The following is a 115,259-nucleotide window of genomic DNA, read 5'->3' on the forward strand; positions in this document are numbered from 1 at the left end:
ACTGGGGGGCCTTGGAGTCAAAAAGGTTGAGAACCCCTGACCCAAATCATATAGCATTTCCAATAGCATTCAAATCTAATGGTTGATTTTAAAATATTTGTCGTACAGCACAAGCCTGAGATTACAGATACACACATCCCAAGTATGAAGTGTCTGTAAATGTTAAAGTGCTCTATGCTTCACTAGCTTCCCTTCACTTACAGATCAAGAGCTTTAGATACACCCCCACTTTGGCTGTCCATTTACAGAGCTCTCTTGAAGAATTTCTCTCAGACATGGCAGCAGGAAGCCAGGCTGTAAAACCGGGTCCTGCGCTCTCCTTGTCAGCACACATTATGAAATATACTCCTTCTAGATACTCGACCAGCACCCACACAAATGTCCGAACCTCAAAGGTCACAATCACACCCACACTGCCAGACAAGATCAATAAGTAATTAGCTCGGCAATAGCACCAGTTAATCATCCTTCACTTCTTACCTGAACGAACCACACAACTATTCTATATATCACATTTGCTTCACAAATAAGGTAGCTCATCAAAAAGTGAATACAAAAGTAGCTATTAGATCAAATAAATTAAGACAGACATCTTACAGAGTCATTTCACATTATATTAACAGATTATGACTCAAATAACTTTTGTACTTCTGTCATTTTCTGTCAAGGTCCGATGATCTTCATTGTTTAAAGATGCCACATTCTGTAAGGTGAACTGGGTGTGATCATTGTAATTTATAATAGAGAACCTGTTATTAATGCAATGATCACAAAGAAAGAAGCCCAGGTTTGATTTCTCACATCTCTGATGCTTTGGTTCAAGCCTCATTATATTCTAATGAGAATAAGCAAATATAAGGAATGAATACATCCGGTGTAAAGTCATTGGCATTCATTAATGCTCATTGAGCACAGGGAACTGGTTTAAACACGCTATTTAATTGCCTGCTAATGTGGCCTCAGCAGGGAGGCTGAGAGGGGATTGGGCATATAAAATCCAATCATAACAACAATCATTCATTGCACAACTGGCTCTAAAACAAATGAACCGATCCTCTATTGCACGTATATTAAGGCTTAATTTTTTTTCCTGGTAATACCACTTTAACGGTGATTGTACTCTTGATAACTGACTTTGTAATTGACTGGGACAGAGTGTTTAACAAATGTTTCAGTTTCATTGTGACTAGTTTTGAAAGCATAAGAAGGAAAAAGATCTCACTCCCTTTGGAGCTCTCTTCAAAGCCACGCCGTTACTTAAAGTCAGTGTCCTTCACTTTAGAGACAAGATTACAATAACGTTACAGTAGAAATGATAGGAGTCTTATAAGATTCACTGACAAGATTACAGAACATAACATTACAGAAGAAATTATAGCAGTTTTACAAGACAGTTTGTTTAAAATGCTGCCTTCACGTGTTCTCGGACATTTAATAATCTTATTCTGATGTCATGATTCTGAGCTGGTTGTGTTTAGGTGCTTTGTTGTTGGAAAATTGAGGACGCCAGATTCATGCTTGTGTGTGTCTTGGGAAAAAGTCTTATGGTTTTCAACCATCCTCATCCTACTGACTACTTTTAATAGTGAGCTGTTGCTGACTACTCTGAAATATTGGTGAAATACATGCTACTTTTGCAGTGTATAAAAAGTTGAACTGTCGAAAATCTGGTTAAAATAAAGCGGTTGCTTGAAAACTAATAATTCATATCTGTCACATCAAATCCTTTCCCATCCGCCATGTTGACTGTGTAAGTCCCGCCCATCTCGGGAACTCGGATATCAAAATGATTTCCCAACTTCCCAGTGGGAAACTCGACATCATAGGGCGTTCAAGTACGTGATGGCCAGTGTTATGCAAATGCATATGATGACAGGCAGGTATGACACCCTATCATTCTTTTTTTAGACTAATTTCGTGAGAGAACCACTATAGCAAAATTTAAAAACACTACCCAAGATTTAATTGCGAATGTTACTAAGACGTAACCGTAAAGGCAAGCTACTTATGTGTCTTTTTCTTACCTAACAATGTTTGCCGTTTATTCAGGTTAACGTTACAGTGCCTTATTATTATTATAATTGATTTCTAAAATCATATTGTGATCAATGAGCAACCAGAGCTGCAATTTCACCAGAAAGTAAACAACTCTTTAATCTTTTAAAATTAAAACGTGCTCGCGTTGGCATGACATCCTTATAGGGAAGTCTATCGAGATGTTCCACGACATCCGTTGAGCAACAGTGTCACCTACAGACGATGCGGGACATGTACTGACATATACTGTTCATGTTTTCTTAGCTCGTGTGTTGCTGATGGACCTCGGGGATTTTGGGAGGGTTAACGTGACAAATAAATAAACAATTCTTACCTTGATAAAAAGTCTTCCCCAAAACAACAACATATTATGAACTGTATAAGTAGTTCCGCCTTTTGTTGAAGACGTGTCTTAATGACTGTTGCGCTGCGCAGACCAATCGCATCTGACATCAAACTCCCGCGAGAACGTCCGTCTAAGGTATTCTTATGAATCTTTCTCGCGGTACTGCGGTGTCATACTCATGCGTCCAGCAGATGGTATAGTATTCCTAGATTTCTGCATAATACACTATGCTATACCACCTTAAGTGTTTTGAGACGTGGTCCTGTTTTTCTTAACGTTCACCTGTAAAACAATTTAAATGATTTATGATGCTTATTTAAACATAATTCCTAAACACACATTTATGCTGCCTGATCATATAGTAGTTATCATGTGCCAATAATATGCAAATACATGCAAATAGCATTTGCCCCTACATAAATAAACATCAGTTGTTGTATGAATTTGATTTGAATTTCAGGTGAACTCCCCTGTGTGTTTGCATAGGGAAATCACAGCAAGACCTTTTCTTTGACCCAGTCTTAGTTTTTAACAGACAACAACAGATGCCATCCTACCAGTGAAGGTAAGAGTTTTACTCATTGTGTTGTTACTTGATATAGAATTACGTTTTTTATACTGTGAAGCACTTTTGATTAGAAATGGCTTTTAAGCTGTGTAAAGTTAGTAAACTTTAAATAGTTAGTAAACTTTCAATACCTAAAACTAAGTGAGTTAGAAGGTTGCTTTGTTGTAGGTCCTGTGCTCAGCAGATGTTTTAACTGCCCTTAGCTTCTGGGTTTCCTAACAGATATGTGTTTATACATGTTTCCTACTTATTTCACAAACCTTGATAATGGAACATAAGCTGTTTAAAGAAAGTCACAAGATATCTGCCTATAAGGGCCATTTAGTTGAAAGCCTTTTTGTTTCAGTTCTCCCTGAGGCGCTGGGCTGGTGCTGCAGAGCCCACTTTGAACTGTCTGAAGTTGCATAGGCCTACGTATGTACAAATTTTAACTTGTTTTAAGCAGTTTGGTTGTGCTGGTAAGTTACTTTTGTGTAAATCTAGTTTTCGGCTGATCGGAGAATGGGTCAGAGAAGATATTTCATGCAACAGATTGAGGATACTACTCACACGCTCTTTATTCTGAATGTACAGTAGATACAAAAGGAGAAGCTGGAGATGTTAACAAACTGAATTGTTGAACATTTGCTAAGTTTTTACACATCTTTGGTTCCTCTTTGCTTATCATGTGTACTGTTAAAGTTAAGTTTAATATAATCTCAACTCTTTAGAGACCGCCCGCAGACAGGGATACTTTACATTAATAGGGGAAGTACACTGTACAGTCAGAACCTCTGGCCATGTTTTCGTTTGTATGACTTTCTTTTATCCTTCTATCTAAAAGGCCTCATTGTGAGATTTTTTTTGTTCAATTCTTCCGCTATGCTTCTGTTCTGTGTTAACAAAGCCACCATCATTATTTTTGGAAAGCAGAACATTTTCTACATCTGCTGCCGCTGTGGTTCATCACTTTAGTTCCCCAGAAGCTATTCAGTGTGTCTAAACAGTTTTTAAGTTGTTGGGGAAAGTAAAACTTATCTGACCATCTCTTAGGAAATTACACTTAACTGCTGTTAAACTTTCAATCAAGGTAGTTTAGTTTTGCTATTTATTATCTCTAATGTGAATGTTTTTTGGGGAAATAAAAGATGACTGTAGTTTTGTTGAGGGAAGCGTGTTGATGGCTGAGTTTAAGGAACAGGTCACCCTAAAAATGAAAAATCTGTCATGATTTACTCACTTTCGAGTTGGTCCAAATCTGTTTAAATTTCTTTGTTCTGGTGAACACAGAGAAAGATATTTGGAAGAAGGCTTGTATCCAAACAGTTTTTGGAACTAATGACTTCCACACAGTAGTAGGAAAACTAGACTTTCTTTTGTGTTCAACAGAACAAAGAATGTAGGAAAGTAAACCATTCTGGGGTACTTTTTGCGGGGTACTCGTAATTTTTTCTACAATGGTAGTACAAACATTTTGGATACAAGCATTGTTCCAAATTTTTTTCTGGGTAAATAATGACAGATTTTTTATTTTTAGGTGAACTCCCTTTAAGGATTGTTTTTGAGAAATTGCTTTATAAAAATGTCTGTAGGAAGTGAATGCGACTAATATGTTCAGGCTGGGTCTTTAAACTCAAGTGGTGTTAACAAACAGTAGAAGATAACGTATCTGTACCATGTGCATATGCATCATTCACAGCAAGTAGTGAGGAAATATTAATTTGAAACTCTACTGTAACCTGACATGCAAGTGCAAGAAAAAACAAACAATAGGCCGCGATAGGAAGCTACACAAGAAGGTCAATTTATTTGCTCGAAGGCACAATGGCTATGTTAAGATGAGAAGCCTTGAGTGGGCTTTGATCCAGGTAAGCTGCTGAGATGGCCTTCTCTCAACAAATTCCCCTGATACACACAAACACACGCCGCTGCCTCTTCAGATTGTCTCTGAAAATGGTCTCCTATTGTCTGTTGTCTTTCTGTTCAGTGACCAGTAATGCATGCTGAAGCAAATCACAGTCAAAAAACATGCAGTCAGTCCAAAGATCCAATCATTTTTATGGAGGATGCTGAGGTGTCAGAGAAAGGTAATAACTTTAAGATAATCTTTTATTTTCAGCTGAAATAGAAATAATATTTTATAAAACAAGCAATGTTAAGTACATTTCTCCACTGAAAAATATATATATATATTGTAATATTACAATTTATAATAATTATTATAATGCTTTTTAAAGTAAAGATGTAATCGGAATAAGTCTGAATAGGCTTCTATTTTTTTTCTTCTCGTTTTGGTGAAATTAATGCATTTACTCCAATGAGGGCGATAATAGCAATATAAAAATTGCCTTAATATTTATGCATTTATTCCAATAAGGGAATAAAGGCAATGCTTATTCAAAAATAGTTTATAAACAAGTGGAAAAGTTGTCCCTTTGGTACTTTACAAATAAATTAAATTAAGAAAAACTGAAGGTTTTCTTTGCCATTTCCACTTGCTGTTTATAAATTAGATGTTGCACATTAATAATCCTCAGTGTATTGTCTTTAGAAAGATGGTCCGTTGAATTGCTCAACAATTTAGCAGGACCCTATCAAATCACAAGTCACGACTCATCAATTTCGAGGCCGCACCTGATAGCATAGGCAATCATTTAAAAAGAAGACATGCAAATAGTTCATCGTCCTTGGGTCTTTGTCAGCCTGGGGATGCTATTGTAAAAATGAGCAATAGAACAAGTGACAATTGACAATTTTTTCTTAGCCATCACTTAGTTGTTTAAGGTGTGCTGAATAGAGTTTATTGATTATCTCTGGGAAAGAACTTCCATTAAGATATTGTCATCTACTCTTAAGTGCCTTTTCAACGGGAATATACACTATCAGGGCTGAGGAAAAGGTTGTAGAGATGCAAATTTTAAGGACACGTAGTGCTCGCAGTGATCAGGTGAAGTATAGACTTCATGTGTGCTGCAGAGAGTACAGTACAGTACTGTTGAAATAAAACTTGGTCCTCCTTCACAAAATGTTTACAGTTACATTAAAAAGAATTGAAGTGTAGATGGAAACTTTTTTAATATGATTTGGTGTGTTTCTCTGTGTGAGAGCATGTGTAAACTGCCATGATTCTGTCATTTGTAAATAGGTCGTGATTTGTGGTTCAGTAATAATTGAATGTGCTGATAAACTCTCCTTCAATCTCACTTCACTCTCACACACAATTACATTCCATATGCTCACAGACTATGAAAATGTCAGCCATCTTTTTCATTAACACACAGTGCAGGTGTTCTTAATAATGTGCAAATTTACATGATGATTTATATGCTATTGTTGCATCTACATACATGTATTACAATGTAGATTACAAAGACTATCTCCTTCTATTCTGTGTCCTTTTGTCAGCCTCTTTCATTTCCTATTTAAAATGTAATGCGTTTTAAAGTCCTGTTGTTCTGTACTGGTCGCATACAGAGAGGCTTTACAGATTGTATACACATGATCTGACCTTACCAGCTATTTTTAACTCGCACACTTACAATTACAATCACAATTCCAAATTCTCAGACAGCTCTTATGCCTTTTGTGTTTTGTATTATCAGGCCATCATATACAGTAATATCTCTTGACTCAACAGTCAAAATTTCTTTGGCCAGCAGATGTCAGGATTGTAAAGAATACATTTACTTGTCAGTTTCATTCAGGTGTGCTCACATTTTAACCAAGATCATTTTGTTATTTGTTTCTTTTTGGCTGGTTGTTCATTTGATACTTTTCCAAGTATATTTAAGAATATAAAGATGCCTCAAGCTGTATAAACACACTTATGTCTCCTAGAAGTATTCGCAGTTTACTCGTTTAGACCACTTCACAAGATGTAAACACTGGTCCAGAAGCACTCCCCGTTTCAGTTTTTATTTTATTATTGTTTTTAATCTTACATATTTTATGCTTAAAAAGATGTTGTGTTGTCATAGTTGACAAGCACTTTTTAATACTTTTTATTGGTTAGATATTTGCAAAACCCAGTGACAAACATAAAGGGTGACTATTAATAATGATTTATGACAACAACAAAATATCATGAAATACAGAAATGCAAGGTTTCAGAAGGACCGAGGCGATATATAATTAAATATTATATATTAATTTAACATTTCAATTTGGTTATAAAAGAAAAACATTAAAGTGACTTTTTTATGCCAAACAAAAGAAGATATTTTGAAGGATGTTGGTAATCAAATTGGGGGCTATTGTCTTTCATTGTATGGATTCAAAACCACTGAGAGTTTTTAAAAATATCTTCTTTTGTGTTGTTGGTTACATTTGAGTGATTAATCAAACAATTTTTTTTTCCCGGCTGAATATCCCTTTAAGACCAGAACTTTCCACCCGGCGACATTGAAAGACTTAAAATATTGCGATTTTGGGGGTACTTATCTGTTTCTGTAAAGGCCATGATTCTCATTACTAAATATTAAGGATTAGGGTTTAGCTTGATCTGTAGTCACAACTAGCTTTATTTAAAAAATAACAAAAGTGCATCTGTTTACTTGTCCCTAAGCGATGGTGGTAAGCCCATAGCGCTTTTGCAAAGATATAAAACAGGCAAAATAAATTCTACCCTATACAGTAATGACCTTGAAGCAGACATCTCAGCAGCAGCATCAGGTAAATGATTCAAATAGCGTTCAGTTCATTTCATTTTATTGTGTCCTAATGTAATGTCAATGTTGAAACTTTTCATTGTAAACTTTTTAACAAAAAGAAGAATGGTCTAGCCAGCATTAAAGACTAAAGTAATCTTTTTTCGTGACTTTAGACTGTGTATATCTGTGAGTGTATCGTGAGGATGGCTGACTCATTAAGCACTAAATGAAAGTGATGAGATGTGATTTTAGAGCGCATCTGGAACAAATGGACCAGGCGTTTTCTGTTCAGTCTGGCCAATTTCAGAGCCCTGTACCCCCCCTCCTTCACCCTCTGACAACATCTAGCGGCACAGCAGACACACGGGTTAAAATCTGATATGTATTTTCAGCGAGCTTGTGTACGCAGTTGGTCTGATATGAATGTGATTCCATGCTTTGATGCAGAGACAGATTGTAAAGTGTGATTTTATTAAATCCTTCATTAGGATTCATCAGCGAGATTGGATCAGAAAAAGGTCACTGTGCGTATTCGGCCCTCTCGCCCTCCCCCAACAACTCCCCCCTCCTCGCTCTCATTTCTCTCTCATTTGCTTTATTTGGGGTGGGGGGGTTGTTTTGGCCGTCGCCGCTGAAACGAATTTGCTGTGAAAATGGGGAAAAATGAGCATTATGGGCTGGCGGAGGAATACAAGGTGAAAGTGACATTATCTCCCCCTCCACATCTCCTCCATCTCCACCCCTCCTCCTCTCCCTCCTTGTTTCCGTTTCTCCGGCGCCCATGCGGGACGATGGTGCCACAAATCATTTGTATGCTCGCATTTGGGTCTACAAGCCACGATGGTGCTTAATGTTCACAGAGCAGATGACTTTCGGGGGGGATGGGGGGGTGGCTATTTTCTGGCACATGAAAACATCAGTTGGAGTTGGACCTGAAATTGAGAGGGAAATTGCTCACGCCATATGTCATCTTTTGCTGAGGGCTTTTTCTCCTCATCGGGTGCTTGTTCTGTATGCGTCTGTGCGCGAGGCAGTTTGCTTGGTGTTAATTGTTGTTATTGAAGTGTAAATGTGTGCTTTTTATGGGAAATGCTGTTTATCTCTTGTTTATCTGTGAACCTGCTACAGTAAGTGTAGTGTACAGTAGGACGGTGCTTTTCAGTGTTTTTGTTTTTTGCTATCCCCAGAGCCCCATAACACTGAAGTGCACCTACATCAACAACCAAACGGAAATGTGTTTGTTGTATTACACAACACATAGTTTACCATTAAAGTCATTGATGTTTAAACTAACAAGATTAGTCATTTTTTCACCCTCATTGGTGTTCAAAACATGTGTATGACTCTTTCTTCTGTGGAATACAATAGAAGATGTTTTGAGAAATGTCTTTGTGTCAATGGGGGAAGAAAGTCATACAGGTTTGGAATGACATGAGGTTGAGTAAATTATAAAATAATTAGATTTTTTGGGTTAAGTATCCCGTAAGCTTCATTAAGTTAGACATTTTGTTTGGTTCTAATAAAAAATAAATGTTTATCATTAATATTTTTTTGGCCAAAAAATGGCCATTTTATTCCAAAATGTCTAATTAGTCTTTTAAGATTAAAAATACATCAACATTTTGTATTATATAAAAGACCGTGCTCTCTCTTAGGTTGAAATCCTAAAATGTTCTCCTTGTTTAATGTTTAAAGCAACACTAGAATTTTTGCTGACAGATCCCTCATGCAATTGTCTGTTACTATTGTCATAATTAACGTCGCTTTATAAGCTTCCCCTTGGGCATTGCAATACACATACATTTGTTGACTAAACTGATAAAACCGGCGAACGCAGAAATGACGTTTGGAAACTATTTGGTACTCTTCTGCAGGCAGGGGATTGGCGGTGCTGTGTGTACCGACCCCAACACAGAACTTTCAGAGTGTGGTTGTTGCTGCCATGAGGCTGCTCAGGGAGCAGCGGGAGAAGAATTTGTTCGGTTAAGAGTTCTTCTACCACAGAAATCATTTTAAAGACATTATTTTAAGGTAAAAAAACTACAAAATGTTGCTTTGAAGGAATACATCACCAAAAAAGAAAAATCTATCATCATTTACTCAGTCTTGTCATTTCAAACATTTATGATTTCTTTCTACTGCAGAACACAAAAGAAGATATTTTGAACAACGTTGTTAACTGGCCCCCATTCACCTGCATTGGTTTTGTGTTCATATAATAGACGTCAATGGGTGCTGGCGCTGTTCGGTTACCAACTTTCTTCAAAATACCTTCTTTTTTATTTTGCAGATGAAAGAAAGTCATAAGGTTTGAAATGTAAAGCAGTTGTGTAAATGTTATGTAAAATACATTTTAATTTTTTTTTAACTATCCCTTTAAAGGGTAACTCCGGCCAAAAATTCTGCAATTAATTACTCACCCTCAAGTAGTTAAACATCTGTATTCCCCAAAATGCAAATTAAGTTAGTTTTGGAAGCTTTCTCACTCCTCAGATTGCAACGCAACTAAACACACAATCCACATGACAGTGCATCTGGTGTAAGCGTCGCTTGACGCATGCTGACACCGAATGCACTGTCGTGTGGCTCTCGGGAACGCGCGCTGGATACCAACACTTAAATCATGAAGTTTTGGAATATAGTCGTTAGTTTTGTTTGTTTGCGCACAAAAAGTATCCTCGTCGCGATATATTAATTTATACTGAGCCACCGGAGTCGCGTGGACAATTTACGATGTCTTAAGGCACTTATTCAGACTATCTTAATTTGCGTTTTGGGGAAAAATGGAGATCATACAGATGTTAAACTACTTGAGGGTGTGTAAGAAATGGCAGAATTTTCATTTTGGGCCGGAATTCTCTTTAAGATGCACTTTATTGTAAAGTTTACTTTTTGTTTAGAAAGAAGAGCCCCCACCCCAAATGTGTTTTAATTCCATTTTGTTTCCCAGAAGCCACCTATTCTCCTCATACACACAATACGCACATGGACATGATTCTTCCGCCACACTGAATTACCATTTGTGTCTGAACTGATAACCCAATCCCAGCGTGTGACATTACAGACAGGGATTATCACTACTATTTACACACTCTTTCTCTCTTTACTGTATACTATTTGATACACACACCAGACTACTCATGCACAATTCCATTACGGTTACACACATAAAAACATTATGTGCAGTCCATTTGCACATGGCCTTGCACTGAAAGCATACAAGCAGCATACTGTTCACATTCAAGTATGGACTTATACTCTTTCCCTACAGCAGACGCCTGCACTCTCCATGGTCGTTCCAAAGCGACCGCCATCTGTGAGATTCAAATGCAATATTTATTGCCAAATGAGACAACGGTTATTAAAAACCGCGTTTGTGTGAAATAGTACAGTAAGCATGCACATGTCTATGTTTATGTTTTACATCTCTCTTGTGCTTCATCACACATGGGTGATTGTTGTATTACAAACATGCACATTTACCCAAGTGCATTGTGGGAGGTAATGGAGGCAGCTTCCACAGGTTTGAAAAGATGTGAAGACAACATGAAACGGTGCTTTATTTGGTGTATTCCAAGTAAAACATGATATTTGATGAGAAAAATATATGCATTCATCCATATGAAATGAACTGGATTTTGAAAAGTTTAAGCTTTTGTAGCAAATTGATACATTTTGTTTGCAAAACATTACAAAATAAACTATAAATCATAAATAATAATGGCAATGCATTATTCATAAGAGAAAGAATAAGTATCAAAAAGGAAAATGAGTTCATTTTGATTTCATGTTGACTTCAAAAGTCTTATACTAAAGCAGTGCGATCCCAGTTTTACTTTTTGTTAAACTTGGAGAGAAGCTTGGCGTGAACCAATTTGGAAAAGCCTAGATATGACTGTAAACCATTTTGCCTCTCGCTTACAGCAAGTGAAAAATGAATATAAAAACTGCTGATGGTCCATGTTTCTCGAGTTCCACTTCAGTTCAGCCAGTTTAGAAGATTTATTAGAACTTAATCAAAAATGTTCAATTCACGAATATATTAAAAATATTTATTGTAATGAATTCAGGAAACTCCGAATAATACTGTACCTCAGCTGCTCTAAAATATCTCCTGCTTGTTTACATCTTTGTTTTCCGCCAGATCTTGGCTTATCAGCTACAGCTATACACTGTTTTTACTGTTCAGAGCGTTTTGTATTCGAAGTGGTTCTGTCTTACCTGCTGATTTTGCGAGGCTGCGGCAGTAAGGACTGATGGTTCAATGTTTAAGGTTTAAAGAGATAAATTGGAGACTGAAAGGTGTGTAAGATTTAGCTTCCTGTATCTATGGATGCACATAATAGACTGAAAGGCTGAATGCGAGAGGTGAATCAGAAAAGATAGACTTTCTTAGCAAAAAATGGTTAGGGTTTGCATACTAGCCCACCCCCTCAACATTTTATGATTACTTTGCTGTCTGATTTCATTATTTTTCTCTGAAAAGAACTAGCGGACGAGTTGGAAGAAAATAATATTTTTATCAAACGTAATTCAAGTGCATTCTGAAGACGGCAAATGGTGATGGAGGAAAAAATAAGAAATAATAAACCCCGGTGGTCTCCGAGCGCTCATACGGTGACCCTCATACGTTGAGCGGTCACTGAATGTATAAGCTTGTCAAGTTGACCGCATCAAAATGACCTCATTGTACCACTCGTTTTCACAGCGGCCTTCTCTAGCAAACTCATTCTTGACATTTCGGTCCTGGCTCTTGATAGAGGCCAGATTGGCCCTTGCCAAGGGGTCCGGCACTAAGATTATCTCTCCATAATTACCTTGCAAGATGAAAGCAAAGAACATGCTGTTTTGCCTGCCGACAGCATCTTACACCAAACGCTTAAAGGGGCGGGGTTTGCATGTATATGTTAATGGTATCTTACTTGTGTATGTCTTTTCCTCTACCATGGTAAACTAAGACTGGTACGCTAAAAGCCACCTAGAGCCTCACCATGATCAGGAAGTACACTAACAAGCAATTCAAGAGCTCATCCTCCATGCATATGTGACATGTAAATGGAACATGGGCCATTACGTTGATAGAACATGCTTTATGTAGTTACATGGCATGTGGATGCTGTGATTTGCAGAGCGTTTTTTCCTGCTTCGAATGGGCTGTAGAGAGTAAACAAAAGAGTTTTCACGCAATAAGTGCAATTCAACTCCACTTACCGTGTAGCTGTTTTTTATTTTGCTCAAGGAACATTTTTGTATTCTGTATGTAATGTATTCTGCTGGCATTTGCTGTACATATAGGAGAGGGCATGTCATTTTCCATAGCGTTCAAATAATGGTTTCTCATCCCATTGAGTTTGTGGAAAGGTTTTTTTCGGGGTCTAAGAGCTCAGAAGAGACTGTAACATCTATCTACAGCCTTTATAGCTTCATGCAGTTGCTCCTCAGGAAAGATTTTTCTCTACAACAGCTGTCTTCATTGTGTTTTTCATGTCGGCATGCCTCGTATATGTGTGTGTGAGCACATGAACACTTGCGCACCTGCTCTGGAATGAAACAAATGTCCCATGTCTGCAATTTACATGCAAATCAAAACATGTATTTCCTGAGCTGCAGTGCATTCTGGGATTGTGTTTTTTTTCTTAGGTACAGTACAGGTCAAGCTGAAACTACCGTGATTCTTTCTCATGTTAAAGGCACCCTCCACCGAAAAATGAAAATGATGCCATGAGTTACTCACCGTCAAGTCGTTCATCAACCATAGCACCTCCGTTTATGTTCAGAATGCAAATGGGGTTTATGCACACCGGACGATGACGGATTTCTGCTAAAATCGCTGCCTGCTAGGTCACTTCCGCTCTCATGGCACTAAGGGGATTTTTCACCAAGTGATAACGATGTGTTTAGTAGGGGTGGGTGAAAAAATCGATTCACATATGAATCGCGATTCAGCCCGGTTCTTATCGATTCACAGATTTTTTTAAATAGATTTTCTATTTAATATAACAATTATTGATGTTATGGAACAAAAAAGGCGGATTTTTATGAGCGGTGCGGCACCCAGACAGCTTCAGCTCAGCAACAGCGATGGCGGGGGTAAAAGAAATACCCCGTACCATTTTTAGCGGGGGCAGATTTTTGGAAATACTTCATATTTATATAACTCTATCTTAAGAAGGAGCTTGACAAGACGTATGCAATATGCAAGGTTTGTAAAGCGAAGATGAAGTATTTTTGAGAACACAATACGTAAATAATAATAATTATTAATTCGTTACATTTATATAGCGCTTTTCTGGACACTCAAAGTGCTTTACATGGAAGAGGGAATCCTCTCAACCACCACCAATGTGCAGCATCCACCTAGTAAAGTAAAGTAAAGACTCACATCGATCGCCATTATTACAGCAAAATGGAATAAAATCGAAACATATATCAAATCTAAGTTTGTGGAAGATTCGTCATTAAAAATGTAAAAATCATGAATCGATTTTTAATTAAATCGTGACCCCAAGAATCGATATGAATCAAATTGTGAGGTACCAAAAGATTCCCACCCCTAGTGTTTAGTAAGAAAACGTTAAAATCCCGGCGAACAGACAGCACTCCGGGTGAGCATTGTTAAGTGCCTCTGTGATCTTGCCTTTAGTATTAGATCTTTGCTTTTTTACATATTTGTTGATGTACCAGATAGCCTGAAGTGTTTCCTTTTTGGTTGTCGACGTATGGCGAAGTGTTTGAATAATTTGACTCATGTTGTCGATCGTAATCCTATGTGAATTCTGAAGCGAAGCGCCATTGTTCCCTTTACAGCCTTGCTGAGATTTTTGCGAAAGAACGTCATCGACCCGTATGCATATACCGCATTTAGATCGTTTTCGGGGGAGAGTGCCTTTAAATTGATAGTTCACCCAAAAACAAAAAATTTCTGTCATCATCTACTTGTCACTTCAAACCTGTATGACTTTGTTTCTTCTGCAGAACACAAAAGAAGATATTTTTAAGAAAGCTGGTAACGGAACAGCACTGGCCACCATTTACTTCTATTGTATGGACACAAAATCAATTCAAGTGAATTGGGACCCGTTAATAACATTTGTCAATATATCTCATTTGTGTTCTGCGGAAAGAAAGTCATAGAGGTTTCAAAATGACAAGAGGGTGTAAATGATGACAGAATTTTTATTTTTGGGTGAACTATCATTTTAATATGGAAGTATGCATTCCTTTTTAAGGAAAGAAAAATAAATCACATGTGACTCACTCCATCATGTTTAATCACTTTGACCCAGAAACACATTTTGATTTTCACGCACCCAAGTAAAAACGAAAAGTCTCTCAGCCGACATCTAAAGGATTATGTCTCAACTGAAGAAGCATTAGAATAGCATTGCTAGAAATCGGAGATGTTCCTTTTTACTTAAAAGTCAAAGTTTCGGTGTCAAAGTGACTCAAAATAAATTAGGACGTCAGACCTAAGTGATGATATTGGTCGGGCAGTAGTAGGCGTTCTCTAAAATGTATAGGATAAATCATTTAGTGTATATACACCAAGCCCAATGTAAAAGCCGTTGGCTAGATGACCTTAGTAGCACCTACTCATTACAAGGCCCGATTGAACGTTCCAAATTGTTCTACCTCCCTTTTCCTATTTAACCTGTATTGCTTTATTTATATATCTGTTTAACTCGCGTAGGCTCGCTGTAATGATTTGATGGTTTTGTGCACCCCCAGGCTCCGAATTACGGAATATCATTGAAAAAAAACTAGTCTTTCATCGTTGTTGTGAGGCGATATTTGTTCCTCCTACAGTTCCACATCGCTGCCTTTGATTGAACCGAAGAGAAGCATACTGTCAAACTATCATGGATCTCTCGCTCTTTATTTCCATTTTTTCCCTTTTACTCGCTCTCTTTAATATAGTATCTCTCTCATCCCTGTGCCCTCTCATTTCGCTTCTTGTCGATTTCCCCAGTGTGCTCTTAAACTGCTAGTGTAATTTAAATATGGAGCTCTGTGTTAGCGGGAGGCACTCTCTGATGGGGGAGAGGACGGCAGAACAATAAGCAGGAGCGAGATGTGGAGGGCGGAATGGGAATTGACTTACATTATCACACAGCATCTAAAACCAGAGAGCAGAGGGCTTCAAACACAATGCCCACTAACAGCCCTGCCCTAAAATGCTAAACAGACCTATATGAAGGGGCACAATGTGAGCAATTTGCGTCCTGTTTTGTTTAGCGGCAGTGATTTTCTTTTAATTTTGCTCTGCGGTATAAAAGCGCAAGTTTATTGCAGAACGAAAAAGAGGTTTGAGAGCATGCGAGACAGAAAACAGACAGTTCAGAGCAGAGATTGGCTGAGAGATGAGTAGTGGTCCGGCTCTCATGGGCCCTTAGTGGCACCTGTATGGGGAACACACAAAAGCCGAAATGTTTTTTAGTGGAGTGCTGCGCTGGAAAGATAACTGAAGTGTCGTCCCCGAAGATCTCAGCTCTTTTGGTTTTTGTCTCCAGTTGTGTGTTGTTGGGCAGTTAAAGACTTTGACAGTACGTTTACACAACAACAGTGGAATAGGAAATAGACACGTTTTACATTTCTGTTTTTAAAAAGTTTTACATCGAAAATGAGGAAAAATGCTGTATTATGCATGCCAGGCCAATAGATGGCGATGTCACTTTGTAAAGAAACATTACACTCACAGACAGGTTTAACCCAAAAAATTATTTTTAATACCGTTCTCTGGCGTATATCTGTGTTTAGAGTCACAGATATGTAGATTCTAATGTAAAATAATGCAAATGTAGATAATGTGTCTCCGCTAGCTGTAGTGGTGCAGTAAATCTGGAAATAAATTCAGAATTTGGTTGTCGATTTCAATTGTTATCAATTTCTAGTCTTCCAAAAGTTGTAAAATATTTAAATATTAACCTATTTGGAAAGTTAGGCTGCTTATTGACTGTTTTTTCAAAAAAATATATGTATTTATGAGCACCGTTTTGTTTGTGTTTATATATATATATATATATATATATATATATATATATGGTTACTAGTACTTAGGGGCCGTGTCCACCAAGACGTTTCTGCCGGTATAGGGTGTGTTTTTTAAATTGTTTCTAACCTAAACGCTGTGTTTTTTGAAAACGGCAGCAGCTGCCGTTTTTCTACGATGGCTCAGCGCCGGCGTTTAGGATTTTTTTTTCATTTTTTTTCACTTTTAAATTCAATTTTATTTAAATAGTGCTTTTCACAATGTGCATTATTCCAAAGCAGCTTTACAAGAGAATAAGCAAAAGTGAAAATCACTGAGAAGCTAAAAAACACATCTGGGTTTTTTATCAATATTGCGATTACGATTTAATATGTGATTCTTATCTTCTGTATTATTTAATAAAGAAAATCAATAAACATGGTTACCATATTAACCAATATTAGACGGATTTACCATAAACTATAGACCAGGCTTAAGGTGATATTAGTTGATGCATGAATTGTTTGACATATTTTTATGGAACTACCCCATTCATATTTTTATATTGAATGATTTGTTAAATTTCTAATCATGTAATCATGAAATAATTATCATGACATAAAGTACTGCGGTGAAGCTTAGTGCAACATGAAAGTCATTAATCACAGAGACAAAAGTGCAGATTGCATAAATATAAAAAACTTTGGCTTTACCACACCCAATAATTCGATAATACAGAGTCGCTGTAATAAATATATGATAAACATGTGTTTGTTGATTGCCCCTAAACGTTGCCTGTAAACTTAATATACAATCTTTAAATAAATAAGTAAAAATATAAAACTATTATTATATGTATTATCTTATATAATGTCTTTTATTATTGTGTAAGTCCTGCATGACGTTAGTACTATTGCCCCTTGAGGCAGCATTAATGTTTGCACACACAATACCTGACACTACGCAACAGCATCTACACAATGCTCTTTTACATTAAAGTTTCCAAAGTGCCACTTCCTGTCGAGCTTAAGGCCATTATACAACAGGTCAATGTTCAATTTCATTACTTTAAATACAGATGTTCGACAAGCACATCGAAATAAAGAGCGATGCAGTCGCGACGCGAATTAGGTGCAACACGCTCTCTTCACTTGACAGTCACCACAAGAGAGCAAGCCAGTGTTGCCAACTCTTTTTAATGGAAAGTAGTTAAAGCCTGCCCGAAATGCGCTAAATGTAGCCAGATGACGTCACATGCTAATTTGCATATCAGCGACGTCATCAGGTCTGCTTCATATCTCTACTCTCTGAGCTGTCGTATATAGTATTAGATTCAAACAATTCACCCAAATGAACAATTAATAGTTTCTTAAGTTCTGTAATTTTTTATACCAAATTATTTTTGTGTTTCTGTTGGCAGACTACAAAAACTATGTAATAGTGAGTGATCTCGACCCCTTAAAACAACACACAACTAGTTATTTTCATTGAACAGCTAATTCCGTCTGTGTTTTTGTTTACACGTCCATAGTCTTGGCATTTCATCACGTTTCGTAATCATAAATGATCAAACAAGGTCAATAAGTGATTAGTTCTTGGAAGCACTGTTTGTACCTTCAAACTGCGAATCTCATTCACGCTTCAGTATGGTCTTCATCTGCTTCTCTCTGGTGGGCGCTCACACTGTGCAGAGTAGACAGAGAGCCGGTGCTGCGCTGGCAAGGCAAAAACTGGCTCTGCCGTGGCAGAAGAAGTAAAGCAGAATGTTTCACTTAGTGGCCATGGCTTATTCAGAAAGTACCTAGATTTGTTGCTAGTCGCTTTTTGAAAAATAAGTCGCTAAAGGGGTCTGAAAAGTCGCTAAATATAGCGACAAAGTCGCCAAGTTGGCAACACTGGAGCAAGCTTCCGTCCTGAGCACCTCGGGGGAAAAAGGAGAAAATGCCGCGTATTTTCCATGCATTTTTAATTCTTTTGAGATGGTACTGGTCAGCTACAAGCAGGGTCGCATCACACTGTGCATCCCCATAATTGATCGTAGTCTTTTCGATTAGAAAATCGTGTTTCACCACATCGCGATTTAAGCCCAAATGCAATTAATTGTTCAGCCCTAGATCATTCTAATAAATAATATCTGATATCAGCAGTCTCCCGGTAAGGAAGCCAACAAGGCCTTGTGGCGTGTAACCCAAATTCCAATGTTAAATAAATGTGAATAAAACCTTGGGAGAAACCAGTCTCAGTTGGGAGGGCCAGGTGTTCTCTGACGTGTCACAGCACTCTGTGACTTTGATTTAAAGTAATTTTTATGAATAATGAGCTTATTAGTTGTGATTTAGAAAATACGTTCAAAGATCCGCAACAGGCGTTTCTAGCCAGCTGCTGGTATTTTCAACCGCGTAAAAGCACCACTGTGGACCTTTATATATATATACAAGTTATTTTTATCCAATTAATTACCGTTTGTAAAACATAAACAAACAGTTTAACTACAAATATAATGGGTAAACTGTAGTTACTATGATGAAACTATGGTTCATTTGTGGTTACATTTCTTTTCTACAAATATCATTGCTAAACTATGGTTACTATAGTAAAAATACGATTAATTTTTAAAGGACTTTTACTGAGATATCAACAGATCACAAGTTAACAAATAATTTTATAGATCACCTATATAATTTTACATCAAGTATGTGATTGATAACCTTTCGATTCCGATTCCAGAATTGGAATTGATTTTCCATGTCACTTTGCACAAACACACACCCCTGTAAACGGCCAGTATTTATTGGGGAATAGTCGCACATGCTTACAGACTGAACATGCAATATATGTACATGTGAAATCAGCATTATTTATTATTTTGCTTTTTTACAGTTTACATTGAGACGACAAGTTGTTTTACAAAAACGTGCACTTAGAGATCGGTTTTGAAAAGTTAGCAATTTTCATTCTCACAAAACACTGTTGTTGTGTTAATGAACAAAAAGACAATTTTCGTTAAATACGTTGTCATATAAATGGCCTCGAGAAAGACTTGCGTTTACATTACAACGATATAAAAAATATAAACAAAAATCCTTTGGACATGGACAAGTGAAAGCACAAAACTGATAAAAAAAATGATTCAAACCAGACAACACATAGAAACTACATTTTTAGTTGACATCATTCTAGCGTTAACTCGACCTGAAACACAATTCGACGGGCCATTAATAGTTGTGTCCCCAAGTACGGCTTATCATATCAAATTAAGAAGTAATACCATCAACACTATTACCTTTCTGAAGTTATAATTATAACCTAAATTATGTATTATATATTTCAAATAAGACATCGATTTCACAGAGAGTCTGAAACATAAAAACTGTCTCTGATCAATGTCTCTTCTTCTGCTGTAGTTTTCCTTTTCCCCCATCTTATCTTTCTTCCTGTCATTTTCTTCTTTTTTCTCTTCCTCCCCTCCCCCCGCTCTTTTGTGACTAGTATGGCATTATGACTAAGAGTCACTTTGAGATGCTGAGCTGCTCTGTATTGATTGGGGTTGAGCTGGCTGTATCTCTTTCGTAGTACCACTCAACCAGACTTCATCAATAAACACATCCTCAAAATGATGAAGACAGGGAATAGTTAGAGAGGTATTAGCATCTCCTCACCGTCATCACCGTCACTGCATGGACATTGTTGTGGAATTCTTGGATTATTTTCGTTCGTTTCAAGGGTGTTTCTCGTGGCCCTCATAATTATTGATCTGGGAAATGTATTCTCTTCTGTCAAGCTTCCTGCTTGTTTTATCATTCTAGAGCTTCATGCAAGTCTATATGTCCCTTCTGTCTTAGTGATACTAATACTTCCTCTGAACGATCCAAAAGCTAAGATTCACTGTGAGGAAGAAATATAGTGTTACTAAGCATTACGGTGTACTTTCAACCTCTTAACCTCTGTTATATACTCTGTTCTTCTAAAGATGAGGTTTTGTTGTGTCGAAAACAGATCACGGTACTCGCAAATGGCTTAATAGTGGAAAACGTGAATGTTTAAATAATGTAACACCGTTAAAATCTGTTTTTGTCGCTTCATCATGTTAAGTAAAGGGTTAATTCGCCAAAAAAACACATCATTTATTTACACTCATGCCATCCAAACCTGTATGACTTTCTTTCTTCTGCAGAACACAAAAGAAGATTTTGAAGAACGTGGTTAGCAAACAACATAGCCACCCATTGACTTCCATTGTATGTGAACAAAAACCACTGAGCCATTCTCAAAATATCTTCTTTTGTGTTTCACACAGAAAGAGACGTATACAGGTTTTGAACAACACGAGGATGAATGGCTATTCATTTTGTTCGACAATAATGTGTGAAATGCTAAAAACTGTAACCAACCAAACTTAACAAGTGATTATTTAAAACAATGTTAATTTTCTGAGCACTGAGATTTTTATAATACATGAAGGAAGCCAGGGGTCCTAAAAGCCCATCAGCTTCTCCCCAGTCTCTGCTTTTAGGTAAAGTGTTTAATATATGGACACTCTCAGTGGTTTATTTGCATTCGATCCCTGAACAGGATGCGGAATGGATAAGGTCACTTCCCACACTTTTCAATCTGTGCATGATTACATTTCTCTGTATATGATATAAGGCATATGATCTCACTGACTCACCATATGGTGGGGAAGTAATAACTCTTGCTCGCTGCTGATTGGACGAGAGGGAGACTTCTGTAATTAGATCAGATTAGAAGAGAGATGGGTGCTGTGTGTCTGCTGGTGTTCTTTTGATTTATAACTAAAAGGTTTATTTGTGATATAGTGTATAGCTTCTTCAGATGAGTGATAGATTAAAGTACATGTATACCATGGTCTGGTTTAATACTCGATTCTGATTGGCTGGAAGGTTAGGTTAGCATTAAAGGGGCCATATGGTGTGAATACGTGTTTTTAAATTGCACATGCATGTAATAGAAACGTAAAACTGCTCAAATTAAAGTGTTGGAACAAAATATGCCTTCTATCTAAAAGCGTCTGCTCACCCAGACCTGCCTGAAACGCCTCGTGTAACCACACCCCCACAAATCTATGTCAGTTCGTGGTATGATTTGACTAAGAATGCCTAAATGTATACGCAAGTACGGTGGGAGTACCTGTCAGTACAATTGCTTTGGAACCTGATGTTCCAAATATGGTAAGAGGCTTTACATATCTTTCACACGCTTGCAGTATTCGAGCAATCACTACGCACTGGTTAACTGGCCAATCATAGCACACCTCTCTTTTCAGAGCAATCTGCGCATTTCAGAGAAGCGAGGCAAAGAAGAGAGACAAACATGCACGGTACGTGCAAAATACAGCGTTTGTTAACCTAAAATCATGTATACACATTGCATTACATCTAAAACAAACCATAATGTACGTTTCAGCTGTGTCATATCGCCCCTTTAGAACCATTTATACAAGAAGTAGTTTCTGGTTCTCAAATCTGATTTGGCTGAGAGCCATGCAATATTCCAGGATCACCACGGGAACTGACTGTTGAACTGCTTCACTGTTTGTATCACTCCGCCACTAAACTAACTCGGACTATGTTGTCCTTACAACTGCTTCACTCTGAAGAAGTTAGACAGCAACTAGCAAGAAATCCTACACACGAAGCAGTTTATTCTTTCCAGAATGTTTACTTTTGGGATGCTTTCTAAACAAGATATGAAATTACAAACTGCACATTAACTTGTTTGACATAACGTTACATATAAATGCGTGCGCTGCAATCTGCAAATGCTGTACATGTGATGCGATAGGACTTTCTTTCATTATCATATTATATCGATCACAGTTTTACTTCCAAGAATCAATATTATGATAACACAAAATAGGAATGCTTACAGATAGTAAAGAAACTTACAGACATATCTTTCTCCAAGGCAAAGATTGTTCGCGTGGTGAACCGAAAATAATGAGATCTAAATCTTATCACTGCGCATTTATGGAAAACAAACTTCTATACTGGATAATGGCAACTATGTGTTAACTCCGGACAAAATGTATTAAATTTGCAACTATGCAAAATTAATAAAGAATAATGCAATTAATAACTCACCCTCAAGTAGTTGAACATCTGTATTACCTCCATTTTCCCCAAAAACACAAATTAAGGTTGTTTTGGAGCTTTCTGACTCCTCAGGTTGTCTCACATAGCCATACTTCAGACTGAGGATAGATTGTCTGGATTCCAATGCAGATTTCATTGGATGAGGGAGGCCTACAGTCTGACTGTAAAGCATGTAAAGCAACCAATCCCATGCTAGCTTTGATGAGATGCACTCATCTACTAGAAATCCTGTAAAAGTCAACCAATCAGAGGGAATTTGGAAATTATTAACTGCTATAAAAATAAACTGTACAACTTTCATAATGAAGTTGCATGACTCATTGCACAAATGGAGAGGGAGGAGTAACACAAGTTTAACAAAGGGTTAAAACAAGTATGGTTTAAGAAAGGGTTAAAGCGTTTAAAACAAGTATGGCTAGTAATAATGATGATGATGCTAACATGTACTGTAGCAGATGAAGTTTAATGAGTTAATTATTGAAATTTATCTCAAAGTTTATCTCAAATTGATTTTTTCGATTGTGAGAGTAAATAAATTTGTTGCATGGAGCTTAGAGCACTGCTTCCTTATTGGTAGCTTTCAAAATTTGCAAACATATTTTATAAAAAACACAAACCCTAGAGTTTGAGTTTTCCAAATCTGAAAATCTATAAAGCTTTCTGTGAAATCTCTGTAAAAAATTTGTGTGATGGCTGGTTGTTTACATGTGTAATTTTTCTGTAAATTAAGCAAATGTACTGCAGTGCAAAGTCTTCCCAACAGTAAATAATTCTCAATTATTATTTTGTATTTACTTTTTTATGGTCTGTGATTTGCATTTCTGTGTGTCTGTAGCATATGTCAGGGGATCTGGGGGTAATTAGGGACTTGTATTGTATTAGTCTTCCACTGCTGTTCAGCCTGACTGGGGGTTCTGTTGTCTCCAGCAGGACGTCTTTATTGCCTTCAACAGGGTTTATCCCAGTATTTCTCTTTCATTCATCAAATATACGGTTCTACCCCCACCTCACATCTCCTTTCATAAATTCCCTTCAAAATCTAAACCTTCATTTGTATTTCTATACAAATAAATCACATTGCAATCACTTTTCCTTGCTATAAAAAGAGTCAAATGCACTGTGAAAACATACTGTAACTTGAAAAACTCAAAATGTCGAAAAGGCAGTTTATTTAGACCGTTTGTTCTGAAATATTTGGCTGTTACACACGGAATAACTATTGCTGCACCACATTTACCTTCGTGAGACCTAATTGCTTTTTTCTTGTCATATTATTTATTAATATCATATATATAACCGGTCATATATTGTCATATTTACTGTTATCGAACGCCAAATTCCTATAGATCTTGCCAATGTTAATGCTTTGCAGATACTTACATAGGATCCCACACATGGCTAAAGTTTATTTGTGACAGTGCCTGACTGTTTCTGTTGACTAATCTTGTTTCTTTGGCATTTTGGTGCAAATGTGATTAACAAGGGATTATATTTTACATTTGAAAAAATGGCTACATGTGTACATTTGCGTTATATAGCAAAATATCAAACTAAAAACAAATAGTATTTATTTTAAATTAAGGAAGCAAAAAAATTAAAAGTTGTTTTAATTTCCAACCATTTATCTTGTTTAAGCTCTTTGTTTTTTTTTAAATTAGCTACATTTTTTATAGATTATCATGTGAACTTGAATAACAATGACAAGGAGTGCAGTTTTAAAGAAAAGTATTTTTATACGTATAATGTTGGGTATTTAATTTTATTGCCCTGTTAGATCGGTTTATTTGTGTAAGTGTGAACGCTGCCAACCCAAACCCTGGTGTGCACCAAACAAACGGACCGTCACGGCTGAAAAGATCTCGGTCCACTTTCAAACAAACTCTGGCGTGGTTCAATTGAAATATGTATTCAACACGGACCAATTGTATCGAACCGAACCATAAACAGAAGTGATAACAATATACGACCCGAAAATCAAGTGATTTGGTATTGTCAAAGGAGTGTTTATTGATCTGTGCTTGAGCATCGCTGTAAGAATGCCAGAATGAACAACAGGCCAACCAGGACTACATTTATTTTAAATGTTTTGGTCCGGACCAAAAGAACCAAATAAGAAATATGAACGCACCCTTATCTAGCTGTATTTTTTTATTTTATGGCTTAAATCAAAACAAACCAACTGCAGTTTGATTTATATTAATTGGAATACGCAATAAAAACAACTTGATTTTTGATTTTTTTTTAAACAGTTATCTCATTTTGGATCCAAACTCTTCATTCAGTCTTTTTAAATGGAATCCTATTTGAAGTGTATTTTAAATGTCAAACATTTCTCAATTTTTTGAACGCTTTCTCTGCGTTATATTAAGCTATTAACATGAACAAACGCCCGGTGGGATCTCAGTTCTTATGTTTTTTTTAAAGGTTTTACAGAAAAAATAAAAAACATTATTTTCATGAAGAGGCACTCCTCAGGTTTGACTCTGTGGAAGAGAGAGAGATAGAGGTCTGTCACTTCTGTCCCCACTGAATTTAAACTCCGAGTCAGAGGGAAGATATGTGAGCACTCGTGTCAAAAGTCATCTCACCCGAGGGGCCTCACTTCTCCACGCCAAGCTGTGTGTCTCCTTTGACAATGTGTGTCTCCTTTTGTCTTTTCAGTGTTGCATTAATTGTATTCCGTCTTCACCCCACACACATACAAAGAGACAAAAGCACAAGTTTCTATCTTCGCCTCAATCTGTTAAATCTCGTTTAAGCGCCACTATGTTTTTTCTCCATCTCATCTCGGTACATTTATATTCCTCTTCTTAATGCGGTCTGATCACCACCACAGCTGAACTATGACCTGCCTCCACACACACGAGATCATCCTGTTCTTAATTTTCATCTCTGTGACCTCACATGACCCAAACCGACTCATTTTCTCCTGCCGTATTGAGATACGTTGCAAATGTTCTTCACTCAGTAGAAATGTCCTTAAAATATCCTGCATTTACTCGACAAGACATATTGTTCAAGATAGCGTGAATTTCTTACAGAACATATTCAGAATTACGTTTAATGTTCTTACTCTGCTGGCAAATTGTTTTATTATTCTAGATTTACGTGATTTTTATACTTGTATGTACCAAAATACTCAAGTCTGCGCTATTTGTTATAAGATGTTATTATGTTTGTACTGCTACCAGTTGCCAAGAGATAATCGTTTTAACTTTTATCATTTTAGTGTGTAAAACCCAGTATGTGTTTCTGGATCAAAGTGACTCAAATGATAAAGCAGGTAACATTTATTTAAAATGAGTTTTAAGAACATTCCCTGAAAACATAATATTTTATGCAATTTTGTTTCTGAAGTAAATCTGTCTGTTGTAAGGATTCTTTAATTCGTCTTGTTTTAAGGTATTTTGTGTGAGGAGATGTTGTGCATTTAAGTGTCCTTTATCCACCTGATAAATGGCAACCAGAAGAATTTTTTCATAGGCTGGTCAAGGCCAAATGTGTATCGATATTGATTTGGTTTGTTCAGCTGAAGACATATTTCAGTCCTTCCTCATCACAGATGAAATATAAGTAGCACGTGCGTGGCTTTTAATGTGGGCCGCCAATCGAAGTCCCTAATATAGTATTCAACTTTAATCTTTATGAATTATGAATTTTGCTCTGTGGTCGAGAAACATGAATTTACATAACCCCGCTGACCGGCTCATGTTTTTTTTAAAAGATCAGGCTTTATTTTCTCCTTTTCTTTCCCTTCTGCTTTGACAATCAAAACCGTCGTTATAATATTAAACAAGGTCATTTACATTTCGCTGCTGAATTTAATGGTGTTGTATTGATCTGCGGGTGACACACTACGCTCATTAAATCATAGAGGGGGATGAAGGGCTCACACACACACACACGTGCGGCTCTTCTGAATCCTCTGATCCGGCCTGTTTTTATGATGCGCTTGTAAGGGTATTTACAGATTCCTGGAAAGGTGCTTTTAAAATTGAAATGAGACACACTCCTGAAGGAGGGAAAGCAGTGATGCAGCGCTCACACATAGGTGCTATCATGTCAACCTTTTCAAATAACAACTGACTCTCTTTGCGACTTGGTAGGCATGTTGTCATGCTGCTACGCTACCTGAATGTCAATATGCAGCTGGAGCGGAAGACTGATGGACATCTGCAGGTGTGGGAATGCCAGTACTTATTTAGTCTAAACTACGTGCCTAAATAAACTGTTAAAAAAAGGCTGCAAATATTAAAGGAAAACATCTAATTTTTTGTAGAAAATACGAAATTTAATGCAAAATTTCTACATGTAATGTAAATGTATTTACTGATTATTTTAGTCACTATTTTACTGATTATTATTTTAATTTACTGTAGATTTGATTCACAATTTTGTTTTAAACATAAACTAAACAAGTTCTTATATTTTCTTTCATTAGAGTATCTTGGGTTCCTTTTCTTGTTTCTTGTAACTGTATTCTAATTAATGAAGTTTTAAATATTTTGCTAGAAACAAAACAAAAATGCAATGGAAACATGTTATTTTTTTGCTGTATAATGCCAGTAAGAGACCAGTCTTTTCTTGCTTATCTTGAATAGTGTTTCAATTCTGATTAAAGTAAAGTTTATCTCAAATTAAAAAGAGTACTAATAGAAAAATATTAAGTAGTAGTAGCAAAACTGCTGCAAAATCACAGCAAAGTTTTACAGTGTAGATTAATACAAAGTATTATAAAAAGTAGCCCATATTACACTTACATTTCCACACCTGCAGCTATGCAATATACAGTATTTGTGCAAAGAATATATAAAACTTTCATCAATTATATAACAAATACACATGTCTTGTGATGTCTTGTGAAATCTGTGTAAAACTGCTTCTGGAAAGAGAAAAAACTTGATTTCATCCTTTGGTTGTGGATTGATCGTATCATTTGAGGTTATAGCTTGGCTATTGGACTGTCAATATAGACCTATAATAAATAAATAATATAAATACATAAATAAATATTATATATGCATGAATTAAAAAGGACCTGCACAGAAAGATAAGGCATTATTAAAACGGCAATATTCCATTAAAATCAAAGGTTTTAATTTCACTTCATCAGGAAACATGTTGAAAACAATTCTTACAGTTGATTATAGATAAATAGACACATTTTTGACATACAGTAAGAATACAAAGCTATTATATTAACTTAATGAAATTAGTGAGAATTCACATTTTGTTCCTGAAACAATGAGCTAACACACAGATTCCTTATATTTTGACACTACATGGTGATAAATATAAAGGTTGTCATGTCGACACTGTTAATGACCATTATGCAATTGGCAGTAAATGTTGTGGGTACTTTAATCAAGATGATGATGTTGGCCCAGATAACGGTCATGATCTACAGTATGACATTCTTGGTTAAACATATCCTGATGATGGACCATGGCGTGTTTCTGCACTTAACCAGGTCCCCTGTCATATCCACTTATTTGGATTAATTAAAAAAATTACCATAAGCGGAATGTCATTAAAGGCATTACAGTTTGATGGGATGTAAACGGATTAGCACCATTATAGGACATGAAGGTGGAACCTCAAGGTGAACAGAAGAACTTTTTCCGCGACCCAGTGAAACTGAATCGTATGAATCAACATGAAATTAAAGAAAGTGAATTTGGAGTGTGATCAATATCTTTTTTTGTCTAGATATCATAGTGTAAATATCATTGTTAAGTTCACAATGCTTTGGTCAAATAACAGTAGCTGTCTTTCGTTTGTTTTGTATGTTTTTCTTAGAACAAAAAGTCTCAAAAGATTGACAAGATAAATCCCCATAAAACACCAGTGTGTTCCTCACAGCTCTCTTTAGTCATCCCCTAGCTTTCTTAGTTGTTTTGCATCATGAATTCAATCTCATTTTATGCTCGAAATTATCAGTTAATGAATTTATGGCTTGGTTTTTGAGAACATTGGCTTCCTAATAAGATTGTTAGTCTGTCGAAAAGCATGCCACGCTCATTATGTTTCCCAATGCCGTGATTAAGTTGATTTGCAGGGTAAATCCATCAAAAGGGACAGCCGCATACAAACCAATACACATAACACGCTATAACACGATTATATGATTTAATAAGTTATTAATGTAGTACACCGCCAAAGTAAAGTCACAAAGCTGAGCAGAAGAAACGCTAATGCAGGAGCGGCGAGCAGCCGTGTAGAATGCATTTTATCATTTCGATATCTGCTTAATTCAGTTCATAAGCCTTTCGTGGGTTAATATGAACAAAATAAGCAAGTAATTGAAAAGTGAAATTGTTCAGTGGTGCTGCACCTAAACATAAAGTAACTCAAGGATGTGGAAACAGATCAGTCAGAAGTGCATCTCCTATTAACCACAGATTGCCATTTGTTGTTCTGATAATGAATGCAGATTTCTTCATCTAAAGCACTTTTTCTTTTTGGATGCATGCATTGTAAAGTCTTACACTTTAAACTTCAGGCCTATTATTTATGGCTGGCTTTGTTCTTTTCAAAGTTTGTTTGGATGCAAAACGAATTATTGTGTTAAGCCTGTGGCCTTCTGATTTTATGTTTGTGATCATCACATAACGGAGCCAAATACTCAGTCTATCTGTCCATAAATAATTCATGGCCCTCGTGGAGAAAGGTTCGATGGATGGCGTGTTGTTTACTGTTACCCATCCAGAAGTTAACTAAATTGACAGCTTAAAAGAATAATGAAAAGAAATGTCATTTCGAGCCAAAATGCCTTTCATTCTCTTTCTCTCTTTCTTTCTTTCTCTCTGGATATATGTCACTGGAAACAGCCCAAACGACATCTTAATGGTGTCAGTTCTGCCGTTATTGACCGATGCCACCTCCTCTTAGCGTCGAGTCTGTCACAAAAAATGTCACTGGCTTCCTTTGTCACGGTTAATTGTAAATAAAATAACGAAAACTCACATCAGCGAAGCATAAGGGGGGGTCTTTAATGTCACACACTCATGCTTTAATCCACAGCTGTGTGATACTCAGATAAATAACCTAACATAGGACTCGAATGTTTGTGAAAGCAATGTTTACTAAACAGCTGCGTAGACCCTTTTAAATGTTCACAAGACCTTTTAGTGACCAGGGGTCAGAGAAAAAATGTAAAAGCATTATAGATCATTCAATGATTTTGAATTTTCCCTTTTAAAGATTCCTTAAATATTGAGTATGTAAAGTAGGCGATGTATTTAGTACGAAAGACCGGGGCCAGTTGTCACACATTTAACTCTAGTGAATATTTTTCCGAAGTTCATTTTCTGTATAAACACAAGTCTTCTAAAAGAAAACTAAAAAGAGGAACATTTATTCATTTTTTTATCCTGAATTCATAACGCAGTTACCTTTTCTGACATGCATGTTGTGTAGTGACCTTCCACAGGATTAGTAGGCCTATCTTAAATGTAAAAAATAGTTTATCAGAAATTGAGAGTTAAATATTGTATATAATTGCAACATGTAGCAATAAACCCCAACTTGATATTATTGAAAAACAACCTTGAGATGGGATTGATGTTTTATTATGGTGCATTCACAAAATTATCACAAAACAAGCATTATTGTAACTAGAGTTTTGTATCCAAACCATAAAAATACTTACTAATTATTAATTAAACTTAGATTTTTTATTTGAATCATTTTTATATAATATTTATTCATTTTTTATTTCATTTATATAGTCCTATGTAGCCCCCTCAGTGACAACTAGTCTCTATAGACCTCTTCGGATGACGTTAACTCTGGTTCAACGGTGGTCTAGAAGAAATTTTTCAGTTTAAACAAAATTCAACCAACAGGATATTTATAATGGATTTATAGGTGCACTGTGTAATTTTTTGAGGATCTATTAACAGAAATGCAATATAATATACATAACTATGTCTTCAGAGGTGTATAAAGAGTTTACACAATGAAGTGTTATGTTTTTATTACCTAAGAATGAGCTATTTCTATCTACATACACTGCGGGTCCCCTTGCATATAATTCGCCATGTTTTTTCAGCCATCGTAGTGTTTCGAACAGGAGGGGTGGAGTGAGCGGTTGGTCGCAACCTTGCCGCTAGATTTCACTGACTAGACCTTTAAAATGCAAAACTAATATCTTTATAATTTAATTATGTATGTAAGATTAAGAAATTTTAATAATAAATCAATAAAAACTGAAACCACTGTGAACGAGAGCTTCTGGACCAGTGTTTACATCTTGCAAAGTGCAATAGTGTAATTTTGTGACTATTTACTTTCTTTAAAGGTAGCTTTTCAAGCTAAAAATAATGTCCCTAAAATGATTTCAGTAGAAGAACAACTCTTAACCGGATGAATTCTTCTGCCGCTGCATATTCTGTAAATTCTGTGTTCGGGTTGGTACACACAGCCCCGCCCTTCCCCTGCCTGCCAAAGAATGCCACATGGTTTCACAACAATGTTTCTGGGTTCTATCAGCTTAGTAAACAAATGTGCGGTAACAGACAAGTGCGCTTATCAACCACATGGGGGAACCGTGAGCAAAAGTTCTATAGTGACGCTTTAAATATGTAACATAATTAAATCAGTCTAAATATTAAACCTGGGTTGAGGTTCAGGAAAACATGTATAATGCTTAGGCGCGTGTATTGCTTTGATTTAGTAACAGTGAGGTAATAAGATATTTGTATTTTATATTATTAGTTATTTGGCTTCTGAAGTGTTTCACCTGTCATACGTAACAGATCAGTATTTGAACGCACAAGTCAGTTTAACAGTCAACTCGTGTGTATCTGAATAAATATTATGCTAATATCATAAACTGCCCATTAAACTGTCATAAAACACAAGAAATGGCCCTAACTGCTGTTAAAAGTTCTTTCCTTGTGTAAACGACCGATTCACTTTTACATTCGTTTTTAATTACATTTCTCCTCTCCTCCAGTGTTCCCTATTAAAAGTGAAGGTCAGAATTGTGTACGAGACTTAGTGTTTAGGAGGAACGTCTCTCTCTCTCTGCCTCCTTCACACACACACAATAACACAAATGAAAGTTAAATCTAGGTGGTGTGCTGTAGCTCTTTTCACCTGTCATCTCCCATTAAAGTGTGCAACGAGTGACCTTGGGCCGTCTCCCGCTGCATTAGGACCGTAGGGGAGTGAACATTGTCTCAGCGTTGAGTTAACGTAATGATAACTCTGTGAAATCAGGCCCGCGCCCTGCACCGGCTTCTATTACGCCTCCCCAAATTAATTTGCAAGGTTGATTCTGCCTCGGTAATGCATATGGCGCATGCTAACCTGCCCACTTGCCGCGCCCAACGCGCCGTCTGATGCTCTTGCGTCCACACAGGCATTCAAGGTTGAAGATATGCAGCAAATTTAATGTCAGTCACTGTCATGAGTCACGTCAATCAATTCAATATGAAAGAAAATGTTTTCTTTTATAGAAAAAGTGTGTCTAATAATAGAAGCTAAACTCACCAGGGGTATCACAATCCAAAGTGACAGACCATCATGAAACTTAGCATACTACTTTTTATTTGTTACATTCTAAGTCGTGTGATAGCTTTATTTAAAAACTGAATTATATTTTACTATATATGAAAAATGTTCAAGTCAGTGAGTGAACGATGAAGGAACTTTTCTTTTTTGGGATATACTGTCTCTTTAAAAAAGAAAGTGGTAACAGAAGAAAGCGCAGAAGCATAGAGATTTGTTTCACTGTTAATACAAGCTGACAGATAGTAGCTCTTTCCTCTGTGTGCGCTTTCTCTTCTTTCATACTAATCCAAATAAGTCACCAATCAGCACGTATTAGACTAGTTTAGCGTTACGTGCCTCTCCGACGGCCGGGCCAGTCAGCTTAATGATTGATTCGGTGGTTACGGGAGAAATGAGAATGAGAGATATGTTCGGTTGAGGGGGGAGGAAAGAGCGAGGGAGGGAACGGTCACATTAAAGTCTTATTTACTCTGTCTTTTTGGGCTAAGAGGCTGATGGGATGTGACACGGTGATGTGAGGGTTTCGAGGGTGTTTGCGTCTTGGCCGTGGGACTGAATCTTTGATTCTGTAAACTTCTGTGAAGAACTAAGATGGGTTTTTTTCTTTCAGAAATGCCCTTGCTGACTTTGTCTTGGAGTTTTAAGACATTTTGACAATTGGCATTAAGTTTGATGGAAATTGTAGCTTATTTTGGCCAAGAACTGCCCATTAGGACAGGAAAGGGGGTGTTTGATTAGCGTGTCAAAGCACAAGCTGTGCTAGGTTCTGTTGTTATGTGTGGACTGGTTAAGTGAATATGAAGGCTATTCATGGTCGTTCTAGTATTAAATCAAAGTTTTTCCATAAAACAGCTTAGATGACGAATGTGGTTTTGTTTACTGTATATAGTTAGCTCTGTGGGTGGCGTGTGGGCCTGTATTGCTCACCTATAGCGTCTGCAGTAAGTACTTAAAGTTCCCCCCAAAATAAAAATGTATTTAAAAATGATTTATTCACCCTCATTTCATTCAAAACTTGTATATGACTCTTACTTCTGTGAAAGAAAATATTTTGAGAAATGTTTCATTGGTTTTGTGACAATACAATAGTAGTCAACGGAATCTAATGTTGTTTAGTAACCAACAATCTTCAAAATATCTTCTTTTGTGTTCTGCTGTAGAAAGAAAGCCATGATACAGGTTTGGAATGACATGAGAGTGAGTAAAGGATGAAATAAGTTTCATTTTTAGGAGGGCTGTCAAAAGATTAATCGCGATTAATCGCATCCAGAATAAAAGTTTGTGTTGACATAATATATTTCTATATACTGTGCATATTAATTATGTTTTTATAAATACAAACACATACACATGTATACATATTAAGGACATTTTTACATGTATTTATCTATATTTACCAACAATTGAAATTAAATGAAAATGTTAATTTTTCTTATATATATATATGCATGAATGTTTATGTGTTAATAAATACAAATTGATTACGCACAGCACACAGATATATATTATGTAAACACAAACGTTTATTCTTGATACGATTAATCGCGATTAATCTTTTGACAGCCCAAATTTTTAGATAACCTATCCCTTTAATCATTGTATCTTAATCCTACACTTCATAATTTTGTAATGTCTCCCCCCTCCACCATGTCCAGTTACTAAATGTGTTTCAGAATATGTCTCATTATTTTTATATTTTGTCTTGTCTTTTTTCTCATCATTCATCCATAACACCCATCAGAAGAGAAAATCAGTATTCCGATCTCATCTTCGACCCTTTATGCTCTTTCTCTCCCACTCCCCCACTTACACATAGATATAGTTTATGCCTCTGACAAGAAAATACTTCTAATCCTGTGGTTTGTTAGGGAGCAAACACGCGCAATTGGCCGGTTATTATTCAGCTTGGAATTTTCTTTGCGGGGTGTTTGTGGTTTCCATGGCAACTAAGTATAGTGCACAGACACCAGCGACAGCCTCTTCCCCTCACGGTGCCATGCGGGGTAGTGAAAGATGGTAAACATTCAAAGGCCTGCACTTACTCGCACAAGCTCTAATCTGCCACTCATAGGCAGATAAAGAGAGTTTTTATTATTCGTGCATTTCAATATGTTTGCATTGCATGTGCAATGGGAGCTGTGTGTATGTTTTGTACATGCTTTCATGTGTGAAGGGTTTGGGGGAAATGTTGTTGTTTTGCATATAAGTCAATTCATGGTGAAATGTCTGTAATTTAATGTCTCGCATTATTTGTGGAAGAGCGTGCGCCTGGGCTTTATGTTTGTGTTCAATAAAGAGTCGGATAGAAAATCATCCGTTTATGTGCTCCTGCTGAGCTGTGTACAACGTAGATCGGTTTCATTTTATTTTGATGGCTTAGATTTTATTTTTCTTTGTTCAGCATGATAGTTTGTGTTCTTTTCACAATTCACCCAAGTTCCTCCATAGACAGTAATATAGAAAATAAATATTATGAATATAATTATTTTCTTGTGTCACAATGTACACTTGTATACTTTTTATATTGAAAGAAAATAATGACTTTAGTTTCATTACAAAAAATGGCATCATATATTAGTCCTTCAGTCTATGCTGGTTTTGCTGGGTGTTCTGTGTATACTGTATGTTGTTTTCCTCTGTGTTTTAGAAAACGCAGATTTTTGAAATTTTGTTGTGTATTTAGGGCATTCCTTATAGATCAGCATATTCATTTCAAATATGCCTGCACGTCGAAAACCTCAAAGCATGTGTATACCAACTAATCACAAAAGAGAATTTGACTTATAAAAGTGCCACCATATCTGAACTCACTATGCTGATTTGAATGTTGCCATTGAAAGCGGGAAATTAATTGATAAATAAGCTCAAAATATTATAAATGTTCAATGTTTTCTCTCACAAGTGTAAGTTTCACTTCAGAAGTGACATGGAGACATTTGGCTTTCATAATGGATGGATGCACTTTTTGGAGGCATTTCAAAGGACTGTTCACCCAAAAATAAAAATTCTTTCATCATCTACTCTCCCTTGAGTTGTTCAAAACCTGTTTAAAAACCTGTTTTTTTTCCTACTATTCGTAGTCAATGGTCGCCAAGAACTGTAAGGTTAAAGTATGATTGTGAGTACATTTTTTACGATTATTTGATTTTTGGGTGAACTGTTCATTTAACCGAACCAAATAAATGAAAGCTATGTGATTCCCATATATCATTTCATTTCTGAATGAGAATTGGTTTTTGAATTCCAAATCAAGGCGAGCTGTCATGGTCGGTGACCTTTCAAAGGTCAAAGGTCAGGATGATGGCTGTGACCCCTCTTTACCCATTAAACGGCGATTTAGAAGAGCTGTCATGTGACCAATTTTCATGCCACCAATTCCTTTCAGACATCTCAGCTCTTTGCGTGTGTTTGTATATGCGTTATCTTTTTCATGCCCCTGGAGACGCGAGGAAGAAAATCTTTAAAAGCCTCTACTTGTCTTTTCATCGAGGGAACCCCCTTTTATTTCATTTCACATTCCCTCTCAGTTTTACCTCAGAGGAGAAGAACAGACGGAGAAACCGGAGGATGTCTCTCTTTTAACACGCTCCTCTGTGCAACCTGTAACAAGAGCTCTGCCAATGAGGAAACATTGAGCCAAGATGACATTTTCTCTCAATTCCCAGCAGAGCTCTTTTCTGTTTCTGTTTCGTTTAGAGATGTTGGAAGCCCCTGATTGTTTGTTTGTTTGCTAGCTTGCTCGTGCGGTCGATGAGCAGCGTTTGTGCAGGGATGACTCTGTTTTCCATCTGGAGGGGCATGTTTGCCCTACAAACTCAGCAGGGGTGTGATGTCATATTAGTGTTTGTGTGCGCGCGTGTTCTGACTCAGTGGTTTTGATATGTGAGTGGAGCATAAGGGAGGAATCTGGGACAGAAGAAAGGATTCTTTTGGATAAAATTTGCTACAACTGCTCCCAAATTCACAACACATTGATTTTCAATTGGCGCACTGTCTAAACATTGCCCGCTTTGCCGTCTTGTCAATAATATCTCGCTGTAGCTATAGATGCCGTTTTTTTTGCAGTTGTATTGGATCTTTCTTGTTAATGTGTGTTTCTCTTTCCTCTAAAGAAAAAAATGAGTGAAGAGATTTATCGTTTGCTTAAAAGGGGTCTAAGGGCTGATCTAAATTGACTGTTTTGATTATAAATTTGTTTAGCATTTCATTGACACATATTTCCATTTGTCTCTGTTTCATTTGGCCTTTCTTCAACAGTTACACAAACATCCATTTAAGCCGCATTGCAAAGCCTATGAGCTGCCTACCAGGAATTCCAAGTATCATAAGTTTGCTTTTGACGTGAAGGTTATTCCAAATAGCCAGAATTATTATGCTGTCTTCAAAGATCAAGATCAAAGCCGTAGGTATAACTGCATGTTCACTTTTGTGGAGAGTGCTATCCCAGAATGCATTGCCGCAAACACACTGAATGTTGACTGCTAACTTTTTTTTTTTCGTTAAATATTGAAACACATAGTTGTTTCATTAACAATCCACTCAAGTTTGTTCTGTGATGTGTATTTTTTGCTCATCAGAGTTTATGACATGCAAATGCCAAACTCTGAACTGAAATCAATTGTGAGTCAAGCTTTGTGTAAATCAGTCCCTTTTTGTGAAGTTGCTGTCTTAAATGTTATTATGTACTGCAGACTCACTTTTTTATATTTTGAACACAGTAAGTGAGCAAAAGCTGACAAAACTGAGCAAAACCACTTTTTGGGATGTCCTTATGTTTCAGCACCAACAACATAAACAAACGTTATGTGGCCCAAACCTAACTACCAGTAGACCTCTGCAAATAATCAATAACTGTTCAGTAGTTTTAATTGAATACAATAAATATACAACAAAGTATAAATTAAACAAAACATTTATCAGTGTCAGAAGAGCTTTAATGCCAAGTGTGCTTGCAAACACAGGGAATTTTCTTTGGTGTTGGAAGCTTCTAGTACAGATATTCAACACAATGACAATACAAATATAATAAGATTTACAGTCTAAAACATTCTAAAATATGCATATATTAAATAAATCATTATTAACATATCAGAGAAGTTGTACAGGGCAGTATATAGAAGAATATACACATTAACAGATTGTATGTACACTTGTTGAGACGCAATTTGCACTTGTTGGGTACCTTTCATCTTTTCCATCCTGCTTGGCTTTCCTCTCAATGATCCAGTCACTACAAAATGGATAATGTCGTAAGTAGAGGTAGTGTCATATACATGTAGATTTTTTTTACATATAATAAGGCACTATAGTGCACACTATAGGAGTAATGAAAGTGGAATATTGCTCTTAAGGAGCAGTTATCTGTTTAGGAGGGAGATCCTGGGGGAAGAAACTGCTTCTGTGTCGGAAAGTTCCTGGTGTTTGGTGCTCTGAAACCAATTATCTTCTCAGCACTAAGAACTGACCATTTTAGTCTTCGTAGGTCTGATTTGGTGGCCGAGCCATACCAAACAGTTAAGTGCACAGAGCAGATTCGACGACCACTGAGTAGAACCGGGTCAATAGCTCCTGTGGTAGGTAGCACTTCCTCAATTGACGGAGGAAATGAAACCACTGCTGGGCCTTCTTTACAATGGAGTCTATGTGGGTCTCCCACTTCAGGTCCTGAGAGATGGTGGAGCCCAGGAACCTGAAGGACTCCACAGTATCCACAGTGCTGTCCAGGATGGTGAGGGGAGGAGGTGATGGAGCATTCCTCCTAAAATCCACCATCATCTCCACTGTCTAGAATGCATTCGGCTCTAGGTTTTTTGACTCCACCAGGCAGAGAGCTGAGCAATCTCCTTTCTGTAAGCAGATTCATCACACTCTTGAGTAAGGCCCATAACTGTGGTGTCATCTGCAAACTTCAGGAGTTTGACAGAAGGGTCTGTAGAGGTGCTTTTGTTTGTGTAGAGTGAAAATAGAAGTGTAGAAAGAACACATCCTTCAGGAGCTCCGGTGCTGATGGTACATGTGCTGGATGTAAATTTTCCCAACCTCACTATTGTTGTTATATTATGACCAAACACATGCCGGAACATGTGTTTTATGAAACTATAAAATATAGATATACAGAATCATTTTTTTAAGGTAAGCCTTGCAGTGTGGGTTTGGTTCAAAGTGTTTAGAACATTTCTATTTATAGTATTTATAATATAGCTAGAATGGGCAAATCCATTAAACGAAAGAGAAAATAACTAGGATAAAACCACTCTCTTCATTTCCATTCCACCTCTTAAACTTTTTTGCTCCCAGAGCGTGTACCTGACAGTCACAAATCACACATTGACCAGAACACGGAATGCACATGTGCGTTTACATTGCACACACACACACAAATTAACATATTAAACATTTATAAATCAAACAGCTCATTCATACATGCGCTCTTCCAGAATCCCCATAGTTGCGCATTAGCATTCATATAGATTCATTGCCTCAATCTCACACCACAGCCATCCCTCCGAAACAACACCTCCACAAACACCATCTACGCACAATCCAAACGTCTATATAGACATAATCGCACCAAATCCAAAAACACTCACAAACACATGTAAATACAAGCCAGAGTTTTGAGTACATGAACGGCCGGAGAGAACAATTTAGCAATTTAAATCTGATTCAAATTCAGAATCTACTCACACTCGCAGACAGTCCATGTGAAAAATATATGAATCATTCATTCATGCACGCATGGGGCCGACACACGCTCATGTAAATCATACTTTCCTGTTTCATGAATTATATAGACGTCTCAAAGGTTCTTTAGCAATAGATGTTGGAATTTAAATAGAATTTACATTATTCATAGCCACACCTCTTTCTCTTTACACATAATGTGTGTAAAAACACATGTCAGGGCCGGACGCTCATTAACACACATGGGGACGCCATTACACCTGACGCACACTCTCTCTCTTCTCTTAACCAGTTTAACACTAGAGTTTCCTTCACTTACTGTAGTTAGAGCTTACCGGGTCTATACATCTCAATGGGATAGGGCGAAATGAAATACTGAGCACTTGACTTCAGACCCCAGAAGCATTGTTCTATTTTCTGTTAAACAAAGGATCTGTGGGAGGTGCCATTAAATTGGCAATGATCAAATTTAGACAAGTGAAAATACGAGATCAAATGCTACAGAAGCAGCTTGAAGAGTTTTTATATGTTTGTATTATTTTTATGAGTAGCCTGCCATATAGTGACGCTCAGAAGGATTTATTTTGACCGCACTAATTTGATCATTTCATCCTTGAAAACACATAAAATGAGTCTGGCTGTTATGGGTTATTGCTGTATAAATGTATATGATCACAATGCAGAGACATTCAGCACAATAACATCAGCACATCATCATGGTTTGGGGTGTCATTGCTAGGGCCTGGTTTTAGTGTTATGTTGTATTCAGTATATGCTGCTTTTTTGGTGCTAACATATTAAAGAAGCCAGTCTTTTGCCGTTTTTGAGGCTTTGATTATGTTTTTTGAGTGTTTAACAATGGATAATCATGTTTCAAAAAAAAAAACCGCTTCATATTTCACATATTTCAAGTCTTTTGTTCACTGCTGTATCTCTTCTCACAAAACAACTGGATTTATTCCGGTCTATATAAAGTCCCTCCTTCCGAAACGCTCTGATTGGTAAAGCTGACCAGGTCTGTCGTGATTGGTTCCCCGCTTAGAGTTTGTGTGTGAAGATTTCCCACCCACACCATATCAGCGAGCTTCCACTTCTCAGGCTGTTGTAATTGGTCGGTGCCCCTCCCAGTGCACGTCATAAACTTTGACTTTTAGCAATAAACAGTAACACTAATTAACACTAATAACAGAAGCGTTAGTTTTACCTTCTTTTATTGGACCCGAGTTTGATATTAAAACAAGCTGATTGACTAGACATTTCCTAGCAGGACTTGAAATGACGTTTCATAGAAGTGTTCTAGAGGTATCTGCACACACACACAATATGTATTGCATAGACAGAACAGCTTTCATAGCCGATATAAAAGTTATGGAAGCTGTTATTTGACTGCGTTGCTCAGTCAAATGTTAACAATCTTAATCTGATAACCAAACACTACGGCAGTGGCTTTTCCTTTTCTCTAAAAAAGGCCTCTCCCATTTTTGGGCTTATTCCTTTCGGCGGAGGTTATTAATGCACTCGGAATAGTGACATCATTTACCCGGGAAGTGGAGGGCTGAAGTCCGGTTCCAGCCGTTCTCTGTAGTCCTTGAAAAGCAAATTCTGTTAAAGACAATATATCACTTGGCACTGAACTTTGAGCAAGAATTGTTTATGCTCTTACTGCAACAATACACACTAACTAAAGGTTGCATAATGGGATCGTTGGAATGGGACCTTTAACTTTAGTTACCAATGTGTTTAAAAATGGATGAATTAGACTCCTTAAAGGAATACTCCACCCAAAAATGAAAATGTGGTCACGAATTGTGAATTACATCCCACCGTTCTCAAATTGTTTCAAACCTGTATAGGTTTCTTTGCTCTGTTGAACAAAAAGAAAGATATTTGGAAGAATGGTAGCAACTGACATTTCTGGCACATCTTTAACTACTATTATAGAACTATTATTAAAATGGTCGCCGGATGTGCTCCAGAACTACTTGCCTTCCTAAATTATAACAAAAAATATACAATGATTTTTTCTACGGTAGACAATGGTGCCTCAGAACTGTCAGTTTCATCGAACAAAGAGCAAAATTTGGTACAACTTGAGGGTGTGTAAATGTGGACAGAATTTTCATTTTTGGTTGACCTTTCCTTTTAATAATAGTCTAAAACATCTCAAGTTGAGACCACAAGAACCTGGTTGATAAATTGCCAAGAGAACCTCTTTGCAAATGCTAGGTGTCGGGTGACGACACTGAAGATGCTGTAACATCATTTTTATTTATTGGACAATGCTTTTTATTTATAATGTAATTCAGATAGATTTGTGTTTTTTATATTTTTTCATGAGTGTATTATTATTATAAAATATGGATTAAGAGTACTCAACTCAACTCAACTCAACTCAACTTTATTTATATAGCGCTTTTTACAATTTTCATTGTTACAAAGCAGCTGTACATGAGATACATTTAATACAAGTATGAATTCTAAAGCAGCCCCCCCGGCCAGGCAGATAGTGCAAAACAATATGCAAACGGTGGTGAGGAACCCAAAACTCCCATCGAGAAAAAAAACCTCAGGGGAACCCAGGCCCAACCAGGGGATTCCAGTTCCCCTCTGGCAAAAGCTGCTGCCTCTGCACAAGCTCATCAGTGCTTGCACAACAAGGCTTAATAAAAATATAAAAATTAAAGATTATCATTAACAATCTAATAGCATTTGAAATGTTGTAGAAAAAAACAAAGTTGTCGCGTCCTTTATCCAGCTCTATCCTCTTAGCACTTGTCAGGTCACCGCTTCCCATTCTCAGCTCTGCCATCAGATCTGGGCATGAACTGCATCCTGCGGTAACCTTGGAAAAAAGAGACAAGACTGGCTGAGAGTAGAGTACTGTTCTGCACTCTTTGATGCAACAAGTACATCATTTGTTGTTGGATGTGTTCCTGGTTCCGGTTGATCTAAATAATGCAGCCTAAATCCTCTGAGGATTAATATTATGGAGGTGTAGTGTATGCAAGATTAAAAAGATGAGTCTTTAGTCTAGATTTAAACTGACAGAGTGTGTGTCCAGGTACTCCATCCAGGGTGTATCCTGCCTTGATGCCCAATGACTCCTGAGATAGGCGCAGGCTCTCCGTGACCCGAGGTAGTTCGGATAAGCGGTAGAAAATGAATGGATGGATTAAGAGTCCAAATTAAAAAAGAATAAGCGACATTCATACACGTCATTGTATGCTCTATGGTTCAGGTGTTTTGATGTTGCTTTTTGGTAAATATTTCCAGTATTCAATCATTTGTTCACTTTTAAATACACCATAAACTAATGAACATTTGTAACATATTATTTTAATTATATATATTTTTTACTATAACTTGTACTGAATTTGGCATTTGGCACACTTGGTAAAATGAAGAAAGCTGTATTTAAAAAATCTGCATTGTTTTTCCTTTAAATGTTTGTCGTTGTACTAATGTTTGGTTTCTGAGTCCTGCTGTCTTCACTGAGAAAAAAAAAGAAAAAGGAGCAACAACAAAAATTCTATATAAAGAAGTGAGCAAGGGTTAATGGTTTCAAAATAGGACTGTATTCTGTTCTGCAGCAGGTGCAGATTGTGTTCTTTGTCTTCTCCACGCGAGCACTATTTACTTGCACTCAACTCTTCAGCACTATAACAAAGAGAGGAAACGCAAACTTTCCCGCACACAAAAGGAAGTTATAGCCTCAAATTACAGGTGCACCGCACTAATACCCAACACTCCAATTCTACACGTTCACCTGGCAGATTGAATCAGGGGTAAAGGTCACATATTTTCTTTCGTAATGAGCTCTTATCTGCCAAAGACTAACAAAAAGTGACTCTGAGGCAGTGAGAGCTGTGATTGTTTGATGGTTTCTGTTCATTCAAAGGCAGTCATGTGAATCTACAGAAGGAACAACTTGACTCGTAAAATAAAAGAGAGAGAAATAGAAGACAAATACTTTGATCATTCTCTTGTGCTCCCATAAAAGTTTCATGTTCATACAAAAGTCAAAACATCATAATTGCTGATGTAAAATGTATAACTGGCCTTTAAGAGAGTTGTGAGTGGAGCATTGTAATGATCTTTTGTTTTTGTACTTTGCGCAGCATCAATAAAACAAATATTAGCCTTCTGAGGTGTGTGTGTGCTTACGTGTTGACCACAGTGCCCGAACATCTGTTTGGTGTTCTAGGAACGGATTAGTTTAGTTTGGAAGTCTCCACGCAATCTGCTGCCCCTTCGCTGATCAAACAAAGCTGTTATTTCAACCGGGAGGGTCATACCGGGGGATTTATAGGCTGCATTTTCCTGCCACTGATTTTCCGATACAGAAAAGGACTGCAGTTTCAAGCCAGCATGAAATCAAAATTGATTTCGCTATTTGTTTTCTTTATGTATTCATGGTTTATTGTGCGTGATTTGATGGGTCCACATTATTCTATAGAAACGTTTCTATAATCTTTTATAAAAATATAATAACTTCCGCTTATGAAACATCGTTTCTTATCTCCTGATGTCATCATATTTTTAAAGGGATAGTTCATGCTAAATCTCCCCCTCTTGTCTCGTCAAACCTGTACGACTTTCTTTTTTCTGCAAAAATAAAGATGTTTGAAGAATGTTGGTATCCAAACAACGACACTACCCATTCACTTCTATTGTATGGACACAAAACCAGTGCAAGTCAATGGGTACCACCGTTGTTCGGTTACCAACATTCTTCAAATTATCTTTTTTTTAGTGTTACGCAAGTCAAACAGGTTTGAAATGATAAAATGATGAGTAAATGATGACAGGATTAAATTTTTTGTGTAAACTATGCCTTTAACCCTCCACTTCCGTCACATAATTTTGATTCATAAGACTAACTTTTTAATCTAATAAATGGATCCATTTAAGTCTGACTTTTTCCAATAAGTCCTTTTTTGACAGAATCACAGTGGCAATGGCACTGAATGTTGTTATTTCTACCGCAGGCTGCCAGGTTCCAGACATCCTTAGGATGTGCAACATCCGCACCTGGATGATCACAAAAACAAATGTTTACACAAACATGCACACGTAGAGAACGCATAGCAAAGATATGAACTCAAAGCAGCATGCGCACATGACACAGCGACTGCAGGCCAGATGTGAACATTGACACTCAACCTGGAGTTCTTCTAATGAACCCCCCCCCGCAGAACTTGCTCACGCACTTTCTCTGAATTACAATGACCGCCGTCACCTTCTCTCGCTCCCCATTTCTCAAACACCCCCCCACCCTCCGCACTTCTGCAGTGTTTGTTGTTTAAATGGCATTGAGAAAATTGCCCACTTTGGCCACTTCGAAACTCCAGCAGCTGTCGGTAATCGCCTTTGCCAATGTGTGTGTGTGTGAAAAGGGTCACAGCTAGCAGCCCAGAAAGTGCCATTAAGAGAAAATGATAGTTGTGTGTCTGAAACTCCATTACACACCAAACACTTTAAAGAGTGGACTACGCTTCATTATGAGCTGCAATGAATTATTCAAAAGCCTCTCTCTCTTACTCTCGTTTTGACTCCATCTTTTTATGTCTTAAGACCTTAACCTGCACGGAAGCTTTAATGGAGGAGAGAGAGAGAGAGAGAGAGAGACAGGGCATGACCATCCTTGCTATATCTGCATCTGGGGTCTGTTTTTTTGTAGAACAAAAAAGTCAGATGGGTTATTTTCAACGAGAACAGAACAAAGGGTAAATGCAAAGAGTAGTATGTGTATGAAGAGTCAGGAACACGATAAGATGTGTTTTCCGAGTCTAGATTTTAATGATGTTGGCCGTTTGTTAAGGGGGAAATAGACATTCAAGAGTGTGTCAGCGCTTATTCATCTGTCCGCGAGTGTGTATGTGCGCCGTCGTGCTTAAGGCCATGGTGACACTGCCCCCATCTGTGTTGTGACTATTGTAATTACCCATCATGCACTGCCACTGAGTACATTAAGTGAGAGGAGAACATAAAAAACCTTCTGCTGTGTCTCGGTCTCGCTCTTTCCGTAGAAATACATCTCTTTAAAGGATTTCATTAGAGATGTGTGTAAAACTATTCACGTCAGCGCTTTTATTGCATACGGCTACTTTCTTTTCTGTTACTCGTAAGGAAAGAGAAAACCTTTTTCGACCGGCTGTCTTAAAATAGCTGGCGCGGATGTGAAAAGCTGTTAGATAATGACTCGCTCAGTCCTTTTAACAAAGAGTTAAAAGCTACTGCACATTAATGCATTATTGGTCTAAAAAAATATCATTGCTCAATGTGAAACTGTATCATAAAATTGTGTATCGGTTGCATTACGCGTTTGTTAGTCTGCATTGGAAAATTACGTTAGTTTGGAGATTAGCAACAAAAAGTTGTATTTGGGATGGTGTTGATTTCATTTCAAGGATTTACAAACCCGCACGATTGTGTATGAAGTTACGTACAGAAAGAGAAAGCATTCATGAATTCATGCAACAACAAAAAATATGCACTGTCATAAATCCATTCTTACGTACGTGAAGTGTTGTTTTAAATTGAATGCGACCATTTCCATAAGAATATTTTTTGTCAATGGTTGAAGCACAAATTTGTGCTCGTGTTTTATGAATGATACCAATTACATTTTAGTATTGGTAAGAAATCAAATCAAGCAAATGTGTCAGAACGACTTTTGGAAAAGGGTGTTTACTATATTTCAGGACTTTACGACATGTAATCCAATGTAAAGTTCTCTACCTTTCAATATATCTCTTTATGAACCTTTACCTCAAAGGTAAATGCCGTTTTATAATGCTGGTTCATTAAAGTCAGATGTTTTTTCAGATTCTTTTGTAATATAATACCGCATGTGCAAGAGGCCTTTTAAGTGAAGTGTCTTATTTTCTTGATGGATTTAGATTGAAACCACCAGCATCGCTCGATGGAGTATTTCTGTAGATAGCGTCCATTCGTCCTTCCATTCATCTCTACAACCCCCCTTCTCCCAGTAGCCTCTCCAAACATCTCTATACCATAATGACATTTGCATACAGATGCTTTCCAAACAAGCACCCCCTCCCATACCCCATAACCCTACAATCAGCTGAGTCCCGCTGCCAAGGCAACTGCACACTCGCACGCACGGCCCGGCCAGGCCCTGTTATTAGTCTACAATATGGAACACTACAAGGGTCCCGCTCCAGGTGTCCCCCTTTCATTAACACTTTTGCTGCACTCTTGTCTTAATTCTTCCTCTGTTCTGTCTGAAGTAGTGATGTGGGTGGAGGCGGAGGAGAGGGCAGGGGGTATGAGAGGGTCTTGGAGGTGGAGAGTGAGTTTTGGGGGTTTTAAAGTTGAGAATTTGAGAAATTGAGAAATTCAATTTTCTTTTGTTGCCAAACCATCTGCACATTAGTAGCTAACAAAAAAATAAAAGATATTAATGATGTATGAAGTAAAAATGAAATGGCAAACAAATTATTGAACAAAAATTTTATCACTGAAAAATTAGAAGAATTATAAACAACTTTTTTAGATTTCTGATATAATTACAAGGAGAAGACACGTATAATGTATAAGGTTTTATCTGACATTTTTGTCAAACTTGAGTAATTCAAATATTCGTATTCTGTGACAATTTATTTGTTTGATGTTTTTTCGTTGCGTTGTGCACATTTTGGTACTTTTTTAGAAGACATAAAGCTTTTTTTCTACAAAGTCAAGTGAAATCCGAAACGTATCTCAAAACCTTAGAATTTCAATGAATGCATGAACTTTTAGATTATATCAAAACAGACTGTTAACAACATGAAAATAATATTAAAAATATATAAATATTTATTAGGTTGTGGGAAGGTTTTGCAATAAAAATTCTACATAAAAAAAGTATTGCCGTCACTTTGAAACTAAAAAAGTAAAAATCAATCAATTTTTTCAAGAAAAAAGAAATGGAAGCAAATAAATTTAAAAACTTTGAAATAAAACATAACAGTAACCATAAATATACCAATAATATTGACAATGCACATAAGGATCTTTATCTATCCATAATAACACACACAGCTTATTTCTGTGGGTCTCTATGTGTCCGACCCTATTTGCATCCCGGGGGTCCTCTGCGAAACATGAAGAGTGTCATCCATTTGATTCAGTGTCTGGACTCTCTTGCGGTGCTAAAGTAAGGCTTGTTTTGGGGGGGGTCTTTAAGAACAAGCCTCCTCCACGGCAGGACATGTGCTAAGCTGATTTAGCAGGGCTTAGCAGCAGCCCACCGCAATCACACAGATTATACAAACAACAGCACACATTTCTGACTATCACCACCTGCTTTGTGCAGCAGCTCGCGAGCGCAGACTTTTGTTTCCCAGCCTTTCTGAGGATTTACCGAGCATATGTACACCTAAATATGGGTTTCTCTGTCTGAGTGTGTCATTCAAATTATAATAATGAACCTTATGTGCTGTGATTTATGTTTTGGTATAATTTTTTAGTATATTAAAAGTTTTTAGAAACTAGTATTTAAATATAAAGTGGTCATTTTTAATGATGCATAACATGTAATAACTTGTTTTATCTATGTCATGACATAGACAGAAATTATTTTAAAGAATAAAATGTATATGTTTAACCTCCTGTTTTTGTATCCGTTTTGATGAAACTTTTCACAGTTTTTTAAAACTTCAGTAGTTCATTTTGCATTTTTTTTACAATAAATAATTTTGAGATATACTAATGTTTTTTGCAGAAACAGCAACGTGAGATTATAAAAATTGTTTAAATTCCGTTTTCATGTTCATGTGTACTTAAAAAGTATTTTATGCCAAATTTCCAACTTTTACTTAAAATCGGCAAAGTAAAACAAAACATTACTTTGTCTTTTTAGTGCTCGTATTCCTAAGTCATGGATGAATGAAAAGCTTGTACTTCTGGGAGTTGTTCCGCTCAGCATTTTCTACCTCAGCTCGCTCTCTGATGTATAACATTACAAAATGCAGAACATTCAGTTAGGAACATATTATTATACTGCTCACACAGCTCTTTTATGTTTGTGTGTGCGAGAAAGCACATATGTGTTCACATCTTTTATTTTCTCAGACGCCTAGTTCCCTGTGCGTCTTAAACCTTACATCAGCAAAAGAAGAAAAAAAAGCAAAAGTAAAAAAAAACAGGAGGGGTGAGACAGTGGAAAAGTGTTTCTGTGGTAGACTGATATCTAGTGTGCCGTGACAGCTGGGTCTACTCTCTTTCTTTCCCCTTTCACTCTCCTTTCTTCAGCTACACAAAGCCTATTAAGTATGCCACTCACTTAAAAGCACCGGAGCCTCCTGCGGCCACAGGCTCCACCCAAAAGTGTGGCAGCGCTTTGTGATTGTAATGAGGCAGCAAGCCCGGCCTTGCGTGTGGAGTTCAGTATGTTTACTCATCACCCGGCCGTCCTGTGTGGGGTGGATGAGGGGGCAGAGGGGCGGAGGAGAAGTGGGTTTAGTGTTGGTAGGGAAAGACTTGTCCTGGCGAGAAAGAGGGGAAAGGGGGAGGGGCACAGACAGACTCTGGCTTTGTGCCCTCTGGCATCTCTGACCCTTCTCTGACTGGCGGTGGGGTAACAAACCTAATACTGTACACAGGCAGAAATTATGACGATCATGTAGGCTGGCACCCAGACTAAACCAGTTTTGTAAGGGTCTGTATAAATATGTAATGCTTGGGGCAAAAAGTTGTTTTTCGTTTTAAGCATTTTGAGGAAAATAAATTAACATTTAGAATCAGTAAGAATATAAAACTTTATTAAATATCTTAAAAAAATCATATATATCTTAAAAGATTATAAGGAATGTAGCAAGTAAAAATACTCAACAATAAGGTTGTATTTGTTAACATTACTTAACATAACATGAACTAACAATGAACAGTACTTCAACAGCATTTATAAGTTTTAGTTTATGTTATTTTCAGCGTTTACTAAATTCAAATGCTGACAATTTTAACATTTGTTAATACACAGTGAACAAACTTAAAATAAATCTATATATTAATCAAACATAGCAACGTAAACAAAAAAATAGTTAATTCCTAAAGAAATTATTAAAATTAACATAAAAACGTAAAATGTACAATAAAGCTAAAAACAAAACTATAATAACTTTGCTTTTTATTACAGTGATTTTGTCAGGTTTATTATTGTCATGAAAGTAAAATGTTTGTTTATAAATATATAATAGCATGTGTAAAATCAGCAGTAATATTAGTTTAAGTGATCAATCCAGTACACTTGCTTCACCTTGTTTCTGCCTCTCACGAATCTTAGCTTATCATTCAATCAAAGTTATTTCCCACTCTCGCCCAAATCATCTGCAGAGTCTGAACGCCTTCTTTTTGAGTTCTACTCCCGGGCGCTCCATACTTTGTCATACTCATACACTTTTCTCTTTGTGTGACGCAGACAGCTGTAGGGCAGGTCACGGTTCAGCGGAGACCTCTCCAACTCTCTCTCATGCGCAGCAATGATGTCGACAGGTCGGGGGGGTTATGGGCGAAGGGGCGCAGCCCTTACTCTGCGGAGGGTGCGTACAGACCCTCATTTGGCATAAGCAAGGGGGGAGGAGGCAGTCGTAAAGTTAATAGGTCAATGAGTGTATGCCATAGTGGAAGAATACAGTGGGGCGTCTGGTAGTCTGTGATAAAGAGAATCGGGCCTGCTCGTCTTCATCCAGGCCTGCTCTCGTTTTTAACTGAGAGCCTCTCTTTGTCAGAAGGCAAATTTAATAAGCGGCAAATGCATTACATGTTTTCCGCCGGCCCCCTCACCATGGCAACGCGGAGTTGGGGCATGGATATGGGCCTGGAGAGGACAGGAGTATCAGAGGAGCCATCTGCTGAAAGAGAGCCCAGATCTTGCCAAACACATCGGGGGAGATCCACACCCTCACTAACACTCTGCTCATTTCCCTCGAGTTCATTTCAGACATTTATTTCTCAGAGTTTGTTTGTTTTGGGTGAGCGGGTGCTTCAGATTGGAAAGAGGTTGAAGGAGAGGTATGTGATGTTGATGATGTAATGGGGTGCAAGGCAGAGTGAGTGAATTAGGAAGGCAAAAGCGAGAGAGAAACTGTTAATGTTGCCCAGAGGACGAGTCGTGATGCCAGTAAAAACAGGGTAGAAATAATCCTGGCTCCTGGCCTACTTTATTTTTCAAGCAGTTGTGTTGCTGTTTAAAGCATTATTGTGATTTGGCACACATACTGTAGATTTAATTCCTCTTAATGCCCCATAAAAAAGAAATGAACACTTTAAAAAAAACTGAAATATTAGTACCACAGACAAAGTTTTTCTATCACAAAGAGAGTATCAATCAATAAATTTTTCTTTAAACTGAGTTTTTACAGCAATAAACATGCACTGTTTACATTTGTTTTATTTTGTCTGTATTCTTGTTCTCTTAAAAACCAACAAACCAGATAAAGTTGTTGACTTCATTTTGTATATTCTAAAATAAAAGTGTGAGGGAGACAAATTATTTATGTTTTTTGTTGAGTGAGAGTCTTTGTATGTGTGAATTTGTTTAATCATATGTATGAGTATTTTTAATACTGTTTTGACATATATACAGAAAAAATAAAGAAAGAATTATGTCATGACTTGATGTGCTTAAACTCAAGACACTAATATGTAGTAGGCCTACTCAAACCCAATCGAAAAAATAGACATTAAATAGAAGTTTCAATTAATTTTTTTTTAAAGATTTTCATGTGTTGGGAATATTTCCTCCTAATGTGTTCAAGCTTTGTTGGAAAACTTTCTTCGCTGAAAGCGCCCAGCTGCCGGTGTGCCTTCTGTTGGCATTCTACAGGCTTTGTTGCTAAGAACTGAAGACAATTGTTTTGATTGGCTGAGAGTTTTCCGGCGGTCGTATACAATTACCCACATGCCTGTATCTGATTGGTTACACCCAACACCTACGTCGACTCGCAACCCCCCCCCACCCCTCCCTCATCCGCCCCTCTCAAAGAGAAGTTGTAGTACTTTCATCCACAACTTTTGCACTTAAGTTTACTTTCTCAGGACTTGACAGACGCTTGTGGGAAACTCACGGTTGCAACCATGAAGCTGTGTGAAACATTTTTAGGTCAGTTAACTAACTTCTAATTGCTTCCTGTTTGGCAAATACAGTTTTATACGAATTTATGCCTTTAAAACAAATGTGTTAAAGGTTGTGAAGAGATATGCGATTTGTCAGTGTGCATATTTAATTTTGTGATGCTAGCAACGTTTTTTAGTATTCGCTAATAAGAGTCGTCTTTCGGTGCGTTTTGCCTTTTAACTAAAAATAAATAAATAAAGTCACGAAAAGTAAAGAAAACAGCTGGACGTCTTCATGTTTATAATGCATTTAATGATAAAAACACCTTTGTGTTGTTTCAAAGTGAATGTAGACATATTTTCAACAGACTTATTTTTTGTCGGAATATTGAATTAGATTTAATAGTTCCCTGCTTCTATTGTAAGGTTTTATACCGCATCTCTACAAATGATAACGTTCAGGGACCTCGTCTAGACCTTTCCTAAACTTCAGAGTTGTTGGGTTGTCAGACAAAGAGCGGTTTGTTTCCCGAGGGACCGTGGCGGAAACAATACCAGCCCGGAGGCGCATTCAAACTTTCTCTCTGTTGTTGTCTGTCAGCTTGTTCCATCTGTCAAGTCCATTCGTGGAGTCTGGGGCCCCTCCAGCCAGCTTTCTCAGCTGACTCCCTTATGCAATATTTATACAGACACTATATTCCAAGTGTTCGCCGGGGTGACAGAAGTTATTTCTGTGAATATGAAAACGTGTTTTGCTTTCTGTGGAATTGATAGCGATGAGAGTGCGTAAATAGTAGAGTTATAAGAAATCTGCACATGTTATTACGCCAGTATTGTTTCTTTTAACAGCAAGGAAACGAGCGAGGCAATTTTAAACATCATGTAGGGTTTTTGTATTTTGTACAGCTTCTTCTCGTAATTGCGCGACCATTATGCTTTTATTTGGCAGCATTTAACTAACATTACACACTGCAAAAAGGCACAACAACGTTTCCGACTCGCAGGAGGCTGAGCGTCTTTTCGCGACCGGGACGCTGTCCATGGTGCTGGGCCAAAGCGCTGTCTGAGGTCCTGAACGCGCCAACCGAGCACAGATTCTGGGCTCGTATTCCTTCTGTTTTCTCTTACATATGTTCATAAAGTTTATAAAATGAGAAAATACTCTACGGATCAATCCGATCAGACCCAAACTGGCTACTCCAAGCCTCAGTCTGAGTACATAGGTCAGGATAGTGTTACTTGTTTTCAGGTGTATACTGTTTTCTTTTTGTCTTTTGTTTATTGTTTATTGTATTGTGTCCTGGTTAGAGAGGCAACTGAAATCATATTGATGCGGCGTGGACTATCCGTGATTGATTTCAGCTCCAATGCATAACAATGGGACAGCAAAAAAAGAGCCTGCCGCAAAGAGATAAGAACTTAATAGAATTTCTGAAAGGCGAAGGTTGGCTTTTTGAAAATTCCCCTCGTGTGCAGCATGGAGACAGTAGATAAAGAGTGGCATTTGTGGAGAATATTCTCAAATGGCTTGTAATGAATGGTTGTCATTTTCACTAATGGTTACAAAACAACAAAGCAAAACAGCGGTGTGTGTAACATTTAGGAGTCGTTCCAAGTTGCATTCGTCTGTTTCCGGAAGTCTGTGCTGTGGTAAAATAGTTGTATTTGTTGCCTCTCACTCCTTGTACAGTGCAGACACAGGGATCTGAGATTACTTTTAAATCTTTCAAAAACGTGTACGATTAAATAAATAAACCAATAAATAAATAAATTGGTGTACCATACATTCGGTATATGTACTCTATTTTGCGTTATTTCTAAAACTATATTTATAGATTTTCGAAAAGCGTTCAAATTTAATCTGATCTTAATATATTGCTAACTTTAACAGTGGAGCATTGCCCAAAAAAGTGTTGTATATTGTGTGTGAATCACTGGACAGTACCATTTGGGAAATGGGGAGGGTTCAGATAACCAGCGATGAACGCTTTTCTGGAATATTAAAGATTAATCACCGGTAAAAATAAGCGGTTTACGCTATTAGAAATTTAAACCAACAGTCAGACAGTAAATTCTTTACTGTATTACTAAGCTGTCTGTTTTCGGGCAGTTTCACTGTATACATGATTATCTTGTTTTGACACAAAAGAGAACTTCTACTCGAACAAATCCCCTGTAGTGGGTGCGTGGGTGTGGGTGCAAGATGGAGAAGGAGAGAGGGAGAAAAGGATCGAGTGTGTGTCTGTGTGTGTGTGTGTGTCCTGCACTGAGATAGACAGAGTATGAAATAGAGTGTGCATGGCTGTACACATGCCCGCTGAGTTATTGCGGGGGGATAGTCAAAGCCCAGCCCATCGATGTTGTAGGTTTTACTACAGCTTTCGTGATGTCATGGCAAAGGGCGGAGGGAGGAGGTGGGGGACAATGGCTCATGAGGGAAAGGTAAGTCAATATTACGTTTTCTCGCTGACAAAGGCAAATGAAGCCATGTTTTTGCTTACAAACAAGTAGCGTTCATACCGCCCCGTTCTGGATCCTCGCTCGTCCATAGCAGCACCAGAGTAGAGCCGATCCTCTACTCTGCTCTCAGCGAACCTTTCGGGATACTAGCAAAGAAGTAGAGTTTAGTTGTCTTGTTTAGAATAATCTATAAATTGGATATTTTACCCCAAACTGTGTCACAGCCTACTGAATATACGACGAAGACGAGGGGAGCATCCGTCGTATTTCGAAGCTTTCGTGATTATTCTTTTTCACTCAGGTAATGATGATGTTATTTGGTTTTATATAAATGATATCCTGATACTTTTTCTTAGTTAACATTAAAGCCAATTCTCTAAAATGTTTGGTGGCAAAATACCTGTGGAGGAGCTTTCACAAATTTAGTTAACCTTAGGCTCGGAGTCGTGGGTTGAGTTGTTAGTAGATATTATAAATGTTTAACGCTTTATCATTATACCATTAGCCATTCAGCGATGTACACTACATATCTAGAACATCCCATACCGAGATGCCCTACAGATCAAGGTTAATGGTTTTTACGAAAGATGAGAATATTTCATCGTTGGGTGTTTAATGTGAAACTGATCACACTTAAAGCGCAAAACCTTTCCGTTAGTTGATCGTTGATTGATCTTGTAGTCTTTGAACTGAGACGTTTGCTGGCTGGATTTACTCTGTAAAAGCGCATCCGTTTAGGAGAGGGTATGTCCATGCCTCTCTATTTGAAGATGCTCCAGCGGAGAGTGTGTGGAGTTGACATAGAAAAAGTGATGGAGGAACACTCAGACATGGTGCTCTAACGCAGCGATGCTTATTTGTTTGTCCACTTTGGCACTGAAACCTTGTGCGCGTTTGATCTTTCCTTCATGTGGAGATGGATCGGAATGACATGTCATTATTTCTTACCTGCCTTTATATTTTCTTACATTGATGCTGACTAATGGTCAGATTTGTAAAAGTGCATTAGTGTTTCATTTGCGCTTTGGTTTTCGTGTATTATTCGTTTACGATTGCCATGTCGATATGTATTTATATGCGTCGCTTTGCTGGTAGGCTACCACAAACACATCGCCTGTTTTCGAAGTGATCGCACTTGTAGTGTTTACTCTTATGTAGTTGTATAAAAATCTTGATCTTCTGGCTTACATACGGAGTTAGTTCCATATGGCTCTGTGTAATTAAGGTCGAACAATGGGCGTAGCGCAGGACTCCCGGCCGAGTACGCGAATGAAGAAGAAGGAGGGGTGGCCATTTGATTTTCTGCTGCAGAAAACAGAGTGGAGAGATGCTCTCTTTAAATGTCAACCGCCCCTGGTGAGATGCGCAGAAAAGTCATGAGAGTTGAAGCAATAACGCCCATCCTCTGCAACCATCCCCCGCCCCGGTTCATTTCTAATGAGTGATTAGGCTTTCGCACGGTGCGTGCGCGTCTCCTATTGCTCAGTATTCCGGGGCTAATGTGTAACACATTCGGCATTGTATGAAGTATAATATCAAAGCACCTGCAAACAAGATGGTGGACGAAGTGCACGGCTCAACGTGGATGTGTTTGATCTGAGCATCAGTTATGTGATACTGGAATCACACCGAGCCTTTATACTATATTATGATAGCATGCATATTAAAGTGATAGCTTTCATTTAATTATTATCACATCATCGCGTAATAGCACCCCACAAAAATAGTTGGATTTATTTCTTTTAAGGGACTAATGTCTGGTTAAACAGCCCTAAGCATCAGACAGACTGTGAGAAAAGTAACTGGAGTCGGAGCGATTTAAGTGTGAGTTCTTCTAACTTCTATCAGTCTGAGCTCTGAGGCTCCTGGCGCTACAACACACAGCGCTGAGAGTAAAACTGCATTTCCTTACAAACATCTCGGCTATGGTTGCTACCGTAATTTTAACGACCCCCACTTGTCAAGGTTTTTCAATGTTGCGTATAATAAAGGTCACCAGGACGCAACGTCGATTTATGTATTCTCGTTTTATCTCATTCGCATACAAAATGGTTTTGGTAATAACTTTTGCGAGATCTTATCCGTCGTTTTGCGGAAATTGCGCAGAATTTTTAATAGTCAGGATGCACCCGAGTTTAATAAAAAGGAAATCTACTATCTTCGTGGTTTGGATGCTTTAGGTGGGAGGGGGAATGCTTTCAAAGTTTCCAAATTATTTTATTTTTCACGCCGACGTTAGTACATTGTACTCATGCTTATACAAACGGGAGTGTAGCGGATCATATGACGCAAACAGACGCTCTTTTCCCTCGAATTATGAAATCTGGGTCTTCACAGATCACTTAATCTTATCCGCGGATTAGTTCCTAATATCATATTCAAGCAGAGTTGGTTGCAATATGCGAGCATCGGTGCTTATACAAGCGATGGTGTCCAAAGGCTCAAAATAGATCATATAGTCGGTGTAACTCCAGATCAAAAAATGTGAGCTAAATAACAGTAAAGATGCGGTGCCGCAGCAGGTGCCGCGGGACTGTCGGAAAAGACAGAGTAATAAACATGTGGAATAGAGCAGCTGGGCCAAATTGCGCTCTGCTCATTCAAGGCGCAGCAGAAGCCACGACACCAGGGCCGAGGGTCAGGGTCGTCCCTATCATTAGTGAAGAAAGGTGCCATTTAGAGCAGCCTTGAAACTGCGTACAGTTGAATTGATCGGTGATTTAAAAAGCATCTGCGCGAAATGTCGCTCGTGCATCACGACATTGTCATTGTTTGTTTACTAGTTGGAGATCTCGTGCCGCGGAACAGGTGTCCCCACGCCGACACCGGAAGCGGAATTGCTAACACTGTTCCGATTATAAGTCATCCGTAACCTTGAGAGCTTCTTTTATTTAAGACGCGCGCACAAAAGCGAATTTAGCTATTGCTCCTTTAACGCGGAGTCGCTCTCTCTTTCTGCTGCCCGCCGTTGTCATGGTGTTTTCTTTGCTGCGTCATGAAGGGAAAGAGTGCTCGTGGCTCTCAAAGGCACTTTCACGTGAAGGAGAGCATGATTTTATTATGTTTCTCCTGAAAAGAAAACAAATACGTTTCGGCGGTATATTGTTTTTGCAGTAATAATTAACTCGGGTTGACATAATGCTTTCACCTTTGCTTTTGTGCTCATTCTTTAATCACAAAGTTGAAGTTAAATCCCGCTTAACTGGAGCAGAGAGTGCAGATGTCTCACCCGTGGATTATGTGAAGGCATCCATCCCTATTTAATCTAAACTATGGATTTGTGTCTGTCTCAAAGAACCCTGCATCACTTTGATGGGATTCAGAAGGTTGAAGTCTGCATCTATAACCCTTTGTGTGTTTTGTAATAGCAGGACTACAGTATCTGTCAATCACAGATCATTTATTAATCCCATGTTCCTCTTTGAGTGCAATACCCTGTAGTGAACACTCACGGGCCAATCAGCTAAAAGCGGGTCCTCCTAAGCCATCAGTAAACGGTGAACTGTTTAGCTTTATTAATGTTTTCATTCTCTTTAAAATGAGTGGCACCTGAGCTATCAAGGTTATAGAGGGTGGATTATTGGGGCCGTGCCATTTCAGAGGACCTGAAAAGTGTGGAGCAGGCAATACAGCCGGGTTTATGGTGAGATTTTAAAGAGCCCGGTGCGCTTCGCTGTTCTGTTTATGTGGCTTGAAATTTGTAGAATGAGAACGAGAGGGGGAAGGATTCACAGTAGTGCTGTTGTAGTCACTTTTTTGCGGAGAGGGCTGAAAGTTGATAAATAAGCGTTTTGTTCCGTGCCGGCGTGGGAGTGTGTGTGTAAGGGGCATTGGAAATGCTTTTACTGACAATGCCCTACAGCTTTTTAACTCTGATGACTGGCATCCTGCCTGTCTTTTCTGGGTTATTGCTGCTGCACAGAGTTTTAGGAGACAAATCAGATCTGCCTGCTTTGTTTATTTTGTGCTTGCTAAGAGAGAAGGGCAGATGTTAAGAGAGGAGTGAAAGAGAGAGAGCTCTGAGAAAGAGGCAGACGCAAAGCATGCTTAAAGGCTTCTCTTTTACTGACAGCAAACTCTTTCTGTTGCGCTCTCTTGCTCTTTTACCTTCTCTCTTCTTCTCATGGGTGAGTCCGTAAAGAAACTCCTTCTTAAGGTAAAAAATGAATTGGGATAAAGGCAAATAAAGGAAAATAGAAAAGAATGTAATGAGACAGAAGGCGAAGTGCGAAAGGCAGATGCTGATGATCTCTTATTAGCTAAAATACATATCAAAACTGAAACAGCGATTCTTCCTCAGATGAATAAAGACTTTTAATAATAGAGCCAAACTTTGTAATGACTTTAGTATGAGTTGGAAAATTACTCTGAAAATATTTTGATGTAGAAGTACAGTATAAATTGCCCCATTAGCCTTGTTTTCTGTCCTTTTATCCTCTTCTGTACTAAAGGCTGTTTCAGGTAACTATCCTCACCTGAACACAGACAAAACTTAATGCATTGAACCTTTCAGAATTGACTTTCATATAGAGACCTGACATCTTGCAGCGACGCAACAAAAATGCAAAGTTTCGGTCTCCTTCTGAGATGCTCATCCACGTAGTTTGACTTGATATTGTGGGTTTTGTTCGCATGTGGAATGACTTTTAGAATCTGTGCCCGTTGATGAATGTAATGATAATTTTAATACTTTTAGCGGAGAGGATTTTTTCGCCTCAGGTTTTATCAGAACTCTCTTTTATCATTTTAACACTCATGTCTATCATGTGTGTGCGGTGGGTGTTTTCGGTGGGGTGGGACAGGCAGCGGGTTTATGGAGAGACGGACTATTACTATGATGAAATAAAGAAAGGGGGAAAAAGATCTGATTTATGGTTGATTCATTATTTACTGACCAAATTCCCTCCCCCAGCCTGGTTTAGACTCGGTGACCCCTCCCCTCTCTGACACTCCTGCCTGCTAAAAGCTCAATAAAATGCACAAATGTGATTGATTCTAATAGCAGACTGACAGAGCTTCCAGCTGGGGGTGTTTTAGCATGCATATATATGCGTGTGTGTGCACGTTTGAGTTTTCTGTGAGTTCTCGCCTCACTTTAATTGGAAGTGCATAGGTCACAGGCATAAAAAGCCCAGCCCCCACTATGACCTGTCAAATTGTCACTCTATGGATGGGACATTACTCACCTTTCAGTCAACACATGGCACACACATATAAATGCACCACATATGTGCTGTCAGTTTGTTATATTAGTTAATGCATATACATACAGAGATAAATGTCATGATACGTTCTTCTATTGACCTTTATGTGTGTGTGTGTGTGTGTGTGTGTGTGTTTCTGTGTGTGTTTGTGTAGTCATGCATTTGTGGGTTCCAATATGAAATAAATATAACAGCTTAAAGGGATAGCTTGTCCAAAAATAACAATTATTGCATTATATATTGATCACACAAAAGTAGATATTTTGAGAAAGTGGTTTTACAGTGTAGTTCAGTGCATTTGCATCCAATGTTGTTTGGTCACCAACATTCTTCAAAAAATCTTCTTTTGTGATTTGAAGAAGAAAGTCATTCAGGTTTTGAATGAAATAAGGGGGAGAAAAACATGACAGAATTAATATTTTTGCGTGAACTATCTCTTTATTCTGAATTATTTCTTACACACACCTATAGGATTAAATGGGATTTAAACTGTATTCTAGAGTTTCAGAATAGTCTCAACAAACACTTAACCTCAGATGCTCAGGTATAAAAATATATAAAAAGAATGTACATTTAAACCTTTAAATAAGTTATATAATTCACGCAGCAAAATCGCCAGTGTTAACAAAGGTCAAATGAACACTCACAGTGTATATTTAATCCACACTATCGAAGTGTGAGAGTTACACTGTTAAGAGTTATTTCAACCTTTTTTAACACTGGCTATTTGCTTTGTTATCCACAATATGCACGTCACATTAATATTTTCTAAGATATTTTGGAGAAACGTTATGCAAAGTTAACACTTAATTTAAAATAAACATAACTGAGAACTAAAACCTCCAAACGACTCCGTCTTTTTAGCAATAATAACTTCTGAGCAATAAAATCACGTCCTCTGGACTGGTGTCCTGATGTCAGGATGTAGTTTTTGTTGTGTTCTGTGGATTGGTGAATTCTGTGCTGAGGCTGCTTGTTTCAGATGCAGGTGGACAGGTGATGAGATGATATGGCTGTTTCAATGCTGAATCAGTCCATTACTGAGTCCAAAACGAGCAAAACTCTTGCAACTGCCAGCTCTACTTGCTGATCTAAATGTCTTTGCCTTTTCTCATCTTCATTTTTACATTTCCACTCTTGTTTTTTCTTCATCTCTTAAACAGAAAATGAGTACCGGGGGAAACTCCTGAACCAGCGCTGGACGCGTGGAGACAAGATCAGCCGTTGCCGGCCCTCTCTCAGACTGCAGAGCCGACCAATCAAAGTGAGTCGCACCTGCCTGCCCGGCCAATCACAATGCAGAATCAGACTTCTTGCAAAGTTCGCACAATTATGGATAAATGTGTGTCGTTTACATTTATGACATTCATCAGCTCTGTCAGTCAGCAGGCAATGAAAGGAAGTCAGCATTGTATTACCGCACTGTGCGCAGTTCATACCAGCTTGACCTAGAATGGTTTTGGCAGAGCAACCCTCCCCCCACCTCTCTAAATTAACTGAGATTTTAAAATATCCAGCATCCCATAATTATAACCATTGGGCTTTTCTGCTCACTCCAATTCAGTTTTCAGAGGTTTCCTGCATTGTTTAGGAAAACTAGAGAGGGTTAAAAGCATCCTTGAGCAGCTTTTATTTGCTATCTTTCATCAACATAAAAGAAAAGCTCTCCCTCTCTCTCTTCCTCTGAACCACCCCCCTTTTGGTTTTTCTGCTAAGGTGTCTATTTTTTTCCTTTTAGTGGATGCATCCCCATTTCCTTTTCAGTTTTTTTCATATTTTCATCTCTATCTTTTACTTTGGTATCAGCACTGGGAAATTTATAAGAAATAGGTTTTTAAGGGTAACACTGGGATGGGGGGCAATAGACGGATAGAAAGAGATAGTGAAGCTTTTCTCTCCCTTGGGCCTGTAAATGTTTTATTTTTTTCCTCAGTGATGGGAAGAATTCATCTGAAAGTGATTGATTTATTGATCTCATTTGAAATGTTTAAAGGCTTGCACAAGCAGGCAGTGCTTTTAAGAGCATCCAATTAGATAATACCAATCTCTGACTGATCAGCATCATCCGACTGTGCGCGGAGGAATCAGGGCCAAGTTGATTTTCGTGCTCTTAAAAGAAAACACGCTAGAGAGAGCAGAGTGACAGAGCATTTGATACACGAGCGTGTGTTTATGCACACGCACAAACACATGAACCTACTTTGGTTGTCAGTCAGCCTGTCGAGGGAGCCGTTAACTCCGCTTCTCTGATAGATAGCTCGGATCTCCTTGGCGACCGTATCTGCCTCCTTTAATTGGTCGATGCTTTCCGCAGGTAATTTCGGAGATGTCAGTAGTCCTGTCACTCTAGTGATGGTTGCCACGCCAGGCCCGGTTTGCTGTCCACTTCTTGTAAATGCAAAAATGAATAAAAGGCTCATTTATGCGCGCCGCAGGAGGAGGGGTGACCTTCTTTGTGAAGTCATTGCCCCCAGCCAGTCATTTACATAGAGCTGTCAGAAGAGCACGAAGGAAGGACTCCGTCCGCTTGCATGGAGAGGAGAGCGATTAATAATGTAGCACGCGGACATCCTTGTACAATAACCAATAAAAACCGACAGCTATTATTGTGCGGTTATCTTTTACTTTAATATTTTGGTTATATATATGAGAACATTCTTCTATAAACGATTTTCTGTTTTCTAACAATTACTTATTTTGCTCTTCTTGCATTTTTCTGTCAAAGGTTGTTGTTATTAAAATAGCTGAGAAGGACAGGTTTGAAAACATCATTAAAGGCCTTTGACAAATATTACGAAAGATGAATGATGCCATCGCGCTTATCACAATCCGACGCGACTGACTTTGTGAACGCGTCGATTTAATGAGCTGGAATTCATAATAAAAAAGGAATGCAAACTCGAATGCGCTTATTCGAAAAAGATGCGTAGCTATGGTTACACAAACATGAAAGCCGGGCTGCGTTGACACTAGAAGGACATAGAAAGAGAGAATTTGAAAGTGTTAAGGAAGCGACACTAGCGGAATAGAACGACACGCATCTGCCCCTGGCTTTTGTGTTCGGGGTCAAAGTGGTCGCAAAGCGCTTATCGGAGATACAGAGAGGGCATAGAAGCCCCGCAGATGGGTGACTTGCAACACAACGCTCAGTGTTTCTCTGTCTCGGCAGCCCCCGGTCTTTTTGATCATCTATGTGAGAAAACTTTTCTCCCAGTCCTGCGAGTTGAGCTCCGAGTGTGTGAACCTCTTAAGAAGTATCAGTGTGCATAAAGCATGCTTGTTAATCGAGCACGCATTCACCGATCAAAACACCCAAGAGTCTTTTTGGGAGAGGAAGACTGCACCCTGCACCTGTCTGCCCGGATACACCCCTCCTTAAGCACGCGCACACACACACACAGTCAACTTTTCATTGCCCCATACACAAACTCTCTCAAATCAAACACAACACACTCATTATCCGCCTGTGCTGAAAAGTCAGCTATCAACAGGAAGTGGCACTGCCAGAGAAAGAAAGAGAAAGAAAGAGTGAAAGAGAAACTCCTCTGTGAAAGTGCAGTGTGCTCTTGCCAGCTCTCGCGCTGCGTTCAAGGCAGCAGCTGGGAGCGGGGAGAGCGCCGCTCGCCGAGGGTCAAAAGAAGAGAGTTGCGTGGATTTTCAAGGATTCCTTTCCATTTAAATCTCAGCAAAGAAATCAAAGCTAATGGCGCCATTGTGCTGGCGGAAAACATCCAATGGTTTTACAGTGAGCGGAGCTCCCTGTGTCTGTGCGTGTGCGAGACTGAGAGCGATTGACACCTGCTCCTTTTGTGCCAGAAAACGCAGCGAGTCTAGCGATCGGGGGTCTCTGTGCAATAGGAATTACAGTGATTTGGAGTGCCCGTGTTTGTATTATTTGTATTGCTGCGGTTAATATTGCTATTGTAATTACCACTCGAGCATGCCATGGGGCCGCAAACGCAAATGGCCTCATGGCAGATGCCACGATCTGACGTCACTCTCCGTGGACCGGCAAATCAGGTTGATTGTTCAAGTGCAGGGCTTCAAAGACTGATGAAGGGTACATAAAAGTAAATTAGCAGGGCGGAAAATGGCAAATGTTTTTATGTTTATTAAAGGCGGGATAACATACTATCCCATGCATTCTGACTTCTTTACACTGTTGAACGTGCTGGCTTCTCAGGCTTAGAGATACAGTTTATAACATTTTTGTCAAATGTCTGTGTTTTGTTGGCAATCGGCGCATATGTGCATAATGTAAACTACAGGAAGGGAATACGATGATGTATTGTGTGCTCGTGCTGTAGTTCCGTCCCCCCTTGGTGCCTCCAGCAGCTTTTCCTTTTTCCAGAAATAATCGTACATCTGTATCTCTCTTTTGTAAATTTGATCCAACTAAATACTCGAAGAAGATAAGAAATATGCAATACTATTGTATAGGTTATCAAGATTAATACGAGATTGGCAGAAACTGTGTGTTACCCCATCTTTAAAACAATATACTTACTCGTAAAATTGAACTGTTATTTTTTTGCTCCTGTTCCTTTAAGAAACATCCATACATCATGCACATCTATATACTTTAGATTAGGAAACATTTGATCACTCCTGATATATATTTTTCATTGCTCTGATGTGACATCTTACCCTGTCTTTTCTGTTTATGGGCCCCTAAGTTACGTTCTTGTACAATCTGATGTTAATATTTAACCTTATGAAGAAAAAAGTAATTAAAGGGATAGTTCTCCCAAAAATGAACAATTCTTTCATCACTTGAAGAGTACATAACTAGAGATTTTTTGGGTTTATGGAGTGTCCAACAACAAGTTTATGTACACAGAAGGTATAAAACACTAATGTTTCATAATAATAGGCAGTCAATCTTGCCTTACTTCTTTACTGATTCCCAAATGATTCGTTCCGTGATTCATCGGTCTAATCCCCTCCTTTCCGGTAGCCTAGTCTGATGTGATTGGTCAGATGGTCTAGTCTGCTGTGATTGGTCTACCTCGAATGAGACTCACGAGCTACAGTGTATGGGGGAGAAGAGTAAAGTTTTCACGGGCAGTCCTAGACGGGGACTAGATGTAGTGACTTAAATCCGTGGCTGTTCGAGAATCTGACTAAGGACGACTCGTTTGAGTGATTCGGAGTCGACTCCCTTTTTTCCATCCATTTACTGTGTTATTCATTCACCTTGGGGTTTACATCTTAGCAGACAGCTTACTTTCGAACACGGCAACATTACACACTGCATGAAACGTAATTTTCATGATCTTATGCTATGTACTTTTAAACTTCATTCCAAATCTGTGTGACTTACTTTCTCCTGCAAGACACATAAGAAGATTTCATTGAATGAAGACAAAGACATTTCACAAAATATTTTCTTTGTGTTTCACTGATAAAAGGAGTCATATAGAGGGCTTGAACAACACAAGGGTGAACAAAATGTTTATTTTGGGGTGAACTGTCCCTTTAAAAAAATATTTTTAATTTAATTAAAGTTGAAAATTATTATATATATAATATATTATTATTCAATTTATTTAAATATAAAAACTAATAAAGATGAACAAAAATTAAATTTAAAATATGTATGTATATATACATGGATAGTCGATGATTTCCTATGCAAGACTTCAGTGATGGTAACATGCGTTTATGTGTGTAAGCTCATATTTCTGTTTTCTCCTTCATCTAACGCTGTGTCTCTCTCTGATAGATGAGTTTGGATACCGACGACAAGCGCGCTCGCACACGGTCCAAAGCAGGAAGAGGTCAGTGAACCCACTCTAGTTTTCCATCTTCTTTGCTCTCTCTGAAACTCATTGCTTTTACTTGTCAGCTGAGCATATCTTATATGTTCGTTCTGGCTATCTAATATTGTTGCTCTCTCAAATAATCCTGCTCTCGGGTCTCTAGAGACCCGCTTGAAAGAGAATCCTGTTCTCTAGTTTTCATTCAGACAGGCTTTGTGAGAGTCTTTCAAATGTTTTTGCAAGGCTGAAATTATACATGCATTTTTGTCTAGATTCTAATGCAAAATTACAAATGCGTATTATCTGCTGCTATTTCATTTCAGCAAGAATTACTGTTCTGTATAAGAACAATTTATGGTCATGGAGTTTGCTCTGTGTAAACAGAACTGTAGATCCCATTTTAGATATGCGTGTCATACAAAAAGTTTGATTCAACCAATTTCATTATATCCAACTTGACATTGATCATTTTATGACATTGTATGTCAATTTCTTATATGCGTAGCCTTTCTTAGTCTTTTTTTGCTTTAATAGAAATTGATTTTAAAAAATTGTCTTTTTTAAACCAATGTTGCCAATTTTGCTCTAGTTTCACCACTAAACCAACAACTGGGACAATTAATCATGTTTTTATGCTGAAGTGTGCATATAGCTGCACATTTTTTCCATCATCAAGTCTTGATGTTTTCGCTGACTCTGGCATTCTGTACTTTTGTGTGCATGCATATAAATGCACTGTGTGTGTGTTGTCTCCTGATAATGCAATCATGAACACTAGTGCCCACAGCTTCTTTTTGTGATTTATTGATTGTGGTACTCGGCAATTATTAAATTGTGGCTTTAGATTTTTCTGCTTATTGTTCCCTTCCTTGGCTTTCTCTGCAGTTCCCTCTGAGATCGCTGGACAGGACCTGAGGTAAGAGAGATTCAATGTGAAAAGTGACACATCTGCCCGCAGATCTTTTTCTTTGCATTTTGTAAATCCATGCGTGATCATGTTTTAACATTATTTGGATTTCATGGCACGCCACTTCGAAAAAAACATTTTAATTGATGCATGAAACGAATAAACTCATCTTTAATAATACATCACTAAAATGATTGACATCAGTGGAAATCAAAGAAATGAAAGGAGTGTACAGGTTATTTACGCTTGGTCATTCGTCTGTCTGGACAAGGATTTGTTTCAGATAGCCGGTGTCTGGTTGTACATATCTGGGATGTAAAAGCATCTTGCTTTCACGGTCAAGTGCAGTCTGAATTTCACAAGGTCAAAATTTAACGGCATCAAACACACTCACTGGCTATCATGGTCGATTTCTGTCAAAATGACGACAATGAAAGAACTTTTAATCTGCACTAGAACTGATATAGAATCGCTTCAGGACATAGTTTGCAGCTAATACTGGGAATACTATTATATCATTTTGTTTCAAATTCATATAATTTAGCCGCTAATGAATCAATTACAAAACCCTTGATTCTATATTTATCTGATAAATAAAACATAACCGAATTATCCGAAACGTTCAACAAACATGCAGGTTGTATGGTTTGTAATTGAATAGCAGAACCCAGATCAGGATGAAATCCCTTTTAGTGTGAAAATGTAGGGTCTCACCTGCTTTTGTTGGTTAATAAACAAGAATGTCAATAAAACAAATTGACAAAATCGTTGGGATTACTGGAGAAAAGGCAGGATTTCATTGAGATAAAAGATAGCCCGCCGCAGGGTGAGGATATACAAACGTAATCGATCACAGTCCCATCCTATTGACAAATCAATTATTTCACTAAATTTGAAAATCGATGTTTGTTTGTTCGTTTGCCGGCCGTGGAGATGTGGCCGTGTTAACTCGTGATGAATTTAGCACAGAACAACCATTAAATATAAAACCCGTTCTAATTTAAAGTCTTCTATCTCTAACCCTGTTCAGCTGTCCCACGCCAGGATGCAATAGCTCGGGCCATATCAGTGGCAAATATGCCCGACACAGAAGGTATGGCAGATGATATACCCATCCGGTTCTCTGTTGCCCCGCTCAGCTCCCTCTGTGGTCACATATAGCCTTTCCTGATTCCAAACACTGTTCAACTTCTCGATCTGTATCTCTTCCTCTACTAGTGATAGTATCTCTCCCTCTCTTTCTGTGGTAAAGGTCTTTAAGCAGGGCATTGATTATTGGAAAGATATTACAGTTATGCTTATTTACACGTGTACGTATTCAGGAAGTCATTTGTTTATAGATTCATCTCTTCCGCCTGCCCGATAGCAAAGCTTTCTAGGTGAAGGTTTATTGAATTCCATCCTCCATTGCTTCTCGCTCTCTTTCCCTCGCTCGCTCTCTTTCTCCCGCTCGCTCTCTTTTTCTCTCACTCATGCTTTTATATTATTGTTGTATAATTAAATGTTCCAGTCCACTGGCTGTGATTTATATAGGTTTTTAGCACAGTGCCTCCTTCAGGTCCATATCCAACATTGTTCCATCATATTAATTTTCATGTACTCTTAAGCATGTGCACATGTCTTGCATGTATGAGTTATTTGCATGTATTTATTGTTTTTTTACAATTATTGAATTGAATGTACTGTACCAAGTGGCTCTCAACTGGTGGTCTGTTGTGACAGCAAAGAACCAGAACTTTCCAAAATCTTTTGCAGTTGACATCAGTCATCATGTTGAAACTGTCAAATCAGTTTTTCGGCACATTTTCTTGCCTTTCTGTATTATTGCTAATGTTATATATGGCATAATGTTGCATTTAATGGAAATGTTAATATGGCCGGCCTACACTTTTTGTATTTGATTTGAGTTCATTTTGTCCGCTAAACAATTTTGCTTCTACGCTGGGTCATTGCATGATGTGAAACTCCTGAAGCAAAACTAGTAGAGAACTGGCCTAATACAAAATCTTTCCCTCATCTTTTAAATTTTCTCCTGTTCTGTAGTGCTCTGAGTTGCCCATTGGCCAGAAAACGGCGGCTTCAGGAGGCGGAGTCAGAGCAGCCCGTCTCCAAGAGGAAGTCCCACCCCCTGAAGCTGGAAATGGATGAGGGCTTTAATGCAGAGAGTGACTGTAGTGGAGAGGAAACAGAAGTGAGGGAGGAAGAGGAGGATGAAGAACGGCCACAGCAGAGGAATAGCGATGAAGAGTGTGAGGAAGAAGAACATATAAATAAGAACACAGAGAGCACCAATGCCGAGGGAGATGAAGGTGGGTTATAAAAGTTGGGAAGACGATTCTGAAATCACAACTTAATGTTGATAAAGTTATGCTGTGGGAATAGAACTAGTTGACTAGTTCCCTACACTTTGTTGGTTATTTTCTTATTTCTAAAAGTAACATCTGCTTTTGAAAACTACACTTTGTAGCATTTGTGTCTTTTGATGTGCCATCAGAAAAGCAACTCATTTTCCATCTTTCCTTCCATCTAACACAGAGGAGTGCATCATCATCGAGGCGTCCAGCACAGAGAAGCCTAAACTCACAGCTTCTGAAGATCTCTCCCAATATCAGCACATAGTGGCCAACTCAATGGCAAACCTTTCCAACCACAACAGCCGTGCCACGTCGCCCCAGCAACAACAACCTGACACCTTGGAAGCAGAACACGGCAGCCCTTTTAGTGAGCTGGAAGAGAAGAAAACAGGAAATGACAAAGAGGAAACAGGAAACCAAGTTGAAGTTCTGGCAACTAAGGAGAATGTAATGATGTGTAACACAGATGAGACTGAAGATGAAGATGAAGATGAAGACGATGACGATGACATGCACACCGAGAACCATAAAGAATCGGACCACCAGTATTTTAATGAGGACATGCACACACAGCAGGAAGTGGATGAGGAAGAAGATGATGATGATGACGATGAAGGGCTGGGGTCTGAGTTGCACAAAGAGGAGCTACACAAAGAGGAGTATGATGACGCAAAGTCAGAGGAGGGAGGGGAAAGAGACCCCGCCCCCTCGGTTATCACTGCCACTCAGGGATCCTGTGTAAGGGAAGACTATATTTCCCACATGCCCACGTTGCCAGCAAACTATAGCTGTAGTAAGCCCCCCACGGCCTTCCCGATGGTCATCGATGTGCAATCCGAGGGGTCTGAGAGAGACATGGATGGGAACGATGAAGACAGGGACGACGACAGCCTGTCTCAGCGTTCCACGGTGGCGGACGAGACCGAGATGTTCGACGTAATGCGGGGGAATCTGGGCTTGCTGGAGCAGGCCATTGCTTTGAAAGCCCAGCAGGTGAAAGCTCACCGCGAGCTCAGCCGCATTCCCGAACATCACCGCTTTTTTCCTCTGGACGACCGGCCCAGCAAACACATGGAACATCTCCGCAAGAGCTGCTTTGGAAAAGGTCTGAACTTCTTATGTATCCAACTCTTTTTTAACGTATTAACATACACATAATTTCTACGTTGTCTTTATGTGCATTAGTCGGCTTACATAGAAACGTTGTAGCAACGTTGTAGCAATATTTGTTGGGAAAAATCTTTCATTCAGCCCATTCATACAAAAATTGCCACAGTAACGTGAACTCGTGCATAAGAATGGCTGCATATTTCTACGCAGACATTAGTTTCCGCATCTTATTCATGAATTTATCCTAAAATATAGAATCATACACACAGACTCTAACCCCTCTGTTATTTAAACAACGCACATATGCATTTTTCAACACGCCTCCGCAAGTTCACAAATATCAACAAATATTTCATAAATAAACACCCACACATGATTAATCAGAAAGGAGATTAAATGGCAAGCTCTCGCTCGGCAAAGAACCGCGAGATTAATAATGGGGGAAGCAATCTGGAGAGTATAAATGGGTCAAATGAATTGGTTTCCATAGATAAACTCGAGCCTTAGTCTATAATTACTGAAGCACTTAGAAAGAGAGAGAGAGGTTGAGCCAGATGAAGGAGAGAGAGGCCGTGTGTAATTAGATTGGTTTGGCACGTGTTTATTTGTTTATTGGTTTTGTTTGCCTTGTTGTTCTGCTCTCGGTTGGCACCGTGCCCGGTCCGAACGTTGCCCGATTCAGCCGAGTGCTCGGTAGGGCTCCACACCCCCTCTATAACTGCCCTCCTCACGCCTCCACCGGTTTTAATTAGGAGGTGCATGTCTAGTTAACATTTCAACATTTAATTAAGGAGCCGCTGGAGCGCACACGCAAGCTCTTTCTCTCTCTCTAACTCTCTCGCTCTTTTTTTTCTTTTTCTTTCCCTCTTTTTTCGTATTTCTATATTTTCAGTTTCGCTTTGTCTTCGCACCTTCGTTCTTAACCAAAGACACAACACATTCCTTTTCTTGCTCCGTTACTTGGAGACACACTCGCCAATGGTGAGGTCTGTTTAATGAGCACCATTTTTCAGTAGATAGTCCAATAAACCTTTTTGTACCGTAATAACACTCGCCTAGGATAATAATCCAGAGTTGAATCTCCACCTGCCCCACACAAGTAATGACAATAATTATCTCTGTACAGTAAATGTGTCCTCTCCTGGGTCCAGAAGCAACTTCTTTCGAAATTAAAACGTGGCCATCTTTTGCACATCTCTGTCTTGACAAAGCGATGATAATGTCTTCAGATAAGCTTTGACTGACAGGTGTTCCACTGCCCACAGAGAGTTCAAGATCAGAGAAGCGCGAGATCAAATGCCCGACCCCCGGGTGTGATGGGACGGGTCACGTGACTGGACTTTATCCACACCACCGCAGTCTGTCAGGCTGCCCACATAAAGATCGGATCCCTCCGGAGAGTGAGTCAACATCAGACTACAGCATCCGTCTCTCTGACTCTTTGGAGTGTGATAACGTGTTACTTTAGTCGTGTGATCTTTCCTTAATTTACAATTTTTTTGATGAAAAATCAATGCTGTTAAATCCTTAAAGCATTTAAGCTTGACTTCTGTTGGCTGACTTCTGCGCTGTGATTGGTTGTTCTTAGTTTTGGCCATGCATGAGAATGTCTTGAAGTGCCCAACCCCAGGCTGCACCGGTCAGGGACATGTCAATAGTAACCGCAACACACACCGCAGGTAAAGAGTTACACGCGTTTCTTTTTATATCATGGTGGATACATGGTTGGCTTGTATTGTTTGAAAGCTATTTCTAACAACAAAGTTTATTTGTCTATCAATTTTACCGCAATAAATTGTAATAATAAATATGAAATGTAATAATAAAGAATATTAATAAAAAATAATTTGATTGAATAATAAAATATATATATATATATATATATATATATATTAATAATAATAACAATAATTTTGTTTTAGAAATCAATATTTTCATTTATAATAAATATTTTTATAAATATTTTTATAAATGTATAAAAATGTTGTGTAAAATAAGACATTTTATATTGTGTGTGTCTTTGCAATTAGTGGTACACATTAGGGCTGTTCATCGATTAATCTCATCCAGAATAAAAGTTTGTGTTTATAATAACATATGTCTTCATCTATTTATAAACACACACATGTATATATTTAAGAGCGATAATGATAAAAATAAATAATAAGATAAAAATAAATGTTTATGTATAATTGTAATATAATTATTTATATTTAGGAAATATTTGCATGTATATATTAAGTGTACGTGTTTATACATACAAAATAAATATGTACAGTGCACAGATATATGCTGTATATTAAGTAAAGACAAACTTCATTCTGGATGGGATTAATCGCTGAACAGCCCTAGTACACACAAACATAGCCCACACATATTGCACTCACTCCTTAATTTCTCCATAATTAGTTTGTCAGGGTGTCCCATCGCTGCTGCCGAAAAGCTGACCAAACCCCAAGACAAGCCGCACCTGCCCCAGCCCATGGGCGAGCACATGAATGCAGGCAGCCCCAACTCTGATCGCGTTCTCAGGTGAGCCCTTACCCCAACCAACCCGAAAGCATAACTTTTCCGCATTCCACTTACCCCACATTCAGTCTCTGTCCGTCCTTTAAAGCCGCTGTCTCAGCAGTATGTGTCTATCAAACGATCCTGCTGCGGTTGGTTAACGCTGATGTCAATCACGAGTGATTGGTCGGGCGTTTCGGAACAAGAGCCCTCCCTTTTTCTTTGCCCTTCTAATGGACCACAGCCAGTCATTGCACGCTACACTCGGGCCTCAGAACCTGCTAGTCTAATTATGCCACTGATAAGCTAATTATGAGCCTTACAGGGCACAGAGTATTGGAAAAATAATTACTTTGCTTCAGGAAGCATGTCTGTGGTCAGACAAAGCGATGCGGATTATGAAAATAATAAGCGGTCCTCTCTTATTAGTGTTATTCTGATTTAAATGAGCGTCAGTGTACTGAGAAAGCCCATTAGGGGAGGATGCCAACAATGAGAAGTCACCAGAGAGACTTCTGACGGCTTCGCATGCCACCCTGACTAATGGGATGCGCCGACTAATGAAGAGACAGGAAACAGAGGCTAATATACTTTACATGCCGTTGTCACACAGACGGTAACCGACGTAGGTGTGTGTGTGAGGCTTTATCCTTTAAACCGTGCCTGGTTTAAGAGCGCAATCCGGTAATGATGTTAAAGACAGAACAAGGTGTCACTGTCCACAATGACACGCGCGCACCCACACGCACGCATTGTTTGTCTTTTCGCAGTTTCACAGATTTCTAGGAAAATACTTTTTAAAGTGCAGCCTGAATACAAAATGCTATTATTTCTACATCATTCTGTGGAATGAGAAGTTGCCTCCTGTTGTGTACAAAAAAAGCCGTTCGGATTTGGAATGGCGCGAGGGTTGAGTGAATGATGACAGAATTTGCGTTTTTGGGTGAGCTATCCCTTTAAGGCTTCAATTCCGTGCTATACGATATGCTAATGTGCTCAGCACTGATAAGGCACCATTTAATCCTGCCCCTCTTCTCCTTCAGTCGCCCAGATTAAAAACCCCTCTCTCTCCCTTTCTCGCCCACTCGCTCTTGAATTGACTCTTTTACAGACTATTTATCTATGGGACTTTTCCTTCCTTTTTCCTTTTTTCTCGGCATCTCTGGCTCATTGTCAGTCTTTTAATTCTGCTTCTCTTCTGCACTCTAATTCCAGCCCACTCTTTCATTCCCGATCTTTTATGCTCACTTACACTTTGCTTTTATGCCTTTTTCTTCACTCCAGGGATATCGATTCTTTTGTTGCGAAGTGACGGAGCTCTCTCTCTCTCTCTCTCTCTCTCTCTCAGGCCAATGTGTTTTGTGAAGCAGTTGGAGATTCCTCCTCATGGCAGCTACAGACCCAGCCTAGTCCCCGCCACACCACGGGCTAATCTGGCCAAGGAGTTGGAGAAGTACTCCAAGGTGTCCTTCGATTATACAAGCTTCGACGTGCAGGTGTTCGGCAAGCGCATGCTCGCCCCAAAGATCCACACCAGCGAAACCTCACCCAAAGCCTTCAAATGTGAGCGGGATTAGTCACGGTTTATGAACGTTATGTATATCGCACCCTTTGCGGCGCAAAGATGTGTGTAAATGGTCTGTTATGTGAATAATACTTCTAGGTTCAAGGTGGTTTATTGCCGTAGCGTCAGGTTAGAGGTAATTGAGTTCGGTAGAGCGCACTTCAATGGAAGCATCGCCATTGCCGATGACAAAAAGCAGAAGATTGAAAATTAAGTCAGTGTTAGAGATGCGGGCCAGTGGTTAGGTCGTGTCCGGTATAAGTCGGTCCCAGTATAAGTCAGACTCTTCTCTGTTATTTCTTAGAGCCTTTACACTGAAACATTAAGTAAGAAAGCTAAATAAACGTCTTTGCTTAGTGCTTATGTTACATATTATTTTGCCCACAGCCAAACCTCCATTTCCCAGAGCATCTCCCCCAAGTCCCAGCATGCACAGTGGTTTTGGAAAGAGCTCCTCCAGAGGTTACGATTATTCCCATGATGCCGAAGCCGCCCACATGGCTGCCACCGCGATCCTCAACCTGTCCACGCGCTGCTGGGAAAGACCAGAGAACCTCAGCATCAGACACCAAGAAAAGGTACAGACAACATTTCATATAGTGTAATAACAAAGTTTTGGGCCAATTTGTTTTTTGTATAAACACAACTTTGTTTCCAGACGAATTGATGAACTTGTGCACACTGATCCCGGTAATGCATAAGCCTTACCAATGAGATGAGAGCATGCCAGATTGTGAAAGTGACACTTTTCTTTACGGTATCAATCGTACAGTCAGTGACTTAAGTTTCCGGAAGTTGCGATCGTTTTTACTTCCTTATTCTGACACAATTTCGAGTGAAAAGGAATTTCAAAGGAGAAAATTAGTGGGCGTGGCTTGTGTTTTTCACTGTGAATTGATTGGATGTGTAAAAACAGCTGTTGCATTTTGAAATGAAACTGGTAGCAGACTGACAGTTGAAGGGGAGGAGTTAACGGAGGCTCCGCCCAAGCTATTTTACGTCATTTGAGATGGAGAGTCATTTGAAGGCGGAAGTGCATTTTCTGATTTTGACTGAAGATTATGAGGGGACATGTATTTTAAAAAGAAAACGACCCATGTTGATAAGATATTAACTATAAACTCAGCAATATTTCATGAAAAAATAAGAATTGTCATTTTTTCATTTCACCGGGACTTTAAATCAATTTAAACAGCAGGACAGTGAACATCAGCCAGAACTTGGACATTAGAGATATTTAAACAACAGTTTTGGGAAGTAACAAACTAAAATGTGGACTAAATTGTGTCTTTTTTTGCCTGTAAATGATACGGATGATAATGATAACAATTAGAATTAAGTTTTGAAAATCATTTAAGTCCACATCACAATTAAAACGATAATTATATTAAATTATAACTACATGAAGGAAAGTTATGGTCTTCCCAGCTGATGAATTTAAAAAACTGGCAGCGAAATCGAAATAATTAATTAAATTAAAATAAATTAAAATTTATTTTGCATTTATAATGTGAATCTTAAGGGCAAGAGCCGTAATATTATCGTCCGTTGTTGTAGACGCTAATATTATTACTTTATCTGTTGTTGTTCTTTCTTAAAGGGACAGTTCACCCCAAAATAAAAATTCTGTCATCATTTACTCACCCTCGAAATCAGTATAAACGTCTTTGTTCTGAACACAGAGACAGATATTTGAAAGAATGCTTATAATCAAACAGTTCTCGGCCATTGACTTCCATGGTGGGAAAATTGCTTTATAAATTTCTTTGTTCTGTTGAACACAAAAGAAGATATTTTGAAGAATGTAGGAAAGAAAACTGGGGCACTTTTGACTAGCAATGTCATTTTGCCTACTATGGTAGTGAAAGATGACAGAATATTTGGGGTGTAAAACAATTTGTAAATAATTTACTGTAAGCGATACTGTTTATTTGTTTGGTTTGTTAAAAAAACTGCCTCAAAACAAAAACAACTCCTATATTTATTTATTTGATCAACAGTCTTCGATGAGTCTTTGATCATGAGTTTTCTCGGAGGATGTGGAAATGTATGTTTTATTTATCTGTATAGTGATATAACATTTTGTTACATTAAATTTAGTTAGAATCCTAAAGTTTATAAATATTTGGTATTATATTATATAAATCTAGATCTCTTTTGTCTTACTAATAATGACATTTAGTTGTATGTGGTCGAGTTTAATGTTGTCACTGTAATAATCATACTATATTCACTTTTGTAGATTATTTATAATAGATATCTAAACTGCTTTATAAGCAGCGTGTATCTTCCCACAAAGGACACGCGCCACACATAAGTGTCTAGTATTAAAAACAGCTCATATGTTTTCATGCAAATGGAATCTGTTAATTGAAGAAAGTGTGCGTCTGATTGATCTCAGCAGTGTTTGTATCAGACTGTCTGATGAATGCGTTTACGTGCCCGCTCGCTGTTGAGGCCCTATTGCGTCATCTCCCTTCTCTTTCATCTGCACCTCCATTAGTTTCATCCCTATCTCCTCTTCATGTTGTTATTGCATTAAGTTGATAGTGAGCTCCCCGGATCGGCAGGACCAGGTGCTCTATATTCTTTTATTCCGTATTTCCATGACTAATGCTAATGAGAGCGTCTCTCCCTTTCCCACTATTATCTCTCGCCTTTATTTCTTTTTCTCCTCGTCCCTGTTTACGTCCAATAACATCATCTATCAGGTCCTCATCCGTCTGCCGCTGGTGGAGAACGGTGGGATCTGGACAGTAATTGGAGAAGGTCTGTCCTCGATACTGTGATATAAAAAAGGCTTTCTCCTCGGCCCAGAGAGTGACTTCTTCATCATTTTTCGATTTCCTGACATGTTTTAAGCAGAAGGGGATAAAAGGGGAAGATTAATGGGCAGAAAGGCCCAGTGGCCCAACGCTAATCATACTGGGACTGCTCTGGGATCAGTGCCTGATGTGTGTGCACATCTTCATCTCTATGTACACACCAGTGTTAGGAATTAACTAGATTAACTACATATTTTATCTCTCACTTTTTCAGAGTATGGATATAGAAGTTGACGAAAATGGCACTCTGGACTTGAGCATGAAGAAACCCATAAAAAAGGAAGCCGGCGTGTCTTGCGCCAGTCCAGTGCGCTCCCCCGATCTGTCTTCATCATCCTCGTCCTCATCTCTTCACCATGGCAACAGCAGCATCTCTCCCCACTCTTTGCACGCCTACAAACAGGAAGCGTGGGAGGGGCCTCTAGACTACACCAAACCCAATCGGCAGAGAGAGGAGGAGCTAGAAGAGGTAGATTTCCTGTTTATTTACACCATAGATACACAAGTAGCATTTAACCATCAGACGCACTTTAGTCACCGCGTGTGTAATGTTTGCTTGCTTATCTTTACACAGATGGACCAAAGCGCTCACTCATTCGCCTCGTCCGACCCAGAGGACTGCGACATGATGCAGGACGTCCTCGAAGACAGGAAGTACCCCGGAGAGGTCACAACCCCTAGCTTCAAGGTCAGGTTCCAGCCCAAGGACACCAAGAAGGAACTCTTGATGTAAGCGGTGGTGGAGAAAAATGTTTGTGCACCCATAAAACAAAACAGCAGAGTGTTTCACTTAGTCAGGCTTTTATTTTGCATTTTGTCTCCTGGTGCAGATGTCCCACTCCTGGCTGTGACGGCAGCGGCCACATCACAGGAAACTACGCATCCCATCGCAGGTACAGAATGCACACGTTTCCTTTTAGCTTTTGTGCCCTGTGCAGGACATATTATGTAGATTTGATTTCTCTCTTTTGCTTAATTCTGGCCTGCTCTTCTGCATTACTGACTCGGGATGTTCTGGGTTCTTTTTACTTTATTCTCTTTCTTTTCTCTTTCGTATCCCTCTTCTGTGTTTTTAGCCTGTCTGGTTGTCCTCTCGCTGATAAGAGTCTGCGGTCCCTCATGGCAGCACACACAGCCGATCTCAAGTATGTGTGCTTTACTTCTGCTCTCGCTTTTTTCATTCACGTTCACTTGGGTATGCTTGGCTTTTTATTCTCTTTGTTGTTTGTTTCTTATGAAACAGTATCATGCACATGTTGATTAGGTAATAGGTTACTTAAAGGAGTCTTAATGGTCCAGTGTATAAAATTAAGCGGCATCTAGTGGTGAGGTTGCGAATTGCAACCAACGGCTCACTCCACCGTTCATCCCTCCCTTTCGAATGCACTACGGGGGCTGACACAGAGCTAAGATGTCGTTACGTTTTCACGTCTTTTCTGTGGAGATAACGTATTTACGAAACACACTCTGTAGAGCAGTTTGTCCATTTAGGGCTACTGTAGAAACAACATGGTGAATTCTGTATTTTATTGCATTTCAGTCAATAAATCCTCCAAAAAACGACACACTGGACACATAGTATTTCTACGGTATTTCTACAGGAACAAAAGTTAACCCCTGTCCCAAACTCTCCATCTTTAACCTTTGACTTCACTTTTAGATGTCCAACTCCAGGATGCGATGGTTCAGGACATATCACCGGCAACTACGCATCTCACAGAAGGTATGACACGTTCAGCAATCCCTCCAACGTACACACAAATACAATCACAGGACAGAGAAGTTTAGCGCTAGTTGTATTTTAGACACTTTTCGATTGATGAGTAGGATATAGGGAACATACCCCTGATTTTATACACTTTTGTTAAGTAACTCAACAGAAGTGTCTTTACCGCTCTAACACCGTGTCCAACCTGGGTGTGCATCAAAAAGTCTCATAGTAATCTAAATTTGTTTTCTCCAAAAACGTTTTCTAACACCTGCAGCAAACCGTCACTAGTCCAAAAACCCTTTTCATCTAGCTTTAACATCACATTTCCGATTGGCTGTAACACATCACAGAGCACTTCACTGGCACTGAGGACAGAAAGTTGATTAACGTTTGAAACCCGTTTCATCACCCGGCTCGGACACGGCGTATCGCTTACCTTCTGTTGCGTCTTTATCAAACGTAATTCAATTTGGTTTCTTCTGCTTTGTTTTGGGTCACTAAACTCTTCAGTTACCGCGCACTGACGTAGTTCTCGACCCATGTTGTTCTGAGTTTCTGGCTCCTCTGATCACGAGCTGCGTACTCTCTGTTTTCAGTTTGTCCGGGTGTCCACGGGCCAAGAAAAGTGGGATAAAAACAACACCCCTCAAGGACGACAAGGAGGACTCGGAGCTCGTAAAGTTCGTACTTCCTAGAAAGACTTTCCCCTTTCTTTAATGCTACTCATACGGTAACAAATATTGTTTTAGCTGTTTGCTGTCAGGTAATGGTGAAATCATTTTACAGTAGTGTAATGCAGCTTAGAAAACCCCTCTCCTAAAAGAACCAAGTTCTGATTTAAGAAACCTTTCAATGTGGAATCATTTGAGATGTGAGAGCACCACATCCCAAAGTAATAAGGCTTGTTAAATATCACCTTGGCAACCTTCTGAATACCTCGCTCGTATGCCCGCCGTGAGCTTACGGATCAATTGTGTAGTTCCCCACGTGGGGAACTAGTTCAAATTTCTTTTTGCCTTTTTATTTTCACAAGCAAGAAAAAGTGCGAACACTATATTACAGCACAGATGGCTCACGAGCCATTGAAATGTTGTGCGTTTTTTTGTTAGTTAGTCTTTTGTCTGCTTTTTTGACTGCCAAATGCAGAAGCCTTTCAACCACATGAATTCACACAAGTCAATGAGCAGCCGCACATGGTGCCACTGAAGCTCCCAGTGTGTAAAAATTCTGTTTTTTCAATGTTGTAGTATTCATAGTCACTGTTGGGCAAAGTATTTAGCTAAAAATAGCTGACTTTACAAAAAACGACACTTGAGCGAGAGAGCAGAAAAAGATGACTAAAGTACATAGCAAGGTGATATTCGCATTGCTTTATCAATCAGATCTGTCAGTTGTTTTACACTTTCCAAACTGTGTTTTTCTGTTTTGGACATTGTCTTCTATCTGTCATACCCATCTGTTTGTGTCCACCTCTGTTTGTCTTACAGGTGTCCAGTGCCGGGGTGCGACAGCCTGGGTCACATCAGCGGGAAGTACGCAACTCACCGGAGCGCATATGGATGCCCACTGGCAGCCAGGCGGCAGAAGGAGGGTTTGCTGAACGGGTCTCCGTTCTCCTGGAAGGCGTTTAAGACCGAAGGCCCCACATGCCCTACGCCTGGATGCGACGGATCGGGACATGCCAACGGCAGCTTCCTCACCCACCGCAGGTACTTGAGAGAAGAAAATAAGAGGGTTTCAATGGCACTTGAAAAAAATTGTTTGGGGAGGTGTGTAATTTAAAAACGTGTTGCGTGGGGATGACCTTAAGCTAATTGTGGGTTTTTGAAGAAAATGCATTTGGCAATATTTTGTTGCAACTTGTAGGGCAAAACGGCGTATAGGTTTTGATAATGATGAAGATGAAGATGATGTTGACCGTAATGATGAAGTGTGTTTGGTTTCAGTCTCTCAGGCTGCCCAAGAGCCTCCCTCAATAAAAAGAAAACCAAGTTCCCTGGAGATGAGTATCTCAGCACTAAATTCAGAGCCAGCGACGGTGAGACTCTCCATCCTTTTGAGAACGTCTTCAATATAATAAAATCAATTTAATTAAGACTCGTTCCTCTCTTTGCAGTGTTAGACAATGATGAAGACATCAAGCAACTCAATAAAGAAATTAATGAGCTCAATGAATCTAACAATGAGATGGAGGCAGATATGGTCAACCTTCAAACACAGGTAGACATGCAACTTTGATATAATGTAATGCTGTCAGGGCAGAGTTATTATAGTTAAGTTGTATTAATATTTAAATTAGCTTTTTATTTTTAGCTTTTTATTTTTTATGTAAATTTGTGTTACGTTTTTAGGATTTTTTTGTATATGCCTTTGTCATTTTATTATTTTGTTTCTATATAAGATCAAGTTTTTAGTTTTAGTTTATTATTATTATTATAATTATTGTACCTTTATCTTCATAAAGTTAACTTTCAAATCAAATTTAGATTCAATTTCAACATTTCAATTTTTCGTTTTGTTTTTCCCATAATATTTAGCTCAAAATGTTATTTTATTTCAGTAAACAGAAACGTTTCAAATAACCTTTGTTTTTAATGTATAAATAGATTAATTAATATTTATAAATGTATATAATTTTTTTCTATTTAAAACTTGAACATGGGATAGTGGAGAAAGTTGTTGATTTTAATCCGATTCAAGAATCTATCTCTCTCTAATGTATAGATCACATCCATGGAGAACAACCTGAAAAACATAGAGGAGGAGAATAAGATTATTGAGGAACAAAATGAAGCTTTGTTCATGGAGCTGTCTGGACTCAGTCAAGCTCTTATACGCAGTCTGGCCAACATACGCCTGCCTCAGATGGTAAGTTGTGGCACACACACACACACACACACACACACACATACAAAGACACAAGCAAAAACATTGGAGCTCATAAAAGCATTCCACATAATTTAGATGCATTTATATCCATCTCACAAACTGGGGCTCCGATTTGCATTCCAGCAGGAGCCAATCACAGAGCAGAATTTCGAGAGCTACGTGAGCACTCTGACTGACATGTACACCAATAAGGACTGCTACCAGAATCCGGAAAACAAGGCCCTTCTGGAGACCATCAATAAAGCGGTGAAAGGCATCAAGGTGTGAAGAGACGTGATGCGAAGAGCATATTAATGACACAAAAAGGGCATTCAGGTTTTTTTGAACAACACTCTAAACCTTCAACCCAGGGAGCATTCTGTGACGAGATATAAAAGAGGTATATAATATATATTACTACGGACCAAAATCCACGAAAGCTGCTGGATTGGAAGGGGAGGAGAGAAAGAACGGAGCCAAATCCTTCAGTTTATTTACAAAGACAAGGAGAGACACAAATCAAATATTCTTTAGAGTTTTGTTTTACATTCATCTGGTGAAAAAAGTGATGGAAGATCTTTTTGAAGAAGAAGCCGCGAGGGCAGGAAGGAGCTCCAAAACCTCAGTATGCAGAGTATGGAGGATTTGGATGAAATTTGTGAGGACTGCTCTTAAACAGCAAATGTGACGTCTCAAATGATATGTGGTCCTGGATTCACGCAAGGCCAGACGGGACACACATATGCAGTATTTCCTCATCCATCCTTCCTTTTCTTCTAGTTGAAGGCAATGGTATTGGATGAAAGTGTGGGAATGAAGAGAATGTCATGTTAACATTCTCTCTGCTTTTTGAGTCATGCCATGTGGCTCTGTAAATTTCACTTGTTAAAACACTATTTTATCTTGCCTCAGAAAGCTTTTTTTATTTATTTTTTGTCATTTTTAGAGCTACATGCAAGTGCACGGGTTAAAATCCTTTATTTGTAGTACTTACACTGTAGGAGCTAATGTAGTCATATCTTTTTCATATGAACAATGAGTTGCACTTCATTTCAGTCAATTCAACATCCGACAAGATGAGGGATTGTTACTGATACATAAATTATACTAAATTTGTCCAGACACTTATTTATGTTTTGTTATAATTTATTTTTCCCTGTGTTATTTATTTTAATTTACTTATTTAAAAATCCGCAGTGGAAAAAAACACTTCTTGTAAAAATGTGACTCGCCACATTAATGTTTGGAAAGAGAAAAACATACTACTAATTTTTATAACTCCTTTTCGTTTGACTAAAGAGTTTTTAAACAGTTTTTAAGTGCAAATATTTTTAACCAATAATGTTTTGATAATTTTGTATTTCTCTCTCTCTCTCTCTCTCTCTCTCTAGCTCTCTCTCTCTATCTTTCTATCTATCTATTTGCGTTTTATTTTTACCCAAATTTCCAAACCCGAGGGAGAAGTATCATCTTTATTTATTATTTATTTAATATTTATGAAATTATAAAATGTGATTGTTGTAATGTATATTTATTTTGTAACGTATCTGTGTGTTTGTGAAGTCTTAGTAGTCTTGAAGAACTTTTGGCGATTGAAAAATAAAGACAAAAAACATGTTTGGACAAGAGAATTACAAATTATGATTATCGAGGGTTTTCCTTATACCAGCATTACTTCTTATTAGGAATGTAAAGAGATAAAAAGCAATTCCAAAACTGTGGAAACCATGGCTTTGACTCTTACCCCGTCAAACTCCACAGGAAGAAGTTCACAGGAGGAAACGGTGAATCCTCTTTCGCTGTGTTTTTTATCTCTTCAATCTCTTTGTAGTGGCCAAAAACTGTTGCCCCTGAAAGACCCTTACGAATCGCAAATGGATTATTTTTGCTCTCGGCTAAAATGATTATCTTTAGAGACGTTTTGGACCGTGGGAAGTGGGTGGGCATTTATGCCAGGTGGGGAACGGGAGGTGAATACTAACCGTCTCAAAGTAAACTCTGGAACCACGATGTCCTTACTCAGCTAGTGTCACACCCGTGTAGCCTTATTCTAGAATTTTATTTCTTCAATGCACAAAGTGCCACTGACCAGTGCTTTCGTTAACGACGCCGCCCATTCAGCGACCTCACTTCCCTCGGGTCATGTGACCCCGTGGCATAAGTGGGGGTTGTGACAGATGCCTTTCTTCCTTTGCCATGATGGCCATATCTACACAATATATTCATTCTGTATTTAAAAGAAAAAGAAGACAAAAAAGCTATATATAGTATATAAACATACATATATTTTTTCAGTGTAGTTGTTAACTCTTTTTCTCTTATAATAGCTAAACAAAAACAATATCTTTCCAAAAGCTGTGAGTACTACTATCGATAGATAACTAAATATGAAAAAAGACCCAGTTTACTGTGGTTGCGAGAAACAGTGTGTTTTATAAAATGTAAACGTACCTATTTCTAAAGCAACGGATAAGAGGATGTTTGTAGAGTTTCCTATTTTTCAGCCGTTTTCTGGTCTCACTGGGCCTCTGTGTGTATGTCAGTCACATTGATGGGACAATGGTTAAAAGTTTAGTCATAGTGTTCAATGAGACTGTAATTGTAGTGTGCTGATCTGTTTTTAGTGTGGTGTTGTACGATGTCGTGCAGTTCCGTTGGGACAAACCACGCTGGACAAGTGTGTAATTGACATCATCACAACAATCATTTTGCTAAAATGGTACCCGGCGACCATATTGTTCATTTGCTATGATAGCAGCAACTGTGATAGACAGAACGTGTGTGCACTATTCCAAATCTCAAAATCTTGAATGCCAACTAATAACCTTTCAGCCAAAAGGTTTTCCGTGTGTGTTTATTTATTTGATTTGTTTTATTTTAGGAAGAGAACAAACGGCTGTTGGCTAACAGAAAACTGTTCATTGCTCCAAACAAATTGCGTCACATTTGCAAATGTCTTTTGCTTGTCTTGTTGTTGTTTCATGTGATTCTGTATGCTGTCTGAAATTTCAAATGCCCTTTGATGCAGAGACCACTGGGGTTGATTCGACCATGTTCAATTTAACATCAAGAGCCATCTTATTATGGCTGTCTTATCTGAAGTTTCTGGACGTATTGTTGCATTGTCACTCAACAAAAACCTGTATAGTACGAACTATCAGATTTGTTCAGAAGCTTAGTTTGGATAAAGAGAAAAGATGCAAGATGTTTAGTTTGCAGTCCGAGATTGTCATTGGTTTGCCCTCACACCAGAGAATGAAGCGGACGCTTGTTGCATAAATCTTTATCCATTTTCATAGAATGTCAAATCCTCTCCTGGACTCATTCGCCTCGTTCTCTGTAACCTTTCCACAGGAAAGATGTGAGTTGCATTTCAATACAAAACCACTTCTTTAGCTTAAATAGGCATTACAGCAGAATCTCCTTCCTTCTATTCCATATTATAGAGGTGTAGAGAGAATCTTCAGCGCAAATGTCACTACTGTTATCTAAAGAGGCTTCATGTTAGAAAAGAAACATTTATATCTGCTTATTACTTCTGACGTGAGATCCTTTAAGCATGTGTGAATTATTCCTCCTGATGCATGCTTTTTAAACGCTCGCTGTCAGAGAAGATGAGCAGCTATGAATGTTATAGTGAGATGTAGATTCAGCCTTATAATGTAGCATGTTCTCTGGAGCAGTGTAGCAAGTTTGTAATATGTGTATCCATTACCCATCCCACCAAATATTTTCATCATCAGTCCTTTTTCCATACGTTACCAAACGTGTGAATCAACAACAATATTTTACATTTTGCATTGTCATATGTATTATAATGAAAGTACAGCCTTTCCAAGAGTAACCTTGACTTGACAGCTCAAATAAAACGGGTTCCTATGTCATCTATACTATTATGAGAGGAACTGTAATAGCATCCAAGTCGGAAGCCTTGTTGAAATGACACTGTTTGTCCCATTAAGCTGATATAACCAAAACGGCCCTTGTTCTCCGTGTACTGTAGCTTACAGCTCTGTGGTTTCTCATGTGTGCCTTTTCTCGCTTCTGTTCACTGCAGGAATGGGTGTGTTTACATTTAAGGACTGGGTTCAAATCCCACTCAGGACGGCAAAATCTTTTTTCTTTCCTTCTTTTGATGACAAAAATCAAAACAGTGAAGCAGTGAACATGATAGGCAGAAATTGATATTCCAAACAATTGATCGCGATACATAAACTTCCCAAACACTTTGTGACAAACTGTGATTTTGATTCAGGTTGTAATTTGGGTCATTTCATTGAATCCGAAATCAAACGGATACCAGATTAAGCATTTATGCGCAGGGCATTATTCTGACAACAATGGGATTCTGTACATTTGTAATAAAGACGTGTTGTTGTATGAAAGAATATTTCCAAGTAAATGACAAAAAAATATGTATTTTCACCCACGGCCAGGGCTTGTCCTCTTGAGTCCTTTTTACAGAGATCAGCTATTTTTACTGGTGATTTTGTAGCCACATTATTCTCCTTTAGAAAATGACAAAAAATGGTACTTCCAAAAAATAAGCACTTCCACAGCGCTACATGTTTTTTGTCACTTTTGTAGCATTTCCGTAGGTTTTTATTTCTTGTAGAGCAGGACAAGCAATGGCTGTGCGTGATTCCAGGTAACTTTGGAAATGAAGTGTGTAGCTGGTTTTGGATTGTGACCGTGTTTGTGTACCCTTGTACCTGTGCTCATTGATATCAGTGTTTAAAGAGAACAACAATGTCTGTTTTGTGGAAGTATCGTTCATTTCAGTGTTATATATGGGAAACATTAATAAAGAGTTAATAATGGTGATCTTTTTGAGTATACAGTTACTATATGATGTGTGTCTATATGTACTTTGTTTATACACACCTGACTCAATATTTTGAAAAGAAAGGTTTGCACTTTATTTTGTTTTATAGGCTGGATTAATATAGGTAAGAGAAACTAACAAATATTATTAGAATAATGGTAAACAACGAGTTGTGTCCAAACATTAGTTTTATTTAAAAATTTCATCAGACTAAGATTTGAATCTTTTTAGAGATTTCCAGGAACATGAACGTGATCCAGGTGTATTAAAGCCTTTACTATTCTGCCCTCTGCTGGAGGCATGAGCGCACTGCCACACAAAAAATCCCTCGGCATCCGGCGGCCTCAAACTTCGACCTTTGGACCTACTTTTCTAATGGTTAACAGTTTATTTCTTTATTTTATATGTCAGGACACAACCTAAGACCAGACACGTCACAAGTAAATAAGTAAATAAATAATACTTAAATAAATAAAAGCGTCCAATGATCAAGATTAAATCAACAATTTGCAGGTAAATACGTGAATACATATTCAAATAATAATCTTTTAAAATCATCTAGGAGATTTTAAAACTCGCACATAAGTATAGAAATAATAATAATATGCCAACAACTCTGGAGACGGCGAGCGTTTGACGTCGTGCGTGTGACGTCAACACGTCAGCTCGTTTATGTTTACATCGCGTCAGTTTTTCGCAGGCGAGCTAGGCGATATTGTGGCCGCATCCAAACATGTCGCTGGGAAATTCACAACATACGTGTTCATGTAACTGATGGACGTCGTAGGTTTGTGCGACACAACCGCCGTGGTCCGTATTCACACGGTAAGGACAGATGTAGACTGCGCAGCGAGATGCGTTTCAGTGCCAATGTGGCAGAGTGACACTTTTGTTTACTTCGCTGGTTCCAAAGGGCTTCTCCTCGTGTTTAACTGTTGACAGATATATGAACGCAGGCGTGGCCTGTATATGAACGCTTGCGTTATCGTGTTAAACGTGATAATGATGTCAGCGATATATTTAACGTTAGAGTCTGTGTGACGTTTTTCCGCGAGACCGTTAACACTTTCCCCCGCTGTATTGTCTTCGATAAGCGCTGTATAATGACGTGGTTTCGTATGTGTATTAATAAAGGTATATTATTCATCTTCGACAGACAGGTTGTGTGAGTCTTTGTATTGTGGTGTCACATGCTTAACGTTTGTTCGTTAAAAATAGGCGAAGGACCGCACGACCCCTATTGCCCATCTGCTAGATTCGACATTTTCTACTGTGTTTATATAAGTGCACCATACTTGAGTTCTTGCGAGGTGCTAAAGTTGATCTACAGTAAGTCAGACAATGTCCGTCTGTTGCCAAAAGACGAACAAACAAGACTGTCTGCTCGACACGGTGACGGAGCTTGCGCAAAGGGCTCGAGTTGGCTGACGGCAAGTTGCACAAACTGTGAGTTTACAGTCTTGTGGGGTTTGCTGACATGCTGTGAGTCATGAATGATTTAACTGTCTTAATTATTCTCTTCTCGTGGTTATCTGTTGGGGGTGTCATTTAAATAAAACATGCCCTTTTAACCACTCGAATTTATGCTGATGTTGTACATACATATGGAGCACAGAAATAATCCTTCAATGTACAGAAGAGGAGGAAACATAAAATACATTACAAAACATTCAGCACTGAAAAGAAAACACTAGATATGTATAGCTTCTCTGATTGGTGGATAAGTTTCCTCAACTCAACTTTATTTATATAGCGCTTTTTACAATTTTCATTGTTACAAAGCAGCTGTACATGAGACACATTGAATACAAGTATGAATTCGAAAGCAGCTCCCCCGGCCAGGCAGATAGTGCAAAACAGTATGCAAACGGTGGTGAGGAACCCAAAACTCCCATCGAGAAAAAAAACCTCAGGGGAACCCAGACCCAACCAGGGGATTCCAGTTCCCCTCTGGCAAAAGCTGCTGCCTCTGCACAAGCTCAACAGTGCTTGCACAATAAGGCTTAATAAAATATAAAAATTAAGGATTTAAGATTATCATTAACAATCTAATAGCATTTTAAATGTTGTAGGAAAAACAAAGTTGTCGCATCCTTTATCCAGCTATTATCCAGTTTTGCCCTAGTCTTGCTCACAAGAGATTATTGTTATTGTATTATTGTAAACATGGTCCCATGCTTTTTACCTGCACTGTCAATTTGTATTGTTTTGTACAATTGAATCTTGTAATTCTACCAGTTGGCAGACGTTTAGTTTTAGTGAATTTTTACACTCCGGATTGCTCTGTGCTTTGTTTATGTATATACCATGCTTAAAACTAACTTGACTAAACGCGTTAGAATAAAAATAAGGGATGGAAATAAAAGTGGTGCTAACATTTGCATAAAGTTCATGCGTAAACATGATGGAGTTTGAAGTAATTCCAGTGTAGCGCAAGTCCATGCAAATTCCAACCTTACCATGATACAAAATAGTTTTTACCTATGGAGGTTACCATAGTGATGGCACAGATGATGTTTTACATACCCGTGTGAAGTCTCAAAGTTTTTATAGCATTTTGTCAGGTAAGTGATGCTTTCAGAATTGTCACATCCATAACTGTTAACATTCTTCATAAATGGGCACATGAAAATTATAAAATTAAAGTAACTATTTTATGTTTTATGAAGAGCCGTCCCTACTTCATTTGGTGGGTATTATTGCTCCTGATTTATGCATTTTAATTCACAGAAATCCTAAAAAGTAAGTTTTGTCAAATCCATAACGCGTGTATGTTTTCCTTTTGAAATGGAAAACTATAGCATAAACTGAAATATTTATTTTACTAAAATATAAACGTATGTTCAAAATATCGGTAAGTTAACAAAACGTTCTCTCAGAGTTTATATGTCACATCCATAACGGAATTGCCAATGATCATCTCTACAGATATGTAGGCAATCCCACATTTGTTTTACAGCTTCATAAAATAAAATAATAAAGAAAATGTAGATGGTGCTTGACCATATAAAACCCATCTTGAGTGGTTGCTAGGTGGTTGCTAAGATGTTTGATGTTATTGCTCACTGCAACATATCTGAGGTCCATGTTTTTATCAGTCTGTTTTATCGTCAATTCTGAAAAATGGTTAGGTCAAATTTGAAATGAACAAAACCCAAATTATCATTATAAGCATTAATAATAGTGATGTGGGCCATAGCACCAATCATGTATGTAACGGTTTCATTTAGTTGTCTTAAGGGAAAGCTTATGCAAAAAAAAGTCTGACCTTATTTACATTTTTGAGTCTTTGTGTTTCTTTAAACAGTAAAGGCACACCTCAGGTCTGTCTCTAGAAGCTCTTCTCCGGTCACCATGGGCGGAGCCGTCAGTGCGGGAGAGGACAACGATGAGTTGATCGACAACCTTAAGGAAGCCCACTATATCCGTTCAGATCTGGTGGAAAGAGCCTTCAGAGCCATCGACAGAGCTGACTATTATCTGGAGGAGTTTCGTGACAATGCTTATAAAGATCTGGCATGGAGGCATGGAAACCTCCATCTGTCTGCTCCGTGTATTTACTCTGAGGTGATGGAGGCCTTGGACCTGCAGCCTTGCCTGTCTTTTCTTAACCTGGGCAGTGGAACGGGGTATCTCAGCACCATGGTGGGCCTTATACTAGGTGAGGGTTTTTTTTCTTAATTTGTTTTCTTATTTAAAGGGACAGTTCACCCAAAAATAAAAAAAGTCTGTCATCATTAACTCATGTATTTCAAACATCTATACATTTATTTGTTCTGATAAACACAGAGAAAGATATTTAGAAGAATGTTAGCAATTTTCAATTCTGAGACATCATCCACTACCGTAGTAGGGAAATATATATATAGGGCTGCAACAACGAATCGATAAAATCGATAAAAATCGATTAGTAAAAAAGTTGTCAACGAATTTCATTATCGATTCGTTGTGTCGCGCGACGCGGAGACGTTTGGTTATTAAAAAAAAACTTTATTTGAGCGCGGAGCGAGGTAAACACACTCGGTCTCTCTCGCGCACTTATGCTAGCAGAGTTCGGCGCCTCATATACAGGGCGGAGCAAAAATTAAAAAACGAGCGGAGGAAAGATACATGACGGAGGCAGAGAAATCCCCGCGACCCAAGTCATCATAGGTGCGGGAGCATTTCACACTAAATAAAAAGAAAAACTGTGTTAACTACAAAATATGCAAACGCGACATGGCGGGAGCAACGCAGCAATGATCCAGCACCTGAAACGCAAACATGTTTGAGTCTGTGATGAGGAGGAAGGGAGTTCAACAGCAGGTTAAGTCACTACAGAATCCTACTTTTGTTCCGTTTCGAAGTGAAGAACGTAATGTCCCTGGTGCGGATGTTTACTCGTTATCCAGATTGACAAGCATCACAAGTTAGCATTAGCTCGTTAATAACAGTATAATCAGGGGTGGTGTAGTTACTTTGCGCTTTGCATTGTAAGACTAAAGACACGTTTTTATTCACTCGCCTTTTTTGGACCATTCATTTATCAATCTGTTGTCATGTATAGCTACACTGCAAAACTTCCTTAGTAATTTTGTCTAATTTCCAGTCCAAATATCTAAAAAATCTTAAATCAAGATTACTAGACAAGAAAATTAATTGATGCTTAAAACTTCTGTTTGAAATGATATCTCATTAAGATTATTTTTGTACCCCATTGGCAGATAATTTTTCTTGCTTTAAGCAAACAATCACTTAATTTGACGTGTTTTTTCAGAAAACAAGACATAATTTCTTATGCATTTTCATGACAACGGGACAAAACTACTAAGTTAGAAAAGCAATTTTTGCAGTGTATAGGCTATTCTGTGCTTTCTCCCATATAGGTTATTATTGACAAATATATTTGTGTGTGTTGTACTTTTTAATTTAATTTTAAAGTTCTTTTATAGCTCTTGGTCATCTTAAGCTTTGTTAAAATGTGGTGTATAAATGAAGCTTGCACTTACTACAATGATGGTAGTAATTGAATGAATAAGCTTCAAGTGAATTTGAGAGAGAGTGTGTGTGTGTGTCAGTGTTTGTCAGTGTGTGCGTCTGCAAAAGTGTGTGCGTTTGCGAGTGTGTGCATCTGCGAGTGTCTGTCTGCAGTGTAGTGTAGAGAACAAGTTCTTACATTCAAACAAATCCTGTTAAGTTTTCTGATTTGTATTGTTCTTTAGTTTTTATAAATTATTTATTGTTCTGGCAGCTCAGGTGGCACTTTTATTTTAAAAAAGTCTATATATTTGGCAGATGTGAAGCATACATGTGTATGTTTTTTGTGTTAGTCCATTTTTGTTTGATTTTATTATTTTTATAACAGCTCAGGGATGTTCAAGGAGCAACATGCTTGTGCACTTTCTAAAGATTTTAGTTCTGTTTTTGAATAAAGGGTTGGAAATTATTGCTTTTCTTGTGTTTTTTTTTTAATCCGATTCATCGATTAATCGAAAAAATTATTTACAGATTAATCGATTATTAAAATAATCGTTAGTTGCAGCCCTATATATATATATATATTTTTTCTGATGAATACAGGTTAGATATTTAGAAAAATTTAGGAAAGCAGTTCTGGGGCAGCTTTGACTACCATTCAGTTCTTCCTACTATAGTAGTCGATGATGTGCTTGAACAGAAAATGACAAACAATATTTCAAGTTTCTTTCTCTGTGTTCATCAGAACAAAGTCATTTATACAGGTATGAAATTACATGAGGGTGAGCAAACGATGACAGAATTTTCTTTTACTATTATTAATTATTTTTGGGTGAACTGTCCCTTTAAGCTTAAACCTCACAAAATTGTGGTTGATTGCCAATGTGGTAAAATATACAAAAACAAAATCTTGATTTGACAATTGTTGTTATTGGTTCTTGATGAAAAGCATAATGAAGGATTTGAAACTTTTGTAAAGTCTGCTGTTAAAAGGCTTATTAGTGTCTTTTTTTAGGCCCGGTTTCACAGACACGGCTTAGCTGATGTCAGGATGCCTTACATTTACATTTAGCCATTAAGCAGACGCTTTTATCCAAAGCGACTTACAAAGAGTTAGGGAGCAATAAGCGATATGTCATACGGGCCTTAGTTAGATATTTTTGTCGCTTTTATAAAAATGCCTTCGAAGAATACATTACTGGTGTGCATCTTGACACAAGACAATGGCACTAATATATTTTAAGATACTTCTGGGCAAGTTACATTCAGTTTAAACATGTCACACATTCATTTTAGTCTGGGACTAGCTTTAAGCCTTGTCTGTGAAAGCGGGCCTTAGAGTGTTTTTGTGAATGTGGAGATAGATCACTGGTGCTACGTTTGATTTGCCACAAACTAGTTGTGCTGACATGAATAAATCATATGGTTGATTCCTGCAGGTCCATTTGGTGTAAATCATGGTGTTGAACTTCACGCTGATGTGGTCGAATATGCCTATCAGAAACTTGACTTCTTCATCAAAAACAGTGACAGCTTTGACAAGTGAGCTATTATTCGTGTTATAACTTGGACATAGTCTAATTGTCAACGAATTGCGATTCTCAATGATTCAGGTTTGTTTTGATGGCTGCAGGTTCGAGTTTTGTGAACCCACCTTTGTGGTGGGGAACTGTCTGGAGATCCCACCAGAGAGCAGACAGTACGACAGGGTTTACTGTGGTGCTGGAGTCCAGAAGGAGTATGAGAACTACATGAAGAACCTGTTGAAGGTTGGCGGCATCTTGGTTCTGCCCCTGGAGGAAAAGGTTAGTACATGTTTATTTATATATTCATACGTGTGCATTGACGTTTTTGATGTATTTGAAATTATTTAAAGTCAAAATTAATGTAAACACACATATAATAATTATTAACAAAGGACAATTTGTAAACATGTAGTTATTTCTGACCCGGGGGCTTATTATCTAAGCTTCTCTCTCTTGCAGTTAACCAGGATCACCCGCACAGGTCAAAGCTCCTGGGAGACCAAGAAAATCATTGCTGTGACTTTTGCCCCACTGGTTCAGCCCAAGCAGAATGTCAACGGCAGACCTAAAAGCGTCCCCTTACGTAAGCACACTAAAGAGTCTTCCGTCTATGATAATTGCAAATGAGTTTCACACCAAAACTGTTCCATCACGTGTCTGATGTGAAGATCACATTCTACGTTAAACATTTGCATGCTTGAAAGCAAAATGTTCTCTCATATCATTTACATTTTGTAATGCGAAATACAATCCAGCGTAAATGATTGGCTGTTATACTCCTGAAATGTGATGATAAGTATGATGATAGTGTGATGTAACATTATTGCGCTAGTTAGACATTGTATGTTTATAATAAACGGATTCCCATTTTGTCTGCATTTGCTTGCCATATTACTTCTGTTCATAACACTCGTTTTGAAATTCTTTGTATTCAGAGGTAAGAGATGCTATTCTGGACATATGACCCAAATGTCTTATTCGTCAGCGAGTTGTTTCTGGTATCCCCCAAAAAATAACACTATTAACAAGCGTCATCATTGGAGTACAAATGTTTGCATTCGGTGCGAAAGGGTTGTTTTAAAAAATTGGTTTGTTTAAAACAAAAACACAAAAGGCATTTATTGTCATCCTAGCGTGACTGAAATTAATATATTTTTCAGCTCATATGTATATTAACTTTAAACAGTTATTGTTATAGCCACACTATAGAACTTTTGAACAGCTCCCTCATGTGGTTGATAAGCGTAATTGTCTGTAACCAGTGTCGTAAATGATTTATAAGCTTCCTGTGGGCATCGCCAAAACGACAGTGTTGCTATAAAACAAACACATTCACAAAATGTTTTTTCCTTTTTTCTTCCAGCCATTTTTGATGTGCGGACTTTGCAGGACCTTTGCCGGATCGCTATCCGACACACTCTGCGTCAGCCTATAGCCATGGGGGAAGGACGGTCAAAGAGACGCGTGTCTTTCCCGGGGGCTCGGGCCATGCATCGCTACGGCCCCCGTTTCGAACGGCGCCGTTTCTGTCGCCGGTTCTACAGGCAGTGCGTCAACTCCGTGGTCCTCCACGACTCAATGATTCCCACCGCAATGGACGACTGCAACTACCCCGGCGAAGTGGAGGAGGAAGAAGAGGAGGTGGAGGAGGAAGAGGAAAGAAGTTGTCGCAGAGTGAGAGAAGACCTGCCCGAGGAAGACGAGGAGGAAGGTGTTTGTACCGAAGATGAGCAAAGCACAGGCGGGGCGGCCTGCGCCGAGCCTCCTGTTAACATTCTGAGGGAGAGGATTCTGAGACTCCCATTACCTGAGCCACTGAAGATGTATCTGCTGTATTATAGGGAGAAATGAAGCATAATGAGACGTGATGAGACATAATAGGAGCGGTGTAGCGCTAAAGCGATTAGGCATAGAGAAAAGATTTCCTCTTCTACAAACTTCTCGAACTGGATTAGCATGACAATGAAGTCCTTCGAAAATGACATCATGATATCCATATCCCTTTGACAAGCAAAGCAACTGGATTGGAAATGTACAGAAATGGAAGTGAAGGACCGAGCTAAATTTCCAGAACAATCGCCCGAGCTCAAATTTGAGGCTACATAATTTCAGCGTTCCACTCACTTGAGATGATCCACCGTGCCGTCCCTGTGGGCATTGCGTGAGGTTGCATCAAGCTCTTTTAGAGGAGCATCACTTTGAGATGTTCTATAGATTGATATGATGGACCCAAGAGTTGAATATTTTTCTATAGCTTTACAAAAGACCCCAAAGTTGGCCCTTTACTCTTACTCTTCTAAAGTAACTTACAGTGTCTGCATGTCAGTATTCAGATTTGTGACAGAGAGTGTATCATATAACATCATGTAGTTTTGATTACCGTTGCCGGTTGTTATATTTCTCACGGCAATGTAATGTCTTCACAGTCGGGGGATGTCATTTTTGGCCTCGGTTATCAGCCCTCAGATACAAGAAATGGTATACAATATCATTTCATGATATCACAAGCAATTTCATTGTATAGATCATATGGAACACAGTGAACATTTTTATTGAAATTCCATTTATTAGTAATCACAAATGTTTTATTGTTGTCGTCAGATACATAAAGCACTTTGATAGGGCTGTTAAAGGATTAATGTTTTTATAAATACAAAATTCACATGCACAGTACACAGACTAATATTATGTAAACACAAACTTTCATTCTGGATTTGATTAATCGCTATTAATCCTTTGAGAGCCAAACACTATTGTTCACCTAAATGCTTCATATTTCAATTCAATTACGAAAATTTCAGTCGTTATGCTTAAAGTCCATGAACCTGCATAGGAAGATATTTTAGTATTTTTTTCTTTTTCAGACAGAAAAAGACCAAAATGTTACCTTTATTGTTTGACCAAAAATAGGGGGAAAAATCTGCTTTTAGTTGGGGCACTCTGAGCATACTGTAGGTGGATCTGGCAACCCTTGGACTGGATTTCTACACTTGAGTTTTGGGTGCAACTGCTTTTCATTATTTGTCCTTGATGAGACCAATGGTTTAGTCGCCCTTTAATCTTGGATATTATCATCGTAATTACAGCGAATTCTTTTGCTCATTTGTAATACATGCCAACCAGGTTTTGCTTCAGAAGACTGTGTCCTTGTAGGAAATAAATCATTCAATAAAGTTTGAGTTTGCACACTTGAAAAACTGAATGGTTAATTTTTCATCACTTTTACATATTGAATCGTTTTACCATTATATTATGAAACAGACATGATATGATATTACATTTAGCAATTAACAGTATTTATGTGTGTGGGAGGGGGGTATATGTGTTATATATCACTGAATGATTGCAAATGTTATAGCTGTATTTCTTAACTTCTGCCTCTCTATCGCAGTCTCTGTTTAAAATTTAAAATTGCAGGTTACTTTATTTACTTTACGAAGTGTGATGACATCAAACTAATAAATGATTAAAAGCTTAACGTTGTGAATGAGTGTAACGTAAGACAGATTTAAACCTTGATTTTCGTTAATTTTTAACCCCAAAAAATTATGGGTTGCAGCTTTAAAACTCCGTATTAGATTATAACTGTAACTCTGTAAACCACTCCAGGATTTAGTAGCCTAGGTCTTATATTACAAGATCACGAGGGAGAAAATATCTGGGTTTTTAGTAAACGGTTAAATTAATAAATAGTCCACCAAACATCATCCTTTAATACAAACTATTTTGGGCATTGCGTTCTAAACATTTTTCAAAAAACATTGTGGTAGAAAAAGTGCAAAAATGTTTTGTGAGTGGTTACTTGTAAGCCATAGTCTTTGAACCCATGCGTTACTGCATATAATGGACAAACATTAATTATTTCTTTAGTATTGGACTGCAAGTGCAAACATGCAGTTTCATTCAGCCAGTAATGTTTTTGATGAATTGTTTAAATCATGCTCATCAATATTTTACCTTTATGTAACAACAACGAATGGTCTAAGCAACATCATTAAATTCTGGAGTCAAGTATAAATATAACATACTTCAATTATAAAATTCAAAATTTATTATTATAAATGTTTTAAATGTAGGGCCATATTAATGACCAAATATTATATATTAGCATCAGGATTTGGAATACAGATTATAACGAGCTGTGCGTTTTAATATTTGATGATGCAGAAGAAATTACTCGAAGCTAGTGAAAATGAAACTTAAATCTTGTATGCAAAAATCTATTTGTACAGAACTTTAAATAATACATTCAAAAATAAACGATACAAATCTAAACATAGAAAATAAGACCATTAAAACATATCTTCAGTTGCTTATAAAATTGTGCTGCTGTAATAAATTAGCCTTTTACATGTTGCTCTAAGAAATGCATTTATTCTTTTAATACAGCTGCAAATAATAATGCAGAAATGTTTACCTACATGTCTTAATATACATAAACTGTATGTTTTGTAACAAGGGGTAATAGAACCCTACAGTAGCAGCAGCAGGCAATGGTATTACCATCAAGGGAAAGTTCAAAGAGGGACAATCCATTTATTACTTGTAAGACTTATTTTCTGAAAACTGTGAATCCAAGTCTGTTGTTGTTCAAACAATGTGTAAAAACTGGATATTTAATAGAAACCCGCTAAATACAACAAAAAAGTTTAAAGGAGGCATGTCACGAACTAGGATTTTCGTTTGAAATATTCAGCGATCAGGTCAAGGGACTCTCAGTTCAGTTGACTTTCATGTTTAATGAGAATCTAAGGCACCTTAGAACCCTGATATCCTTGGAGCACAATAACCTTTAACCTCACCTCTCCCAACAAAGAAAAAACAGTATCTACTGGATACAGCGCTGACTGCAGCAGCAGCCTATTGAAGAACATCCCTCGACCTCTTCATACAGCCTTGCCTCTTTCAAATAGTTTTAGAGATTGTTTCGGGACCTGGCAAATGACCTAACACCCTTACTTTCTAGTTAGATAACAATACAGTGCTTGCGTGGACAAACCAGCATAAATATCCAGAACCAAATTACAACTAGTCATTCTTGCACCAACATAAAACACATCGACACAATATCTGGACCATTTGTTGTCTGCACCTTTTTCACACATTAATAAACAGAAAACACATAACATTTTGCTTAAGTGCATACTACATCCAGTTCATTTGCATTGTTTGGTGAATTGTAAGACATTAAAATCTGTGACATTTGTGTTTGCTACTCCAAAAACAAGTTAGTTTCACCGCACTTAAAACCTCCAATTGCCATCTTTGTTTAGTTTTGCATTCGTTGTATTAAACACAACAAGCATATGAAAGTTGATCGATACATTAACTTCCTTTCAAACTTTCCCATTGCAGCTTGTGAATCTTTGGTCCCCAGAATAGCAAACACTGTTGCAATCAACCGGCATCGGGGACGGGTGGAGGGTTTCACAGAAAAGCGGTTTCACTTGGGCACAAGCCCGCGGGACTGCGGGTACAGAGGGGACCCTGAGCCAGACAACGGGCTGTGAGCTGATGTGGGGGTGCTCGCCTTCTTGCCAGTTTTGGGGCGGCTGTGAGAGGATTGTGGGAAAAATAAAATGCACATTAAACAAGAACAAACAAAAAGGTGAATAAATAACTATGGGCAAAGAAAACAAAACCAAGCAGTAGAATGTAATAAGTTCTTACCCAGACTTTGGTTTCTTGGAGAACCCAGCTGCAGAAGCACACAGGCCGGGACCTGAACCCAGGCTGGAATGGAAGCCGGAGGCATCCACCTGGATCTCGTCTTCCTCCCTCAGAGCATCTTCCAGAGCTGCAGCGACTGTAGGCGCTATAACCGGCCCCTCGTAGTCTTTAGTGGTTCGTGTGGGCAGGTCCAGCTCCAACAGCAAGATATTTTCAGCCTGGAACATAGAAAGAATGAAGATTAAATATGAAAGCAATATATAGAACAAATATAGCGCTTTTCATGATGTGCATTGTTGCAAAGCAGCTTTCCAGACAACAAGATCCAATGTGTTATTTTTAAGAGGATCTATTGATAGAAATGCCATATATTATACATAACTATATCTTTAGATGTGTATACAGCCCTTACATAATAAAGCGTTTTTATTGCCTTAGAATGAGCTATTTTCATCTACATACACCACAGGTCCCCTTGTATGGAATTCACCATGTTGTTTCTACAGTAGCTCTATACCGTCAAACTGCTAACAGTAGATGCCGCTAAATTTCACACACTAGACCTTTAAGCACAAACCTTAGAAACACGAAGATAAAAAATATTTAAAGAACTAGATATGTCGAACCACCTAAGTCTTCTCCAACAGCCTAGAACTTAAATACAATGCAGATACACTGCTAGACAAAACAGACTACATAGTTCAATTGTTTTCAACTGACTTGATCCTAAAGCACATTCAATTACGTTTGTGTACATAATGTGCTTCACTGTATCACTAAACTAGAAGAAGAATATGGAACGAAAGCTTTTGTGTTGTGCTGTGCAGGGGATTATTGGAACTGTGTCAGCCGCACACCTTGTATCTGACATCAGGTCGCATCAACATGGCCACGCGGGCGTGCTGACTCAGAGGCCTGCTGTACCCGACTGCAGAAACTGGCCTTTCCATCATCTGCTGATCACTAGAAAAGAAACAGACAGAGATAAAACAACAAGGAATATTTTTGCACCACATTTCTGCAATGAGCCTTCCAAAAATTCACGTCCTTTAAAATTTAACATTAAAGGGACAGTTCACCTTCAAAATGATAATTCCTTGAAAATTTCCATGAATTTTTTTCTTCCACAAAAGATATTTGGAAAAATGTTTGTGACTGAAAACCGTTGGTCCCCATTGACTTCTATTGTATGGACACAAAACTGCGAAAGTCAATGGAGACCAACGGTTTTTGGTTACCCACATTTTTCAAAATAGCTGATTTTGTGTTCCGAGGAAAAAAGGCAGTCATACAGGTTTGAAATGACAAGAGGTTGTGTAAATGATGACAGAATTTTCATTCTGAAGTGGAACTGTTCCTTTAAGAGTTTCAGTAAAGAATTGCTTCTCTCGATTCTTCATTACACTTAATGACACTGACTCATTGGCTGATTCATTTCCCAACCACACTGATGCACATCATACTTCTGAATCCGAGTGATGGGCGTCATCTTCCAGATATCGTCTTCATCATCAAAAATGGCCCTCGTCAAAATCTTGTTTTTCTCTTCCAGTGGGATGAAGTTCTCTATGATCAGATGTCTGGTGGGTAGAAGACAAATGTTACACACAAAATCTGTTTATGGCACTCAAACCCAGCCTGTCAAATAAATCCTCTCCCTAATGGACACTCTACCTCAATACATTAAAGTCTCAGTGTGTGTGTGTGTGTGTGTGTGAAGTATTAAACTGTTGACATCTGTAATGTAGTAGCTGCTTTGTACAGGTTTTCAGGCATTGTGTCTCCTCAGCAAGCCTCAGACATGAGTAAAAAAATTCAGGCTATACATCTTGACCAGAGACAAACCGCTGCATCCTCATGATAAATGATCACTATTTTAAAGAAATTCTCTTTGAATTTACTGCTCCTTATGTCATCCCGGTCCCAAATGTATACTATTTCCTTTTATCAGCTAAACACAATCAAAAAATTGTGTAATTTCATATTTGTAGATGGGACTCAAGACAAAGCTCTAAAAAGCACATCCATCCATTGGTAAGAAGAGGTCTAGAGCAGGGGTTTTCAAACTTTATGATGCCTAGAAGCCCTAAATCAAATGAACCTTTTGTGAGGGACCCCCTTTCTAAAATACATATCCATCTATAATGTTTTATGTGTGAATAAACTTTTAAATTGATTAAGTAAATGTGACATTATCAAGACAACATATTGTTTCCAAATGGCTACAAATGTTGGACGTATATAATAACCCTGAAGAGACATTTTCAATTCAAATGTATATATGTAATTCAGCAACTTTCGCTTTGAGTGCTAAAAAAGAACCATAGTAAAAAAGTCACTAGAAAGAACAATAATGTTTTGTAGTCGAACAAATTTTGTGTGATCTTTTTTCCCTTAAACTTTTCTGGGGACCCCTTGTAATCTTTTGGAGGCACCCTAGGGGTCCCCGAACCCCAGTTTGAAAACCTCAAGTGGGTAAACAAATGTATTTTAAAGGGAAACGATACATTTATGAAAGAAAAAGATTATGTTTTGATCTTATTTAAATTAAAACCAAAACAAGCGAAGCACATAACATTGCTAAATTCAAACATGACTAGTTATCATATAATACTTTAAAAAGGAACTTATGAGAATAGAAGCTGTTTATTAAGGCTAAAGCCAAGAAATCAACCGAAGAGAGTTAGTGTTATGCAATAAAAATTGAGGAGACGAACTCCTTTGAGACATAATGTGTAGGAGTTGTTTGTATAAACAGAACAGCGATGCGATATGGAATAAACGCTGATAATGCGTTTACATACTTGAGTTTCAGTTCTCTGGTCAGCTCATTCTGCGTCTGCTCCAGCTCCTGTCTGTATCTAACATGCTCATCCTGAGCATCCGAAATCTCCGCCTTCACTGACTGCAGCTTTGAAAACAGCTAGAAGAGAGAAAAACACAGAAAGGTGAATGTGAGACGCTCACAGGAGTATGTGGGGAGTATGCTTTAACCCAGCAATGTCCTGCTCATGATTCTGAAAGGACAATGATGCGATATGTGAAATGAGAAACGTCCGACTAGTACCAAACAATTTTCAAGCATTGTTTAATAATTTTATATTAAACCATGCTCAGAAATTCTGAGCTTCAGACCGTCTGCACACATGCGTACCTTTTTAAGTTTCTTGGTTTTGATGTCCACCTCCTGCTGCAGTGAGCTGTACGTCTCTTTCAACTCAAGAGTCTCTTCATCATGACAGTCCATCTCCTGCTGCATCTCCCGTTCATGCCTTTTCTGCTCTCACGCACATTATAGAAGTATGAATATCAGAGTATAAGTATGCATCAGAGTTATTTTTAAGTTGTCTGAAAACAACCAGGCTAAATGTGGATCAGACTGCTGTGTGGGAGAAATATAGGAATGAATGCTTTGATCAGCAAGTCAAGTTTCCAAAAATATCCACATTTCAAACTATTAAGAGGCTCAAATAGCTGTGTACTTTGAAACAACCTTGAAACGTTGGAACAGGGTCCAGGCCGATCATTATACAGCACATCTACAGTCCGTCGTTGGTAACTTTACCTGTTCTGCTATCTCCCGTCTCTTCAGCTCCAGGATCTTTTGTTGCTCATTGGTGTGGTCCACGATGTTCTTTCCTCCAACCAGCAGCTTGCTCTCCATGGCCTTAAAGGGACAAAAATAAAAGAATCAAGATGCATGTCCTGATGAAACTAAACCATGATATTAGCCAAGCCAAGATAAGGGTTGTTAATGGTGTGTTTACGAATTGAAGGGATACTTCACCCAAAAATGACAATTCTGTCATAATTTACTCACCCTCAGATTGTTGTGTACCTGTATAAATGTTTTTGTTTTGCAGAACACAGAGGAAGATATTTAAAAGAATGTCCCTCCATTGACTCCCATTGTATTTATAATGGGGGACGAGATCTGAAACCGTTCCAAATTTCTTCTCGTATGTTCAGCAAAACAAATAAATGTATACAGGGTTGGAACAATCTGAGGGTAAAAGTAAAAGACAGAATTTTCATTTCGGGGTAAAGTATCCCTTTAAAGGGAAGGTTTATCCAAAAATGTAAATTCATGAAGTAAATTCATCATTCTTTTGATCTTCTCCAAAACACAAAAGATATTTTGAAGAATGCTGGTTACCAAACAACGGCGGTAGCCATTCTCTTCTATTGTATGGACCAAAAACCAATGCAACTCAATGGGGACCCCCATTTTTCTGTTACCGACATTCTTCCAAATAACTTATTTTGTGTTCTGCAGAAGATCAAAAGTCATACAGGCTTGTAATGCCAAGAGAGTGAGTAAATGCTGACAGAATTTTTAATTTTGGTTGACCTAGCCCTTAAAATAATGTGAGCACCTTATTTTGGGGTAAAGTATACATTCAGTTTTTTTATTGAATTGAGTAAAACTGAAGAGAGGACATTAAAAGAGAAACTAAATATTTTGTGAAAAGTTTTGTTTGAAAGTTTAATATTTTAACTGTTTATATTTTAGACACATGTTTTGGTCTTTCTTACTTTAACTTTGGCTGACAGCATCTCGGAAGCCTCCTTTTCCTTCCGAAGATCATTCATCTTCTTCTCCTTCTCTCTAAGCAGCCTTTGTTTCTCCTCGGCGACCAGGCTGTGATCCTCCATGATGGCTTTCCTCTCCTTTTCCAGCTTGTCCTGCTGCTCCCTCCAATAATCCGTAATACTCTTATCCCCATCCATTCCTCCATCATCATCTTCATCCTCCTCCTCCTCATCGTCATCCTCCCCGTCATCCAACTCTTCTCCTCCCTCTCCGACCCTCATCCTCCTCCTCTTTCTCCTCTTCTTCCCAGATCTTTTCTCCAGCTGTTCTTTCAAGCGGGCGATCTCCTCCTGAAACTCTCGAAGAAGAGCGTCCTTTGGGTCTTCGTTGACCCGGGGCTTATTCTTAATGTTTTTAGCACGGTTGGCATAGCGGAGCGTTGTCAAAGTCTCATCTAGGTTGTATGAGGCTGGTCCTATATTGGCAACCATGACCGTTCGGGCATTTCCGCCCAAGGAATCTTGTAAAAGTCTAGTGAGTTTGGAGTCACGGTACGGGATGTGGGTGCTCCTTCCATCCACCAGGGCTGAGATAACATTACCCAAAGCGGACAAGGAAAGGTTGATTTTGGTGGCTTCTTTTAAGCGCTCACCCTGTGCGCCGGTCTTGTTCTGCCTTTCACTTCCAGCCAGGTCGACCAGGTTGAGCTTCCCGACCCGGATGTGGTTCTCCCCATCGGGACCCAGTTCGCTACACTCAATAGTGATGACAAAGATGGCGTGAGAGCGGGAGCTGTGCTCGTTCATGTTGGTAGAACCAACAGAGCGGTTCTGGTTGCCCACATTCATGACATGCTCAATCTCACGAACACTTTTTGTGACAAATGAAGAGAGATCTTTGACGTACACGCCCGTATCGGGCCTCTCTTTTAGCTCCAGACGGCGCAATTGGTCCTTCGATAAAAGGTCCCTGATCTCTTCTTGATAAATCTCCAGGTAAGAAGCCCTAACCAAGTATTGCTGGTTCTGCGAGCGGGAGATGTGTGTGAAAATGTGTTCGAAGGAGTTGGGAATGACTCCTCTTCTTTCGGGGTCATTTCGTACCCCTTCCATCGTGAAGGTTTTTCCGGTCCCGGTCTGTCCATATGCAAAAATGGTCCCGTTGAAGCCATTCAGTACGGAGTCTACTAATGGACGGAAGGTCTCGTCATAGAGCTCCATCTGTTTGGAGTTCCAGTCATAGACGGAATCGAACGTGAAGACTTTGGGGTGCTCGTGGGAGGACGCAGCCCGAGGGTTGCGCACAGCCACCTGCCCCAATTTGACATCCACGGTGACCACCCTCTCGAAGTTGGCAACTTGCTCTTTATCGTTCATGGGGCGACAGCGCACCACCACCTTCACTGTTTCTGAACTCTTGGTTTTAGACATTTTGACAGCTTCTGGATTACTTTGGTGCATGCGGTGCATTAATATGTCGGGTGTTAGTTCACAGTGATGGTACAGCCTGCATCAGAGCCTGTAAAACAAATAAACAAATATGTAAATAAAAACGAAATGAAATTCAGTCTACTGTAAAATGTTTACAGTGCCAACAGGTTACAATGAAATTGTGGGTTACGGTAAGCATACACATAATGTTATGTTATGTTTTCAGGCATGTCAAGTTACATTTAAAATATACATTTAACATTTTATAATAATATAATAAACATGGTTACAGGCGTCGATAAATAAGCAGGTCACAGAGTATAACATGCCTTCAGCAACTATTTGAAGGGATAATTTAAGCAATCCATCACTTATGTACCCTTATTTCAAGCCTGTACGACTTTCTCTCTTCTGCAGAAGACAAAAGAAGATATTCTGAACAATGTTGGCAACTAAACAACATTGGCTCCCATTGATTTACATTGTACACAATAGACACAAAACCACAGAGACATTTCACAAAATATATTATTTTGTGTTCCACAGAAGAAAGAGTCGCATACAGGTTTTGCAGAACATGTGGATGATGACAACAAAAATAGTTTCAGCAAACTATCCGTTTAATGCCATGGTATATCATGTAATTTACAACGAAACATCATCATAACAGTTTAATGGCGACCTGCAAAAATGATCAACTATATTATTACTGTACGTTCTTCTTACGTTCAAGCACCCAACGTAACGTTACAGATTTAAAACAAATAAAAGGAATTTGCTTAATATTGGGTTGCTGTGTATGAAATTCATCTTATATACAACTCGTTTGTGGTTAATATCCCTGTATTAGGAAGCTTGTCACTTATGTAAGATACCAATCCATCATCTAAATAACATTAGCTGTAGCAGCAGTGCTATACGTTACTAAACTAATAGATCATTCACCACCGAACCTATCCCATAATTTAATCTCAGATATCTCTCTTTAATTCCGTAAATCTGGATTTATTAGTCAATCTCTGTTGTTCTGCACGAAAGCGACACAAACAGCGATATAAAAAATCAGTCAAGACACATTTTGATTTGGATTCATAACATGTTTAATATTAAAATCGCTTCAATTCTTGCCACTTGAAGAAAGTAAAGGAGTCAACGAGAGAGAAACGAGTTCCTCGGAGACTCCAAACAAGCGGCCTGGCAACGGTAAACAAAACGCTTCATTTACAAACTCCCGTGCATATACATTAAATGCATCTTACCTCGATTTAACTTGCAAATCGACCTCATATCCATCGGATGCATATATCTGTCAAATCTACCAGGCGTTACAGACATACAAAATTACCCATATCTCAACGTACAGACCCCGTCAGTCATGTCTGCCTGTGATATATCTGTGTAGGGTTGCCAGATCTGCGGACCTGGCAACACTGATGGACTGGAACGACAGAGAGGAAAAGAGGGAGTTTAGCTGCTGGTCCCCCTGCAGGCCGGGATGCATCTACCGTTTACTGACGCCGCAGTGTCTATACTATTACAATCGTGCTAATTGCCAATAAAGAACTATACTAAGAGAAAGAGAGATTTTGTAACCCTTGTTGATCTTAAAGCAAAGTTTAGTTATTTGATTAATGGATGGATCGTGTAGATTAATACATCAATCATGTTTTTTAGTAGTGACACATCAAAATGCTTTCTGTGTCATTTCTAATTACTTTGATCAAGATCTGCTTGGCAAATGTTTGTGGTTTTAAAATCTTATGGTGTTTGCATTAAATATTTGCGTCCTTCACAGTAAAACTTACTTTTGTATAGTGAAAAATCAAATGTTTACTGATTGTGATGTTTGATTGGATCACACAAAATGAACTCCCATGATAACATGTCACATCAATTACATCCTATTTTTTAGAAATTATGTATTTTATTCATTTTTTGAAAAATGTTAGAAAATGTGCATCATTCATTCCTTTTCAATTCAAATAGAAGTATAAAACTAAAGCAAGTTCATGCGTGCAGTGAGAATACTGCAAATTGTATTTATTTCCCATGGAAAAGACTCATTTCAGGAATTAAGCATCTTAAAACGCGTATAAAAAAACAGTTCTGCAATTTGCATTTTACACCGGAAAGAATCTTTTCGCCTCATATGCATAACTGCAAGATATCAGAGGGTCGGTAAGACATTGAACATTCATTTTCATACATAATTAAAACTGTCGAAATTAAACATTATCTTACACGCAAGCAAATTGATATTCGGAAAGATGTATTATGTGGACTGCCTATGACCTTCACCTTAAAAGTGTGAATAAACCCATATTCCCTTTTCGTATTCTGACCAACCCTATTTACTATCACCAAAAAAAGTCAATAACACAAACATCTTACTTGTAATGTACTGCACAATGAATATACCGTTACATAAATTTGGTGGGTCACAGTAAAAGGTTGTCAGAGCGTGACAAAAACAGCATGGGGAGTTGTGAATGTTAACTTGTTTTGTAGTGATATGCATTGTCCACTTCATCCCCACTTAAAATACGGTTTGGTATCAAAAACTTCCTGAACCCAATGTTCTAATTCTAATCAAACACCACAAATATTATCTGCAGCTGTTCTTCACAGTATCAACTCTTGATTTAAATTAGAGTTCCTCATTTCTTTTCCTTCCTGGGTAGTCCATTCCAAAGAATGATGAGGGTCTCCCATGTATATCTCTCTCCCTTTTAACAAAAGCTGTGAAGGAGGAAACACAGTTTCCAATGAAGTGATCGGCCTGGCCGAGGATATACAGGTCAACTTGAGCAGTGTCTGGACGCAAACTGACCACTTTCACCTGCAAACAGCAAAACAACATATTTTATTAACATTGTGTTATGCATTATGTTCTGTTCTGAAAATAAAGAGTTTGAGCCTCACCTTTCCCTTGAAGAGTTTTTGAATCTCTGCACTGTGCGATTCTGAGTCTGTGGCTATGTATACTGACTGAGCATTGGTCTTCTTAACCCAAAGTTTGACTGCACGCTGAATCTCAGACAGATCCGGCAAACACATGTTCATGGTCAGCTCCAGAGCTGTTTTACGGTCGTACCCAACGCACTGCGGAGACGCCATGAAGTGAGGCCCAGTATCCCCTGTGTGTAACATCTTACATGCATTTCTCTGTGTGGAAAAGCAAAAACAAGGAATGTAAAAGACAGAAATTTTGCTCCTGGCATTGGTTCTTAAAAAATCTATGCTGAGAAATGCTTTGGGACAAATGCTTTCAGTTCAAATGTAACAGGGTGATCTGTCCGGCAGAAAATGTTACGTTCACACACAAAGCTTACCCAGTCAGAACCAATTCTCAAATGGATCCCCACAAAAGGTCTGGTTAGTAGGGTGTTGATTTGATACTCTCCTTCCTGTACCATTCTGTCAGACCACACCACATACTCTTGCAGACCAATATGCTCCTCCAGTACCGGGAACTGTGCTGGGGCTCCTGGAAGTGCCATAACCGGATGCTCCAGTGGAGGAAACCTGACACAAAAAGAAAAATTAACGTTATCATTTAAACGATTAGCAGTTCAGACTGTTTCATTTATATTTATTATGAACATACAAAAGATATATTTCGCTTAAAGCATACCTTTTTATCCACTGGGGTAGGTAGTAGGAGCTGAATGACAAACCTCCAAACAGTTCGGATCGATCAAAGTCTACTTCAATATGATCCCAGAAGGGGCCGAAAGGATTCCCATCCTGTATCAAAATTATTATTACGTTATTGTGTACCACAATACATGCATTTGTTGTGGCGTGAAGGAAAATGCAGTTCTAGTAAGACTCCAGTAGATGGCAGTGCGTCTGTAGAATGGGCTATAACTTGGTTTGACATAAAGTAGCTCAAAAACTTTTGTTTATTAAAACAATATTCTCAGGGGTGACTTTTATACATTAAATCATACACTAGTAATCCAGTTACAAATTCTGTAATTCTAAAAATTAAGCAGAGGAAATTATACTATTATAACAGTGTCAATGATAGAAGAAATTGAGCATTTCATCATAGTTGCAACTGTTTTCCAGATCACGATCAGTCAACATTCTTAGTTCTGTATTCAGAAACTATCTATACACTCTATATAATAAACACCCGTTACCTTCATTGGACAAGTCTTCTTGTCAGCACTCCTGTATGCAGCAGACTCAAAGCAATAGGCAACTCTTTGGCCCTGGGGCCAATGTTTGGGGGACAGATGCTTCATGAAGTCCTCAAGAGTGATCACTCGGTGGTATTTCTTCAGGGGCTCCAACTGAAAATACTCGCTATAAGGGACATGCACCTGTTTTGGTGGGACAGAGAACCATACCTTCTTTACATTGTAGCTTACCAAATGATCTACTTAATGACATAACAGAAATCACTAAAGAAATGACTGTATGAAATGTGCTTGTCCCGTATATGTGCGTTGTGTTTACGTTTGTAAATGGATGTGTGTTATGTTGGTAAACGATCCAAGGGGGGACAGCCAGTGTTCGGTTTAGCATTTTGGCAAAAGCCAAAGAGCCGAGAAAATGATCCACTTGATTTCCAAAACGACCTGAAGAACAAACCATCGCATGATTGCATTTTTACAACACAACATTGAATTTAATCGTGAATCTATGCATTAAATATCACTGTGTGTTTGCTTTCAACTGATCATGCATCCATTAAGATCCACTTCTGCATCAAAATATCTCAGATGTGTTTCTGCTCACCCATGCATGGACAATAGAGAATATATCCATTCTCATCCCACGTCACCTCTGTCGCGTTGATAAACGTGCACGTTGAAAACAACGCCACATGCAAGTAAGTTGCAATGAGAAGTTTCAAGTTCTTTGGTGTCGCCGCCATCGTTATGCATCCGCTCTCCCACAATGCACTGCGACAATATAGTTAACCCTTCACGTGCCTGGGAGTTCTGGAACCGAATATTCACGATTGAAGAAACTTGATTACAAATAAACATTTACGAAGTGATAAAAAGATGAGATAAAATTAAGCATATTTGTAATACTAAAATATTTTGTCAAGTTGAGTTGATCAGGTAAGTCACTGTACTTTATTTCGATGTTTTAACATGCAGTAGCGCTTAAATAATTGTACATATTTCTTGAGGTACATTTTTACTTTATGATATGTTTTTGTTAAATAACGCACGTGCCTGTCCTGAAGTTAACTTCCGGTCTGTGTTTGTCTATAATATAACAAGTTATTGTGTATTTATTTATATTATTAATTATTATTATATTATTTAATATTAATTGGAAGTCAATTAAACTACTCAACAGTTATTGATTCATTACAGTGTACCGGAAGTTAAGTTTGGGCCTCATAACGTTTGTTTATGTTGCTGCGGAAACCACCTTGATCGTCCTGCTGCTTTGTACTGAGAGCTGGATCTTGATTTAACACTAAAAACAACTCGGAAAACTATAACTTAAATGTTTAACCACATTTAGATGACCAATTAACTGTTTGTTTTGCTGTTAAGAGAATGCTTTTACATTCTCAAAATGGGCCTAGTCACCCTAAGTAAACATTAATTTATATCTGAAGAAGCTGTAACATTGCTTCATAATGCGAGTCATAATTGGAAAGAAAGAATCACATGTTGCATATTTTACTCTGAATGAGAATGTTACTCCTTCACTGCTGCAATGCGTCTGAATCCATATTTTTGAAAAGACTGTACATTTATCACTAAAACAGAATAAATGTCCATGTTTCCCCTACAGACCATTTCAGATGTAGTATACACATAGTGTCAAGAAGTGTTGGCCTCTTAGTTCATTTTCAACAGCTTAGTTTAAAGCCTTTAAAATGTATGTATGTAATTTGTAGGTGCTGGTATTTTTATGTTTAGCTGGATAAAGCTAGGGTGGTGTTCCAAACCTATATGACTTTCTTTGGTGGAACCCAGAAGATGTTCGGAGAAATGTTGGCTGACAGACATCAGTCCCCCATTCACTTCTCATTGTATGGAAAAAGAGCACAGTCCGCAAACAAAATGTTAATTGTCTTAGAAAAAAGAACAACCCAGGGTAAATGCCAAGCAAATTTTATTTTTATATGACCACAGTGCTCTATAACACATATAGACATCCATTCACTCGTCATATCTCTTAGCATTTCCGTCTGCACTCTGTCATCATCGTTCTTTCTTTCCTGTGTCTACCCGCCATCCATATATTCCTGCTCTCTAATGACCTGACCCATCCCCCATTCATTGAAAAGTTCACATGTGCACACACACATACGCTCACACACCAGACATTGTTAGAGATGACTGTGATGATAATACACCGGAGCGAGACTGAGCCCTTGCTTTCTAACTGTGCAGTTCTGAAACTTCCTTCAGGTGAGGAAGCGAATCAAATCTTCAAAGGCCACGAGATAGAGTTTAAAACAATCGCTTCTCATTGTGTGCTCTAGAATTGTCTGCGCTAAGCTATTATGATGAGAGAGAGGAACAGCAACTCGGAGAGAACTAATGTTTCCTCTAAATGAGAATCTGCTTGGTAAAGACTAGCTGTAGATTAAGAAAATTCATTTTACTGGTTCAGTCTGGCCTATTATAATTCTGCTGGTCAGGTGATCTTATATTACATATAAAACTGATCAACTAGTATGGTTATCCTTATCAAGCTGGATAGCCAAGAAACTCTTGCTGGTGAAAAACTCAGATGAGATGATGTATTTTTCTATGCAAAACCCGGAAACGAGTTAGAATTTTAGGACTTCAAGTTACATCGCTCCAAAGTCTATGGTTTTTTTTAATGGGTTTTTGGTTAATCACCTGAAATAAGGTCTGTGGTGAGCAAAACCTCTGAATATTTCATGTATTTTTCTATGACAAAACACACCAATCATAACCCACTTGTGATTTTTTTAAAGCCTTATCGTGTCTTTAAAACGGCGGTTCCTAACAAGTTTCTAAAAGTGACTGGTTCCTTTGGCGGGGACGTTAGATGTCATTGCACATATACAGCTCACAAATTAGGCAACATGGCACAAATCCCTTAAAATGTAAATGCGGATTCATACACAGAGTAATTACATACCAAGGTTCCCATATTTAATAAAGTTGTTGCTTGGTGGTGGTGACGTTGATATCTAGCGACCTTAAGTGTAGTCCGTTTATAGCATCGTGTTAGCTTTTTACTTCTGCTGATTGTATTTCGGCTTCAAAAGTAACAAATGTTGTGGGCATTCCCAGAGATTGTCTTGATAGGAAAACATGTAAACATCATAAACCTTTGTTAATAACAGAGCTTATTTTTTGTGATCTTCCAAAAGTCCGCGGGAAAACTGCATAGGCTTTTGGTTGAGGGAACCACCGCGGCGTTAGCCAACAAAAATACGCCATCTCTGACCTACTGGATTCTGGGGACCAGCATCCAAAACACAACGCTGCTCTACAGAAGAAAATAATTATGATTTGCTTGTTTCTTCCTGTTAAAAATTACACTAAATGTATTCAAATAAGACATTTTAGCGATGATATTATGTCTTTGAAAATCTAATCACACTTCAAAGATTAAAGACACGTCATATCAAATAAATGTCACATTATCTGTTTCTAAATATTATTTGGAAGGAGTGGTAGAGAATTGTATGTGCGTATGCCGAGCATTGCAGGATACACCCAAGTGTCTTATCAGCCTTGACCAGAGCCCCACTGGTGGTCTGCCGGGTGATACTGCTGGCTATTGCTCTTACCTTAAAGTTCAGAGTTTCCTACCTTCCCACACACTCTTCCTCTACCCTCTTAAAAATAAAGGTTCTGCAAAAGCAATACCATTCAGTCACAGATCCCATTTTTTTTGTCTTAAGAATGTTTTTCCACTGCAATGCCATTTTGCAAAACAAAAGGGTTCCTAAAGTCAACTAACTTTTATTGTTACATCACCACGTATGGGTGTGTACTCCATGCAAAGTAGAATGCAGTTGAACAGACAACTGTATGACTTTACAGACTTAAGTGACAATATGAAGTGCAGTTGAATGTTAAAGGGGTGACTTTAAGGCGAGGTGTCCGATTTCCGAATTACGTTTGTTTAGACAAAGTCAGGTTGAGTACCAAAACAACCTTGTAGCCAATCAGCAGTAAGGTGCATAGTGCAGAGGATGGACATTAGTGGAGCCGAGCGCTGACGAAAGCGAAAGATGGGGGTAGCGGTGTGTCTGTTTAGGTGATTTGAACATCAACAACGGCTATGAGAAATCAGAAACCCCGCCTTTAACAGTATTTCATGCAATCTGACTTCTTTACAATGTTAAACGTGCTGTCTTATCATGCTTTACATGGTCAAGTTGTCAAAAAACGAGTTGGACGTATTACATAGTATTTCTGTGCTTGATACACTTCCCCGAGGTTCGTATAGGTTTCGGTACGTTTCTTTCAAACATGAAAAACCGTTGCGTAACAACTTTTCTTAGTCCCTTATTGGGCAATTCTCCCAGAAAAGCACAACCCGCCCAAGAGTCAACTGACGAGCGATCCCCACTTTCCAAGATTGGCTGCGCTGTGGCCCTGCAGCTGAAGCTTGTTACTCTTGCGATACTGAGAGAAGTTGAGTTGTTTGTTTGTTTACGGCATTTCAGTGATGGATGTGGATATAACGCTGGATTTGCATATCGTTCGAAACTGATAGATAGACCAGCCTACAGTAGATAGTTCATGTCCTAAAAGATGTCGGACATGAACTGCACGCGGTAATTGAAACTAAGTCAGATGTCTGTGTTTTGTTGGCAATCGGCATGTGCATTCATTATGTAACGTAACGATGAACAACACAAACTTATAGTGAATCAGCAGTTATGCAGGCTTAACGATGTGTGCATGTGATTTAGTTCCCCCCCGCACACCCCCAGGAGGTTGTATATCTTTTAGAAATATGATCCAACTAAATACTCTTCGAAGATACGACAAATGCGATACTACTCTTAAGGTACTCAAGATTAATATGTGATTGGCAGATACTGTGCGTTCAACGGGACCTTTAAAGATCGTTTACGAAACCATACAGCCAAGAATAGTATGGCATCTTTGGCTTCTTTTATTTTAGAGCAGTGCTTCTCAGATCTTTTCAGATTCTGGTTCAAAAAGTCGTTACAAAAATCGTTTACAGCTTTAATAATGCATTCAAAATATAAACCCTATGTCAAAGAAGCCTCTAACTTTATTTCAATGTAAATACTTTTTTAGTATTTTATTTATTCATGTATTTCCCATCTTTGCAAAAGACACCCACAGTGGACAAAAAAAGCATAAGCCTTCTCTAAAGAATCATCCAAATACTCTTTTTGTTTCAATGTTCACTTTGGGTTTTGATAGTACGTCTAAGCTGTTTATCACCTTCCTGGGTTAACATAAACCAACCATCTGCTTTTATCCAAACACATAAAAAACATGCTCCCCTTAACCCGCTTCAGTCCCCAATTGAACAGCGTTGGAGAGAGAAGGCAGCCGAAAACCTCATTTTGTGCGCCAAGGTCTGAAATCCACTCCAGATGTGTACAAATCGCCTCGTGCTTAATTGCCATTGTTGTCATCAATGACTTTTTTAAGCTGCTGTTTATGATTTTGCTGGGGAATGACAGGGTTAACCGAGGGGATGTGTTAAAGTTTATTAAAAAAATAAAGACAGGGAGAGGCAAGAGACAAAATGAGAGAATATGAGAAATCAGGATGACACCCAAACCTGTTAGAGATTTGACTACCGGTTACTTACTCGTAAACAGACACAGATGTTCCCCCGATGCCCTTCAAACACTCTTTCGGGGTTTATTTTAGCGTGCATGTGTGTGTTTCTCCTGTTTCTGGTTCCTGTCATCATGGCATTCGTGTAAAGAGGCAAATATCGGCTTTTGGGTCCCATGGTTAATCAGAGAGTAATTAGGAGCTGGTCGAGAAGGAATGGAGGGCCGACTTTGCTTTGAAACTCACTCTCCCCTTGTTCCCCATAATAGGTTTTTTACAAGCACTTTTGAGGTGGAGAGAGGAGAGGTTTTACTGGTGTGCGGTGTTTCACAGAGCAGTTTAAAATCGATCTGGAGCGACTAAATGACAGACCACCTCTCTGCCGTAATCAACCTGAATGAAGCACAGCCACAAAGTACTAAAGAAACCCTAAAGAAATAAATAAACAAATAATCAGATAACATATTTTTAGCTATGGCTGGGAAAGAGCTCTTCCTTTCAAATTGGCGTGTAGTCTTTGTTTTATTTAGAGCTAAAATGTGTAGAAATGCTTAAAAGTAGTACCGTGTCTAGGTTAGTTGTGTGTGTGATGGAGAGCGAGAGCGAGAGAGACTCAATTTTAGTGGGCACTGCCCAAATTAAATGAGCTCTTTGATTTTTGAACGACATCCTTCTGGACTTAATCAAGTCGGGTCATGTTCTGCATGTGGCTCTAACATGTTTATTAAGTGTTTTCAAACTGCAATGCTAGTGAAAAATGTTTAGTTTTCATTAAGTAATTGTAATTTCAATTTTCAAATGAAGCCCATACATCTTTGCATACAGAATACAGGGAAATAGAGGAGCACAAATGAGAAACTCAACTCCTTTGAATCTACATGAAATCACATGTTGGACAAACAATGCTTCCCCAAATATTGTCTAAGTTAGCCTAACAGAGCTGTCTGAACAAACCATTGTATGCTCCTTATTTGATGGCCCCCATAAGATGCAACATAAGTAACTGATGCAGCTACTGTTACTTTTTTGTTTTGCTCTTAGTTTTTGGTGATGTTGAAAAATCATATGATCATTTAGTAATGTTGTAAATACTGTAATTGAAGTTTTTGTGTTATTGTTGAGGTGTATGTTTCTATTACATGTACATAACACCTTTGCTTTGCGAGACATGTTCTGTCTCAGAACCCAACGAAATGAAGAACAATAGATATTTATTGTATTCTAAAGTGTGAAAAAAGAAGTCTTTGCCTTGATAAATGACTGGCTCATTACACATTAAATAAATTGAACTCAAATCATTGTGTTGCATTTGATTTTTTCCTCACTGGTCTATTATGTACTAGGAATTTAATATCACGTTTTAAATGACAGTTCAGAGTGGTTATTTGTTATTAGACCAGTAAGATACACAAGGTTTCTTTGAACTAGTGCTTTACATATTCTTAAAAATGATATGCATTTTCTACATGCATCTAAAGCTCACAATTATTTATCATGGCATATCATAATTATGAAATAATGAATCAATTCTCATGGCAGTTAAATATTTTCCTGCATGACAAGAAATTTCTGAATTCAGGTAAATGGTCTTCTCTTTTCCTGAACTTTAGGAGGAAGCTGGTCCGCAAAACGTTCTTTCATCACTGTGAGGGATAGGAAACACCTCTTATAATCGATTTGATTGTTTTGTTTTTTTAATCCAACAATAATAATAAATAAATAGTAAACAACTACGATACATTTATTGTGTAAATAATGACAGATTAATTTAAAAGGCTACACTTTTTGTTTGTCTAATTTTTATTTTTCTCTTCATCCAATTTAATGCACTCGGGTAGCAGATTTGATTCGGTCTTATGTAAATTAAAATGATTTTGTTTGAATAAACTACAGCTGCTCTCAAACTCACTCAACACCAGCCACTCACCTTTACTTTATGGTGTGTGAAGTTTGCCTGACCTTCTCTTCACATCCGTCTGTGTGGTGTTTGGAGAAGTTGCCTCTGACCACTGAAGTAAGACCAGTTATGTTTCAAAGAAACCTGTTTCCACACTGCTTCAGAAAATATGTATACTATAGAACCATATGAGCATGTTAGTAAAAAGCCAAACAGTTGAGTGTGGAGACAATCCTTACTATTTATAGATTTTCACTGTGATAAAATAGTAAAATAGTAAAACATTAACACATTTTTTATTTCATGGTTTATTAAATAAGACAAATATATATAGGCAGTTTGTTGGCTAAATATGTACACAATCGATACACAAATAACTTAAAATATTGTTCTGAACCATGCTCATAAAATTAAATTATGATAGCTAGTTTAAATCAGAAGTTCATGATCTTTGTTCTCTCTCTGTCCAAGAATCACATTCTTTA

The 115,259-nt window shown here is 38.3% G+C and overlaps 4 protein-coding genes across 13 annotated transcripts; 2 read left to right on the plus strand and 2 right to left on the minus strand.

Annotated features, from left to right (window-relative positions):
* Positions 1-4,974: 4,974 nt before the first annotated feature.
* Positions 4,975-85,020, plus strand: myt1b (myelin transcription factor 1b). Of its 10 annotated transcripts, none has more exons than XM_056733003.1 (23): positions 4,975-5,017; positions 59,751-59,851; positions 64,313-64,367; positions 65,235-65,265; positions 66,287-66,349; positions 67,300-67,565; positions 67,792-68,715; positions 69,986-70,120; positions 70,309-70,399; positions 71,130-71,252; positions 72,577-72,791; positions 73,180-73,370; positions 75,832-76,086; positions 76,192-76,346; positions 76,448-76,510; positions 76,694-76,762; positions 77,278-77,340; positions 77,925-78,008; positions 78,816-79,037; positions 79,275-79,366; positions 79,445-79,548; positions 80,053-80,196; positions 80,341-85,020. In XM_056733003.1, exons 1-23 carry the CDS (start codon positions 4,990-4,992, stop codon positions 80,482-80,484), a joined length of 3,618 nt encoding a protein of 1,205 aa, XP_056588981.1. In that variant the 5' UTR covers positions 4,975-4,989; the 3' UTR covers positions 80,485-85,020. The 10 variants fall into 10 exon arrangements, with proteins under 10 accessions (XP_056588981.1, XP_056588982.1, XP_056588987.1 ...); XM_056733004.1 differs by having other exon boundaries at positions 80,344-85,020; XM_056733007.1 differs by lacking the exon at positions 4,975-5,017 and adding an exon at positions 50,930-50,969.
* A 647-nt stretch (positions 85,021-85,667) lies between these two features.
* Positions 85,668-94,690, plus strand: LOC130409120 (protein-L-isoaspartate O-methyltransferase domain-containing protein 2). Its single transcript, XM_056732790.1, has 6 exons — positions 85,668-85,846; positions 88,329-88,682; positions 91,417-91,519; positions 91,611-91,782; positions 91,963-92,086; positions 92,867-94,690. The coding sequence occupies exons 2-6, from the start codon at positions 88,376-88,378 to the stop codon at positions 93,352-93,354; spliced, it is 1,194 nt and encodes a 397-aa protein (XP_056588768.1). The 5' UTR covers positions 85,668-85,846; positions 88,329-88,375; the 3' UTR covers positions 93,355-94,690.
* kif3b (kinesin family member 3B) lies at positions 94,153-104,575 on the minus strand. The gene is made up of 9 exons (XM_056732789.1): positions 104,397-104,575; positions 101,710-103,225; positions 100,739-100,840; positions 100,328-100,450; positions 99,978-100,096; positions 98,637-98,753; positions 98,031-98,136; positions 97,174-97,391; positions 94,153-97,055 (listed from the first exon to the last, which is right to left on the minus strand). The coding sequence occupies exons 2-9, from the start codon at positions 103,174-103,176 to the stop codon at positions 96,947-96,949; spliced, it is 2,361 nt and encodes a 786-aa protein (XP_056588767.1). The 5' UTR covers positions 103,177-103,225; positions 104,397-104,575; the 3' UTR covers positions 94,153-96,946.
* A 490-nt stretch (positions 104,576-105,065) lies between these two features.
* On the minus strand, positions 105,066-108,100 carry pofut1 (protein O-fucosyltransferase 1). The gene is made up of 7 exons (XM_056732707.1): positions 107,887-108,100; positions 107,605-107,726; positions 107,286-107,468; positions 106,772-106,884; positions 106,470-106,662; positions 106,060-106,302; positions 105,066-105,976 (listed from the first exon to the last, which is right to left on the minus strand). The coding sequence occupies exons 1-7, from the start codon at positions 108,023-108,025 to the stop codon at positions 105,785-105,787; spliced, it is 1,185 nt and encodes a 394-aa protein (XP_056588685.1). The 5' UTR covers positions 108,026-108,100; the 3' UTR covers positions 105,066-105,784.
* Between the last annotated feature and the right edge of the window lie 7,159 nt (positions 108,101-115,259).

This window comes from Triplophysa dalaica, chromosome 20, assembly GCF_015846415.1.
Source record: "Triplophysa dalaica isolate WHDGS20190420 chromosome 20, ASM1584641v1, whole genome shotgun sequence".
NCBI lineage: Eukaryota > Metazoa > Chordata > Actinopteri > Cypriniformes > Nemacheilidae > Triplophysa > Triplophysa dalaica.

Coding starts and splice junctions, on each gene's coding strand:
- pofut1 (XM_056732707.1), bottom strand. CDS start 108,025: ATGGCGGCGACACCAAAGAACTTGAAACTTCTCATTGCAACTTACTTG. Junction 107,469..107,604: donor ACACACATCCATTTACAAAC/GTAAACACAACG, acceptor CCACCAAAACAG/GTGCATGTCCCTTATAGCGA. Junction 105,977..106,059: donor AAAAACTCTTCAAGGGAAAG/GTGAGGCTCAAA, acceptor TGCTGTTTGCAG/GTGAAAGTGGTCAGTTTGCG.
- kif3b (XM_056732789.1), bottom strand. CDS start 103,176: ATGCACCGCATGCACCAAAGTAATCCAGAAGCTGTCAAAATGTCTAAA. Junction 98,754..99,977: donor ACCAGAGAACTGAAACTCAA/GTATGTAAACGC, acceptor TCTACCCACCAG/ACATCTGATCATAGAGAACT. Junction 97,056..97,173: donor TCCAAGAAACCAAAGTCTGG/GTAAGAACTTAT, acceptor ATCCTCTCACAG/CCGCCCCAAAACTGGCAAGA.
- myt1b (XM_056733003.1), top strand. CDS start 4,990: ATGGAGGATGCTGAGGTGTCAGAGAAAG. Junction 68,716..69,985: donor CAAGAGCTGCTTTGGAAAAG/GTCTGAACTTCT, acceptor CACTGCCCACAG/AGAGTTCAAGATCAGAGAAG. Junction 78,009..78,815: donor GAGGACTCGGAGCTCGTAAA/GTTCGTACTTCC, acceptor TTTGTCTTACAG/GTGTCCAGTGCCGGGGTGCG.
- LOC130409120 (XM_056732790.1), top strand. CDS start 88,376: ATGGGCGGAGCCGTCAGTGCGGGAGAGGACAACGATGAGTTGATCGAC. Junction 91,520..91,610: donor AACAGTGACAGCTTTGACAA/GTGAGCTATTAT, acceptor TGATGGCTGCAG/GTTCGAGTTTTGTGAACCCA. Junction 91,783..91,962: donor TTCTGCCCCTGGAGGAAAAG/GTTAGTACATGT, acceptor TCTCTCTTGCAG/TTAACCAGGATCACCCGCAC.